The sequence below is a fragment of the Neopsephotus bourkii genome, unplaced genomic scaffold (assembly GCF_033783945.1).
Source record: "Neopsephotus bourkii isolate Nb327-2 ecotype Australia unplaced genomic scaffold, CSIRO-AGI_Nbou_v1 NB_962, whole genome shotgun sequence".
NCBI classification, from domain to species: Eukaryota; Metazoa; Chordata; class Aves; order Psittaciformes; family Psittacidae; genus Neopsephotus; species Neopsephotus bourkii.
In genome coordinates, this window is record NW_026901456.1 from 3095972 (window position 1) to 3235561 (window position 139590).

General features: G+C 44.3%; 1 protein-coding gene across 2 annotated transcripts; it reads left to right on the forward strand.

Moving 5' to 3' along the window:
* Nucleotides 1–5631: 5631 nt before the first annotated feature.
* HUNK (hormonally up-regulated Neu-associated kinase) lies at nucleotides 5632–62558 on the forward strand. Of its 2 annotated transcripts, none has more exons than XM_061359082.1 (10): nucleotides 5632–5892; nucleotides 24243–24535; nucleotides 33996–34051; nucleotides 39452–39587; nucleotides 41430–41557; nucleotides 46675–46810; nucleotides 50680–50848; nucleotides 51896–51979; nucleotides 56909–57089; nucleotides 59438–62558. In XM_061359082.1, exons 1-10 carry the CDS (start codon nucleotides 5632–5634, stop codon nucleotides 60082–60084), a joined length of 2091 nt encoding a protein of 696 aa, XP_061215066.1. In that variant the 3' UTR covers nucleotides 60085–62558. The 2 variants fall into 2 exon arrangements, with proteins under 2 accessions (XP_061215066.1, XP_061215067.1); XM_061359083.1 differs by having other exon boundaries at nucleotides 57026–57089.
* Nucleotides 62559–139590: the final 77032 nt, after the last annotated feature.

Below are 139590 nucleotides of genomic sequence, written 5' to 3' on the forward strand. Positions count from 1 at the left end.
TGGTTTTAACCCAGGATATCTACTAAGCCAGGGTTTCTTCCACAACCTGACTGAAGTCAGCAGTTAGTCACTGAATTCAAAAGGCCCAGTGATGCGGCAGGTAAATGATAAATTACCCACTTTTAATTTTATCAGTACACAATTTACTTGTTGATCTCATGCAGCATAATTACCTTTTTACCTGCTTTTTCATTTACCATCATTGAATAATAGTATAGTTTGGGTTGGAAGGGACCTTCAGAGGTCATCTAGTTCCAGGCCCCTGCCATGAGCAGGGACATCTTCAACTAGACCACGTTGCCCAGAACCACATCCAACCTGGCCTTGAATGTCTCCAAGGGTGGTGCATCCACCACCTCTCTGGGCAACCTGTTCCAGCACACTGTTGAAAAGGGATGAGATTTAATTGTTCCTTCACTCAAGGAGCTCAGATCTGTTCAGGATGAGTGAGAGCAATTAAAATTAATCACATCTGCAGAAGGAGAATTCGAGCATTCCATGCAACAGCTTCCGCAAGAAGTGCTTGGAAAGCTGCCATCACCAGCTGTGCCAGAAGAGGCAGCAGCACAGTAAGGGAAAACGTTTCTCTAGCGGGCTCTCAAATGTTTCCTTTGCAGTGCCATGTTCTGCTGCTGGACCAGTGTTTTCCAGTTCTGTCCCAAGCCACATCCTCCATGAATGTGGTACTGTAGCCTGGGAACTCAGCTGTAGTGTTTGACCCCTTGTAAGAGTCAGACCAAGTAGACCTTGACATTGGGGATTGGACCCAGGGGCCTCAGTCTTCCTTGTGGTTGCAAAACTCACACTCTGCAAGCTGATAATACATTTGACTACAACATTTTAAAACGTTGAAGATGGCGAAAGACAATACTGACAGGGTAACTCTGAATTTCTTTGCTTTCATGGGTTTAAGTCAACCTCTATATTATTTTTCGTGGCTTGTTATTACAGCTTTTGCACCCTGAAGACAGACTACCGCCTTTAATTCTTTAGTAATTTCAACAGTTAATCAGAAAATGTCATTACCTAGAAAGACTGCAGCTCAAAATAAAGCACACTGGAGTTAAATCTGCAGAAACGAATGCAGCCTTTGATCCCTCTTCGATCCAGACTGCACCCTGATGGGCACAGCTGGACAGGATAGAAATCGTGAGGGGGCAGCAGTCTTTCATGTTTAAAAGGATACTGTCAACTCATTAAGTCCTCAAGTTGAGTCAATTAAAAAAATATGCACTGGGTTCTTTTAGAGCTCTCCTAATGTTCGCTGCAGTGGCCATTTCTTGCCAGTTTTGTTTCTGAAAGAGGTTGATTTTCAGGTGTTTGACTGAAAAACATACCATTAACACCTGTTTAATCATCACAGTGGCCACAACCATGTTTCTGATAGCTGAGTGGGAGCTGTGAGCCTAAGCAAAGGCACATACCTCTCTCTGTCTGTCTGAAAGCATATTCCTTTGGGCAAGGGAAGGGTCCTTTTTGTTTTGCAGTGTGTGAGGTTCCCCCCTTCTCCAGATGGCACCAGCAGGGAAGCAGATGATGAAGGCCTGATGAAGGCCTATGGTCTCAGCTCACTGACGCTAATGTGCATCCCCTTTTGGGCATCTGTACTTAGAGACACCAAGGCTGGCGCGGGGTGGCTGAGGCAAGCTCTATGGGCAGGGAGCAGAGGATGCAGGCCTGTGCACGCTGAGCATCTCTTGCTGCGTGGCACATATTGCCATTTAAATGATGAGCTGGTCTCCTGCTGCTAACAAATGCATTCTTTACCTTACAGCTCTTCCTGCCCAAGGGCACACTGTCGCTGTTGAAACAGGGCTACGCCTTTGCTCTCTGTGCTCCATCACTGTGTGTATGGATTAGCCAGAAGCTGCATCCAGGCGTGTCTTCCAGGATTTTTTTGGGCAGCCATGTTTCCTACTTCCTTGTTCCAGTTACCTGCATAGGAGACACTTGGGAATGCTCACATTATCTGTCTGAAGTATGTATTTGGTCTATTACAAGAACACCTATATAGCAAATATAGTTGCAAACCCTCTTAGCATAGTCATGTCTTTAAAAAATATAGGAATATAGCCTCTCTGCAACTGGAAAGCAATATGTACAAACATTTTATTCTTCTAATGTAATTGCAGTACATATTTTTATCTTTCTCCCCATACAACAATATTGTTAAAAACCTCACACCTATCAACCGGACTAGGGAAGTCTGAGACATGGACCCAAGCGCACCACTAAACTATCTCACCTTGCCCATTGTCAGTGTTCTGACCCATGCAAGGATTGAGTTGCCTTCCCTGCAAATGCAGGGATGCTCCTGGCAGCTTCACACTTCCAGCTTTGGTTTAGGAAGCTTCAATAAAGTTCTCTCCTGGACCACTCACATTTGCTGGGAGCCAGACTTACCAATCCCGGTTGATTCAGGAGGGTGAAAAAGGTCTGATGAAAAAGGTAATTTATCTAGGGATGACATTGGCATGGCATGGTGTGGTACCTGGACTGCCTCACTGTGCACTTCCACTTCAGTTTCTCTGGTGGCCAAGACAGTAGAGGAGTTGTCTTAAGCTTCCTGGTGCTTTTAAACAGCCTGAATCCCTTCACCAACTCTGTTTACCGCACAGCAGCACAAACACACTGCCACAGCATTGAATCGGGGGGGGAGCAGGGGTGGAATCAGTTTTGCTGCCAGGGTTTGTCATGTCAAAGTGCCCCCCAGCTACAAGGAGCACAATTTCAGCACAGCAGCCATCAGTGCAGGCAGTGTGTCATGGTCCTGTGTCCCTGCACCTTCCCACAGGGGACCAAAATGCTACCAGGCTAGTGGCAGGTCGAAGAACGTGCAGACTTTTGTTTTAGGTGGCTGTGTACTGTGATATTTGTAAATGTACCCAGAGTATGAGATGAGTGTCTATTTTTAAACCAAAGTATTATTTATTGCCTTTGGAGCATTCCTTTCTCCAATTTCTGCCTATTGGGACCACACTGGATTTCTGGTTTGTTTGAAATTTCAGCTGAAAACATATATTTCATTGAGTGTGGTGATGCAGTGAGTTCCAGGGTTCTTAGCAATGGAACCACACTGTGTTTAGCCATTGGGAATAGATTTTTGAGAGGTCATTAAGTGTCAGGGAACCTGAAGTCAGTTAGTGGAAGGTGGCCAGCTGAGCTCCAGAAATCCACAGAGTGAGTCTGCTTCCCCAGTTCTCCTTCCTCATATTCTGCCTTGCAGTATGGGCCTTTGTCCCACAGAGCTACCAGCCACCTCCATGCATCCCACTCTCTCCATTTCCTCTTCTCTTCCCAGCAGACTAAATGCTTTCATACTCTTGCAAAGAAAGAGAAGGGTTCTGGATGAGGACTGCTCCTAAGAAGGTGTCTGGATAAGGACTGCTTCTAAGTGTGGGAGGAGACCGGCATGCCTCCTGGCACGGCTGGGCCAAGAGAGCTGACAAAGAGCATTAGGCTTGTGTGGACAGGGCTTGTTGCCCAACCACACTCTGACCAGCCCCAGCCTCAGGAGGTGGCAGGGCTCATCACCTGCAACAGCAATGCCTCATCCCACACAGGTCGCCTGAAGCTCCTCACTGCCAGCCTTCCTGGCCACCTGCCCACCTTTTGCCTAAAGCCAGACATGGGTATGTTGTAACCTGCTTAACTATGGCTTGGGAAGTCTGGACTGACACTAGGGAGACTACAAGTTGTTATGCATTACAACAGGCATGGTAAAATCATGAAAGCATTGCTCAGCTCTGGCTTACATTAGGAAGTTTTACTAAAGCAGGGATGTCAAGGAAGAGTGGTGTGGAAGGAGCACACGGCTCATCAACCCCTGTGCCAGCCAAAATGTGACTGGTGATGCAGTTAAGACGATTCAAGCAGAAGGACCAGCGGGATATAGCTCTCCTACCGCAAAGTGACAGGAGTGACACCAAGACAGAAGCGAAGGCTAATGGACAGCGGCGTGGTGTAAAATTAGTCTGACATTTTTAAAGAGTAAAAGAAGAGTTTAAAGCGAGGTGGCAGCGTGAGCACGGCGAGAGCTGTGCTCGCCAGCCCTCTAGTGGGAAAACCAGCTTCACATGGGGCGGGAGTGTGATTGCAGCAAAGCTCTGAGCCGGTTTTGATCAGGTACAACCGCATCGTTCGGGGAGGTTTTGCTGACATAGCTCTCATCTGTTAGAGTACGCGTGATTTCTTCTCCCCTCCCTCCCCTCCCCCCCCCCTCGCCCCAAACTACTACCTGATGCACCTACATGGGCAACACTAAAACCACGCAGATTAAGGTTGAAGATCAATAGGGGTCCTTGATTACTTTCTTGCTGATGCCACGCCAAAGATAGGTTGTAGATTAAAATCCTGATGAGCCATGAGGCGTTTCAATGAATTAACTGTTCTATTAGACCTTCCAACGCACGAGCTTAGGGTTGCTACCATCACTGGTCATTGGAAACCGAAGCAGGGTAGAGCATCCCTGGCCATCGGCAACTAGATGCAGGGTGTCCCTCCCGCCTCTGTCTCACCTCCCATCCTGCTCTCCCTCCCTGAGCTCCTCCTTTTTGCCAGTGAAGCCTCCGGAAAGGGGGCTGGCCAGTGAAAATGGCAATCTGCTCCTTTCTTCTCCCTCTTCCCGGGGTGGGGAAGATCTATGGGGAAATGACTGACCCTGCGGCGGATGGGCGCCCAGATCGCCTCCCTTCTCCCGATCCAGCGGGCCCGGCCGATGCAGACTGCAGGGGGTAGGGAGGGAGAAGCTCTGCCAGGACCCCCGCACTGCAAAACAGGAGGAGGACGGTGGGAGAGAAGATCCGAATGCCGGGAGGGATAAGCCGGAGAAGCCGGTGGTGAACCCGCGGGGGGCGAGGAGGAAGCGGATCCCGTCGGAGCAGGGGGAGAGGCAGTCACGATCTGTTCGCAATAGCACGTTTCCCGACACGGGTGTGAGAAAGAGTCAGGCGCGCTTGGGAAGGAAGGTGGGGAAAAGCAGCACAAAAGATACTCTCTGGCAGCAATAAACAGAACCACACCGAGCAGACCGAGTCACGGCGCTGCCAGGGAGTCTGGACCCCTGGTTTAATTTCAGAGAGGGATGCATTGCCGACCCGGTTTGGGGTACAAGGAGGGGCCAGGCGGGTTTGAAAACACCCAGGTTGCCGGGCTTGGATCGCATCTGCTCCCACCGCGTGAGAGCGGATTAAATTACCGCAAATTCAAACTGAATGAGCCCGTTTCCCCTCCCTCCGCCAGCCCTTCCCTCCCTTCCTCCCTCCCTCCTTCGGTCCCCTCCTCCCCGCTCGGCGCGGCAGCCTCACGCCTGCAACCGCTGCCGGCGCGGGGCAGAGCGGCGGCAGGAGGAGGAGAGGAAGGAGGAGGGGAGGCGCTGGATCCAATGAGGGGCGGCAGCCCGGGGCACCGCGCCGCCGGCTCGCCCCAGCCCCGGCCCCCCGCCAGTCCCGCTCCGCCCCCCGGCCCCTCCGCCGCCGCCGGGCCAGCGGCGGTTTCCCCAGAGCAACTTTCTTGCCCGCCCGGTGACCGCCCCGCGGGGCAGGCGGCGCGGCAGCGGCAGGAGCGGCAGCAGCAGCGGCGGCAGCGGCAGCAGCAGCAGCAGCAGCAGCAGCGGCAGCGGCAGCACCGGGCATGCCGGCGGCGGCGGGCGACGGGCTCCTGAGCGAGCCGCCGGCGGTGGCGGGCAGCGGCGGCGGCGGGGAGGCGCGGAAGGCGGCGGCGGGAGCGGAGGGCAGTTTCCTGGCCGCCTGGCTGAGCGCGGCAGCGCCGAGGGAGCGGCTCCGGGACTTCCAGCACACCAAGAGGGTCGGCAACTACCTGATCGGCAGGAAGCTGGGAGAGGGCTCCTTCGCCAAGGTCCGGGAGGGGCTGCATGTGCTCACCGGAGAGAAGGTACCGCGCCCGGGCCGGGGACTCCTCGGGTGGCTGCCCGCACCCCGGGGGGGTAGTGTTGGAAGGATGGTGGTGCGAGATGGGTGTGTGGGTCTGTGCCCCCCGGAGGAGTCGGGGCTCCCCTCAACTTCCCCGCGCACGCTGCGGGCGTGAAAACGGCGCTTCCCCTTCGGTTACTGAGATTTCGGTGGCTGTAATTCTGCTTTCCTCTTGGAATACTTCGGCTGCCTTGACCTTCCCTTTTTTCTTTCTTTTTTTCTTTTTTTTTTTTTTTCCTTTTTCTTCCTTGTTTGTCTTTTATTTTCGGTCAGAAGTGTGTTTTTAATGGTGAGACTTGTATCGTTGAGAACCAGGCGCGGTGCGCAGCCCAGGCGCGGTATGTCGCGTGTGTACACAGCTATACACAGGTACTTCTCGCTCATGGGAGCGATGGGAAATGCTGCTGCATGTGTCTGCAGGAGGGGGTACAGCTCGGTCATCAGAAGTTGTTGATACCACTGCACAGCAAAAGATAGGAGATGCACTATGGGTGGGGTTTTTTCCCCGGTGTGCTGGGAAGAGAAGTCCGCGGAGGGTCTCTGCTTTTCGTTTGTTATCCAGAACCCTTCAGTGGAGGCTTTACCCATCAATCAGGATATGTCACAGCCTCATAAGGAGTAGTGGGGGCTTGGCTGGGCAGTGAGCAGAGCAAGGCAAGCTGGCTAGGGTCAACCTCCCTTAAGAGTTGTGCTGCTCATGTTTGAGCAGTATGACTTCTGCCTCTGTTTTGTCAGATTCTTAACAGGGCGCTACCTGAAGCGGGACTTCGTTGTTACTGAAAGCTTCTTGGACCAGTGGGGCTAAGTACAGTGTAATTTCCTCCAGCTCCAGCAGCACTCTTAAGTGTGCTGCTGTTCAGATTGCATCTTGGCAGCTTGCGTTCCCGCACTCTTGGATATGCTTTTCTTTTTTTCATTCCAGTAAATTTGTCACAGAGTGAAATGTAACACAGGGCTCTGAATTGCATCATGAGACAAGCGATAAGGTCTGCGACTATTATCATTTAGGAATGCAAAAAATATAATGCATCTTTGCTCTCCGCTGTTACCAAGTGTGTGCTTCTCCTTGGTAACAGATACATCCAATGATCCTCCAGTTGATAAAAGGCACATGCACACACACGTCCTTCCCACCTCCACGTTTTTGGATTGCTACATTTATCTCAGTCTGTTAAGAGGGGTAAAAATAAAAAGACCCACTACACGCCCCTCTGTCTCAGCTCGCAGGCCTGCTGCTTTCTTTTCTTCTCCCAGTCTCTTGAATAACACACACTGTGACAAAGTGACAAGCAGAAACTCCAGGAGAATCACACTGCCTTCCTGCTGAGTCCCTGTGTCCATCTTTGTGAACAGGCATGATGGGCTCTGAGCTGTCTGACCTGATCTTGTACCAGTTTGAGTTCATGTATAGGAGGCAAGGAATTACTGATATGCTTCAGGTGAGGTCCTGTCTTAAGCGAGGGTCCTCCCTCTAGCCAGAGGGGTGAATGCTTTTCATCCCACCATGACCCCACATAAGCATTTCACCCCGAGCAGAGAGCTTAATGGACATTCAGCTCTTCTGGGCATCTTCCTCTGCCGAGCTTCCGCATGGCCTCCAGCCAAAGGCAGCTGAAATGTGCCCAAACTGGCTCTGCTTCACAGCTGCCAGCAGCTCTGCCTACATGGAGCCCACCATGGGTGACTGAGCTCTGCCTGTGATATGAGGAACAGAAGAAAAACATCTGCTTACTCGGACGCCTTTCCCTCAGACTGCAAGCCTCTGTCGGAGAGGAGGCTGGAGCTGGCAGGGGTGGGAATGGGATTGGGAGCAAAAGCATGAGGTGGTGTGAGAGTGGGGACCAGCCGTGGTCATGGGAGGAGGTTCTGTAGGAAGAGGACATTTTATGTTAGAAGTGGTTTATCGCCGTGGCAAAGTACTTCCACAAGAGCATTGTATTACATGAAGGGCCAGGTCAGCTGCTTAAGCTATATTTGTGCCTTCTGAGGAATGTTGGTGAACAGCAGACGGCGCGCTGGAGATGCAGGTACAGCAGTGCCAGCATCTGAGCCCGGGGGACACTGATGCTCAGCACAGACCTTCTCTTCCAGACATCAGGTGACCAAAGCCAGGAGCTGTCTGAGACATGGCATCCATAGCTGCATGTGACAGTCACCTGCTTCCATCTCTCCCTACCAGTCTCTGTCCCTAAACTTCTCTTGTGTAAGTGACACCATGTTTCTCCAGAGTCTCTGGAGGAACGCTGTATCTCCTTCCATGTGGTGAGCCAGAAATTGGCCGTGTATAGTCTTCCAGTCTGCTCGTTTGCAGAGAAGTTAATCTGCAGGAGTGTATACTTACATACTCACTAGTGGAGTTCAGCAAAGCAAAACGTGGAAACAAAACCATCTCCCATGAACAACTTGCTGGATCGGTGTAGTTGCTGCATTTTTCTGAGCTGATGTTTTATGAGCCTGTTATTCCAGGATTAGTGCCTGCATGTATTTCTGAAAGCAAACAAGAAAAGAAAAAAAGAGATCTGATTTTTGTCTTGTAAAGTGAGGGCAAGTTGAGCAAGGGCATCGCCTAAATTTCAGTAAAATTGCCATAATAGTGTGAAGTAGAGGACTTACTACTAATGTCTGGCAGCCTGGGCCCTTGCGGTCACTGAAATATCTAGCTTCAGTAAGGGGGGCCCAAACAGGTTTTGATTTGCAAAGACTTTAGCAACTCCAGAGGAGTTAATGCGCATTATTGTTTCAGAAAATGGTGTGTTTAGCAATGAAATCCGTGGATTAATGAGTCCCCAGCTAGGCTTGGATCCATCACACTGACACAATGCATTGTACAGAATCAAGGCAATGCAGGGTGGGTGCCAAAAATCTGCCATTACCTCACCCTGAAATTGCTAGAAGCTATAAAGGTCTTCAAGAGAGCATGAGATGTTATATACTGTGGGCCAAACACAAGTTACTTCACCAGCTGCTTCGAGGGCAGTTTGATGGACAGTGCATTTTGAGTGACCTATGTGGGACAGGAAGGAGCAGCGCCTACGAGCACCTGAGCATGAGAGGGTGAGCTGAGGTAAGGTTTCTAAACCTTCCCAATGAATGTCCTTAGCATTGGACTTTAAATCAGATCTTTTACAGTACTTCTTGTGGTTTATGTGGCCATAATGCCAGGCATGTTATTATTTTCTGGGCTTGAAAAACGCTTGGTAGTGCCTGATGCAATTATGTGTATTTTAGCTGAGTGCAGGAGAATGTTGAACAGATTATTCTTTCCATTGCTTTTGAATATAAATATCGTAGCCTATAATCTGACATTTTTGGGTAGAGCACTGATTTGTCAGATCAGCTCAGGCAGTCTGTATAGTTAATCCTAAGGAAACACAGTTCCTCTATGAAGAGCAAGCCAATTTAGCTTTAAATTGTGGCTCTGAAACCCTGCTGAGTTAGCTGTATTCAACTAACTTTGGGAGCCTGTGCACAGTGTATATACTGCAGGATTGTTTCAAGCCTTCTGCGTGGGGCTCAGAAGGGTCAATTGCCAAACAACAGGAATCGGGCAAAGGCAGATACCACAAGGTAATAATTTATTGCATTTTTAGAGAGCTGAGATTACGTTGCTATCACTGAGGTGGGGGTGGTATGAGGCTCTGTTCACAGACCGAATAGATAGAGTTACCCGCTACAGAACCCAATGAAATGTCCAAGTAACTCCCTGTAGCGTTGTGCAGTGCAATGTATCAGCAACACATTGAGCAAAGTTGTTATAAACACACTCGAACTGGTATTGCATTTAACTAATTTTAGGTGTAATCTTTAGCACTGCGATAAAAGAGTCAAGTTGCATCATTTGGTTTCTCATCCACCAAAAAATTTGTTTGTGGTTTTATTTAGCGCTATTGTTAAGCGAAAAGGTACGTTTTTAGTTACAGTTAGTCAAGTGGCTTCTGCAACAGTGGGAAGCAGCTGCTAAAAATACGATTTATACCAGCTGCTTCTATGAAGGCAAAGCAATTAATATTAAAAGTGGCCTTTTCACAGAAGAGTTCATGTTCAGAATGCGTTTCTGCATAAAAGTGGTTAGAAAAAGAAGAAAAACAAGTGTATTTGGGCACCCTGGAAGTGTTGGGGTGGGTACATGTGCAGAGCAGCCACCCTGCAGAGAGCTGGCAATGCCTCTTTCATGTCCAATGGGCCCTCTTGGAAGGAAGGAGGTGTTTCCAAAGGGTGCCTGCACAGCTGTTGCCTGCGAGTGGGATATTGCGCTGTGTGTGTTATACAGAATTACACACTGGCACAGCAGGCATGTTTCTGTGTGCAGATTTTGTACCTTGGCTTCACCTTGTTAAAGGACTTTTCCAAGAGCTTTTACCACTGTAGACCGCTCCATCCTCTATTTCTGCTAGGATGGAGGGGGCAGCTCTCACCTCAGCTTGTCAGGACCTGTTACCCAAAGCAAAGGCTGGAGCGGCTTGTTTTGCACAATTTCTGTCTTTCAGCAAGCATTTAAAAGAATATAGGCAAGTAGACACAGAGAAGTATGGACAAAAGTGCCAGTAGATAACAGCAGATGTTACAATGCCATATACACATCACATGTCCAGGTGTTAATTTTGTCTTGAGTAAATCCACTGTGTCTTCCACCACAGACTTCAGGGAATGGAGACATGGTGGCCAAAGGCCTCTGGGTGTGTTAGCAGGTGAGATCTTGCCCCATTAATGCCCTTGGTAACCATGCCTCCCCTAGTAACACCACTGCTCTTCATTTGGAAAACCAACACTGGTGAGGGCTTCCCCTTGAAGGCTTCTGCGCTGGGACTTGCCATTGTCAACCTTGTACGTATCTCAAGACTTAGGGTTGCTCAAGTAGTAGAACTGGCTTAAAACCTCATATTCAGATATAGTTCTTTACCTTTGTCTAATTTCCGAGTTTTGGGGGCCATGAGTATGTGTGAGGTCATTTTTGCTTTCAAACCATCTTGCCAACCAAACGGACCAGGAAGTTGTTTCACTGCAAACTAGAGTTTCTAAGGTGGTCGCTGGTGTCTCAGTTCAACCCTTTCCTTTTTTCTGCTCCAGATCTTGGGAGGTTGCAGGTAAAACTGAAACTTAGAATGCCTTCATTGCTTTCAGTGTCTCAGAGGGTAAAGCCACAGGATTTTAATTTGAAATTTGACCTGTTATTTTATGTTCTTTCTCCAGTAACACTTGTACATCAGTTTTCTAGAGGTGTTTGTTCTTTCACTCCAGGTATTTAATGAGTAGTTCTCTTCTTACCTGTTTCTCTATGTATTTTTACATTTTATTTCTAATCAGAAGAGCTTGTTTTGAAAAGTGCTTACTGCAGATCTGCACGGTGGCTTTCTCACAGGATGGTGTTCACTTTTATTAACAGCTGCCAACTGTTGCACCTGGATGATGTGCCACTCTAATTATATGCACTGAGGGAATAAAATGAGGGTGTTTCTGCAGGCTGAATTTTGACATTTCCTTGCTACTAAGTGTTCTCTTTCACAGCTTTGACACTATTCTTTTCACAGAGGCTTGTGTGCGTGTGCAGATGCATAATTCCTATTGAAGCTACTAAACGTATGGTTTTGTTAAGATATGATACTTCAGAAAATGATGGACAGTGTCATGGCTGCAGTACCATCAGTGAGGACCAGAAGATCGCTGTGTCAGCACAGCGGTCCTCAGAACGTGTTATGGGTATGCAAGGATTTGAGCATAAATCCAAACTGCTGATGTACACCTACCTACTCAGTTTGTTTCACCTGCTGATAGTTGTTCGTCTGGAGAATAACCAGTTGCATCAGGCACTTCTTATAAAGCCACGCTCTTCCCTCCAACCTTTTTCTGTGTTGCATACTTGGTGTAATAGACTTTAATAGACGAGAGACCCTGTTCATTAGCACAGTCTGTCTTCCAGGAAGATTGCTTAAATATTTTCAGCTGTAGCTAGCAACTTATTCTGTGATGAGATGAATTGATGCACATGTGGCAGTTCCTTATCCTCTTGAGATAATCTGCTTTCAAGTTTACATTCAGCAGTTTTAAGGACATCACTAACAGTGCATGTCAGCAATGTGCTGCTTTTCTTACAGACTGTAATCACTTTAGTGGCATAGGCAAGATTGAGGGAAGCTGAGTGTTTAGGTTGAATTTACACCAGGTGTAGTTCTTATGTCATGCTCACATCTGGATTCTTGTATTTGTTCTTGTAAGTTTTGTATTTTTAACATATTTAATGATATGTAAAGCTGTATGCCTGCTTTTGTAGGCACGTGTTACCTATAAATGTCTTGGTAATTAACACACAGCTTCCTTCTACATCTTGTAGTTTGCCATGTCTCCTTTTACACCAATGAGCTAGAATGCTCCCATAGCTTCATGCATCATTTCAGCAGATGTCTTTACCATTGCTCTCATGAGTTGTTGTCCTGCATTTGGGAAAATGGAGGTTATTAATGAGCAACTCTTACTCTTCACAAGGATATAACCCCAGAAGGAAAGCAATTGTGAGATGGTGTGACAAACCTTTTGGTGACTGAATTGTAACAGTCTGCCTAAAATCCAAGTTGTTGTGTTATTTGAACAGTGTAAAAATGAGCTGAGAGTTTACATGCTGACTGCACAACTCTTCAAGGTTATAGAGAAGCATCTAAAGTTGTCCAGAGCCAATGACTGAGTAGAAACCAGCCAGAAAATTGCAGTGTTGGTGCTTGCGTAGCAGCATGGGATACAACTGAACCAAAACAAACTGGCTATATTCAGACCATCCCAAGTACTCTTCTGCTTGCACTGTAGCAGCGCTTTGCATTACTTCACCTCCAGATTGGCTTAGTCATTACTTTTAGATAAGTTGAAGAGCAAAAAACCCAAGCCCCTCCATTCTTTGGCTCTGTAAAACAATTTCTGCTGTGCATCCACAGTGGTTTGTCTGGTGGCTGATCTCCTTGAAAGTAAGAACTTCATGGTGCCAGTGTTTTTGGTGTGCTCATGGAGGTTGTGCTGATGAAGAGAACCAGGTTGGTTTTTCCAGAAGCTTTATTGGAGTAAGAGAGAAGCCACCATCACAAGCATGACTCGGGGGCTCATGCTAGAACCCCTTTCTAAGCTGAAACAGTGAATCACTGCAGAACCTACATGTTGATCTGCATTTAGTGTTGGTGCTAGCAGGGGAAGGGGTCAAGCCTCATCCTCATGAAAACGGTCTGGAAGTAGTTACCATGGTCCTGCAGTGAGACCACCTGCAAAAAATTAACAGAAAGCTGGTGCTGCCCTTACCAAAATCTCCTTTTCTGTCAATGCTTTGCTCCATTACTGCACTGCGGAGCTCTAGGTCCAGCACCTTTAACACTAGGCTCAGCAGGGCTCTTCTCACGTGCAGTGCAAGAACAGTGCTACTGGCACTATGAGAAAAATCACTGCAACAAAGAGAACTAAAAAAAGCTAAGTTATATATAATAAAGTTCCTTTGCTCTCTGCCTGTTGTGGAAGATTGTCATGGAAACATTTTTTTGAAGAATAATTTTATTTCTCTGAATAGTGTCCATAGAGCTAAGGGAGAGAACATTATATATAAAAAGTTTATTGGAGACACCTTTTTCTTGGCTCCAAACAGTTGTAAATGCTTTATGTGCTGTGTTGTAAATCGCTACAAAGGTTGATATTACCTGGGTCTCAAAAGCAGTGGCTCTTGGGGTTTTGTTTGTTTCGGGTTTTTTCCTTCCTTAAAGACATAAAGCTGTATTGGTGTTGAAGTGCTTTAAATCAGGGACACTTCTTTAAGCTGAGTTATGCATTTGATCTCTAAAACAAGACAAGGGGGCTGTTTAATATGGAACACATTACAAGGCTATGATCAGGAAAATGGGAAGCGGCGTTAGCCGCCAGGTTTCTGCTGTAGGGCTTGGTGTTGGAGGAATGTCATTTGGTATCTCACTCCTCTGCTTTTGCTTCCCCACGTGTAACCTGAGATCTTCATCCATCTCACTGTGACAGAAGTTTTCACCATTAGCAAGGCAAGTTCTGGTTTATCAGAAACAGCTGGATGGGATACGGTTCGCTTGAAACCAGGACATCAACCGTGCCTTGCCATGCCTTGGCTCCAGTGGCTGCCTCTTGTCCTGACAAGGAGGCCCTATTAGGGCCACATCTGGGTCAAGAGGACCTCTGTTTGTCATGCTGGCCTCCTCCAGGAGAAGTTGTGAGTAGCCATCAATTTCTGTTGATGCGAAGTAAGGACCTTGCTGGTCTGAACAGGTTTTCCATCTGCTGCAGTGATTGCATGTCAGGGTCCCCATGCGCTTGTGTGACAGGCCCTGAAAAATGTCTTTCCTGTTAGCTGGTCATACCTTGAGTTCAAAGGGTTTTCACATTAAGTGCTGGGCAGCGTTTCGGTATGTCAGTCTTTACCTTACACGTGGGGGTCAAAAAGCCCTTTTCTGAGAAACAGCTAATATTTGGAAAGTGATACTTGATGCGCATTCTACATGTCAGTGGCAGGACAAACCCGTCTGTCCCAGGCATTCAGAGACACTCCTTCTCCTTGCAGGAGATGTCTCCAGCCTGGAGGCTGGTTTTGACAAGCTTGCAAGGATTTCTTTTGGAACCTCTTTAGTGCATCCTGATGTATCTCTGTGTCTGGCTTTCTGCCACCACTACTTCCATCAGTCTCTGCATAATCTCTCTTGACTTGTATAGATACCTTTAGAGGCCAGGGAGGTAAAAATCTGCTTCTCTCCCTCAAGGGATACAGTTATGGCTACCCTATTAATTAGCTGACCAAGAGAGCACTGAAGGGTCACTGGAATTGATTTCTTTCCACCAAAGGCGAGACAGATCCCCTTCATGACCACCTCAAGACAAGCCGTGCATTCCTTCCCACGGATGTAGCCATGCAGGTTCCTGCTTCCCAGGCTCCCTGGCTGTGCTCTGACCCTGTGGCATCCTTGAGTTGTACAAATCCTGCTGGTTTGGATGTACAGCACTGAGGAAAAATGCAATCGGGGGGGTGTGGGGGGTGTTGTTCTTTTCAGGAAGGCTGGGTAGGGCCAGAATTGAGGCACCCCCCTTGCCTCAAAACCATCTCCTGCTGGTCACTGTGCTCTAAGGGTCTGGCCATTTCAGGGGGAAGAGGCACTAGCAGGTAAGAATATGTCTTTCAGCTGTTTGATAAGGAACTGAAGCAGAAGATGAGGGGAAGGTGGCAGCTGGCTTTATGGAAGCAGCGGAGCAGAAGTATGTCCTGGAAGGGATAATAGCCTGTGAAGTATGGTATGAAGTTACCCATAAATACGACGTGAAGTAAAAAGCATGTTGAAGAGGAATATCCCTGCTCTGTTTCCCTCCTTCCTGACTGAAGTAAGAGGAAGAACTACAGAACTATGGGGAATACTTTACTGTATGGAAGGCAGAGCGTGAGAAAGCCCTGATAGTCTTAAAACCTTCCTGTGGTCTGCCATTGCTCTTCGCATAGTGGGAGCAACCCTGTAGCATGTCCTTACAAATACCAGTGCCTCAACACATGAAAACTTGTGTTTCCCCGTGGAAATGCTGATTTGACTGTGCCGGTACAGCTGGCAGCAGAGCTGTGGGTGAGTTGGGTTGTCTGCAGCAGCATCAATAATTGTGTGGCTCCTTACGACACTTCATGCCTTCTGCACTGAGGAGCTCCAGCAAAGATGTCAGAGAGAGCTGGCAAAATGCACATCCCTCGATGTGACTGCTGGCAGCTTCCAGAGTGTCCTGCCTAGGTCAACCCCCATCTTCCTGTGTCATGCCTTGTCCCCCACCACTCTCTGCAGGGACCAGAGACTCTTCATGTATTTACAGGCACTGAAGCCCAAAGGGCTCACAGTGGTCATCCAGCCTGATTTCCTATAGAATACAAGTCCCAGTATTCTAGTCAGGAGTGTCGATGTTTTGTTGAGCTGTTTGCATACCTTTAAAAGGGGGAGGAATCTAAGATCTGCATCATCTCTGTAAGTGTTTCTATTACTTTCATGGTACCTGAAAAAACCCCAGATTGTGCATACAGCCTGTATTTACCCAATTTACCTTTCAGGAAGTTAATTTTAATCTTATTAAAGAACTTTCTGTTATCAGAAATGTTTTCCTCGTGTAGATACTTGCAGAAAATCCTCAAGTCTCCCAGTTAAACATTTTGAGCTTCAGCCCGTTACTGCAAGAACAGTTCTTGGACCTCAGACTGTTCCTGAAGGGCTTTTCAGAACTGTCTCCAAATTTTTAACATAATTTTGTAATTACTGGCACCAGAATTGGATGGAGTAATCTAATAATAGACCCCAGTGCCTTGGACAGGTGTAATTAATACTTTTTCTTACTTTAACAAATACATCCTGCTTATGCTTTTAAGGATTATGTTTAAGTTGGCTGTGGCATCAAGAGGGCTTATGTTCATTTGCTTATCTAAAGTACTCCTGCATTCTTTTCTGCATTGCTTTGGGTTGTAGGTAATGGTTAGATGTTCTTTTTATCCCCTGGCAATTTGATTCATTCAAGCTACCTTGAATCTGAACTTGTACTGTCAGACACTCAAAAGGAAAGAGAATACTTTAATCGAAGTGACTCCTCTCTACTGTTCTTTAATTCCTGATTTTATTAATGTCAGAGCAAATACAAAACCTATATATTCAGATGTCCTACAAAGAGTAGATACGAGATATCAAAGACCAAACATCATTCACGATTCAAGTGTGAAGCAAAGAGCTGATACTGTTTGTTTAACATAAAAACTCAGTGCATGTCTAATTGTATAGCTGGTGAACAGCCTTTTCACAGCGCACGTGTGTGCACATGCATGCACACATTTAACTCAACCTCTGTCCCCCCTATTCCCTTTGTAGAAAGTATACAAGACAACTACAGAAGGTATCAGATTGGCTATCACTGAATGGTTGTCCTTTTCTCTCCGTGATAGACAGGACTGACTTTATTCTTGTGGGAGAGTCTGTCGTTACACACTGCTGCGGATTTGGATGGTTGCTGGCTTTCTTAGGGTAAATAGCTAAGCTATAAGCAGTAACAAGAGGTTACTTTCTTGTGATACTTTCAGAAATGCTCTATGGTCTTATTTGAAAGCAGTTCTTGAAAGGTGAATAGGATGCTAACATTTGGTAGTGGGCTGGGAAGCCAAGCAGGGTAGCCGAAGGGAGTCCTTCCAAAAATGCCATCTGTGGATCCTCTTCAGATGGGTTCTCTGAACGGGGTGCTACGGTAACGTGGCAGATGCCGCACATCAAGCATATTACTGTTCTTACAGTTTCACTGTGTGCAGACCCAAGATGAAAGTTAAGTTTGTGTTTCTGTGATGGTGTCGTGACTTGTCCGTGTCCAGCAGTCCAAACGGGAGATATGTGATTTCTCTCTGTCCTGAGGGGAACATGTATGGTTCTTTCTCAAGGTGCACAGTTAATTGATTCCTGGCATGCATTTGTTTGGATGATCCTTTTCTTCAGTGCTTCATTTCTTAAGATATTGGAACCTCCCATAATAAAAAAAAATATTCCTTTGTTGTACTCTAAAATTTGCTAAGCTGCAGCAGCTGAAGGAAAGAATAAACACTACCCAGTGAATGAAGTTGGCATTTTCTAGTCCTTGGATTTAGACGTGAAAAGCAGTTTGTTATATGCCTGGCTGGTTAGTTGCCCAAACCCTTGGAGGGATTGCTTTCAGGACTGTTCTGACAATTGTGCAGACTTCAAAGTTAGGTCTGTTTAATATAATTTGAATTGGCCACCCTAAATTACCAGTTGGTTTTGAAAACTAAGCTCAGATTCTTGTGGTGAGAACAGTGGTAAATACAAAGCAAGTGATGCCAGACAGCTATCACTGAATGGAAGGAAGAAAAGAAATAATGTTCATTGCATGAGCCGCCTTGGGCATAATAAATATGCCGGAGATGGACTTGCACTGATGATGGCTGTAAAATATCTACATCATTTGGCTCTTTGTCTCATTCTCCTGGCTAAGCTTAAACTAGATAGCAAAGTTTTGTGGGTTTAGTGCAGAAGTACAAGTTCCCATTGATTGTCCCCCAGCTCACTGTGTAGCCTGTGACTGAACTTAATCTGAATGGTCAGGGTGTACTAGGCATCTGTGACCTGTGGCCCAGGACAGTGCTGAGGGTCGGTGCTGCTGCCTGGCTTGGCATCAGCTCCAGCAGGTCTGCCAGAAGTGGCCTCTGGCCAAAAAAAAAAGAGTAAAAAAAAAAAAAGACAAAACAACAACAACAAAAAGGCAGAAAAATAAAAGAGGGGAGGAGGGAGGTGTTTGTCCCTCCAATAGCTGAAAAGTGTCTCTGACAGTTGAAGTTGCTTCCCTTTTGCTATGTTGGTCTCCTGGCCACATCACACAGTGGTTGCTGGATTCTTATTCAAACCAGTTTCCTCTCAATTCAGCTGAAGTTCTTTTTGGCAGAGGTCTGCAGGAGCTGCCTTCCTCTTATTTAAACTTAGGAGAGATTGTGCAGAGGGAAACAATTCAAGTGGTTGGGTAAGTGGGGAAAACTCCTTAAAAGTCCTCAAAATGTCATATACTGATTTTGCAAGACCACATACCATCTTCTGTTCTCTGTAAAGTTAAACATGTTATTAACATTATTTGCTAAGCTGGGGCTATTACTCTGAAACTATTCTAGTTGCATGCATTTAACCTAAGTGGTGTTCAAGACCTCTTGACTTTGACATGGCAAACAGACCATTGAGAAAACCCATTTTCTGTCAAACAGGAAGGCTTGCTGCCAGAGGTGCATCCTTCTGCCAAGAGGCAGCCTGTGCAAAGACAGCCAATCTGGCAAGTAAGAAACCTGAGGCTCAACTGGGACCTGGGTTCCCCAAGTGCTAACGTACTGTGTGACTGAAGTCACTGCTGGTCATACAGTTGTTACTTCCTATTTATTCAAGTGAATCATGATGTGCCTTAACTGGTCAAAGCTTGAGATTCATCAGCAGAAGTTAAGTAGAGGGATAGATGCCTTTACTGCAAAACCGTGGCTTGAATAATCCAAGCTTGCAGCTTGGGGAAGATTGGTCCAAAGGAAAAACACACTCTCTGAGTAAGACTGAGCATGTCTTCACTTCACTGACAAAAGCAGTGCTACTTCTTGAGCAGTGATTTTTCCAGGTGTGACTGGCAGGGTTATAAATAGCCAGCAGAATGAGATGGGGAGAATATGGCTTTGACTTGTGGCCACTATGCAGAACCACCTGGGGGTTCCTCCTGCCTGTGCAGTAGAGCTATCGCCAGCCCCAGAGGCTCAGCATGCTGTTGGGACACAAATCTGGGGAGCTGCTCCACTTGAAATGTGCCTATTTCATGGACATACGGACACTACGCTGAGGCAGGCTCAGGTTTTGTGTGACCATCTTCCATGCTTTGCTGCAATTCCCCATGTCAAGGCCTGACTGTTCACAAAGAGGATGCAAAATGTGTTTTGTCTGGATGTAGCAGTGATCTAGCAACCGAAACCCTGACTCTCAGCTTTCTCCAGGCAATAGCTGGTTCTTTAAACTGTCTCTTCTTGCTTTTTTCTCAGGGCCTTGCTATGATGTTTTTGTGCAGTTTGGTGCCAGTCAGCTCCACCCCCCCCGCCTTCTCTTGCAGATTCACAAACCCTCCTAAAACACTAGCTGGCAAAAATCCCCCGCCTGTGTGTGTCAAGCATGTGCCTTTGTTTGGGTGATGACACGTGCCTGTATTTGCCGATGATGTTTTAGCTGCTTCATTCTGTGAGCATTGTCACCATCTCTTCTTATGTGGAGAAGACTCCTGCCTCACCTCCACTTCAGTTCACTTTAGCCCAACCTGAACTGTTTTAGTGCGACAATCAAGAGAAGCAGCAATTGCTCATATGATGTGTCACACCATAAACTTCAGGAAAGTAATTCATTCTAACTGTGTAATTCTAGGACTTGGGAACCAAAAATATGGCCTATTACTCATCTTTTCATCTCGTAACACAGAACAACCCAAATGTTTGTTTCTTGACACAGCAAAGGTTTAGCCAGTATTGAATGTCAAGTGCCACGGTTGCTACATATTCAGGGTAATTACTTTCTTTAGCATTTATTTTTTATTTCTCCACCAATGTTCAGATCAGGAGATAGGCATGAAGTCCCTTCTTGGAACTTGGGAGAGCAAAACTGAATAATTGGTGTGTCTTGAGTAGGCTGTGAAAGTTCAAATGTGTTTATTTTATGGTTATCTAACATCTACACTGTTTTCTCTATGGAATGCTTCTTTCCTTCTGCATGAGTGAAATTTCCAGGTGTATGCACACACATCTACACCATACAGGAGGTTGTGTATATTAAATGCATTTGGGCACATTTAGTCCTCGCTTAGCCTGGTCGAACTCTGGATAAACTCAAAATCAAGGATATTTTGCTAAGTCAACCCTGGAGTAATTGAGTATAGCTTGATCCCTAGATTTCTTCTGTATGCCTCAGTAAAGTGTAAATCAGAGGAAGACCCAAGAAACCCAAACTAGCAGTGAGAAAACCCCACAGGAGCTCTGCCTGAGAGTGCTCACCCCTTTGCCATGACCCTTGTACCATGGGGGGCATTTCATTTAGGAAAGCAAAGTAATTCCGCAGGAGCAAGAAGAACTGCAGTGCAAAGGAATAGGCATTGACTAGGAAGACAGGAGAATAAGTGAAAGGAGTAGTAAGGAAGAACACCTGGGAGGCACAGAGAGGAATAAAAGCTAGAAGGTATTATGGAGAACATCCATATGCAAGTTAATAGACTGCTTCTGTGTTTGGGTCAACTACAGTGTTTAGATATAGAGAGATCTTTTAAAGACAGTGGCTTTTGGAGTAGTCCCTGAGATGGGGAGGGAGGGCCATCTGTCTTGAGATATTTCCTACGTGTCCTGAGCTACAGCACAGGTCTGGGAGAGGATGCAAGGTCCCATGCATGTCTGTCCCAGGAGCAAGAAGTATCACACTACATTTTCCTGCCGTGTGCGGGAGGTGAAAATCTGCCATAGTTTTACTCTTCTCTTTCTGATGTGAAAAACTGTTGCTGAAACAGATCTGCTGTTTCTACCTTTGTCAGCTCTGGTGGATCTTTTGGACCTGACGCAAAGGGCCTTGAAGGGGGAAAGGTAGCTGGGAGGGACGGGTGGGTCTGAAAGCAGCTTTGCGTGTCAGGTGGCATAGGTAGGGTGCCTGAGCAAGTATCTGTCAAAATCAAGGAGAAAAGTTGTTCTTAAGGCATAGACAACTAATTCTTCATGGGAGTGAAAAAGTCATCAAGTAGTCACATAGCTCGGTCTGTCTCCTGCGTTCAGGTGGCTGCCTCTGTCTTCACAGCTGTGCTCAGCCTAGGCAGCAGATGTGGACACATGTATTAATGTCCGTTTTTTCAGTCAATGAATTGGGGAGGATAACTTACCAATATGGATAACACATTGCTGCTCCATACTTTTAATAGCTCATGTTTTGTATCTTGCAGCTGTGGAAAATATCAGTGCTTTTATGTATATATTTATATGTATATAATCTTTATTTAGTTCTTGCAGAGATAGTGTTGTGCTGCCAGCAAACAATCTGGCATCTCACTTTCTGTAACCCATGAATTTGTTTGACATCACCAGAATAACTTCTGTGATTTGCAGTCTAAACAGCCCATGCACGCCTTTGTTTCTCAGTTCCATCTCATTAGATGGAAGAACATACTAATTTAAGACTGTTTCCTTGGTGAATCACCTGAGGCTTTCAAAAATGGTGAAGTTAAGCTCTGATTTACCTGTTGTCTTATCTTACAACTAAAGGATCTTTCTTTAATATGACTAGTCAGGAATGCAGCTTCCAGGCGTTTATGGTCCTGATGCTGCTCTGGGCTTCACCCCGGCAGCCGTCTCCTGCGTGGTGTTCAGCCATAGTTCTTTATCAAGGGTATTTCATCAGAATGATCTGCTAGCAGCAGAAATTTGTCCAGCTAATAACATGCTCAGCAATACTGACTTCTGGCTCTTAGAGAGACTGTGAAGCCCAGCTCCTCTAGTTTTATTCTTCAATTCCACTGCTGATAAAACTTGACTTTGATTCAAGGCATTCGTGTCAAAGGGTATGGATCTATTTTTGTTGCCATATTTCCAGACCATATTTTTTGTGGCTTTTGTTCTCCAAAGAAAAACCAAAATGCTCACTAATTTAACCTTTCCTTTGCTTGCATGAAAATTAAAGGTAAGGCTAGTTGGACTGGGAACTGTCAAGTGCTTCATGTATGCTTGGCACTTTCTCAAGCTGGGAAGGTGGCCAGATACGTACAAGAGAGACATAGAGCTCCTGGAGCAAGTCCAGCGAAGGGCTACTGGAATGATTAAGGGTCTGAAGCATCTCTGCTGTGAGGAAAGGCTGATGGAGCTGGGTCTGTTCAGTCTAGAGAAGAGAAGGCTCAGGGGATCTAATCAATGTTTATAAGTATCCAAAGGGAGGGTGTGAAGAGGATGGGACCAGACTCTCTTAATTCGTGCCAGGTGGTAGGATGAGAGGCAGTGGGCATAAACTAAAACATGGGCAGTTCCACCTGAATGTGAGGAAGAACTTCTTTACTGTGAGTGGGAAGGAGCCAGAAAGGTTGTGGGGTCTCCTTCCTGGGAGATATTCAGGAGCTGTCTGGACACAATCCTGAGTAATGTGCTTTAGGTGACCCTGCTTAAGGAGGGAGGTTGGACTAGATGTCCTCCTGGCGGCCCTTCCAGCCTCACCCATTCTGTGATTCATGAATAAGTTTGTCTTCTTGTTGGCAAAGCTCACCAGCCCCAGTGCTATGGACTGCCGTGATGTAGTTTGCTTTGAGTAGTTACTTCATCAGCAGTGAGGAGGGATGTTGTATATGCTGGAGATGAAGGAAAGCCTCTTGTGTTGTCTGGGTGTTAAAACTAGCATAAATGAAACTCGTGAGGTTTTCCCCACATTTGTTATTCCTTCTCACTGTAGCAGTAAGGTAATGTGGGGTATCCTCCAAAGCCAAATCAAGACAGATAGCAAAGATGCAGATACAGCATCTTTGTGCCTCAGTCTGGGGGCAGATACAGCATTTTCTGTGTGTTTCGTTGGACCTGTTCCCATGCAAACAAGATCGTTCCACATCATGTAAAATTCAGTGTCATGCAGGAATACCAAGCACCGTGTTTCCCCCCCTCATCCTGACAAGCAAGCAGCTGTCGCTTGGGTAATGATGGGTGAGCTGCAGGGTCTGAGCGCATGCAGTGAAGGACTTCCTTTGTTGTAGAGCTCTGAGGAAATGAGGAGCCTGGGAAGAGGATTTCATGATGCCTTTTGTTGCTCATCTTGGCACAAGCTGTTAAGCCTTTGTCTGGTGCAGATGACCTGGAAGTCTGCAGCACCCAATCTAAATAAGAGATCCCAATAAATAAATAAATAAGTGTCTATAAATTTGAGGCAGAAAAAGGAAGATACTTTTATTGCGGCTATTTAGTGAATCCTTTAAAACAATGAAAGGAACCAGATTCTTTAGGCATAGAACAGAGTGCTATCCTAGCCGGTCCCAACCTTTTGTTCTCATGTGGTGCTCTGCACCAGCAATGAAAAGGAAAACACTTGGATAGGCATGTGCTGTGTTGTGGATTGCGGTACAGAGCCTCCGTAGTTGTATTATGTACTTCGGTGGTAGGCTTCAGTTGACTTGGACAGCTGTGAGCAGGTGTGCCACTGAGAACTTGCATTAGAAAAACAGAGTTTTGCAGAGATGCTTACTTGTAGAAGTCACGAGGGGATCATCTTTCATGTACATGTTAAAGGGGGGGGGATGGGGACGTGCCAGGAAAATGGTACCAAAATTATTTTGCCTTTTGTAGTATGTTTTTATTCTGTTAAATCATGTGAAACTAACGCTTGGCTATAGTTTAAGAAACTTGCCCTGGAAGCGTATCATCTGAAGTCATATATCCAAAGTCAGGAAATGCCAAAACTGACACTTAAAACTTGTAAACGCCAGCCTGAAGACTTTCTGGGAAAACAGATTAAATGAATGCCCAGCATTAAGTGTGCTAAGAGTTTGGGTATGGATAGTGAAATTGTTTCCTCTTCTTTGTTACCTGTTCCCTTGCAATAACTTTTGTCTGTCATCGTACGGGGGAATAAAGAAAGAAACTGTGAGCGGGGTTGCAAAAACAGCTATTTCTGTCTGTGACGTGGGCAGTTGTGCCTGAAACCATGGTTGTGTCAGTTGAGACTGACATCCTTTTGATTTTTTTTAATAGGAGGTTAAAGCAATAAATCATCTGCGTGACTGCTAAGAACCCTCTCTCCTCTGTTTTTATGTTAGGTGGCAGTGAAAGTAATTGACAAGAAAAGAGCCAAGAAAGACACCTATGTCACCAAGAATCTGCGACGGGAAGGGCAGATCCAGCAAATGATCCGCCACCCCAATATTGCTCAGCTGCTGGATATACTGGAAACTGAAAACAGCTACTACCTTGTCATGGAGCTGTGTCCTGGTGGCAACCTGATGCACAAGATCTACGAGAAAAAGAGACTTGAGGAGCATGAAGCACGCAAATACATCCGGCAGCTTATCCTGGCAGTTGAACATCTGCACCGGGCAGGAGTAGTTCACAGGTAACTTTAAAAACTCTCTGGTAAATCTCGGAGCCTCCAAGTGGTATTTTGGCATTTATTTTATGGCAAGGAGGGTTCCTTATAAAAACATATTCCTGACAGCTTTTTTGGTACATCTTCATGATATTGTTTAGATGTCCATAATTTAGATGTTAGAAAGTATCTGCAGAAGGCACTTCAGTAAGTGTGTAGCTTCAGGCAAGCACATGATAGGCCATGCTGACTCCATTTCCTTAAAAATAAGCCTGCACTTTGCTAAAGTAGAGATGTCTCCCTGCAAGCACTATTTTGCCTCTTCAAGGCTTTGTACCAGCGTTAATGATGAATCATTTCACTGTTTCTTTGAGGAGGTGGTTGTGTCTGTTGTTTTAGTGGTTGAATACAGCGGTGTAGAGAGGTGAACTGATTTGCCTAAAGCCTTGTAGTCACACAGCTGGAATGAGGCCTGAATGGGACCATGGAAGTCCCTTGTTTCTGCTTCTTTTTCCATTTGTTATATTGCCTGACAGGATCTTGCAAGCTTGAAGACTGTGAAGTACAAAGCTGACTATGCAACCATTCAGTTCACCTCAAAGGTGAAGGCATCATGTGATTTCCTGTCCCTGTACCTTTCTCCTCTTAGGAGCTCTTGGCTGCTGTGAAGACAGGAGGATGGTGGACTGGGTGGACCATTGGTCCCAGTATGTCTCCTCTTCTCTTCTCAGGGTATTGTCCAAGAAAGAGGCTCTGCTTTCTAAATTTGGGCCAACTGGTGTTAAGTCTGGAATTCCATATGCTTCCCATACGATGCTGAGCAATTTGTGTACGTCCCATTCTCTTAGGTTATGTAGGCATGTCGTAGGAGTTAAGACACGTGAATACTCTGAGAGTCTGGGTCTTAATTTTCTTGGCTCCACTGACTGGAGCCAAGTGGAAGATGGGGAGCTGTTGTATATACCCTTCCACAGGGCTGCTGTGCAGGCGGCTGGCAAACTGCCTGAAGGCAGCCCACATCCAGCTCCTCCAGCTGTGCCCAGCTGTGTGCTAAGCTACCTACCACTGTGCAACACTGTTGGATGTATCTGGCTTGGTGGAAGTCCATGTGCCTTGAAAACTGCTTTTTTTGTCTTAAATCTATCTGCATCTTCCCTGTTACCCATTAGGGATAGGTATACAACATCAGGTGTACCAAGGCCTTATATCAAGCTAAATTTCTGGTACCACTGTAACTTAAATGTTTGAGCATCCAAGTCTATTCTGCAGGTTCACTTTTAACAACTGACCTGCTGATCTCTTTAAATTATTAACCCCACAGTTCAGAGCATGGAAAAGGAAGAAGCCCACTTCCTGCTTTAAGGGATCAATTGATATCCAGTATATACAGAGAGAGAGGAAGGAAAAAGGTCAAAGTTTCTGAGATGGGCAGAGAAGAACCTGGCAGGAACAAATGAACATGTTTAGCTTTTAACAGCAATATTGAGTTCACCAGCAGCAGTTCCTCTCCCTGAAAAATTTACCTTCTGCATAGTGGCTGCAGTGCTTATGGGCGGTTTGTAGGCTTGGCTTTGATTCCCTTCTTTTTCAGAGAAGATTCAAACCCACCTTTTGTACAAAAATAGCTTATTCACTAGGTACGAGATAGAATCAACAGATGACTGTGGTGGGAAGAAGGCAAAGCTTTGGGATCCACAGAGAACATGAGGCCGAGGAACTTGAGTTTCCATACAGATGCTGCAAGCTCACAGCCATTTTGGCCCTCACCCTTCTTTCTCTCTGCTGTCTCTGTGAACAGCATAGCTCTCAGAGACTGAAGCGTGAGGGAGGAAGCAGCCCTGGAAATACTGACATGCTCTGCTGCATCTGGCAGCTGAGATCTGTCTGTCCAGCCCCATGGCAGTGGATTAATCCTTACCCCAAAGGCAGAGTACTCCATCTACTCTATTTCTCAAAGCACAGCACGGCACAGAGCTTCTTTTTGTGAGTCTTCTGTCTGGATAATGAGTAGGTCCAATTCTGCTCAAACTGATAAAATTTGACAGGCTCACAGGCAAGTATATCTGCAAGTGTTTTCTCTGGTTTAACTCTTGAATGTCTTGACTTACTCTGCAAACAAAGTATGTAGAGCAGTGTAGAGATGCAGGAAAATTACTGGTGCCGTGGTCCAGATTTATTCTCCTAGCTCTCTGTGCGCAAAAGAGGGAGAGAGGATAATAGTGACCCCAGGAGTTATCCTTCAGCATCCTAGGCTTTTGACTGTGGCAACTCTAAAAACAGACTGAAAAGGAGAAAAAATAGTGCATAAGTCTGATTCATTCTCACCCTGGATGAAATGGCAATGTTCTGTTGCCGTTTATGTTGTTATTTTTAAAGCAGGTAAAAATAACAGCACTTTCATCTATGTGGTGATCCGTGGGTGTTTGCATTCAGTGAGTGTGAAACAAAACATGGCATCCTAGGCCAGAAAGTGGTCTGCTGTTTGTCTCTCTCCAGATGCTTTCATCATTCACATCGAAAGAGGCAGAACATTGAAAAGCGTTCACTGACTATTTTATTACAAAAAATTACTGGCTTTGTCTGCATTATTCAGGGAATAATACAGATGACTTACCCTGTTCTATAACTCAGGTTAAAAAAAAGCCAGATGAAGTAAGTTGCATGAAATTTGCTTACATTATTTGATGAACATAACTTGGTGAGCTTCATGATGTACTGTTAAGACTTGGCATGGTAGAAAAGCCCTCTGATACTTGGAGAAGAGCTGGGACACAGAACTCAATGGAAATGCTTCTGTTAAGAAACACTAATGTGTTAACAGCCTAAAATAAAAAAATAGCCAAACAACAAACCAAACCTTCAAGAAATCTAATTTTATTTAGAGAGGTTAAAAAAAAAACAACTCATGTTTGACTTTATAGATGTATTTTAAATTGTAAATATTTTATCTGCTACGATGGATGAAGGACTGCAAGTTCCCAAGTGCAGCAGCTACATCTTCAGTGAGGGGTCTCCAGGCTTCAGAACTCCTTGGCTGCTCACTGAAAAAATAAAGAAGTAACTATTCTATATATAATTTCATGTAATCGTTTGTGTTTCATTCCTTCTATCAGGAAAGCTGCTTGGTTGCTAAAAATATGCTTGCAACAAGCTCAGCTGTGAATCAGGTAGGAATATTTATCTTTCCCTCTGACAGAGGAAAACAAACCCAAATGGCAGTATCTGGTGAAGCTTTCTCTTTTCAGAGGGTGTTTACATAGGCCTTCATGCTGTCAAAAAGCAGGATGAACAATATGCCCCTTGGGAGTGTAAGGACAACAGAGAAAATGAAGTGAAAGCCTTGGTGCTTGCCACTGCATCCCACAGGAAATTCTCAACAACCCTTTTAAAGTAATTTTAACAAAATTCAATCCCATTCAGTGCAATTACTGTCAGGATGTCGAAGAAAAGAATTTAATAATGTATTGGTAGCAAAGATAGCTTTCTATATTCCCCCTTTTTCTGCCTTCATGGCAGCATATTTGTACCTTCCACTGCCATTTTGTAATTAAAAGCTGATCAGCTCTTTTGAAAGACACAAACCCCCCCCACAAGTTTTGAGCAGAGTTAATGTATTTTCCCATGATCTCTTTCCCTAACAGAGGAAGGTGCTGCCATACAATCCAGTTGCTTGGGGTCCTACAGGGTTCCTGCTTTGGTACCCACTACTTTGTCATGTGGGCTTCGATAACTTCCACCCTATCAGTTTTAAGTGCCTGCTGATGCCATATTTATGACAGATCCTGCACTACAGAAAATGTCTCTTTTTGAAGCGCAGAGCTGGTTTGCCTTTCTATTTTATGTTAGATTTCAAAATTACCTTTGGGCATTCTCTTGGCGTACTCTGCTGTAAACAAACTAAACATCATTTTAGTGAAGACAATAGACCGAATTGTTCTTTTATAGAGGCAATCGCATTGAATTCAGTGACATTGTGACTGATAGAAGAATCAGGCTCAGTAACTAGTATTTTGATAACAAAGCCTTTGAAGTGTATATTGACATGATGATGAACCCAAATCTCTGCAACCATTCCAACTCGCCCCCGGCTTTTGCATGGAGCTGGAAAGTGGCTTGCAGGTTGGGTAGCTAAGGAGTGATTTAGTGATTTATTTCTTTTGTGTGGTGCTGTTCTGATCAAAAATGATATGCAGGAGACAGCAGCTGACAACGGCTGCTTTGCAGCTGCTTGCTGGTAAAACCTTCCTGCTCATCCCTCCTCCCCCAGACAAGAAATGAAGTGCAAAATGCAAAAAACTTCGATTTTGCGGTCTGATGGCTGCAGTGGCACCCCATAAGCTGCTTTCAGAAGCATGCTGAGCCTGCATCTGAAGCCGGGGGTAGCTTGCTCAGTGAAGCAAGCTTGTGTTGCTTGGTGGAGGCACTGGCTGGACTTGGGGTTTCCAAAGTGGTCTGGGAATCTCCAAGCAAAGCCAGAGACAGATCAGCTCCATCGACAGCAGAACAAACTCCCAAACAAACCATCTGATGAAAAAGGCTTGTTTTCAAGTAGACTGTATGCTGCTACTTTCACAAGCTGACAAGGCATAAATATATGCTGATCCTCCACATTGCGGTCATGCAGCTTGGTCTTTCTTGAGTGATTTCATTATTCACAGATTTGCCTAACTCGTACCATAGCTAGACACTCTCAGCATCATGAAACTGACTCCTCAAGAAAAGGTGGCATTTGTGTTCCTGTAGTATTTAATCACTGAGGCTATTTTGAAGTTTTTCAGCAGTGAATGCCAAAAAATTGCTTAAAGGGAAAGAAAAACCCGTTTAGTCCTAGTTTTTGAAGAGCTGCGACAGTAAGGAAAAAGATCAGGTTTATTTCAAGGAGGGAAACTGAAGGTCTCCAGCAACTATGTTTCTACAGCTGGTAACCTCTTCCTTGCAGTAATTCTTCTTTGGTAATTCTTCCTTGCACTATACAGCTATTAAAAATGTTCAAAAAGCTCCATTGACTAAAATACATAAGATTTGCTTTTATTTGTTAAAGAATTTATAATATAGTACATGAAATTCAGGGTTCCCTAGCACTTTTGGGTGCAATGCTCTACTTTTTCCATTGCAACGAATTCATGTAAACATTCAGACAAAGCAGCAGCTGAGATAAGCCTCTTTGTAAAAAACAGTTAACGTTTGAATGGGACAAAATTGAGATAATAAAGTATTTAGGAAGTTTAGGGAAATCAGTCCTGTCTGCAGGCTAAGCCTAAAGCAGGTGTGTAATTGGATTGTACTGCTGCACTTTTTGTCAAAAAGGAATAGTGGGTAATCTGGTGCATCATTAAAGTCACATAAAGTATTCACTGAATAACCCTTCTGTCCTGAGGCCACTGATCTTGTCCAGACACACAGGCTCTATTTGCACTTCTGCTGTCCTGCCATCCCTGCGTGTTGCAGGGGATTGGGCTGCATGGGTGTCCTGTCCAGTGCCTGTCTACACGACCACATCTGCACAGCAGCAGTGCACCAACTATAGCTTAGTCTGGGGATTTTTGGTTTGGTTTCTCATGCTTTCGCTTTACATTTCTAAAGCTGGTTCAAGTGGAATCTTCTGGTTAGTTTGTATCAAGGAGTAAAAACCTGTTGGCTTGCTCCAGTGTCACACTCGAGTGCTTTCACGTTGATATGGTTTGACAAAATACGGTGCGTATGAACTATTAGATCAGGAACCCCTTACCAGCAAATCTCGTGGGAACAGACATATGGGTAAACATCTTTAATTAACCAGCTCTGATTGTACTCTATACTGGTACTACATTTAAATTTGTAGTTTTTCCCTCTGATAGCTTTAAAATGCCCTATAATATTTACCTTTAGCTTTAGGGTTTGGTAACCTTGAATCCTTTTAAATGTCCTGTGTTGATGTTTAGCCCTTGTCACTCATTTATTATTCAGATTGCCTGCAGGTCTTTTATCCTCAGCTTACAGTTATCATCTTTCCCTTCCCTTGCCTTTATTTCTAAAGTCTTACCTCTTCTTAGCTAATGTTTACTCTGAGCTTCCAAATGGTCCTTCTCCTTACTTTGAGACGTTGTATTGAGTTTTGCAGTGTATGACCTGAACCAGAGCTCCCTGTGCTTCTGTTGTTTTCAGTTTTGTTTTGTTTTTTAGGGGTTTCATGTTTGGGTTTTTTTGTTGGTTGGTTTGGGTTTTTTCTTTCTTCCCTATACTGTTTGTTTTGGCAGTCTCTCCCGTTAAATTCCCGGCCCGATATCTTTTTAGAGGCTGATTGCGCTGTCTGTGAAAACCTCCACCTGCAAGCAATAAAGACGTGAGACATGATGAAATAAGCCCTTTTTTGGCAGTAGAGGGAAGCAGAAGTGGATTGGTCTGGATCCATCTGGCAGGGCATGGCCTCCTTGTATGAAGCCATTTCTCAGCAGCAGTGGTTGCCTTACAAGGGAAGCTCCTTTTGGAGGATGCAGGGCTCATGGAGTCTCCTGTGGATGAGGAGAGGGACACCATGGATCCCAACCGGGCTCGTGGGATGCACAGCCCTGAGCTGGTGCTCACCATTGCTGTGGGAGCAGGGCTGGAGAGTGGGCTCTTGTCAGCTGTGTGTTTGTAAAAACATGGCCACATGGGTTGGAGCAATCCCAGGCACAGCTACAGGTTGGGCAAAGAAGAGATTCAGAGCAGCCCTGTGGAGAAGGACTTGGGGGTGCTGGTTGATGTGCAAATGAACATGAGCCAGCTTCAGTGTGTGCTTGCAGCCCAGAAAGCCAACCGTATCCTGGGCTGCATCAAAAGGAGCGTGACCAGCAGGTCCAAGGAGGTGATCCTGCCCCTTTATTCTGCTCTCGTGAGACCTCACCTGGAGTATTGTGTGCAGTTCTGGTGTCCTCAACATAAAAAGGACATGGAACTGTTGGAACAAGTCCAGAGGAGGGCCACAAGGATGATCAGGGGACTGGAGCACCTCCCGCATGAAGATAGGCTGAGAAAGTTGGGGCTGTTCAGCCTGGAGAAGAGAAGGCTGCGTGGAGACCTCCTAGCAGCCTTCCAGTATCTGAAGGGGGCCTATAGGGATGCTGGGGAGGGACTCTTCATTAGGGACTGTAGTGACAGGGCAAGGGGTAACGGGTTAAAACTTAAACAGGGGAAGTTTAGATTGGATATAAGGAGGAAATTCTTTCCTGTTAGGGTGGTGAGGCACTGGAATGGGTTGCCCAGGGAGGCTGTGAATGCTCCATCCCTGGCAGTGTTCAAGGCCAAGTTGGATGAAGCCTTGGGTGATATGGTTTAGAGCAAGGTGTCCCTGCCCATGGCACAGGGTTGGAACTTGATGATCTTAAGATCCTTTCCAACCCTAACTAGTCTATGATTCTATGTGGTTGCATCTGTGACATCGTATTTAAAATTAGCTGTCACTTCTAATGTGCCTGGTTTCCTTAAGTTAGCACACTGGGTTATTGCCAGAGGAAGGAACATGATCCCCTCCTCCTGTCTCTGAGGCTTTATTGTCTGAGTTACATTGCCTCTCCAATTGGAGGACTGGTGTAGAAGGCATTCCTCTCCTTAAGATGTGTTCAGGTGAACACTCTAGGAAAAGCCTGGGTATTACCCCTGAATACCTGAAGTTTGCAAAGTATTCTCCTGTGCTAGATTTACAGAGTATTTCCCCTATTTATTTCCCCATGAGAAGGAAGGAAAATCTGCAAGAAATGTTCACTGGCATGTAGAAACATCTGTTTGGAGAACTCCTTGTGGTTGTTGTGATGAAGGGAGTGGCATCCTACCTGCAAGTAGTTGTCTCCCTCAGTTTATTTGAAATACATGGGCATAAGATGGAACAGAGAGGAACCTTTAAAAAAAGGCTTGGAGTTGATCACAGCTATTTTTCTTTCTTTCCCTTATATTTTCTTATGGAAGTACTCTATTTGGTTTGGTTGGTTTACTTGTCTTATTTTATTAAGTTTTATATCTTCATCTGTAATAGGGGCATTCTTCATTACTCCGTTTGCCTTACAAAGGCAAAATACCGTGGATGTCACTGACTTCCCATAATTATAGCTGATGGCTTTATTATCCAGATTTTTTGAAAGCATGCTGGGAGAAACATCACTGCTTCTAGCCTGAGTTATTGATACTCCACCACATTCATTGTCAGAAATATTTTATGTGTGGGAGGGGGAAGAATTCTTGTGATAAAGACATGGCCAGCTGCTAGAAGACATGAAGAAGTGTAGCAACCTAAATGATTTTTCATATTATACTTAATACTTCATTTGTACAGTTTGGGGTAGGGTTTTTGTGTGTGTGTGTGTGAGTGATCTCTGGGATGTTTTTCTTGGGTAAGAACATGTATATCCAACATTAGGAAAGTGCAACCATGTTCCTAAGTGATGAACGTTCACATATAAAGTGCGCAATGTTCTGAAGTGTATTTCAGAAAGAGGGTCAGTCATCCTGTAGAAGGAGACCACTTTCGTTTTACCCTTTGTCTCATGAAACTGGTCCAGGCCCTGATCTGCGCAGTGGCTCTGTGGTGTCAAGCAGGGTGGTATAGTGGAGAAAGCACTAACGTGGCACTCAGAAAACCTGTGTGGCTGTTTCTCTCAGCTTTGTTAGTGGTCTTCTGGAGGTCATTTCCATCCCTCAGACCCAGTTTTCACCTCTAGCATGTGGGAGTACCAGTGCTGACCACCTCTATAAGGAGTCTGTATGCTTCATCCCCAGAGAAATTTGATTCTGGTTTCCCTTGTACACTATAGCAGAGGACAGATGATGACTCCTCATATAGAATCATAGAATAGTTAGGGTTGGAAAGGACCTTAAGATCATCCAGTTCCAACCCCGCTGCCATGAGCAGGGGCACCTCCCACTAAACCATGTCACCCAAGGCTTCATCCAACCCGGCCTTGAACACTGCCAGGGATGGAGCATTCACAACTTCCATGGGGAACCCATTCCAGTTCTTCAGTAAAGTACTTCTTCCTTATATCCAATCTAAACTTCACCTGTTGAAGTTTTAACCCATTACCCCTTGTCCTATAGCTACAGCCCCTAAGGAATATCTCTGCAGAAGAAGGTTTATTTTTCAGCTGTGACCAGTGAAGAGTCTTTGGTTGTGAAGAGTAATGGGAAAGTGACCTCCAATTCCAAAACCATGTATTTGAGATGTTTCCAGTGTGTTAAGATTTCTGCAAAATTTTAAGTATGTGAGAAATTTGAAGAACCTGATTAATTACAGGATATACTGACAAATGTTTATAAAGTAATTTTGTGCCTGAAGAATAGGTCTGAAACTATGGAAGCACTGGTAATTCTGGAGGGGAGACAATGCATGGGGCTTTCTGCTCTGAATTGGGGAACTATGTGTGCTGCTTTCATTATACACATAATTATGTATGAATCCTGTAAATACACTGATAGCAGTGATGGGAAGCTGCTTCATTATTTTGGAGACTCACTCAAAATATTTTATTTCTTTCAGAGACTTGAAGATAGAAAATCTGTTGCTTGATGAGGACAACAATATCAAGCTTATTGGTATGAAACCAGTTGTATTTTTTTTTAATTGGTAGTTTTATAAGGAGAGGTTTTTTAATCCTCTATGTGACAACTGCTAATGTTGCTGCAGAGAGGAGCTGAGAGAGTATAGATAGCAATCAAGCTGTTCCTGACAGCATCTTGTGAAAAAAATGTTCCAAATAATTCAGCTTTAAATGGGTATGGGAATAATCCTACATTTTTTAATGAACAGGTTTCGTATTCAAGTCAGGAACTTTGTAAAGAATTAAAGAATTGACATCACGGAAGTAATTTATTTTATTATCTTGATAATAATTTGATATTTACTAAGGGTTGGATTCTGCCTCCATATGCATATGCTTCCTCCAAAGTCAGTGGGAGTTGCACACATTTTTAGCAGCTGGCAAAATATGATCCTATATTTGTTAAATTTGCTTCCAGCACCCACTATGAAATCGGTTTAGAGGGCTGTTAAAAATTAAAACAGATCAACGATGGAGTCTTGATTGTATTTGGGTATCAGTTGTACGCAGCGCGCGATTCATTCAAGCTGTGCAGACATTTGAATTAGTCATCGGTGGATACAGTCTCACTGCCTTCGTGTAACACCCATCAATGCTAATATAGGCATTGAAAAGAAAATATTCCCTTTGTAAAATAAACCCCAAACATCTGTTTATATTTATCTCCATGCCTACACTTCTGCCAACAGCAGGATCCATGCTTGCAGACTTAAAAACTTGACTTTCTTTCTTCAAAAGGTTTCACAATCTGAAAGGGGATGAAAACCACTGAACATTCAGGTCACATGGATGCTCACTCTCATGTATCAAGCACGTGCATCTCCAAAGAAACAAGAAGAGGATAGTTAATGAAATCTGAAATAGTCAAAATGAACTTAGAGATTTCAGTCTTTGGAAATATTGCCCCAACTTTTAGTCATTAGTCTGTAGCGAATCAACTGACTCTGGGAAAATAATAGCAAAAGAGAACTCTGCATTACCTCAGCTATGGGTCAAGAGGATACTGATATGTTACCATGAATCATTCATCAGTAATGATGGATACCACCCATTATCTTGATTTAGCATATAAGTGAGACCAGATGGTTTGCAACAGAGCTGTATGAACATCTGATAGATTTAAAGGATTTCTGTAACTTTCCTGTTATTGGGTGTTTGATTACAGAACAGTATGTGAACTTGACATCCAGACCTAATCAGATGATACATGTACAATTAAAACTCACATGCCAAAAAATTACTTCAGAACTGTTCCTGCAGTTGCTTCAGTTGCATAGAAAGGTCTCCTCGCAGTGGGTGGTGTGGGAAGAATAGAGAAAAGAGACAGTTTGATCTTCCATAGCCTTGCTAAGGTTGAAATAAGTTGTCCTCAGGTCTGCAACCCTATGTTTTGAGCAAAGCAGATTGCACACAGTATGTATTTTAAAGCAAAGCAATGAAATCCCACCATCCAACTGGGTATGTTATAGAAATATAAAGGTTGCTTTATTAGTAAGAATTTTGCTGTAAGTCAAAACAGATGTAGTATCACAGTCAGCTCATGCCAGATCTTGCTAGCAGCGCTGGTGATCTCTGGTTGTCCACACTGAAGAAGCAGTTCCTCTGTTCTTCATGCTCCATCTGCTGCGCTTGTGGGGAAAGCTGTGGAAACCAGCCTCAGGTCCTTGGGCAGCCTCTCCTTGCCAACACCTGGTTTACAGGTGATAGCAGTAGTGGTCGAGCTGCCACACAGCTTTCCTTTGCCACTGGAGTTTCCCAGGACAAGAAGAATTTTCCAGCACCAGTCTGTTGGTGGTGGAACAGACCAGATAATTTACTCCTCTTCCACCTCCCTGCCTGTCCCCATACTCAGTTCATTCAGCACTTAGTACATTTTAGGTAGTCTGTCTCCCTAGAAATGTGCTGGATCAGTTGTGTCATCACATATTCTATGCAGGAAGGTTCTTCAGGAGTGAAGAACGTGTTTTTAGGAATTATGTGCTGCTTTCTTTGCCTGGGAGTAGAGACTTTCATCTACAAACCCAGCTTACATTAACTGCTTTAGGGTGGGAGCTTGGTCTCTGTGTCTTGTGCAGCAGCAAGCACACTAGTAGTACCTAATATAATGTTGCTTTTGTAATAACTGTGGAATGAAGAAAACCCACCATAATGGAGAAAGAAAAGGTGAAATGAAGATTAAAACTGTACCAGGAAGTAACATTGAAAGTCCCTACTTGTTTGTGCATTTCAATGAGAACTGAATCACTTGAGTCCCTTTCTTCACCGAGCTACTTAATGGCACTTTGTTTTTGTTACTCTTTTTAGCTACATGACAAAGTGTTTTATAGTATGTTCAAAAAATCCTTTTGGAAGTATTCTTAGCTGTCTGTCAAGTCTCAGATCTAAGAACATCAGGATTGGAAACTGTGGAAGTAATTGACTTCTCTTCATCTTACCAGCCCACGGTGGTAGGTGTCTGATAAATGATGCTGTGAAAAGTCACTTGTGGGTCGTGCAGAGTCCTGCTAAAGGACCTATGGCACCAAAAGGACCCTGCCAATACCTAGCTCTGCTGAGCTCTGTGGAGCTCTTCTGGTCAGACTTATCCACAAGCCTGGTGCTATAAGGCTTCTGTTGTTAATAGCTCTTTCCCTATTCCAACTGTCACAGCTTCTGAGATAAGTGTACATCCATAGTTCAATGTTGATCTCCCGGAGGCGTTAAAGAGGAGTAGTGTACTGCGATACTTCGATAGCACGAACAGTGGGGGTGGTGGAGTTTCCATGTCATAATATTTACTTTGGAAAACCAAGTGTGGCCTTTGATCTGGGTTCTGTAATTAGCTCAGCTTATTGAAAGGAAGCCTCAGACAGAGGCAGGAATGGCAGTGAAATTATCAGTGCTGGTGGTAATACCATCCTTATCAAGATCAGCAGTGCATCCTTAATAAAAACTGTGTTGTGCCGCCATGGTGTTAATAACAGTATTGCCATTCCTTTTGCGATAAAATCCCTGTCCCCAGTATGCATGTCTGTGTGCATTCTGCATCTCAACAGGCACTAGGAAAAAGGAAAAAGGAGTATCCCAGCCTAGATTAAATGAATCAGCTGAAAAAAGTAAGAGAATGAAAACCTCCATTGGAGTATACCTCCAATGATAATGATGAAGGGGTGCTGATTTACACCCTCACAGAATATAGCCCTTATGTACTTTAGTTGTAAAATGTTATATTACAGTGAAGTAATTTTGAAGTGGTCTGACACAGTAGGGTAAAGGGCATGAATAGTACTGTGTGGAGATACTGTTTCTAGGAGCTTTAAAAATAATTTTACAGTTGACATAACTCATCTCAGTCCATAGCTAATAAGTAAGTTAAGTTAATTACGTAAATGGATCCTCAGAAGTATTTGTATAAGACCCAGGGATAATACGTATCTAGCAGAGGGGATTAAGCACTGTCCAGGCACAATTGTTTTCTAGCAGAGACAAGGAAATTGTCTTGATCATCCCTTGTTTTAAGAGTGTTCTCCAGCAAAACCTCTTTGAGCCTTTTTAGGTGTTAAATGTGGCGATTCTTGTCTCTTGTGCTTGTCTCACTCTCGGAGATGCAGCCAGTTGAGTGGAAAGCACTGTGCAGTCATTTGGGCACTCTGGCTCACATAGTCATCTTTGTAATTGCATTTTTTTGTAGGCATTATAGGTTTTTTTGCCTAGTTTTGTAAAGGAGCAAGGCTAATGGGGGTGCCCTGACAGTGTGCCTCCAATACCTTGTGGAACTCCTGCCTGATTTCAGCCAAATTTAACGTGGGGTAAAAGCTAAAGGACAGGCCATTACTTTAAGTCTTCTGCCAATAAGTAGGCAGGTAAGGGAGAGAGACCCAACTTAATGACTCTGCGGAGAGGGAGTATTGCATGAGCTACATTCAGATGCAAAATGTGATGCTTTTAGCCCAGACAGGCAGGTGGGTAGTACACCCAGAAAGCTGCTGTTTTACAAGACACGTGGATGCAAGACACAAGCCTGTAGGAAGAGGATTCAGCAGTCTGCTTCTTCTGACTGCCTCATCTATGTATAAGACAGTTTTAATTTTAAACACACAGGCATTCTGGGAATTCTTAAGAAGCCTGGATTAAAAAAAAAGAAACAAAACAGATATCAGTGTTCTTAAGAGGAGTATTTCTGTTATTGCAGCTGTCATCAATAACAAGCTATTAATAAATGCAAACATCTTAGATTGTGACCTCCCTAGATCTGCTACTGCTGGATATGCTGCCCTGCAGCAAAGACTGCTCTCCCAGCCTGTCAGCTTTGCCCATGTCATCTTTCTTCATACAAGCTTGTCTTGCTGCTTCCCCTTATCACGTCAGACTGCTTGATTTCACTTTCAAGACCCTTTGCAACCTCTCCTTGCCTTACATGTCAGCTGTGGTTCCATAATTGCTTTCTCTCAAGCCAAGCTACCACTAGACAGGGTGGGCTTGCACTCCCCTGGCTGCACATTGCTGCCTTTCTTTCTTTGACTAGTTGCTTAATTTTTAAGACCCTTCCCTAAACCCAGCTCGGCCTGCAGCCATACCAGCACTGGAGCAGATGGGAGATTTTGGGAACACCCTTCTTGGCGCCAGCGTGGTCTTGGATTGACTGAGAGCACTTGGGAAACTGCAGCCTCCTTTGGTGCAGAGAGGCTCCCGCTTGTCTCCAGCAGCACATGGTGCCAGCCTTTGCCAGTCTCTTTTTATTAGTGCCAGCTAAAGAGTGACAGATACACCCAGGGGCCAGAAATACAGTAATGCAAGGCAGAAGTCAGGCAGGGAGAAGCCAAACGAAGATAGTCCCCTTCTTGCTCCAAGACTTCCGTGTGCTATTTCAGAGCTGAAATGCTGACTTTCCAACCCTGTTAATTTGTGCATTGCCACAGTAGTCCCAGAAACACCCCCCCACCACCACCACCTTGCATCTAATGGTTCATTTGCACAATTTAGAGGAAAATCTTGAAGAAGTCCCACTTAAACTCAGCCTCTACATAATGTAATGCAACACAACACAGCAGTATGGAATCTAAGACAGCCCGAGGTGGCTTTCTGTCCCATGCACATCATGTAGTGCGTGGAACAGTCTTAACTCTGGTTGTTGCCATCCATGTTCCCAGTGAAATGCAGTTGCTTTGTATATGAAATTGATAACGGTGCATATTCTAAGACTTTTTTTTTTTTCATTGTTTGTGAAATCTCTGGTTATTTAGCACCTCAGAGAAACAAATTATATAAAGTTTTTGCATGTGGCTGATACTTTTTCCTTAGGCAGTTCATTTCTTAGCTTGTGGAAAAAAATGTGCTTCTTTTTCCCTTGTGTTCTAGAGTGGTTTTACTGTATCTGTCTCTTCCGTAACTAATTCTATCTCTGTGACTTTCACAGACTTTGGATTGAGCAACTGTGCAGGCATCTTGGGTTATTCTGATCCATTCAGCACCCAGTGTGGGAGCCCAGCATATGCAGCCCCTGAACTTCTGGCAAGGAAAAAGTATGGGCCCAAAATAGACGTTTGGTCCATGTGAGTTACTTCTCTAGTTTGCAATTTTTATTACTGTTACCATTACCCATTGCTCAAATAAAAACGTTATTCATGTATTTGGCTACTCTGAGCAAGAAAATCTGTTTAATCAGCATGAGCATCTGAACTAAATTTTACAGTTACTTTGTTCTGAAATACATCTTTTATGTACCTGTATGTAGATTACTGGAACATAAGGCATAGAGAGACTGCAGTAAAGCACAGCTGCTGATCAGTGATGTTCAGACATGGTAGAAGACATGGCTCTGGCACGAGGGGGCCAACAGTTTCTTTTGTTTTCCCCAGAGGATCCTCAAGCATTCATGTGGGCTCTGTGTACTATCCACAGTCAAGCCTGACAGGAAACGTGATAATCAAGTCAAGTCATCACTTTGAAAACACAGTCGTTAAAGGGGAAGTAGAAATGGCCAGAAAACTTGTGAGCCTTTGTGAGCTTATTAGTGTTGAGGCAAAAGAGCAGACAGAAGTCTCCAGTGCCAGAAGTAGAAGAAACTACAAAGATGTTTTGGAATCAATGAATTTGCCTGCAGTACTGTTACAGACTGTGCAATTCCTACTACCTTCCTGTTCGCCATGGACATGATGTTGGCTATCCTTGTCAGTCCTGGCGAAGGATTAGCTGAAATCAGCCGAGTTTCAGCTTTTGCTTTAGTAGCAGTAGACTTTTCCTCATCAAGTGGGGTTAATAACGTTTGTGTAAATTTCAGTGAAATAACAGAATTATGGTAATTCCCAAGTTGAAGTCTTTGGAATGCTTGGGGAATGTGAAATGTGAAGCACTGTGTAAGTGCTACTACTGCTAAGAGAGATTGGCAGAGAGTTTATAAATTAGAGCAGAGCCTGGGTTAAATTAATCTCTCCATTTGACCCAATGGGTTCCCTACTGCACTTCAAGGCTCTTTAGAACTTCCCCTGATGAAGCCTAATTTGCGGTCTGACCTAGGAGATCCACAGCTAAATCATTGTATGGCTACTGAATTTCTCATTCCAGGAGCGGGCCATCCATCCACATAAAGGGTGAGAGTAGCAGCCCTGAGGAATGCAGGCAAACAGAGCACAGTCATTCTTGTAAACCATTTACATTTCTCCTGTAATAATGTCCTGCTTTTTTAACTAAAAAAAAAGAAAACGTGATTAACTCCTATCCTTCCCCATAGCTGAACAAATGGTGCCTGTGATCACAGTTCATGATAGCACACCGGTTTAGTTTCTCTCTGTTCACATATGTGTATTTAGCAGACAAATTCCCAAAAGGGAGGAATTCCACTCAAACTGACTTTAATGCCCTTTTAAGAGGAAAAAGACCAAGAATGCCCAACCCACTTTTCAACCCTGACTTTGCTAGGCATAAATAATCACGAAGTTCTCTGCTCTGAAAAATGTAATTGTTCACACCTCATCTTTGGGCTGCATCAGAGGCCATGGAGGTGATTTTTGGGTGCTGAAGCAGGACCTGCGATGTCTCCCTTGGTGTGGGCAATCATTCCTCACCCAGGGCAGCATTGGGACAAGGCCTCCAATAGCAGCATGTTTATGCAGCCTGAGAAGAGACTTAATTGTGGTGTGGCATTTAGCTGAAGAGTTGCCTAAGAGCTGGGCTCAGTTCTGTGGCTGCCAGCTTATGCCCTACACATTGTGTGACCTCCATGAGCAAACTGCTGGGAATTCTTCCCCAAATTGTTGTGTGCAACAGAAGAGAGCGCGCTTTCTTGGTCTTTTTTGATAGCTGTCAGACATTAAAGATGGAGTACAGTCACTAAAACCTAAGCTTAAGTTTTAACTTGTTCCTGTTTATTTTGGTTTCTTTGTGTTCTCTTTTAGCGGGGTGAACATGTACGCGATGTTGACTGGAACATTACCTTTTACTGTTGAACCATTCAGCTTGAGAGCTTTATACCAGAAAATGGTGGACAAAGAAATGAACCCTTTTCCCACCCAGCTCTCTTCAGGTAATCGGGGGGGTTTGCTGGTTCCTGTTCAGATCCAGTTGGCCAGAACGGTTGTGTTGAATTCTGGATTGTGAGTCATGCTGCCAACATGGCATGTTAATTGTGAAGAATAGTCTTTTTTTTCATGTTAGCCTCTGAAAGATCTGTGGGAGTTGCTGTACTGTAAATCCTTTCGCTTTGACTTCTGTACGTAAACTGGAAAAGTGCTGAGTTGTGCTGAATATGAGAAAAGAACAAACCTGTAAAATTGCATTTCTAGAGTAGTTGGTCAGTTTTACATGTTCAGATGATTTTAGCATAGGGTATGGATGCATGAACACGTTATTTTGGAAGAACATATTCCTGGGCTTTATTGTGACTAGGATTAAGTGATAAGCTACCTCAAATGACCTCACATTGATTATGGAATGGTGACATGCACACAGAAAGTTATTTTGTGGCCGGTGGCCGGTGATAACCTCTGTGTTCACAAAATGCAAAACTGTTGATATATTAACATTAGAAATATTAATTCCTGCTTCAAAGCCGTGTCACTAAGCAACAGAATCATTTTTCAGCTTATAGCAAGACTGTTGTCAGCATTTGGAACAAACTCTGTTTTGTAGTTGCGTTTTATTTTTGTATGCTAAATTTCTTGTTCATGGAGAGCTTCTGTTCTCCTTATCTGGCAGCCTGTCTACAAGGAACATTCAATAAAATTAAGATTGCAAATAGAAAAAGGGTAATGGAGCATACATTTTTACTCAGTACATTAAGGATGACAACTGTCATTACGGGGTATAAGCAAAAGCCCTTAAAAGTTGTCTCACAAGATGAATTCTCCACGTGGAGATTTACCTACATATGGAAGAAGGAGGTAATTAAGGATTTTCTCACACAGGTTATTCGTGGATCAAGCAGAGTATGTTGTTCCTTGTTCACTCAGCATCTGTATGAAGTACAGTTTTCCTGCTAGCAGTTCATATTGCTGGCATGTTGTAAAGTGGTAGGTTTACAAGTGAGCTGGGATGCCGCAAGGCTTGCCGTCTATTTGACGCAATTAGAGTTTTGGTATTTCCATTCCGGAGACTTCCCGTTAGGATTCAGTTGCACAAAATGGCTATTTTAATGTTCTAGCACCTGCTCTAAAGGCCCAGTGAGTAAATTAAAAGGAAGATTATACTGTCTGTTTCGTGCTGTACTGATCTAGATGCCAAATCCTGCATTGGTTGCAAAGTTATTCTTGACTGAGGGCCTTGCATGTCATAGTAAGCATTTTCCAAGTTTGGCAAAAAACTCACTGAACTTACCTCCCAGAGTGAGGCTTTTAGCAGTAAAGAGCAGTTATATGATGGCTGTGTAGTGTCTTTGAACCAATGAACTGTTTCCCCAGTCACTGTTTTCTTTCAGTTGTCTTTAAGTGGGAGATTTCACTGACTTCACTGGGACAACTCATGTGTTAAAGGCTGAATCACCCATGAAAGGTCTGTAGAAAACCAGACTGAGGGTAACAAAAAAACCCCATTATTTTTAACAGGTTTCATTTTAATATTTTATTCATCCTACTGTTTTATAATGGAGATCAATTTTTTTCACAAACGCCTCCCTGTAGCATTTGTAGCTCACTGACACTATGATCTTCAGTGAAAACAGTATTTTGTTTACCCTGTGAGAACTACAGCAGCTTGAACTTTCAGAGGTGATACCAAATTAATGGAATAGATTTAAACGTGTTAACCTTTACTCACTGCGAACAAAGGTGTGCATCAGTTCTTGATCTAAGTCAGTGGCCTTCTGCATTCACAGACATGGCCAACTGTAATTTAAGATGACATTTGTTCTTGCCATGGTTAGGCTATGGGTCAGTAGGTAGAAACTGTGCTCTTCTGCTCTGCAAATTGTTGTGTTTGTTGACTTCTTAGACTCACAGATCTTTTTCTTGAGCTGGATTTTCTTTTTCTATAAATTCACATATAGAGATTTTTTGCAGGAGTCTGGTTTGCTTGTTCACTGCGTTGTCTTTAATACTTAATTTGATAATTACTGAACACACAGACCGATCATAAAAGTAGCCAGTCTTATCACTAAGCAAGAGTGTATTTGATTTGTGTTAGTGAAAATGTTGGGTAACCATGAGCAGCCAAAGCAACTGTGTAGCAACAGGGAAAGTTTGGAGTTAGTGTTTGATTTTCCCATTTAGGAAACCATTTTTCATTAAGCTTTTTAAACAACATGGCTATCTGATTATTGATTTTAGGTGAGCAGAGTTCAGTTACTCAGGAAGTTGGTATTCACTTGCACACATCCATTTTAACCTCAATTTACAGCTTCTGTGTGCTCGTGGTCTTCCTTCTGGACCAGGGAAATAAAGCGGAGACAAGGAGAAAAGCTATAGTCTATCCATCCCTGTAGTTTGGAGGAAGGATTTTATTAGGTGGAGCTCACTCATGGCTTGTGAAGTAACCTCATTGCATTTTCTCCAGCCAGTTTTATAAGCAATACTTGTATACCTGATTATAACCAGGCACACCCTCACAGAGTGAACAAGACACTAAGTTGGTGTCAGTCATGAGAAGGAAAATGAAAATGGCAGAGGTCTTGTAATCCCCACCTGAAGTGTGCTCTGTTTCTGGTCATCACTGAGCTCAGTACGCTCAAGGGAAGAAAGAGAGAAGTGTAGTTTCCCATGATGCTGGTCTCTCATTTGTCAAAAGGGCAAAGTTTGCTCAAAGTCACACCATGGGAACAGAATTCCACTGAGTGCAGGTCACCAGCTAATCAGATTAGTGCTGTCCTCGAGCTTATCATAAAGGAGGCCTCACATAATGAGGGCCTGGTGGGGCAGTTCACAGTGCCCTTTGCTCACCAGCCTACTTGGGGCAGCAGAAAAAAATGGCTTCAGATGCAGCGGGTCCAAAAATTGATTGGGCAGCTTCATGTTTGCTCCTTGGGAGACTAATTTTGCTGTCCCACAGCCACACAGCTAACTGGAAAAGGCTTCTCCTCTCTTCTTGCAATCTAACAGCTCAAATCAGCCAAGGGGCTGTCACTTGTCTCCTCCACGTTTCCTGGGTCTGGCCAGCCAGGGAGCCTCCTGGGGGGAGTTTTCTCTCCAGGATTAGTTTCTCTCAGTCTGTTGATCTCCATGGTACCTCACACGCTTCACTTAATCATCCTGCCTTTCACCAAGGGGGAAAAAGGAATTAAGATTTTTAAGGAGACATTAGCTGATTTGAGGAAACCGAGGGTGGTGTTGGTGGAGAGGTAAGGGATGGGTTTAGGGAGGGTTTATTTATTTTCCTCTGAACCTGTGGGATGCACATGGTGTCTAACACAGTGATGGGGGAGTGCTGGAGAGAGAGGAGGTGAAATGGAAGAACAAGGGGTTTGTTGTATGCCATAACAGGGGTTCCATACCCAAGAGTTGTACTTGGAGCATGCAGAGAGCAGCTGTAGCATCAGCTTCCAGGTTTATGAGCTTAGATATAGGCTTTTTCTGCTGCTTCCACAATTTTGCTATTGAAGGAAAAGAACAATTTTTTTTTTTAAGATTTAAGTAAAATATCTCACATAAATCAGCGATTTATGGAGAGCTTAGAAAAAAATCCAGCTGATGTCTAGCTGAACTAGTAAATACATAATTGTATGTATCATTGCATTGGCTGCCCTGCCCTGGAGCATCAGCCCAGCTGTCCTGTCTTGTACTGCAAGAGGAAGGTGATGTGGGTGGGCTTGAGGAGATAAAAATGCTCAGGAGGACAACCAGGCAAGCACAGAGGAGGGCAGCAGTCCCTCAGAGAGAACCTGTGAAGGGCAGCGGTGCTGTGCCTAGGTTAATGTTTATGCCCTTTTCAGGTTGAGGACATTGTGGCCTCAGCAGCAGGCATATTATTGTCTTTAAATTGCACATAGGGACAGGAATTCAGAAGGGTTTTGCTGTATTGCTGGTGGAGAAGACATGTTGTGGCTACACTGCTTCGGAGTAGGGGATGGTGTGGTGCTGTGTGAGCATGCTGTGGCAATGAGACCAAACACCTGTAAAGCTGAACAGGAAGACCAGCTCATAATACTGCCGTTTTCTAGCACTGAGGCATTAGCACATCCAGTTCTATGTGAAACCCAAGCCTTTAAGGGGTTTGGTTCACCCACACTGATCTGAAGTAGTTGTATTGGCTGTACTGCACTCTGAAGACACATCCCAGAGGATGCTGTCTCATGCCACAGTGGTCCTGGGCTGCCACTGCCCAGGGCACCTGCACGAGTAAGGAGACGAGTAGACACGACATGCTCAGGAGAGCGTAGGAGGGAAACTGCAACTCTGCTGCGGGAGAAGGTGGAAAAAGCTGATAAAGTGAATCTAGCTTTGATAATTTGAGAAATAAAGACCAGTTCTAGTTAAAAGAGAGTTTATTTTCAGCTCACATAGGCACTTCATGTGAGTCTTTAAGCAGATCACTTGATTTCATTGCTTTTAATCATATAAGAAGCACATGACTAAAAAGTATCAGAAAAGTGCTTTGGAGAGCTTTTGCAAGAAACTCCTGGGGGATGGTTGAATGTCGCTGAAAGTTAAAAGTTCAGTATCTGAAAACAGAATGAAGCCCATTAATTTTACTGTACTCTTTTAATTTAGCTGAAACCTCCTGCAAGTGACTGTAAGTTGGATGGAAGCTGGGAGAGAATTTGTCCTTATAATGTCAAAGGGAGCCCAAACCTCCATTGTCCTCCCTCCCAGCTCTGCATCCCTCCTCTCCCCTCCACTCACTCCCAATCCATCTCCTTTAAGCACAGATTGAGCAGTTTGCCTCTGACCTCACATCACCCTCTTGAACTCATACAAAAATTTAAGCTTTGGCTAACCTGCTCATAAACTTCAAACGTGCTCTGAAACAAAAGGTGCTTTTTCTCTTCTCCTTTATGACTCTATAAATCATTGTGATTATAAAGAATTGTTTATTTTACTTATTAATCCCTTACCAATTTTTCCCCTTTTCCACAAAAACATTAGCACATACTTTAAGGAAAATGTTCCTTTTCGGTATACTCTTGGTCAGGCTACATACCTGTAGTAACTCAGCGATTGTGTTAAGTCATACAGCAGATGACGTATTGGGGTGCTTTTCTTGATTTCTTTACAGCGGCCATAAACTTTCTACGATCTCTACTAGAACCAGATCCTGCAAAGAGACCAAACATCCAGCAGGCACTTGCAAATCGATGGCTTAATGAGAATTACCCTGGAAGAGCACCACCTAATGTCACATATCCAAACAGGTACCATGTCAAAGACTGGAGAAAGCCTGCCAGGTGTATGTACATTATATATATTAAAACACAAACAACTCCGTTGTTTTAGTTCCATTAGTGTGACAGCATCTGTGTGCATTTTTGGGGATTGCTTTTGTGACTCCGTCCTAGAAGTTGCTAGGATTGGCCATTGAATATGCTTTGCTTGAAACAGTCAAAACCAAGACCTTAAATTAGAAGTTGGCATATGATACATTATTTGCAGGGTAGTCTGGGGTGTGGATCATGCGATTAATTAGATCCAGAACTTGGAATGGGAACAGATAGTGTGATAGGTAGTTTTGATCTTCTCCTTGTTTGTCAGTAAAACCCAAGTTCCTTTTCCAGTAGAAGCTATCTATGCCTGTTTGTAGTAAACTTGTGAGGTTGCAAACCACAGTGAGAAAGATCAGAGTTAAATGATCTTGCTCTCTTGGTTGCTGATCTTGAATACCTGTACAGTGCTGAATGCATGGCAAAATGCAAACAGACAACAAATCTCACAGCCAGTCAACCAACCATTTAGGCAAAAAGAAAATGAAAGATACTTGTGGTCCATTTTGGTTACAAATAATCTTGCTTGACTTTAAATAACTGCAGTTTAGAGTTGACACATGAGACAGCCAGCCTGGGCTCTCATTACAGTCACTGGAGAGAAGTAAGGGCACTTTTAAATAATGATTAATATGACTTATTTTTGATTCTGCAATAGGATGACTGTGCCCAGGAGATCCAAGTTCCTTTCCAGTGTCTGTAAATGGAGCCTCAAGCAACTCACTTAGAAATATGTGTATATATTTGCTCAGATAAAATCTTCTTCTTGTCAAAGCCCATCAGCTATGTCTCATACACAGTCTAGTACCCACAGAAGACAGGAGTTATTGGCTTGCAGGCCAAGATCGTGAGTAACACTGAGGACATGTTAGTCACAGCCTGCATGGTCCAGGCTCCCACCTGAACTCCCTTCCCTCTGCATGGATGGGAAAGGGAGGTGCCCTAATTTAGCAGCAAGCATTTCCTTTCTGGAGGTAGTGTCTTAACTTTCAAGTACGGCATTGTGGAGAATCATTGTGACTGTGCCATTTTTTGACCTGAGAAGAATAATAGGTCTTCTGCTTTTAAAATATGGTTGGATAGATGCTTGGATGCTTGGATGCCTGAAGCACTTTAGCCATGCACTGAAATGGGGAGGGCAAACGTGAAGCCAGCTGCCTGCAATCCCAGACCTATGTGAACAGAGTATAAATATGGTGCCTATGAACAATTGTTTCATAAGGAATAAGAGTGAGAAGAGGCAGACCCATTATCTTGACATTACTGCCCCAAATTTAAGAGCAGTTAATTTATGTAGTATGCTGTCCAACAAAGGGAAATCTGAGTTTCTATGGTTCATTGGACTGCACTGAAATATGGTGCATGTGAACATTGTACAGTAAAGACAGAGAAAACAAATGTAAACTGAACGAGTCATTAAGCTAATGAAATCACTGTCATAATGAGTCTAATCAATCTACCAAATGTGGCATCTGTTAAGTGAAAGTGTAACTGAGAGCTGTATGGGTAATTTGATTCACTTGCTGTGTGCACCTTGTCTGCAGAAAAGAGGAAAGAAGAAAGAAATAGGGCTTGAATGTGCTTTCACAATTCCTTTGCGTTTGTGGGTACATTTTCATGACTCTATGCTGTCATTCCTAGCTTGCAGTTGTCATGCTTTATTCAGGTTGTGGTGGAAGTGTCCCTTCTAGAGTTTGCTCATTGGTGCAGTGAGATAGGTGACTTACAGAAGAGGCTGGCCTCTGTTAGAATAGCTGTGCAATGCTCTTTATTTATGGAGTGCCCATTAATCATTTCCTTCTAAAGACAAGCAAATAAAATGGAAGAACAGAAGAAAATGCATTGCTGAACTATAGAGAGAGCATGTTTGCTCATGCATATATGTGTATATGGTGATGATGATAGTTCTTTCCTATTATAAGCACTTTAAAGGGAACATCAATGTGGAATGCTATGCTTTGTTATTGAAAAAACCCAACCCACAACAATTTCTTTCTCATTGCACCATTTTTCTCATAATTTTGTCTGAAATCAAAAGAAAGGTAGAAAAATACTCCTTCTGTCTGAACCCAGATTTTATGTGGAGCTGTAAAGGATAAAAGCCATATAGAATCTTTCTTTTAATTTCATTTTTTGGGGAAAATACTGTTTTAGTTTAATTAACTGATACCCCAAACATGACCTACATAGACTTTGTAGTGCTGGAGTCTTATAGGGAAAATATCCTATGGAGCTTGAAATATTTAAAGACATGGCTCAATTCCTTTTGAGCTTGCCTCAGAAAGTACTGCCAGAGTCAGCTTCAACAGAGTTTCACCAAGTTTTTGTTAGTGTGCAGGTATAGGTAACATGTGTCAAAATAGTTCTGAAATGTCCACCCCTAAATTTGCAAAGAATCACTTCCTCTCTTAATCGTGAGAGGCTGTGTTATGTTCTTGCAGCGTTCTTCCACTATTCTGGGGGTCATGTTCCCAAGACAGAAACATGGTAGGAAAGGGGAGAGCATGGAGATAAGGTGGAAGAACGGCAGAAAGTGCATTTTCAGGAGAATATTCTCTCAGGCTTTTTATAAGCTTACTTTTATTAAATAAATTCCCTGAAGGCAAGCAAAAAATTCCCATTTTGCTGAGCACTTGAAGTAGAAATTGCTTGAATTTCTTTTGCTGTCCAGATGCTTTAATGTGCAACAGCCAAGATAAGTTTTGCTTTTGAACTTAAAAACCCCCAACCCCAAGCATTCCTTAGCTGCAGAACGAATGTTAATAAGCATGCCAAATAAAGGAAAAGAGTTATTTGAGCTTTTCCAGGCTGTGATTCACATCTTGTGTAAGTCTTCTGCATCTGACCCAGGCTGCTGTCAGTGCTGTTGCATCACAGGTGCACAGGACGGGGATAGCAGGGCAGGAGGGGGAAAGGTGGAGAATGGTCATTTTGAAGGGGGAAGGCAGGTTATAAAAAAGCCCACACCCTAAGCTCCCCGAAGTTGCCTTAGCCAGACGTTAAGCTTGATGTTAGGAGGAAAGAATATCCTTTAGAAACCAAATGAAACTCAGCATTTCTTTGGAGATGGATGGGAGTTGGCGGGTACATCTGGGAAGCTGGCCAGCACATTTAGAGGTCTAAATAGGAGCAGAGTTCTTTGGAAAATCTGTTTTTAACTTAGGTTGAGAAGAGACTTTGCCATCTCCACAATGCTGCTGTACTCCATTTCTTGCCTTGGCTGACTCTGTTATAGACTTTATAGAAGAGCACATACATAAACACTTCCTGTGCTTTTAACCGAGGTGAGTACAGCAGCAGTTTTACCATTTTGAGAGGTGCTGCAATAACCCTCCCTATATGTCCCTTTTCTCTGGCATAAATATTGTAAACATGTAAGGGTGAAGCTGAATGCAGTGGTGTTTGATTACAAGGAAAGGGTCATTTCAGAAAGCCAGTAATAGATACCTGAATAGGAATTTACCCTTTTCCTTCAAAACCAGATGGATGATCTTAATAGTCTTTACTGGTCAAATGTAAGATAACTAACAGGGCATCCCAAGCATCATGTTGCCATTTTGCATCAGGGTAGGAAATGATGGAGAGAGTGCTATTAATTCAGCTGTCACAGCTTCCCGTGGTGTCCGTGGTTCCTGAATAGTCTACCCTTTTCATGCCTGTCAAGGGAGGAGAGAGCTAATCACTCCCATGTTAGTGAACCTTTCAGGCCTCTTCTCCCCACTCTGCCATGTCCCCCATGGCTGGCAAGCTCTGTTGCTGGGAGGACGGTACGAATGGCATGCTCTGCCTCTCCCTATGTGCAGGATTCACCTTGAGGACCTCAGCCAAAGTGTGCTGCTCCATATGACTGAGAAGCTCGGCTACAAGAACAGCGATGTCATCAACACTGTGCTCTCAAACAGGGCAAGTCACACACTTGCCATCTACTTTCTACTTAATAAGAAGCTGGAGCGCTACTTGGCAAGCCTTAGGGTAAGTACTGTTTGCTGCTGATTCTTTGGACAAGTGGATGAGGAGGGTACAAAAAGTGCTAAAAATTTCCCTGCTTGCTGGCATTAGATCTCAAGGCTTTACCCAAGTTGTTTTGGTTTTGTTTTAGCCTTGGTTGGGTTTTTTTCCCCCTAATTTTGTAGTATTAACCGTGAAGGGGAAGTATTCCTTAAAACCTAATAACATTATTTCAGGTAAGAATCCCCCAGGTTACAGAGATAATTGCTGATAGGCTTTATGTCTCACAAGTGCCTGTTTCCACAGGAGTTCCCCTCTGTCTAGGCAATTACCCTATAGAAATCAAATTTTGCCATGCAGAGCTTTACTTGTGACTTCTGGTGTAATGTGTCCATACGCTGAGACAATTCTGCCACTTGAAACACCAATAACACAATGTAGATTCAGGAAATCAAGAGGCACCTTAAGAGCTATTAAGATTTTATTTAGTTTTGAAGTGAAAACTTAGCTGAAAGTTTTACATGAGAAATAACATGAATATAAAGTCCATCGTCTCCCGATGACTTTCCTGGCTTGAGGGTTAGAAACACTGCTGATGGGTTCGCGCGGCAGCTTCCTCTAGGGCAGGACTCTGCTGCCACATGTCATCCTTCCTTGTACATCAAGCGCACAAAGGCAAACTGCACGCTATCTTCCCTTGGCCTCTCCACAGCTGCCTGTGCTCTGGCAAGGAATATTAACTAATTGAGGGCCTATAGTCTCCTATGTGACTGTATGTCGAGGTGAGCGGATTGTATGGAGTTTTGTTCTTAATGGGCTGCCTTCTCAGAGAAATAACCCCCAATGGCCTTCCCATCTGACAACAAACAGCTTCTTAGTTTTTTTCTTTTATTGCTCTTTTAGCGAGCTTGTTTTAACGTTGATGCCATCAATGATATTTAAAATGCAGTGGACCAAATTCACCATCTTTGTATGTTGAATGCCAAGAATGGATATGGTCCATTAAGCTGTAATCGAATGTTAGTTGTCTCTAATTATCTTGCATACTTTTCCATGCTTCTCTCTCCACAGAAGTCTGAAGGCCAGGACAGTATTTGTCACAGGAACCAACTGTACCAGATAGAAAAATACAAGGCAAATAAAGACTCCTATGAGGTAAAGCTTATTAATGGTTGTTAAGGTACTTTGAAAACAGACTGAGTTCAAGGATCCATGTCGATTGCAAATAAGGCAATGGGTTTCTTGACCTGTGGAGAAAAAGAAAAGGCCTCTGGCCTTGCTTGTGCAGGACAAATAATTCCCCAATTTCTTTCCAAAGGAACAAATATCAGCTCCCTAGAATGGAAGTGTAAAGGTGACTTTCAGCTTTTCAACTTTTATGAGGAAAATAAAAGTTTAAAATGCCCTATTTAGAAAGAAATAATGCAGACTTCTTCAGGGGGCTCTGTAGGTTCACTTCAAGTTGCTGGTGTTGTAAGAAGACCATAACTGTGTTGCATTGAATCTCAAGACCTTGCATAAGGCAGAGAGCTGAGTGACAGACGTAGCAGTCCTCCCAGGTCACCTGGCTTTCCTGATGTCCTGGGACAACCCTGGTTTGACTACCAGAAGTGATCAAACTATTAGAAGGAAACTGCAGGTTAATATTTTTTGTTAGCCCACGACATCGTGAGGGACTTCCCTTGGCCAGAGAAAAGATCTAACCAGGTTACCTTTTGCTCTGTTGGTCTCCACTCTTTTTATCTGCGAATAAAGAAGGTAGTGTGTTTGAAAAGAATACATACCAGATAATAGGAGTCTTCTCATGGCTGAATTTTTCTTCCCTGGCTGATTCTTTGCCAAGCACTAAAATTACAAAGGTAATATGAGCTGTGCAAGTCTTACCTACCAACACAAAGAGCAGTACTCTTGAGGAGCCTACCTTTTCCATGCCAGACTGATGAGCTAATTGCAGGGGCAGATTTGTCTTATGGCTGGGTTTGTTCATTTTAAAGGCTGCTTGTGAGACAAGTTGAACTGCAAGCCAGATGGCAATATCAGGGCAAAGTCCTTCTTTTCCTACATAAATCAAAAACTATCTTACTTAACTGTATCAGCAGTAGGTAGACTCAATGAATATAGTATTTCAAAACACTCTTTGACAGCTTACTTCCAGCAGTTGCAGGGAAACCTTCTCCTGGAAACACAGGCCAGTATCTGAAGGCAAGCACTGCAGATGATGCATGGGCTCTCTGGGCCAGCTTCCTCAAGCTGCTGGTGTCTGTTCTGTGCAGCAGTGGAGAGCCATGGATGAGTCTGCCTGCCATCCAGGCATTACCTTACAGCTTCTGTGTACCTCCTTCACTCAGAGTTAGTCCCAGTGTAGCTATTTAGAGGATGAGGGGGTGTTGTTTCTTTCTTGAAATAGTTACCTTGGTGCAATCACAGTGCAGACACTGTGATAATACAGTATATTCTCTTTGCATGGACATAGCTGAGTATAAAGCATGTTTTATATCATTTTAGGTGTATTTACACAAGGAAATTATGTTACACTTACTGTACCAGGACAGTTGAAGCAGCACACGTGAATACACACCCTGTATGTTACTGCCATTTGTAACTATGGTAGGCATCTCTCCTAAAATGCCTTCCTGAGGATGGGAGCAAATCCTGGTAATGTCTAGTTCATGCCACTGGCTTCAGTGGGTGCCATCAGGACTCGGTGGCAGGGATTTTGTAAGCTCAGACAGATTCATGTTCTGGAGCTCAGAGTCCCCTTATTACCCCTCATTTCCAGCAGGGAACTGGTCCCTAGGCAGACACTGCACAGAGTGTAGCTGTGCGTTGCCATGGGAATAGCAGGGAGCTTGCCGGTCAGCTTCAGCTTTGCCAGCTGACTGAATTTCTTCCACCTCACTCCAGCGATGTGAAATAAGGACTTTGCCTTGGGTGGTGGCTGCCTCTGCCTGCCAGCAGCACCACCTCCTGCAGGAGCAGGCAGTGGGCCCATGGGCAGCGGTCATGCCTAGCCCCTCTTCTCCATTAGGTTTCCTAACCTGGGGTGGTGTGATCAGCATGCCAAGGCTGAGGGTGCTGGGAGCTGCTGCTGGTGCTAAGGAGCCAGGCTGTGTTGCAGGCTGATTTCATGTTAGTGCTCAGAGTGGATGGGCAGCACAGGGAGGAGGGGGGAAGGCAGCAGTCTGTCTCTCTCTCTCTCTGTCCATCTCTTTGTTTTTGCTGGAGATGCCTTAGGTGATGAGTGGCCACCCCCCACACTAAATCTAGGGGAGCAGCACTGGGGATACCTGCCTCCCACGGGACAGCTAGTGGGCAATTTTTGAGAACTTGTATCATTGTCCTATCCTTATTTTATACATGGCCAAGGCAAATACCCTTTATCCTCCTTTCAGATCCGTTGCTGGGACTAAGAGTAGGTTGTAGGGTCGAGGTCAGGACAGGAAATAGCAGAGGATGATGTAATGCCAAACCTATTCAAGTATAACATACCGGTACAACTCCTGCATTGTGTGACAGCGTGCCGTTACATGGCTGTGCATGGTACAGTGAAGAGCGAACTTTTACAACTCCCCTGAAGGAAAACTTCCTTTCCTTTTAAAATATAATAGTATGTGGCATGTTGAGAGTTTGGGGTTTTGGTTGTTTCCCCTCTCACGACCATCGTCTAATAGAAACAATGTTGGTAAGTTTTAAAACTACGTATAAGACTGTTTGCAACATTCATCCAAGGTAAACTAATTAATTGCCTACACTAGATATGTGAATTTTCTCTTTTTGTGGGTGCTTTAATTGTATGGAGTGACTGCTGCTTAGAGAACATAGCAGCAGTGCGAAGGCACAGTCAGGAGCACTGGGTGAGGAGCTGCGGCTTCGCTCTTGCACCATTAGGCTAAAAACATTGCAGCACTGAATTGTCCTGCATTCTGACAGATGCTGCAGCAGCCAACATGCAAATTCTTTCCTCACCTTATCCAAAATAGCAGAAAACAGCTAACAATCTTGATCAGCTCCTTTAGGCTTAATATAGTCACCACTTGATCTCATCCTCACAAGTACCTTTATAAAAAGATACTTGGTAGAGCCCAGGCTCTGCTGAAGTTGGCAGCAGAGTTTCAGAGCCTTGAGAGGAAAAATAGTGTGGTGAGCTCAAAGTTAACTGTACAGCTCCCGCTGACTCTATTGTTGCAGCTTGTTATTCACACAGATTTATTATTATTATTGCTGTTGTTGTTATTACTTCATCAGTATGTGACTGTGCTTGCCAAGGCAGTGCCTGGGATTGATTAGATGTTGTGTCGTTCCAAGCACAGCATGGGCAGGAAGGAAGAAATGCTCCGTGCCAGAGGTGTTTACAGCCTCTAAAGGCAAGGGGAAGAGCACCAGGTGGAAGAAGAGGTATCACATAAGCAAAGTGATGATGGCTCCGTAATGTGTTGGTTTGTCTCCATGAAAGGGTTAGCCAGCTTTAGCTAGCTAAAGGGAAAGAAACTGGAGATCGGGGCGGATGGAGAGAAGGCTGGGGACAAAAAATGCCTGCACAAAGGGAGACTGAGGTGAAGACCTCACAAAAGGTCTCTGGTTCTTGCTCTTCCAAGTCACCTAACCACTTCTGTAATAAAACTAAAAACTCCAGTTTGTGATTACTGAAACTCTTCCTCCTGACTCCGTAACTTCTGAAAAATCAAAGATTAATGAGCCCAGCGGTGCCCAGACACCATCTGTGCAGGAAGCTGAAATTGTGTCTGAGCCGGGAGTGATCAAAACAAGTGCAGTCCAGTTATTTTCCTTTTAGGTGCCTTAATGTTTCCAGAGCTGTTTCGTGTTCCAAGAGAGCCCAAGCTGTCTTCTGCTGCTTTCTTTTCTTTTCCCTGTCTCATATATATGCACATTACTTTGCATCTGAGGGTTTTCGTAGACTTCATGTCAATGAACTTTCAAAAGAAAATCATCAGGGGAGCCAGCCCTTCGGCAGTGCATAACTACCAGACAAAATACAGGCACAAAGCTGGGTGAAGGAACTTTCCTGCGAGTTTAAAAAAAGACTTGTACTTACACTGACTGTTTAATAAGACACAGAAAAACATGTTGCTGAAGCGAGAATCACAACCACAGGAACAACCCCGAAGTAACGGGACCAGAAGCCCCACTTCTTTGAGGTTGGCATCTCAAACCAGATCATGCAGCTTTGTTACAGAAAGGCAGGAGATCCTTGAGGCCTTTGAGGTGTAGCAGAACTAACCCACAGATTTGATGCCTGATTCTTTTTCGTGGAACAAGACTTTTGGCTCCCCCTGAAATCAGTGGCAGGTAAAGAGTGTTATACAGTTTGTAGAATCTATTGATTCGTGCTGAAAGAAGGTACAATGAATTTTCGCTGTAAAACAGTGCTTTGAAAACTCTGTTTCTCTTCAGAGTCCCACTCCCAGGTTTTGTCTTAACTCTGTCATTCCTGGAGATCAAACCTATCTTTCAGGATGTAGGTGCTTGCAATCCACCTTCAGTTGCCTTACCCATCATGAGGAGTTAGAGCTCAGTGAAGGGTTGTGTCAGCAGTTTTCTTCCCCTCTATGTCTTCTGCAGTTGCAGAGATGCTGTCAAAGTAAGGGCTTTTTCCTCCCGATCTTGTTTGGACAGAAGATAAAATGACTCAACTTCTTTAAAGCTTTGCAGTTCACCTTTTCAGATGCCACAGGAAGTGCAGTAAAGAGAAATCAAAGACCTATTTTCAGTCCTTAAATAGGGAGGTAAATTTCAGGTATGGAGGAGCACAAACCTGTATCTGCTTAAGCCAGTGAGGTCTTCTAGGACTAATGGCCTCTGAAGAGAAAGTTTTCCTTTAATTTTCCAAAGCCAGCTTTCACACTGCATGAATGTCAGAGCAGATGGGAGCCATGGAATTGTGTCAAACAGATCAGAGGAAAACGGGACATGGAAGACTGAGGTTTTTTGAGTAGCCAGGATAAGTTCCTTGTAAATGTACCTTTTTTAATTCGGCTTTGGTAAGTGGTGTGCTTAGAAGTCTGGGGGTCATTTAAGCTTCCCTTAAGTAAACCGAATTGTTCTTGTTTGTTTTACAACTTAAAGGACAAAAAACTCAAAGAACAAGAAAAGAAAGGGGAGATTCTTCACCGTCAGCTCCCAAAGAAAACTGAGAAAAGTCCAGTTTCATATAGACAGCCTTCTTCCTGTCTTGTCTCACAGATACAGAACACCAAGGCTCTGCTGAAGGACCGGAAAGTCACCAAGGCTGGAGGTCCGGAGAAAGGTCAGTGGGAGAAATACCAGTGGTGTGTTCTCGTGTGCATGTGCATGTGTGGGCATGTGCAGTATTAATGAGAGTGCCTTGTGTATTGTTTTTGTTAGTAAATAGTCATGGGCTTGCATTAGCTGTCTGCTTTGAAGGTGGTATGTGAAGGAGGACTGGATAATAATAGTCAAACATCCTAAGGAAACCATGACAATGTTCAGCAGTCATGAATCCTCACTTTTACTTCCCTTTTTATTTGATAGAATTCCCACAGTGTTTTAAAAAAGCTTTCTTTTCCTATTTATACGTACTTATACAAAATCATCTGCACTTCACACTAGTGCCTTGAAAGCATCAACACCCACCCCAGATCACTGACAAACCAAAGCTGGTAGACAAGCTTCTTCCTACTGGAGAATGTGTTTTACAAAGAGGGAACTAAGGGGCAGCAGGGGCAAAAGTCCCTGCCCCTGAGGAAAGTGCTGGTAACGGTGGCATCCCTGTGAGAAGCAGTAGGCAGCAGCTGATGGTGGAGAAAGGGTAAAAAAGGCAGCTGAGAGGAAATGCAGGTGGGACTGCCAGCCCCAGCAAATTTCAGGCAGCAAAAGGAAGGGGGAAGGCATTAGCGGGGAAAGCATTAGCAGTGAAAGAAAGGAGAAGACGAGGCAGCCAGAGGAGAGCAGAGCATTAATTAAGCAGGGTAGGAGGCAGCCTGGGAGGTAGGGGTGAGAGCTGCTCGCAAAAGGAGGTGGAATAGAGGAGTGGAGGAAAAGGGGAGTCAGAAGGGAAAATGGAGTGTCGGTGGTGCACATTGGGGAGCAGGAAAGTGGTGAAGCTAGCTGTTAAATGAGAGAACTAAATGAGGGGAGGTCACTACAGAGCAGCATGGGGAAAAGGAATGAAGAAAACATTTACTGCGGTGTCAGTGGGTTATTAAGAGTGGTGGGTTATTGTAGTTTCATGCTTCTTCTCATGTCTTGATAATTTATCATTTGATGCTTTCTACCTGAAAAAAATGTCAAAATGGTGTTTGTCTGGGAGTAGGGGCACCTCTGCTGCACGGTAGCGGTAGTTTGAGAGCTGGTCAGAAATGGGACATGCTTTTTTGTGAGAAATGTAATAAAAAATAAATTTAAAAGTACTCATTTTGTTGAGATTGCTGTTCCTTTTGGGAGAAAGGCCCAGGGGGAAGTAAGCTGAGTTAGCAGTGTCTCCCTGCTTTTTTGAACTGAAACCTGAACATGATTCAAATTTCAGCTAAAGCATTTCTCTACTAATGGAAACTGTGTTTTGACACTTCTTAAATTGAATGGTCAAATAATTTTGACCAGTTTTAGAAAGAAACTAGTCAGATTAAACCTGGTCTGCTTTTCCCAGACAACTCTCAATGTGGGTGATTTCATCCCATGCATTCATTCAGGTCTCAATCCCTGCCGAGACCATCCCTTTCAAAAGAAATACATGTGAGATTTGTGGCTGTGACCCGAGGGCTGGCAGACCTAAACTATTTTATATCCCTTTTAGATGGTTTGAGGCTGAGGGAACTTGTGGACAGTGATTAACTGCCAGTCCACTGTTCTTCTAATTAGGGGGAACCTAGCAAAGCAGGCTCCTTGGAGAGCTTTCCATAAAAGCAGCAAAATGTGTTTTCTTGAGATTAGCTTGGCATAAGCAAGTGCCAGCATCCTGTAGAAATGGAGCAGATCTTCTCCACGTGCTGTTTTGTTTTACTGGGCCAGATCCTGCAAAGATTGTTCCATTTATATTTGGTCCTTGTTGGAGGAAGATACTTGCTAAAGTAGATGCAGCAAATCTGTTCCAACTGTAACAGCCTGAATTTGGCCAGTGCAGCTACTCCGTATTTACATGTGTGAAACCAAGAACAGATTTTGTTCCAAAATGGAAGGAGAGACATTGGGGATTAACTCAGTGTTGTCCCCTGTGTCTCTAGGTATGTCAGTGAATACAGTGTGCAGGCCCAGTAAAAACCACGCAGAGTTGTGCTAAGAAAGGAGAAACGTGAGATTTCTCAGACATGTCCTTAGAGGGTATAATTAATACAAACAGCTGAAGACATCTGTGGTTTTCCATTTCATGTCCTTGTCTTACTCAGTTTAAGCACTGTGCCTGCCTTTGAGGAAAGTGACAGATAAATTATCCATGAAACAACAGCGTAAGTATCAAATGAGAATCAGGGAACTGGGTTCTGAGTATATCCCTAAGACCATTTGTTTCCGCTAGTGCATTTGTCACACTCTTCTCAAGTTTGTTAAAGGTGATGTTGGACGCTGTCTGCCGTAAGGCAGAGAAGGCAGTCCTGTTAAATGCAATCTGCTCTTCTGGTTCCTTTTCTGATTGCTTTGCAGACTCCAGCGGTGGGTTAAGCCCTTTCCATGAACCCCTGGCAGCCAAGACGAGCTGTGTCACTTCCAGCTCCCTGGAGTACCTCGAAGTCCAGCAGCCACCCCCCAGAACTCCTCGGCTCCTCAAGAGGCAGGAGTCTCCACAGCAGGAGTCGTCCCGGATCGGGGGCCGGACAAAGGACTCCCCTCTCATCCTGAATATTGTGCACTCCTTCGAGTCGGTTGACAGAGAGGACCAAATAGACCAGGTTTCCCCCTCTCATCAGTATAGGATTTTAGGCTCGCCAATGAATTTCCCTTATAAAAGCTCAAGTGAAAGGACACTGTCCCCACTTTTTCAGCCAGGGAGTACATCCCCTGTCCACCCCACCCAGGTCTCTTTCACATATGAAGAAAAAGCATATCCAGCAAAGGAAGAAGCAGTGTCCCCTACTCAGCTGGTTTCCAACAACCCCTTGGGCAGCCCTAACTGTGTTAAAAGCAGAGGCAGGTTCCCCATGATGGGGATCGGACAAATGCTGCGGAAAAGGAACCAGACGATGCAGTCGGCAAGCGACAAGCCACTGGAAGCGAGGATGCCTCAGCTGCAGCAGATGAGCCCGACACAGATTTCCTTCAATGCGGCAGATGCTCTCAGTGGCCAGTGTTAGTTTGATGTGCTGGGATTTGCGCTGCTGTTCTCTGGGACCTAACCTTTTTTACCTTTAACAAGAAGGGAAAGCCACAGGCATGTTACTGTCACTATGTAATACACCACAGTGGTTCAGATTGTCAGAGTTCTGCTTGTAAGGAAGGCATTGTCCTACATATTAAACCTGAAAGAAAAGGGCTCTGCTTGTGCTGGTAAGAAATATTAGCATTTGGCATCTGACTCTACAGTAAAACATGTCTTGAAAGAGCTATGCAGCTGGTGTTGCAGGAAGGTTGATAGGAAGAACAGCGAGCATTAACAGTTTGACTCATGAAGGTAATCTGCGTGGTGCCGTGAATGCCAGTCCCATCGAGGATCTGTGGTAAGACTGTCCATGTTCCATTTGCCTGTGCTACACAGTATGTGATACAACTATAGGCATTGTTCACGTGGCTAGACAAGTGGAAAAAGTCAAGGTACTATGTCCAAAGTCAACTTGCTAACAAGCCCTGCCAAGAAGACAGAATTGGTAAAGCTTGAATAAAGACACGAGTGATCTAAACATTCAGAAAAATGGGAGTATTGGAAGCCAAAGCAGATTTTATTGTTAATTACCTAAAGTAGCTAATAGTGGAATCATTTTTATCCTAAAGAAAATGATGATTTAATGATGCCACTCAGAAGAAACATGATTACTTAAAACCAAGTTTCATCATGTGGAAACTCACCGCACTAGAGGCCTTCAACACAGTGGGTCTGCAAGCGGTGCTTCAAACAGTAATCCAGATCGCAACACGCTGTGTCTAAACAATCCAGTCACCTCCAGTTTTTGCATCTGTACTAGTTCCATGGTGCACCTACGCCTGCATTAGCCCCTGTTACAACAGGGCAGCATTGGACACACTTGAAAGCTTTTCTGAGAGACTGCAGTGAACTAAAAGGACTGATAAAGGACACATGAACCTGTACCAATACCATTTTATACTGCAGTGTTGGTAATGCAGTGGTTACCAAAAATTCAATATTGTTATGAGCGGTGAAGATTAACTTTCTAAAAGACACCATCTTTGCATACTGGTCTTGTTTTTATAAGTAAATGATACATCTGAGAGGTTGGCAACAGTTCTTCTGTTCTGCTTTTGTCTTAAAAGCATTTCCTTATAAATTAGAAGGTTTAGCCAAAGACTACTCTTGTGTTTTGTCTGTTCCGTGCTTGTGTGTGTGTTTGTGTGCACAGAGCATCTCAGCAAAGCTTGTTCCAATCTGGTTCCCAAGCAGGCAGCTCTGGCCTGCTTATGCCCCACTGCTGCCCACCCACTTAATGTCATTTCAAAACCCACGCTGCAGAGGTGTTTTCTTTTTGGAGTTGGAAGGTAGGGATTTTGAGTTGAGACCATTGGTAGGAATCCAAATCCTATTTTCATCAGTATTTTTGCAAACAGTTTTGTAGCCGCATTAGTTTGGTGTCTGTGCAGATGTGAGAGTTACCCCTGTTTGAGAAGCTTTCCTTCCAGTTTAATGAGAAATATACACAGAGACTGGGGGAGGAGGGCCAGCAGAGGCGGGGAGAAGATCCCCAGCAGAGCCCATAGTTGAGTGTGTTCCCGATTCTCAGCATAGCACAGGCCTTACACTAAAACCTGCAATAAAGAAATTGGACATGAATCCAAATAGTGATGGAACAGATAACTGGGATGTTCGGTATTCTGAATGCTTGCTGGCAAAACCAGCAGAGCAGAATGCCCAGAGAGCCCTTCTCTGGGCTCTCTGCAGGTGGGCACTTCACCTCAGCACTGAAGCCCACCCATCAGTTCAGTACAGGGAAGCCCATATGCATCTTGTACTCTTCATTGTAGTGAAGAAACCCACCTCTGGGGCACTTAAGCTACATGTAAAACAATACATATAAAAATCCCAATATGATAAGACAGCCCTGAAATAATTTTACTCATTTTCAGATTGAAAAACGTAATCTTTTCTTTGTCCACAGTACTGTGCATCCCAAGGGTCCATTTTAGCTCTTCCTTTTGTTTAAAAACATCAAAGCATTTTCTTTTCCTCCATCAAAAGAACATGTTTGTGCTGCAAAGCTGGCAAGCAGGGACCACTGGAATCCCGTCTTTTGTGTGTGTCGGACTTGTGTACCTGAACAGATGGCAGATACTGACTTGAATTACAAACTCAGGTTTATTTGGAACCCAATGAAAGGTTGGGGCAGGCAGAAAAGAGACATGTATTTTTTGTGAAAACCCAGTAAATATGTCTAAGAATCAGACTGAAAACAAAAATGTTGAATCTTTTTATTATATTTATAGAGAATATATGAGTACTACACTGCTAAAACATAACCGTGTATCCAGCTTAGACAGTAGCTATGTACAGACAAACTGCAGTGACCATAGAAGGGATTTACTGAAACACAGTAGTGGAAATTACAGGGGAAAAAAAATGTATTTGTTATCATTATTAAATATATGTACTTTTTGAACAAGATTGCCATGGACTGCTGACTTTTTTTGCCAGGTCACTATATAGCAAGGATAATCTAAATACAAAAACAGTGAGATGGTGAGGTAAGAAGAGGATTACCAGCACTTTTACCATCACCCATCAAAGACCATCCCTTTAAATCTGGCTGCTGACTTGCCTATAAATCCTGGGTGAGCTAAAAGGCTCAAGGGTAGGATTTCCCTTGCTTAGCATTAGCCCTCTGCAAGTTGTGCATCTAGTCTCTGGTCATTATCTGTGATATCTCTCACCAGTGGAGGCTGATAGGTATGTCCAGTTCTTTGCACCTTAAAACAGAGGTCCTAAATGATGGGAATGGATTGCTCCTCAGCAGTGCATAGCTGTATCCGGCTACGAGGGAGGGAACCGGGTCAGCCAGTTCAGATGAGAACCCAGCTTTTAGGCAGTCATAGGAAGTCACTCCAATATAAACAAAAGCATCTGCTGATCAGCTTTCAGCACCTCAGGATTTAATGTCTTCAAGTTGTGGGGACTTGTCCTACCTTCGCTAAGCTTAGAACAGCCATGCAAACTGGTGATCAGCCTTGCAGCGTCAGTAGGAGTATTTCTGTTGTTGATTCCACAGTTCTTTGAAGTACAATTTCTTCCTCCTCCTACCTTTGTACAAATCTGTTTTCCTAGAAGAACTGATCCAAAGACTTCCAAAATCAGCTGAGTTTGTCTTCTGGTGTTTGCAGTAGGCTTGGCACTAAGCCTGTAATGAACCTGTTTGATAGATCTGAAAATACGCCTTATGCTCAGGTTGTGCATTGGGGGAAAGAGCACTGCTGAGATTTGGATGAAAGATGGAAGCACTGTGCCTTTATGGGGTCTTTTTGAGGTGTTGTTTACATGCAGAACCCAATGGAGTCAATGGAGCAGCTGTGAAGGACTGAAAGAGGGTTTTGCAAACTGATCACAGCAATTCAGGTTCCATAATGATAAGAGCGATTTTGTTCAGGCTCTTCTGCCTGGAAAAACAGGTGTGAAATTTATTCAGCGAGACAACACAAATCAGCATCTGTTGCTAAAGGTGTTGGTCTTTGTGCTTCTCCTGTAAATGGGCTGATAAATATTAAAATCCCCAAGTACTGAGGTGTGCAAAGCCTAAAAGTAAGTAACAGCTACTTTCATACTTTTGTGCTTGATATCTCTTGATCTTTGCAACTAAATCCATTAGCACAGAGGTGCAAAAAGGCTGGGTCGGGTTTGAGGGAGACCCTTAAGTCTCTGGGGCACCAGTAAGATGGTTTGTCAGCGACTCCCCAGAGCCAGCCCCCACAGATCTGCCCAGGCCAGCAATGTGGCTAACGTATGTTAGGAAGGAATGGAAGGGGAAGAAAGACTTGGTGGTCACAACAGCTTTGCTGTACTTCTGCTGGGCAAACTATGTCAATGGCAGAGCAGGAGGCTGGTGGGTAAGCTCGGAGTGTTGCTACGTCTAGGGCTGCTGCTTGTGGTGAGAGTTTTAGGGTGGCACAGATACACCATCTCCACAGCTGATGGGAGGAAAACCTCCAGTCCAAGACTGTTCCTTTATCTGATCATTTGTAATAAGGCTTTAAACATTAGTGTTTGAAACACCCCAAAGTGTGCAAGAGCCTTGCATATCAAGAATTAAGCAGAAATGTCGGACACTATGTCTGCAGGCAATAGTTTGTATTTTGCCTGCTTCTTCCCTGCTTTTTTAATGCTCAGTGGTCACGAATGGTTGATTTGCTCTTTTGTTTCTCCTTCCACATAGCTTCCCTGGAGCATAACAAAGCTGATGGGTACATCACTAGGGCCTGTTTTTCCTATTAAAAAGTTATAGCTCTGTGGACTGAGAGCTACAAATCACTCGCATGCAGAAATCCAGCCGTGTGGCCGATTTATGAATAGTGGTGACTCCTATGGCCTTTCTGCAAGCTCCCTGTGTCCTGGTTGTGTGACTTATTTGCATCAGAGGCAGTCTCAAGCAGGAATGGCATGGGGAAATACCAGGAGAGGGTTCAACTTCATGTCATCACTTCTGAGTGAAAGAAACGTGCCCCCTCAGAAGTGAGTGAGTGTCTTACTTGCAGGAGGTTTTCCATCAAGAGAGCTGCTTAAGCATTGATTCCTAAGCTGTGTACATTGGCTTGTGTTTCCTGGGGCATGTTTGCATTGCCTGTAATTGTCATTCACAAAGATGGCTTGCAGATGTAGGCAGGGGGAGGAAAGGCAAAATCAGTCTGAGTCTTTTCAGTGTTTAGTATTAAAAGAAGACTGTAATACAATGCTTTCTGTTGTTGAGGTACAGGCAATTAGCTGTTGTTAGAAACAAAGAGCATCAGGATAGAGGCTGGAGTCGGATTTGGTGTTCATCTGAGCATCTCTGCTGTTGGCCTGCTTATACCAGGGCACTGAAAAGCCTGATAAAGAAATAAGAAGAGGTTTATTGATTAAGGGTGAGGTGCTAAACTTGTTTTAAAATTTTGGCTAATATCTAAAAACAGGACTACTGCATTTTTGAGATACAGATCCTACAGAAATGTGTTCATGAATGTTTGTATGAATAGCACTCTTATAAATGTAAAAAGCCCCAAATTCCTTGTATCTCTTAAAACCAGAAAAGACAGACTCAATCTGAAACAAAGAAAAGAAAAATGCAACACTAGGCTTTATTTCAAAATAGCTTCCCTCTTTTTGTTTCACAGAAGGAAACAGAAATACCGTCCTGTACTTATAGCAGAGGGATGGCTGTTAGATAAAATGAGGTTTTTTCCTTCCATCTCTACTTGCCCCCAAGCAATTTGTTTCTGACTTGCCTGTATGCGGACTTGGACCCATGTTTTCTGTGCCATCCACTGAGCTGATGTTTCTCTACCTGGTCACCAATCCTCATCAAAATCTGTGAAAAGTTAAGATTTCTGAGACCGCCTTTGGTTGAAAGCAACCAGGAGGGTTCAGGCATTGTTAAGGAGGTGGATGGATGGACGGACGGACGGACGGATGGATGGATGGATGGATGGATGGATGGATGGATGGAATGATGGATGAATGGATGGAATGATGGATGGACGGACAGACGGATGGACAGATCTGGGATCCATGACAGAAATCCCTTTTTCACCCCATGTCACACTGAGTATTACTGCAGGGGCTATCCAGTACATACCAGTACGTGTGGGGCATTTACCCCAGAATTACTTGGGCATTTGTTCAGCAAAGCTCCTGTCCATGTGCCAGGCTATTGAGCAGGCCTGAAACTGAGATTGCTCAGTCTACTATGCTGGCACATTAGCCATGGGAAATTACAGGGGGTTTTGGTGTCTGTTTCCAGTTCTCACTATTAAAACAGTGTCTGAGTACAGCTAAAATGTTTCTGTCACCTCTGAGCACAGGGCTTGAGGGGGGGAAACAGATTTGCAGTTTCCAGGTTCACAAGTTCTTGCTGCTTCTGTCTTTGAGGGGCTCTCTGAGTACAAACCCTTTCCCAGAAAGCCTTCAAAGGGTGTGCGGGTGGCCTTTGTGCCAGGAAGAGGTCCGTACATCCCCGTGAGAGCCACCCACATTGGACCAGACCACAAGTCTTTGGAAAACGACAGTGGACAGATTTTTGAGAGGAGACTGGGTTGTTTCAGCAGCTCAATTCCCCAGTGGCCTGGCCCCAAAGACCCTGGCACTGCAGGAGCAAGGGATTTTGGGGGGCAGCTAGCAAAGCCTCCCCCGTCAGTGGTTAAGTGAGAGCTGGAAGTGGGGTATGAAACTGTTCAAGGTTTTGAAGAGTGAGACAAGTTTCTGATGTGGTATCTTGCTGTGTGGAATCACCACCCAGTGCCATTGGTGGGAAACCCTCTCAAGCGGCACCCACAGGACTTGAAGCACATCGTACAGAAGGCCACCATCACACTTTGGGAGTGGGGAAATGGGAGGCCACTCTCAAAGGTGATGTGAGCAGAACCCACCACAGAGATGATATCTATAAAACTGGGAGGACCTTCTGCCCTAACATTTTAATCGGAGCACTTGCTATAACTCCCCAGCAAAAGCTTCTCTCTCATGTTTATTGACTATCACTTTCCAAAGAGCAATTAAGTAAGATGGCAGAGGGGTGAAAAAGTCCCATTTTCACAGCACGGCTTCTGAATGGAGAAGGTTGCTATCTCAACATAAAAAGTGCTTAACTTTCCGTTCCCTGCAGAGGCTACCAATGTGTCATAGTTTAGGGATTAATTAGATTTTAGTTTGAACTCCAGGGCTACAGATAAAAATTTCAGGCTTTTTACTTAGGGGTTTAAGGCCTACCTTCTTAACAACCAGGGACAATACAAACCACCTTATTTAGTTGCTTAGACACATGGCAAAATTGCAGTCTACAAAATTGGCCTTTATTTATGAAAACAGTGGTGTAAAAGGTATTGCAGCCAACATTTTAATGCACACAGCTGTTTTGTCAAGCACCTCTGAAGAGGAGGGATGGGAAAGAGAACAAGCATCCATCCTGCCACACAGCAGGCAGTCGCTGCAGGAGGACATGTCTTCTGCTTATGGTTATGTGCAGCAACAGCACGGTAGAAACCATCTCAGCAAAGACAGACGTGTTTTGCTTTCTGTGAGAGTCAACACGCTAATTATTAACTCGGACAAATGAAAGCAGAGGGCAGGCCAAGGGAAGACAAGGAGCAGATGAGGAGCAGCACTCCCACGGCTGGAACTTCATAAAACCAGGGCTGCGGCTGAACCATCCACCCCTTTCTTCTCAAGCACACCACCCTCCTCCAGCTCTGCTGACCGGTTTCTGCCCTCTCCCACCCTGGGGCTGGGTTTCCAACTCTTCACAAAGAGCAACTTCAGGAGCTGACCCAGCTGAAAAATAACTAACTTATCTGATGGATGGTTTTCAGCTCCCCACACACACTCTTGCATTGGAGAGGGGACAGGAGCACAGAGATAGGATGGGGGTACCTGACACCAGTCAGGGCAGCTTCTGTGACCAGTCCAGGGTCCTGCAGAACTGCAGCCTCAGGTGCTCTGCTCACAGCTCATAAACAGGAATCAAGGCTTGTTTCTTCATTCAAACATGAAGGCAAATTTCAGACGTGAAAGAGCACCAATCTGCACATGCTGGCTTCAGCAATGGGTCTGCCTCAGACTTTGTAGCAAAATCTACTCAGTTTTTCACCTCTATTGCCTCAGAGGCAGGAGAGTCTCTGTTTCTCCTGAATGGGAGAAGGACACGACAAGCTTGTGCAAAAGTGTCATTGCAATTGCCAGTAGTGGAGCCGTGTTCCATCAGCCTGTGGTGAGAACTGTGACAGGTCACTGACACTTATGGCCTGAACCACTCACAAGCAAATCTGAATGGTTTTAATCTGCTTTTAAACTTCTTGCAGCGTCCAGACTCTGCCAGAGGCAACGCTACAGCTAAGCTAGGTGGCTGGGAGCAAAGCCCCAGGTGAAAAGGCATTGATGCTTGGGCAGTGAAAGTGTTTAGGAATAGAAATCTGCCAAAACAACGTGTCCTGAGTGATGCTCTGTAGCTAGAAGAATTTCATGTGCAGAAATAGGGCTACTGATGGTCTTAACAATTTTTTCCTCATAATGAAGCAGTTCAACCTCAAAAAAGAAATGTTTTAAAAAATCATAGAAAGTGCAGAGAAACAGAGAAAACGACAGAGGGTTCACTGACCGCAGCATTGAAGAAAGACAATTCCTGTCTCACCAGTGGCTCTTACTGTCACAGACCTCTGTTAGACTGGTTTTGGTGAGTGCACTTCATTTTCACGAGACATTTAACAAGGCAAAGCCCCATGGTCTTCTGGGACTACCGCAACACCAGTGACATATGGCCCAAGTCTGAGAAGAAGGATTCAGACATAATGAGAATGCATCTGGTGCTTTTCCCAAACCTGAAACTAGATCTAACCTTTCCGCATCCTGAGCCTGGAAAATAGCTGGAACTGATGCTTTTAAATGCATGCCTTATCCTTTCCAGCAGCTGTGTTTGGGGTTTCTCTGCTAAAGCAGGATACCTTTCAGTAGTTGCTCCATAACGCCCAGTTCAGCTGGGTATCTCCACTGCAGTTTCGGGGACTGGTGCAACATCTGAAGAACAGCCAAACAGTGGAAACAGAGGGTGCCTTCCAGGTAGGGCTGCCTGCAGACTGGCTCGGGCCTAGCTCAGGGAGAGTAATACAGAACTGCTTTAAGTCTCATGTAGACACATCTGTCCCTAAGGGCTTAGGTGTCTCTGGATGCAAGCAGGAGAAGGTGGGCTTCTCAGCATCTCCTCTGGGAGGTATTCAGTACACCTTGTAGCCAAAACTGCACTGTGGCACTGTGGACAGGTATTTCAGTGCCCTATCAAGAAACCGCTGGCAAAGGGAAAGGGAGCAATTATTCAGGGTGTACATCAGCTGCTTTTACTGTACATCTACAGTAGTGGAACTGGGGCGAAGCAGAGCTCCAGAATAGTGCCCATTGTCTTGTGCAGTGAAAGGACGATATATTGCCACATCCCAAGAGCCCCTTTCACAGCATTTAATTTACATGTTTCATCCACAGATACATCTGGATGTGGCCCCTCTGTCTTTCCCTGACACTGGGTGAGGATATGAGCCTTCAGCTGCACTGGGAGTTTCACGTGGAGCTGCGCTGACGGTTTTGCATCAGCAGCACCTTGTTAAAAAATGCTTGCCTTGCTGTCCTGGGGTGCCTCTGGTTGCAGTTATTCATCACTGCTGTTCCACAGAGAGCCTGTCAGGTTGTACATTCAGCTCCTCCAAGCCTGCTGAAATGCTCGGTGCATTTGATGAATAAATCCATGCAGTTGTTACCCACGGTTGTCATTCCCCATCTCCTGCGGGTCCAGTGTCACACAGACTTGCTGAGGGGGCAGCGATGGGACAGGGCTGCCTGTGTGAATTCAGCAAGGAGCTGCCAGCACTTTAGTGCAGTTTCTCTTTGATCTGGCAAATCCCATGGATGCTCCAAATTTTCTTTTTCCAGGAGCTGTGCTCTCTTTTCCAAATGGAAAGGGTGACATATTTAGGTCTGCTCTCCAGAAGGAGGCTTTAAACTACCTACAGCTGCAGTCCCCTAGTTTGTTTGTGCCTAGGAACCAAAGGACTCACATGTCTAAGGTATGTGATATGAGCCCCAGCTTCAAGACATGTTTCTTCAGGGCTTGGCAGAGTGGCATCTGGCCACCGCACTGCTCCTGCACTCAGCAAGAGGTAGAATGATGAGAGACGCTTCTGCTCCAGTCTCTGAATGAGGAGCTGGGCCAGCAGGTGCTATGGGGCTATGATTAGAGCATTGAACGCACTTACTGTGCCTCTAAATGACAGCAAAATGCTCTGTTCTCCATCCCCAGCCCAGGTTTTCACTTGGTTGTGGTCCTGCATTTCAGATTGTGTGGCAGGACCAGGGAAGACATGTTGCTCCCCAGGGGCTGCACACCCAGACGTGCCCTAGCTTCTGAAAGGCACAGTTTCACTTACCAGGTTTTGTGTGCCTGGGCTGTTATGGATGTCAGGCCTCTGGTTCAGGCACAGCTGGGAGCCCTGACGTTTAAATTTGAGGTGTGCCTGCACACAGCGCCATAGACCTATGCTGGGACCCTGCTTACCTGCAGCTCCCACTGATTTATCCGCTTTTGGGACGACTCCCTGAGCAAGCCATTGCAAGGCTCACATCTGCAGTGCAGAGTTTTCCATGAGGTTAAAACCCTCCACTAGCATGAAAAGGGAGGATGGGAGACCCTTCAAATGAATCAGAATCTGAATCTAGCCGTTCCTCTGATGAATGAACCCCCATGCCCAACACCTCCACCAGTGACAGGGGCCTGACCCATGTCATGGATTCTTCTGCTTCAGGAAATGCCACCTAAGGACTTGGCCTGTGCACTTAGCTGGGATAGAAACACCTCTCTTTACCTTCAGGCACTGCACACCAGCATGGAAAAAAACAAAGCTCTTTCCCCAAAGCCAGCCAGCACCTGCTGGTTACCGCTCAGCTGAAACACTAAGCCCAAACTGGTGAGAGTGCAACTGTCTCCATAGTGATTAATTGTACCTTCACAGACAGGGCATCGTGACTTGGCAGGGGAAATCGGATGCTGAAGCAGAAAGCCTCCTTGCTTTTAATAAGCTGGGGAGAGACACGTTTGATTCAGCCTACCTGCTGCTCTGTGTTGCTGCTGTTGCTCCTGAGCCTCTCCAGGTCTGTGGAAGGTGCTGAGGCAGCAGCACGCAGCTTAGGCAGAGATGGAGAATTCCCCCTGTAACCCAAATGAGTGATTTCATGGAAGATGAGACTTCCTTGCCTACCACACCTGTTTCAAATGCATAAGTGATGAGATGGCACAGGATGACAGCTCCAGAGGATGAAAATCCTCGCGGCGTTCACTGATGCATGTGCTGAATGGTCCATCCAGGAAATGGGGATGTGGCATCCACCTGAGCCCACTCACCGCCTGTTCTGTAGGATATCTGGGTGAACTTCTTGTAAGAATGATTTAAGGATGGTCAAACATTATGGGGGAGAAAGGATGTCATAAAACAAATATCCTCCACTTTCTCTGTCTTTGCAGATGTATTCTGGGAGAGCCTCGCATCTGTGTATTCTGTGAACTCATCTGCTTTCCAGCCCATCCTTTCCTTTGAATATTTTCTGCTTCTCAAATTGTGGTTGCCAATAGAGCAGCTTGCATGGGCAGTGTCCTCGTCAGGGAGTTCTGTCTCATCTTTATTCAGTTACCTGCAATCCTCTTTGAATGAAGACACCAAACCCCTAGCTCACAGCCAGATTACAAAACTGATTAGTTACCTGTGCATCCCATGTTAGAAGGATAGGATTATACAGTAATTACAGCAGATCAGACTCAGCCTATTTAAAGAGATGCTGGTATCTTGGAAACAATTTTTACAACCATTTTACATTGAGCATCCTTACCTCAAATCCTTTCAGGCATGTGAAATGAAAACTTAAAAATCGGTTTCTTAAAACCATGGTGGTTTGTATTTTGTGCTTAGGTGATTATGGACAAGAAAGGCAAATTGCTGGCAGTTACTCTTGTCATTCTCAGTCTCAAGTGCCAGGCAGCACCATGGTGACAGCACTGCTTAGCCCAGGTACTGACCTGGAAATATGATATAGCTGTGTGCAGCTTTTTTCGCCTTTGAAGCAAAAATAGTTGATTCATTGGAGCGACTGCTGTCCTTCAGAGTTTTATACAGCTACTGACTACGCAGTACTTCAAAAGAATCAGTAATATAAACTGAGGGTTACAGTCATGCATTTTTACTACATATGAATATTATTGTACATGAATATAGAACTCTCAAGTGGGTGTCTATTACTTGATTTACATGCAAGTAAGTGGGATCAGGCGGGCTTGCAATGACATTAGTTGTTTTCTTCTCCCTCAGTGTGTACGTCTGTGTTCCCTGGTCATTTCTGCAGTTGGCCAAGCTCAGCTGCAGTTCACAGTGACGCAGCAGTTGCATAAATCACACTGTTCCTTGAAGTTTCATGGAAATACACAGGACGTAGAAGAGGGAGCCAGTACTTGTCTCCCCAGAGAGGATGGGCTGCAGGTAGCACGCAGCAAACACGGAAGCCAGAGTACCTGTTCAGGATGTAGTTGCTGATACCGCTACAGTCATAGAAAGCTTCTGTCAAAGCCTCTGCGTACTCCACAGACCCCAGCCACGGGACTGATTTCCAATGGGAGGCTTGGCTTAATTAATCTCTCTGTTCATACAACTACTCTTTTTGTCATGCAGTGATGCCTGCCTCCCTCCCTCTTTAAAATGCAAGCAGCTACTTTCAGCTGGCTATTAGGTTTGTCATCTCAATCCTTCTCAAATCCCGAGCAACCACCAAGGCTTTTTCTTTTCTTTTTTTCAAATTCAGGTTCTAAAAGTCCTGCACCCAACTCCTCCACATTTTTCCCTAGTCTACGTTTATTGTACAAGCTACTCCTTGGACCAAGTAGCTGTGAGGCTATAAATGTGTGCTAGGGAGGTGGTTTTTCCAGTGAGGGAAAGCCATGCTTCCGAGCCATGGAAAGGGAGCTAAGGTCAAAACTAACTAATGCCTTCTCTGTTGCTCACCAGGCCAGTAGCCCAGGTGCATGCACTGATGCTGACCAGCACAGTCTGCAGGAGGCATTCCCAACTCCTGCACTGAGGCACTCCTGCACTGCACTCAGCTCATTAAATGAGGCAGTGAAGCTTCTTCCTTCCCAGTCAATGGAGAGAGGCAGGCTGCTGCTCTGAGTCAGCGGCGGAGGAGCATGACTGAATGATCTGCATTTGCCCTGGGAAGGAGCCAGCCTGTCTCTGCTGACTGAGGAAGGCGGCTGAGTACCTCCGTGTGTATCACACTTCTGGTGAAATCTGCTTCTTTAGCAATGTCGTGTCAAGTGCACCCAGGCTCCCATTCAACAGGCTGGTCTCCTGCAGCTTTATTCCTCGATGTGCTGCTGCATAAGCAGTACAAAAATAGCCCACCTTCCAGCAAGGAGGCTTTACAAAACTGCTGTTCTCAAACAGAGGGCAATGGGAAGGGGCAGAGGGAATAAGTTTTTGTGTATTCCACATTTATTTGTCTCTGGTGTTTTGTTGTTGGTTTGGGTTTGGGGTTTTTTTTCTCACTTCTTTGGGAACAGAGAAAGGGGAGAAGACTGTCAGGGCTCAGAAGAGCTGCTATGAGCAGCAATGTATAGAGAAGCTGAGGTTGGGGAGATGGATCCTGACAACCAACATAATTTCTTTTCACACATGAGACCAAAGTACCTTTAAGAAAGAAATCCCCACAAAGGAAAAAAACAAACAAACAAACAAAAAACCCCAAAAAACAAAACCCCAAAATAAACTCATTCAGAAGAACATATGCTATGGAAAAAGCAATGGTCCTAATGGAGTTTTCTCTAAAAGGAAACATAAGGATGATGGATGCATTAGCTCCATAAGCAAACATCTGTGCTCCTCCTGATAGGCATCTTCTGAGGCAGCAAGGGTGGGTTTCTCCCACAGCACTGGCGCCCAGAAACATCTGAAATCCAGACTCCCTCCTGTCCTTTCCCTTAGAAAGGAGCAGCATATGCATTGAATGCTAGCAACCACTCTGCCTTACAGCAACGACCAAAGGGAACACAGCATGGGGTTTACTGGGCAATAAACATCCCACTGGCACATTATCCTCCTGTGAAGTGTCAGACTGATGACCTGGGGACAGTGCTGCTTTATAGCAGTCATTCCCAAGGAGAGAAGCCAAATCTACCAGCTATCTCACCCCCAAAAGGCAGTGGGATACCAGTCTTTGAAGTATCTTGTAGTACAAGCAGAGCTGGTGCACCTTCAAGTCTTAAGTGACAGAATCATCCCCCCTCAAATCAGAGAGATGGGCACGTTAAAAAAAGAGAGAGAAAGTAGAAAAATAACTGAAAGTGGTTTTAGCCCAAATCCCCAGCTGGAGGAAATCAGTGATGCTTCACTGACCTCAGTGGAGGTAACTTATGGCTCACCACAGTCATGAATGGAGAGACGTGATCTTGGATTCAGGCTCTGACCCAGACTCAGGCACTGGAGATTTTCGTTGTGTTTGTTTTGTGATTATTTTTTTTTAACTGCTTCCCTTAAGTAATGCTATAAAAACTGGCTTACACAGATAATAAGTATTAGGAACATCTACTTTTAGATAAGGAAGTACAATGCTTTTTCTGTCCTTGTCTTTCCCTTTGATGCTCTCTCCAGTTTGTTGCTGATGCTAATGATTTTGGTGGTTTAGGTTAGTCTGTGTATCACCTAAGGGTGGAAGAACTTCTCCTATCACATGTCTAAAGGCATCATAGGACTTGGCAGGACTCCTGATCTTCAGTGTCTGGTGTTATTTACGTAGGAGTGTCTTTTCCTTGATGCTCGGAATGTCTGTGAAAATGGTGGCTTCTGCAAAATCTTAGAAAGTTTCCTGATTTCCATTCCCCCCCCTGTAAGTTTTGTGAATCTGATAAATAACTGTGTTTTAAAGGTTACATAAGGTTTGTGCTTCACTTTTAAAGTTCAACACTTCTGCTGGTGTGCCTTAGCTAAAAGAAGGAAATACTGCTTGTCGTGTCAGCTGATGGTGATACTCTCTCAGCACTTACATGTATGGTAGGGCCTCGGAAGAGGTAAAAAGGAGAATGAAAGTGGACAGAGGGGGACCTGGGACACAGCAGCTGTGCTTCTCTTTAGCAGGCAACACGAAGGGAAGAAGAGCAGTAACAGGCTGTAAAGTGTCTCCAAATGAAAGTGGACCACTAGAGAACCAAAATTCAATAAAAATACATGGGCAACCAGAGCAGGGAATGTTGCTGCTCTGTTGCTAGGTGATAGATCTGTTATCATGCTAATGACAATGAAGGATGATACTGGTACCAAGAAAACATCTTTCATCTCAGAATTACCAAGGGTTCTCCAGACAGCAAGGCTGTATTATTCCCATTTACTAGAGGCACAGACAAAGATGAATTGATTTGCCAAAGGTCACCCAAAGCAGCACTGACAGATTTCAGAATAAGAAATTGTCCTGTTTTAGTTCTATTAGGCCAAGAACTGCCATAAAATCTTTCTTCACAATCAACGCCTGCTCCCTCCCTTCATCAATCACCCCAATGCCCCTCTATCCCGAGGGGACATCCACCTGTCTTGTTTGTATTTCTCATCCTGTTTAGATTACAAGATTTTCTGTCCTCAGAGCATAGTTTACCAGGGATTGTGAAGGGCAGAGCAAATTCATGAGCCAGGCTATGCTGTTCTGGGGTTGCATGAGCAAGAAGAAAGTATGAAGCTCAGCTTCAGCATGGCAGGTATGCAGTATAGGATGGGACTGCACTATGAGCATCAAGGTGGCCCTGAATGAGCTGTAATCTTGGACTGCAGCTCCTTCCTCAGAAGCCTGGAGCACAGGCTCCCTGAGCAGCTAGTCTGGCACGATCTCTCCTTGCAATGTGTTGGTATCTGCTGGTGACAGGTCTTGTATCTGCCAAGCTCTTGAGCTGCCCCAAGAGCAGGATTGCTTTCGCTTGGGGTAGGGTGAGGAGTCCTACACTCCTGGCACTTTCCTGTCCTCTTGGGAACAGAAACATGATAGGCCTGAAAGCTTCATGCAAGATCATAGAACCACAGAATGGTTTGGGTTGGAAGGGATCTTGAAGCTCATCCACTTCCAACCCACCTGCCATGGGCAGGGACACTTCCCACACTGGGCTTTGACCAGGTTGCTCAAAGCCCCGTCCAACATGGCCTTGAACACTGCCAGGGATGGGGCAGCCACAACTTCTCTGGGCAACCTGTGCCAGTGCCTCACAACCCTCAAAGTTCTTCCTTATAGCTAATCTAATTTTACCCTCTTTCAGTTTAAAGCCATCACCCCTTGTTCTATCACTACTCACTCTTATAAGAAGATAGAACTAGCTTACTGGTCCTTGCTTGCTAACTTATGACAATGAATTGTACTAATTTTGGTACTCTGACTAGGAAAAATCCAAGGTGCTCCTCACTGACAGCAGATGTGTGTCTTCATGGCAAAGGGCTTCTAGGTTGCCCCCCATGACTTCATGTTAGATACTTACTTGCACCACAGCCCATGAAATGCCAAGAGGCAGTGTGAAGAGAAATGCAGATGTTCCTCAACCCGCTGAATAACAGCTCTCCCTGACAATCTGCTCTTCCCAATACAGGGGCTCCTCAGGCATGAATCAATAGAGGCATGAGTCAGGCATAATTTTTCCTGTCATTGTTTCCCACTGGAGATCATGAGGGAAACACAAGCGATCCTAAATTCTAGTGCTTGTAGGAAAATAGCATTTCTGATTTCCACTTGAAAAACAGTTTCCCTGATGAGGAGGAGCAGCCTGCAATTTCTTGATGAGCTGATGTAGTCTAGTGAGGACAGCAGGGTGGGAACACAGCGGGGAATGCCTACATGAGAGGTTTTACTCTGAGTCATCATTCCCCCTGGGGGTCTGGGCTGGATGTATATCCCACCAGGTGTTTCCTATGGTGCTTCCAAAGACACAAACCTGGCAGCTCCCACTATCTCTAAGAGGAGTAGTGGGCCCCTCATAGGCTTGAAAACTGGGCTTTTACAGTCTTGATTTCCTTTTCTTTAGTGTAAAATGGGGACGCATCTCATTTATATCTGACTGTCATTGTGAAAATTTAGCTAGTCTTTCTACAGTGCAACAGAGACGCAAACTGCATGTGCAGTAGGTGCTGAGAGCTTTAAGGACTCTTCTCTCCTGTTTTTCCTGCTTCTCAGAGTCTTGGCAGGTTTCCTCAGCCTCACGTATTTCAGCCCAGGAGGACACATCCCTGAAACAGCTGAAATACAGGAGCCATACAGCAGCTTTGTGGGTTTTATTCAAATCACGTAAAAACCCAAGGCAATTTAGAACAGGCCATGCCTGTAAAATAGATCCTACTGGACTGCTACATTCTCCTAACTGATGTAAGGCTGACACTGACTAGCTAAGAAGTCTGCATTAGCCCCAGTCCAGCAAAACATGATATAGACATGAATTTAAGGCTAGCATGTGCTTTATTGGATTGGGATTGTTTTCCCTTTCTATGAGGGAAAAAAAACCACAGAACCAAAACCAAGAATGCAAAAATGTGAAGTGGCACTTTTTAAGGTAAATTTTAGGTAAAATTTAAGGATATCAGGAGCAGTGGAGTGGGGCAAAGCCAGCTAAGGAAAACCATACTGGCAGCCTTACGGCATTTTACAGTGTAAGAACTGCTCTTAGACTTCATGTTATGCTTGAGCCTGGCTTGCAGGGGAGCCTGGAAGCTCTACACATGAATAACTCTTTCCAAAAGGTGGAGATGCCAGATGGATGGGTAAAAACAGCACTTGGAAACATCCCCTGTGCTGCTCCTCTACAAGTGATAGCCAAGTTCTACAGAGAGCAACTGCAAACAGATGTGGTGTCTTTGGGGAGCTGCATCCTATCTTTCTTCCCTAAGCTTCAGAGACTTGTCCCCATGGAGAGGATGCTAGCAGCAAGGCTCAGGTAGGTAGTATTCTAATCAATGAATTTGGTGAGCCACTTCTCCCAGCAGCTATCCTGACTCGAGCTTCCAGTTTTGTTGCACACCAGTGCACTCCACGTGGCCTGGGAAGTGTGACAGGGAAGAGGCCATCTCTCAAGCTGCAGCTGGGAGAATACCTTCCTGCAAGGTTTCCTGAGCATCCAGGCTTGTTCTCAGCAGCAGTGCTATGCTGGGAGCCTATGACCATGTCCCACAGGCCAGGCCTGAACTCACCTGTGAGCTGTCAGATGGGACAGGGACAAATAGCTCTGCAAAGGGGCTAGATGCAGGGATGGCCTGTAGCAGGAGGGTGGCAGAACGAGCTGATCTTAGATAGAATTGGTTAGAATTTGGCAGCTGGGGCAATCTGTGATAACAAAACTCCTACAACTTTACTCTCGAATCATGACCGAGAGAAACAATACTTACTTTCAAACCAGCCCTGCAATCCAGACAAGGGCTCTGTGCAACACACAGGAACAAATTTATATTTGGGACACCTGGAGAAAGTCAAACAGAAAAAGTATCCTGAAGCTTACACTACCCTTTTCTGTCATTTTCTGCATATGAACAAAAATTGATTGAACCAAAGTGGGTCAGGATTGCTCCAGGTTTGCACAAGCTGCTCAGTGTGGGATCTGGACCATGCTGCAGGCAAGTAAGGAGCACCTGAACAGGAGGATCTGAACTATTTGCCTTTGACTTGCATCCAAGACTTTCCTCAGGTGGCCCTTTTCCAAAAGCAGCACCACGGTTTCTCCCAGCTACAGCCTGGTGTGAGGCAGATTGCTAGATAAGGTCCCACAGAAACATCCCAGAAAAATCTGTTTCACAGCCAAGCTTTGTCCTCAGCCCACACTTACCTTTGGCAGTCCCCTTTAAGTCTTTCTCCAACAGCAACTCCGGGCTCACTGAATCCTAATCCAAATCTTAACCTCACCTAAAGAGTAATGGTAGCTGACCTTTGGAGAGGGTAACCAGGCAATCTGTATCTCACTTTCAAGCTCCCTCAGCAACCCACACTTTCCTTTCTATCCTGATGTCAAATGCATCTCCATGATTTCTCCCTCTCTCAGCCCTAACCCTAACTAACTGATGACTTATGGACAAGGAGCCCCAGGCACTGCCCCTAAAATCTACCTTGCACCCAAGCTCTCTTGTCAGCCCACACTTCCCTTTAACAGATGCCTTCTCTACCCCAAGACAACAATAACTCAGCTATCTCCCTTTCTTAACCCAAACCCCAAACCTAACACTAACTGCTGATCAACATTTGGACAAGATGCCGTAGACATTGCCCAAAATGAAAAATAACTCACAGCCAGGTTCTCTTAGCAGAGCACTTCCTCTGAGCAGTCCCTTTCCATCCCCAAGTCAACTGCAACTCCAGGCTGCCTTCCTTCCTCAACCCTAGCCCTACCCCTAATCTTACTTGAGGGACAGCCTCTGAACATGGCCCTCCAGATATCCCATACAAAAAGTATCTCATAGCCAAGCTTTCTCACAGACACCTTTCTTGTAACACTCAATGGCTGTATTTCCACACTACCTCCATTGGGCAACCTTAGCCCTAACTGTAACCCTCCATGAAAGCTGACCTTCAGACAGGTCACCCAGACGTAGTCCAAACAAAAAGTCTTGAAACCAAACTCTCTTGGTAGCCATCTGTTCCCTTGGGCAGCACTTCTCCATTCACATGAAAGCTGAATGTCCAGGCCCACTCCCTCTTTCAACCACAATGTTATTGGCCAACCTAATGGTAACATGACTTACCATCAGACAAGATCATCTAGATACTGCTTTAAGGAAAAATATCTCATAGTCAAGCTCTCTGACCATCCTGTAATATCCACAGCCAGCTTTTTTTCCATCCTAATTCCAACTGAAAGTCTTCGATTTCTTCATCTCTCAAATGTAGTTCTAACTGGGAATCAAATTCAAGACAGGGGCTTGTCCCAAGCTGAAAAATATCTCGCAGTCAACCTCTCCTGTCAACCCATGCTTCTTTTTCCATCCATGTGCTAACTGTATCTCCCAACTTTTTCTGTCAGCCCCTCTAAACCAAAAACCTTACCCCAACTCTAAGGCTAATTGATGGACAGGCTTTGCGCAAGGCCCTCCAGACAGCCTAGATGCCGCACAGCCAAGCTCTCTTTGCAGCCCAAAATTCACTTCCTTCCTCACCAATTGCACCTCCAGGCTTTCTTTGTCTCTCCAGCTCTACTAAACTTACTTTTCTCCCTGTCCCTTCTTGTTTTTTCCCTGTGGCACACTGCAGTGAGGGGCTTGGGACTTTCTGCTCCTGACATTCATTGTTTTTCATAGATGCTGAGCCCAGTCACACGTGAAAGTTGACCTCTCTGCCTTTCTGAACTCTCAGGAAGGCTTTGGCTGTTCACTGAGGGTCTGGGCATCCTGGTCCAGCCTATCCCTTCCTATCCTGCGTTCCCAGTATTTTGACTGAAATGACTATCAGTCTCCAGCTGGCTATGGTGTTTTATGCTACTAATTTTTCAAGGCAAAGCTATAAATGCTATTTTAAGGTGAAACCACAGAATTGAAAGGCTAGGACTAGTTTTTACTCTGTGCACTTCTGTGTGTGTAAAGCAACCCTGAAGCTGGCCATAGCCCACAAGTGTTGATTCCCTTCCAAGCTTGTTATTTGCATCTGCTGTGAAAACAGGGATGGGCATAAATATCTGCTGGGAAAACAAAGACAGAGGTAGGATTTTATAGAGCTCCTGAGGCACAGATGAAGCTCTGGGTGTGTGTCTTCCACATGCACCTATCTGCTCCCCAGGATCATCAGGATTTGTGAATCCTAGCGCTCTTCTTTGGGAAGATCTCACAAGATGTGGGAAAGAGTTAAAGAGCCTGAAATGAAAATACTGTTTGTTTAAATATTTGGAAAGAAACAAAGAGGATGGGATTTTAGAGGAATGAACAATGTATGCCTGTCCCAGCTAAAGCCCTGTGAGAGACCTACTTGTTGCTTGTTGCTTTAATATATTATGTGGGTAGCTGGAATGCCTGGAAGACTTCATCAAGGACCAGCAAAGAATTTATGCTAAGTACTGTGCAAATAGCCATGATGAAGATGGTTCCTCTCCCAGGGATACTGCAGCCTGCAGCAAATGGAGAAGGACAGGCTAACAAGGAGTTGATTCTGGTTACTGTGATAAACTGACTTCTCCACATTCAGAAGTTGTGTCTATTTTCTGCAGGCCCTGCAAAAAAAAAGAGCATTTATGTAGTAGGAGGAAAAGCCTAAATTAGTTTTACAGATGTTTAGAGGGAATTTCCCCTCAGGTATCATTGTGAAATCAGGCAGGGCCTGTTTGTTAATGCAATGCATGTAGCTTTCCTCATGGCCCCTCCGAGGCAGGAGATGACCCAACAGCAATGAAGAGAGGCGGGAGGCTGGGTAAGGGCTGCTGGGCACCTTGTGTGTGACATGTGAAGTTGGGTGGCCGGAGAGTGGGCTAGATCATACGTTGGTGTCCCTCTGACCCCCACAGGGACTGTGTAATATGTCAGTCTGCTTTGCATCAAACAGCTGTCTGACAACAGCCTTCCTGAAAGCAAGGGGGGGAAAGCAGAGAGTCCTTAAAATTCAGGCACTGGTTCTTGCTTATGTCAATTGCTCTTGTCAAAGCCCATTTGTCAGAGGCTCTGCAGGCTGTCAGGTCACACAGCTCAGCACCCATGGCTCCTCTGCTGTCCCACAATAACCTTCACAGCAGATGAAAGACTGAGCCATTCTTCCTCCCCATCTCCTTGGTTTTTTGCTTTATCAACCAAAGTTCATTCATTAAAAAGGAATTCAGACACTAAAAATTCCTGTGATCAAATGAATGTACTTGGCTTCCTAAATGATGATGCAGTAGGTCCAGATCCACCCTAGCATGACAGATTCCACAGCAATAACACAGCAATAAAGGATATGTTAGAAAAATCGTTTCAGTGTTTGCATGGATTATAAAATGCTGCCACTTGTTTCACTAACTTGTGTTAGCCTTGCATGGCCACAAGCACACCAGGCTGCCTTGAAAGAGAACTGAAGGGCGTTATGGTCTCAGCCTTCCCAGCAAGCGATGGCCCCTGGCAAATGTCTTTGAATTCAAATGTCTTCTGTCACCAAAGCCTGAAAAATCCCTCCATGGTACATCATGTCTGTATGTGCCTCTGGCTCAGTTCTCCTATTTGTTTATTGGTTTTGTTTCATATGCTTCTGTTTTCCTGAGTTTGATAGGTATAACATAGACATAACAGAACCTTCTAATTCTGCACTTGACAAGAACATGTAATATTGGTCTGTGTTGGTTCCTTTTTTTTTGGTTATATATGATGGGGACTTTTCCCTTGGAAGAGGAAGGATGGCAATAATTCATTGTTAGCTTTAGGGTTTTTTTTAATCATAAATGAAGACGGGGGTTCTGATAATGCACCATCCTATTTTTAGAGGCCAACTTCCTACTAATTTGAGGTTTTGTCAGTGGAGCATCTCAGTGCCAGTGGCATGATAAAACTGGAAAGAGCCTTCCTAATTTGGCAATAGGGGATAAATGAGAAATCTCAATGGAGAAACCTGCAACGTGCAACGTGCCATGTGCCACATGCCGTGATCTGGTTAAAATCACTGGGAGGCTTGTTTAAAGACTGAGGGCCAGACCAAAGACTGATATAAACCATCTCAGCAGACTCAGTGTGGTTGGCATTGAGTAGGACCATGGCCCAAATGCCGGGTGGTCCTAGGACAACCCTCAGTCTGCAAGGTGCTTGCTTACCTGTTGAGCCTACAGGGGTTCTGCTCTTGCCATCTGGTTCATGAGAGCAGGTTTCCCTAAGCAACCGCAAGGAATGAATTGCTGTGAGGGTATCCAGAGACAGAGGCATACCTGGCTGAGGTCCTGTGAGCCAGGCTGAATTAATTTACTGCTCCAGCTTGCAGCTCTTTTTGCCTGCCAAGCCCCTCCAAGAAAAAGACAAGGGCTTAGTGGTGTGTGACTCCTTGCCCACCAGTGGTGCGAGTTGCCATCAGACCCTATGGCACATCACCTTCCCAGTTACCCCTGCAACAGGGCAACAATTCCCAGCAGCAGCCAGACCAAGAGCAATAAACCTTCAGATGGCCCCACAGCAGATGACCAGAGCCTGGCTGGAGGCAGTCCTGTTTATCAATAGTTAATGCTGGTAAAGATTTACTTCCCCAAGCCTCCTTGCAGAAGAGTCTCTGTGTTGTGCAAGGCATCACCTTCCAGACAAGGAGATGTTAAATGGCTGCATGCAGAGGGAGAATGTTATTTTAGCCAGGATGGTATGGCCACAAAGTGGACAGGAGGCTCTTTAGCAGCTGATTTTATGGTGTTCCCTCTCTAAGCATCAGGCGTGGAAAAGCCATTCACTTTATGCTTAGCACAGGGGTTTTTATATAAAATGGATGTTCCACCATATATAGCTATGTCATGATGATTGTAGGACATGTTGGCATTACACACCCCACTTGACATGCCCTATGAATTTGGACTGAGTAATTTCAGGTTGTATTTAAATAAAAGCAACTATATTTTTCCTGCAAGCACAAGTCAGTTAAAGATATCCTGTGGTTACTGCTTTGAAAATGCCTTAAAATAAACTTAATCTGGTCAGAAAGACAGGCGACGGTGACAGCCACATTAAGATATTCAGCTGCAGAGCGTGCCCACATAGAGGTCAGTCCCTGTACGTCAATGGAAGCAGACCTTGCCTTAAGGAAAGGTGGGCTTCCTTTCCCTGGTCACCACAGCTGAACCATTGACCCCACAAGCTGCCCCTGCTGCTTCCCTAGCTGTTGGTGAAGAAGCAGCTGCTGAAGCCTTTGTGGCATCATGCTCAGTGCAATCAGAGACTAAACAAAGACAGAAAAATCTCTGCCTTTGGACTCCTGTAGCACGTGCCTGAGCTGTGGGATGTGCTCTTCTCCTCCATCCCTATATCCAGTGTGCCTCAGCCTCCCTGGGGATGCAGACCTTCTTTGGGAGGCTCCTTGCAAACATGGAGCCTGATGTCCCCGGTCCCCTCCCCTTTGACTCTGCTTGCTACAAAAGCCAACTCAGCCATAATCAGGGACCTCAGTGCACAGCCCCACATGGCTCTGAGCAGCCTCACTTGAGACACACCTGCCCATGGGAGCCCCACTGCAGTTCTTGAGACCTGTCTCATGCTGCCTTGCAGGTCACCTGCTCTCCCATTCCTGACTCAGTCCCTGAGCTCCCTGGATGGACACAAAGAGAATGATTTCACATTTTATCATGGTCTGTACGATATTGAATATCTTTGTATGATAACGAAAATCTTGTTGGGAGAGATGGTTCTCAGCTTTTCATCCCAAGCACTGCAGATACAAGCACAATTCCACAAAATCCTCGTTTCTGGGAGCCCAGCTCCCCCACAAATGCTACAGAAACTAGAGAAGACCACTCTCCAATTAGTTTTATAAGCAAAGCAAAATCGCCTTTCTTATTAAGCAGCTGAAGCAGCATTCCCATGCTGTTCCTGTCCACTGTAATCCCCCATGACTAAAAGCTACTGAAATTGCACAAGTCTTTCTAGAAACCATAAGGCAGTATCAGCCTTTCCCCAGCCCCGCTCAGGGCTGCCTGCCCCTCTGCTGGGGCTGGAGGTTGAGCTTCCTCCATCGATGATGACTTTGCAGGCACTCCTGCATGCGCTGAATTGCTCCTCTGGTTCTGATAAATACTGGGGCTTCAGGCCAGTGCATTTGTACTCGTGCTATGGGGGATTCTTCCTGCCAAATACTCCACACACCAACATAATTTATGTGCTGCAGTGCTAGCTGGAAGTCAGTCAAGCCATTTGCTCGTCTTCCAAAAATGAGAAACAACATACTGTCCACCTGGCTGCATCGTCACAGGCCTTGCACTGCAGTCATTTGCAGGGAAGAAGGCTTGCAAGGCAGCTGGACCCTTTCCAGTGCCTTTTGGCAGCATGAGATACAGCACGAGATACAGCACAAGATACAGCCTGGAGCCTCGCTGCATGTTGTATGGGGCTGGCCAGTTTGGCCAGGCGGCTCTCACAATGTGAAGCGGGGAAGTGAGGATGCTCTCCCAGCTTTCCTACAGCAAGATGGTAATTGGGATATGCCCATGGCTATTGCATGACCTCAAAGAGATCATGTCGGTGTCATCCTTAGAAAGCCCTGGAAGTACACAGGGCAAGCCTGATGAATTTGCAATGTGGCTTTATGTTCCCTTGTTTATCAAAACACACTTCAACATTTTATACCAGGGTCCTGTCTGTAGCTCTGTAGTTTTCTCTTGAAAAGCCCAGGTGAATTCCCAAGTGTCTTGCTTTACTGAAGGTCAGAGGAAAGCTCCTGCTGTCTTCAGCAGCCTGCCCACTGGCCTTCAGTTGCTCCATGCCCACTGCAGGGAAGGACATCAAACAAGCCTGGTGGGAAGCCACCAAAAGCAGCAGTAAGCTGAACATGAGCCTTATTAATATAGTTTTCCTTACTATGCTCATAGCCAGTCTTGGTTAAAGCTTTCATTCACTGGCTAATTTTTAATGGCTGACATTACAGGTATCCATAAAATCGAGAATTTGGTGGTTAAACCTGAGTTTCCCAACACTGGTGACACTCTGAGGGTGTCCTTTATCTAATCAAGTAAGATCTACTGTGAAGAGAGCGTTTATTGCCATGTGGAGAAGTAGCTACTCACTCTAGAAAGGAAAACTCATGGTTCTGTTGATTTGAGTTATTAAAATTATTGATGAAGTCTTACCCTTGTAGGCAATGAAGGTACAGCACATAAATTGTATTTTCCCCTATGCAACTGCCACACGACACACAGAGCCATGAATCTGACTGCTCAGGAAAAGTGGAGCATGTTCCTGTTATCGACACGTTCATCACAGACTGGGATTTGGTTACTTCTAAGCGTATTATAAATACAACCATCTGCGAGATCCAGACCCAGACCCAGAGCTGCTCCATGGGGTGTGTGGATTTCCCTTCAGTTCACAGTAAGAAAGAGGAGCCAGCAGCAAGACTCAACCCTGAATTTCCCTGGAGTCTGAATGAATTTTCATCCACAGATGCAATATGTTCTTGCCTTCGCTGTAAGTAAACAAGAGCTAGACGTATACTTTGAATCTGGACTTGAGCTCTCATCAGATACTCTGTTCAGGCTCAGGGTATGAGCCCAGCTCCACAAAAATGAAACTTACTCCAAAACACAAGTGTCAAGGCTGTAAGCTTCTGCCGGAGGGCAGGCGCTGGATGAAGTGCCAGTATAGAAGAGCAAGCAATGCAGCAGAGCTGAGCAACTGCTGGTGTTTGGCTGCATCACTGCACACGCTGGTGTGCCTTGCAGAGATCAAGGAGTGGGATAAAGGCTCCATCCATGCCAGGGGATGTGAGGGCAGAGGAGGGAGGGAGGCATTCCTGTACCCTGAGGATCAGTGCTGCACAGAGATGACACACAGTCAGGTGGGCTGGGGTGAATTAGCACTTGTGAAGCATTTTTCAGGGGTGGAAAGAAGAGAGCTCTCCAATGGAGGTTGATCCTGCTTTGCCTTGAGGAAAGAAAAGAGAAGAAACAGCAAAGCAGCAGGTATATCAAAACCACATTCAAGTTTTCTATTCATGAGAGAGCTGAGGTGAGGTGAGGGCTTCAGCTGAATGTAACTCTCTTTTAACTGATTCCAGTAGGAAACACATCATTGTTAATTTTGTCCCTCAGTACCAGGAGGAAGAACTGCGGAGCTGCTTCTAGACACAGCTCAGGGCATATACTGTCATTGCTGTACTGAAGATTGGATTAAGACCCTGCAGGGCTCTGAAACCCAGTCATGACAAAAAGACATTTTATAGCAAAATTTATTTTGATATGTATATATTTATTTAATACAGATACATATATACATACATACATGTATGTACATATACATAGACATATCAAAGGGAAAAGAAAATGTGCCATGTCAGCTTCTTGCAGAAAGACGCATTAATCCACATATGAAAGTCACCTGGCTGTTTAAGCAAAGCCAAGATGCTAGCTGGACAACTTACCCAAACAAAGAACTTTTAGCAGCTATTACAAAGTCACAGAAGTGGACAAAGGCACTCATAGAATCATAGAATAGTTAGGGTTGGAAAGGACCTTAAGATCATCAAGTTCCAACCCCCCTGCCACTGGCAGGGACACCTCACACTAAACCATGCAACCCAATGCTCTGTCCAACCTGGCCTTGAACACCATCAGGGATGGAGCATTCACAACCTCCCTGGACAACCCATTCCAGTGCCTCACCACCCTAACAGGAAAGAATTTCCTCCTTATATCCAATCTAAATTTCCCCTGTTTAAGCTTTAATCTGTTACCCCTTGTCCTGACACTACAGTCCCTAATGAAGAGTCCCTCCCCAGCATCCCTGTAGGCCCCCTTCAGATACTGGAAGGCTGCTAGGAGGTCTCCACACAGCCTTCTCCAGTCTGAACAGCTGCAATTTTCTCAGCCTGTCTTCATACCGGAGGTGCTCCAGTCCCCTGAGCATCCTCGTGGCCCTTCTCTGGACTTGTTCCAACAGCTCCATGTCCTTTTTATGTTGAGGACACCAGAACTGCACACAATACTCCAGGTGAGGTCTCTCAAGAGCAGAACAGAGGGGCAGGATCACCTCCTTGGACCTGCTGGTCAAGCTCCTTTTGATGCAGCCCAGGATACGGTTGGCCTTCTGGGCTGCGAGTGCACACTGAAGCCAGCTCATGTTCATTTCCTCATCAACCAGCAGCCCCAAGTCCTTCTCCGCAGGGCTGCTCTGAATCTCTTCTCTGCCCAGCCTGTAGCTGTGCATGGGATTGCTCCGACCCAGGTGTAGGACCTTGCACTTGGCATGGTTAAACTTCATGAGGTTGGCATCAGCCCACCTCACAAGCGTGTCAAGGTCCCTCTGGATGGCATTCCTTCCCTCCAGCGTATCAACTGAACCACACAGCATGTCTTATTATTTTCACACACACATTCGTAATTTCACTGGACCAATTGCTTTTGACTGATTGATCTAACTTCTTTGAGACACCACACATCTGGAATTATTCAGGACATTACTGTATATAATACTATGCTAGAATAATTGTGCCATTTAGCTTTTTCCCCTATGCTCACAAAATCTTAGAGGAACTTCAAATACTTTTAACATTTATGTGTGTGTTGGCATGTTTGGTATATGCATCTGAATGTCAGCATAAAAATGCCATGAATGTAATGCTAAACCAAAGATTGACTCTACATAGAAGTCAGGAGAATTCAGGTGTAATAATACTCTCACAGCATTGTTGATATTTTTAAGGTATAGGTGTCCCTAGTATCCACACTTACATTCTTATTTACTCAGCTCAAGACTTCATGCCAGGGTTCAGCTCACTGAAGTCAACAACACTTTGCATGTAGTGTTAGGGACTTACAGTAAACAGTACCACAGCCTCACCCCATGATCACACGCTACATCCCGTCCAGTTTGTCTGTTAAAGAGATTAAGGAAAACAGTGTTGGTTTAATAGACAATGATGCAAAACTCAGCTTATTTATAGAAGCACAGGAAGAGGAAAATATACACAGACCATCTCTCCTATGGTGAGTTTGGGTTAGTTTCAGCATAATTAAGGCTGAACTGAAAGGAAGGAAAAGGGTGTTTGCACTTGCTATAGATTTTGTGTGGTGAATGAGGATGATGTCAGGGTATTTGTTTGGCAAATGTATTGAGGGAAGACAGATTGCTCATACATTGCTGTTGGAATTGTTTAGATATTCCAATTTGTTTGCTCTTTCTGAGTGACCATTTAGGGGACAGAGAAATCAGCCTGAGCTCCAGCCTTCATTATAGAGAGAGAAAAACCATAATTAGACAGTCACTTCAACAAATAGTCTCCTGAATTCATCAGAAAAGCCAGCAAAAGATGAGAGAAAAGGCTGTTCATAGAAAGTTCCCTGGCATTTTCACTGTGGCATTCATTGTCACTATTGCATTCAACACTACTGCAGCTATCCCTCCTCTAAAAAGTTTAAGGCAAAACGTTGTGCTATTTGTAGTCGTATGGTAAAGAAGGAATGTCTATGAAGTCTCTTAGGAGGCATAATTTGTTATAGTTCATTCAGCATCGACAAGCCGTCATGCCAAGTGAGGATGTGCCAAAATTAGCGTTAAAGATTAAACTGTCCATTGCCACTTGCATTTTGGAATCAGCTCTTCCAAAATTTACCCCGTCATTCTGAACGATAACACACGTCTACAGTAGAAAGGGTTACCTAAAAGGCCAAAGGCTCAAGCGATAGCCCCAGCATACTTTTGACTGGTGTATTTTTGTTATCACTACTGTTTTGTACAGTTATGTAATGCAGAAATCACTTCTACATGTCTGCGAGAATCTATGTAAAGTTGAGGCTGTTTTAAGATGCACCCCAGTTTTCCACTGATGTTTCAGCAAAAGTGTGGCTGCCTTTATTTTCTGGATTTTGACATCCAAAAGGGCATTACATGTTCCAAAATATCTGCTATTCTCCCATCTGACCCATATGCAGTTGGGAGAAACTTCCATATAATTGTCCTCATTCTGCATTTTTATAGTGGTCTTTGCTGGGTTTTGTAACAATTCTCTGTGGTAGTAAAGCCCTCTCAGTTTAGCTAAGATGGCTAAGGCCTCAGATGGCTGGACACTGGCATGGTCTCTTTAGTATGACTGAAATGTTATTGATGAAATGCATTTTACAGCTACTGAATAACCATGATTAAGGACTGAAGTAGGTGGTAAAAGGTACCTTTATGCCAGTCCAGCTACATCTGTGTTAGGGACCACAGCTTTTTGGCAAAAAGCATACTCCTCGTCAAAATCTTATTACCAGAATAGAAGGCAAGCACCCCACAGCCATCAGCCTCTTTACAGCTCATGGGATCTCCCCCTGCAAACTGATGAAGTACAGGAGAAAGAATGATAGATTTTTTTCTTGCTTCTGTTTTGAAAGGATTTGATTAACATTTACATAAAAAGTTTAGCAGTTGCCCTGTGTTGTATATCATGCACATCTGCAACTGCCTCCTGTTTAAGTTTGTTGACTGTTCAACCTTTTGCCTTTCTTTTTATAGTTCTCCTGGTAGCTTCCTTACCTCATTAGGCTTTTGAATTCTGAAATAAAAACTTGATGCTTGACTTCTCTGTCCTGTGTTTGTTTTTAAAGCCCCTTTTGAGGACACTAAATCAAGATCAGAGCCAATAACATTCTGCTTTAGGAGCACAGAGTGACTATTTAAGGTGTTTCAGACCTCCATATGGTCATTTATCATAACATTATTCCAGTTCAAATGCTTAATTATAGCATATTTTCAAATCCCTTTCCAGAAACTCTATAAATACCTCAGCAACATCTAAAGATCAATTTAGCTGCTGTTAGCTTAAACTATCTTTTCACACAGACTGGCCTTTGCTTTCTCTTCTGTTAAAGAAGATTCTGTTTACGTCTGTTTCTTGCATCTAGGACCCCATAAATTTTGGGTCCTTCCTCTAGTTAGCATTCGCTGGGTGCCGCACGGGACTGAATATCTTGCTTTGCAGGCATAGCCCAGGCTCTGTATTGCTCTTCCAAGGTGGTCCTCACAGGTTCTCCAAGGCAGATCAAGATTTCCCCCATCCAGCCTATGCGCCTCCACATGTGCTTGGCTCTATTCTCTCCACTGACAGCAGCACTGGCTTCAGTCCCTCATTGCTTCTATCTGACATGTGGCGCTGTACATGACATGAGGGCATAGCACATTAGGTGAAGACACACCTACTTGACAGTGTTGCTCTCAGTCATAGAACAAAAGGCCAAGGATCCCACAGCTTTCAAGCCAGCAAAAAGAAGTACTTCCCCATTAACATGCACAATGCCACAAGTTTGACTGAGGTGAAAGTTTCACTCTGAGTATAAAAATGGTCAGACATGGAAAATACCCACTGTTAGCTGGAAAAGATTTTTTAAAAGGTTGCAAAACATTTAGGATTCACTGCCTTGATGCTAGTGAGCACAGCCAAGGAGAACAACCCTCTCTGGGTAGGTCATCCCCCCTGGTTGTTGCAGGGTGTGTTTGGTTCTGTCCCAGTGCCTTTGGTGCTGTTCAGCCCCAGCCCCACTGGGATGGATGCACCAGCCTGCTGGGCTCAGGCTTGGGCAGTGACTGCTTCACCCTGTCAGCTGTGATTTCAAGATGTTTTTGTCTGAAAATCGGTGCCACAGGGAGACATTTTGGTGTTCAAAGCAGAGTGACTACTAAATGCCTTTCCTTTTACTCTCCATACTATAGAAGTGTAATGAAAACCTTAAGCAAATAAAGAAAATGGGAAAGTTTTTCTCTTTTGCAGCACATTGCAGCAAGCAGCCTGAACACTTTGTAGCCTCAGAGCATTTTGATCCCCTTTCGTCCCTTTCAGATAAGCTCCTGAGGTAGCCAGGTCTCTGTCTGTACCTGGACACTCCAGTCTCACTAAAACCCTTCAGTGGATAAAGAGAGAAATTTTAGATCCAACTTCACAGACACTGGTCTGGTTGTACTTACTTGCTTTCACTGTTCAGAGCATGGGAAAGCAACTTAAAAATAGACATTTAACACACTGGAAGAGTGATATTTAGAAGGCTCTGTACTAGACTGGGGGCAGAGCCATGTATATATATTGGCAAATGGTAACTTTGTTGAAAAATGTGGTTTTGGTCTTTCTGGAATTATCAGTGGCTTTAAAACTGCCTGGACTGGAAATACATTTATTTGGGAAGAAACTCATAAAACTGCCTGGAGGCTGGGAGATGGGAGTCATCTCTCCTCAAGCAGAGGAAGGAAAAGAACTAAATTTACCACATCCCAGTGAGTCTTTTCAGCCTTGAAATGGTTGAAAAAGGGGGAGTTCTTAGTGCCCTGGCTTTCCTTTTCTGTTTGCTTTCCTTGCAGAAGTCCAGAAATCAGCATTTTGTTCAGGTTGAAGAGGTTATTTTGTGCAGAAAAGAATGCGTTCTTTTGGTTTTGATTTTTGTTCCCCTCACAGAAAAAAAATGAATTTGAAATCTTTCATAACTTCGTTCACTCCAGAGGGATTTTGAGCTGATTTGCTTTGTTTGGCTGATGTACTGAAAAATCACTTTTCTTAGCTCAAAGCAGCACCCACTAAACTCTCCTGAAGTGCTCTGTATCTAGTCTTGTCATTTAATGGTGAATTTGAACAACTACAAAAGAACATCTTTCTCTTTCAGTTGTGTTTCCATACTGTGCAATGTTTTCCCGCAAATGGCTATATGGAGTCCAAATCCCCACCGCAATTCACCTATGTGTCCTCCCTGAAATCCTCATCACATGACAGCAGTAAAGTAACAAGAAACTGGAACAACATTGATTAGGGGAGCAAATAAAAATTTCCTCCATGCTTGAGCATAAATGAAACACGGAGGCTTTCGAGGGGACAGATGTTAAGAATTAAACCATTTATGGAATAAATGTGAGGTTAGAGCCAAATGCTTGCCCCTTTGGTTAGATAGCTGCAGTTCCAGAGGTGGGAAACTGATCTGCAAAGAAGTCAGGCAGGGCAGAACAAGTGACCATGCTTATGAGGGCCACAGTGTTGCCTAGCCTGGCTCCATAATTTAAAATCTGAAAAACTGAGTAGTGGAAGGCACACCTGGGACTTTGTGGCCTTGGAAGTGCCCTGCAATACCAATGGTGATGTAGGGCACAGCTCAACTCAGCTGGAATCATGTTTTGGAAAGAGTTAAAAAGTGCTACAAAACCAATATGCACTTACCCAACCCCTACTGAAAACAAGAATAACAAATAAAAAAATGTTAAACAAAAAAAAAAAAATCAACCCAAACTCCTAGGAAAATCTCAAGCTGCTCTGCTTAAAACTTTGGTGGCAGCTAAAGGGACGATACCAAACCTCACATCCACCTTACACCAGTTGCACAAACATTCTAAAGTAGGTTTCAAAGTTCAGTGTGTGGGCAGGTCCCACTGACATCAAGCTGCTTTATTTTGTCATTTTCAAGATTCTGTTAAACACCTTTGTGAGCATCTAATGCCAAGGTTTCTCCTCATTGGACACTTTAGCATGTGTGACGCTTTCTCCGAAGCCTGTTCCTGGGCTGCTACTACTAGTAGTCCGCTGTGACTCTTGAGTAGCTTGGTCAACAGTGTTGCACGTGGTGGGTGGAACACGTCATCCCATGGGTTTTAGAAAATGAGAGAAAAGTTTGTGCTGAACTGCAGAACAAAGAGAAGAAATAACCCTTGCTAGAAAGCCAAAATATGAATGTGTTGGAGTCAAGGATGACACCATCTCCTGGCCTTGTTTGAATTGGCTCTTTTCCAAGACCACCCACTTTCAGTTCTTGGGCTGCATGATTGGCCAGCACTCAGCAGACTCGCTTTAAATCTCTTGCCCCTTTTGGTTCCCCAACCCTTCACCTGAAAACTAGCTCTAAAATTCCCGTCAATAACTGCAGTTAACCATCACAGTGAAGGCAGGCTCCCATTCTCACGTGCATTAGCAGACCTGGAGAGGGCACAGGTAATAATTCAAGCATCGTCCGTTTCAGTGGCCCATGCCAACTTTGAAAGGAGGCCCCCAGTTATGCTGCCTTCCAGAAACGCCACCTGATAAGCAGCAATTTTCCAAAAGGCTCTACCTTGGTATGTGTATTGCAAAATTGCTCTGTTTGGTGAATAAAATCCAAGAGATATTACAAAAAAGCCTATGAGAGGAGCTATGAGATGTCCTCCATCACTGCAGCAAAGCTTTTGTGTAGCTGGGAGCCCTCGCACACATCACTTACAGCACAGATGCAGGAGAAAGCACCAGAGGGCTACAGTTCCGAGGGCCCAGCTGCTACATCATGGGGCAGAGTGAGAACTGGGCAAGAGGCTGGATCTCAAGTTTCTGTTGCCTTCAATGAAGTTGAGAATTTCTTCTTTAGCATCTTCCCTCCCACTCAAATATATCTCTGTCTTTCTCTCCATCTTGGTGTCACTGCATCAGCATATACTGGAGGACATTAGCATACTCCTTAGCATATTGCGGTGACTTTGGTATGTACACTTGCCTGATTGCAATTAAAAGCATTTTCTATTTCTGTTTAAGTACATTGAATACATAACCAGATATATACAATCAAGATTCTAAATCCCATGTTGACTTTCAAATAATACTAAGTTACTTGGCTGTGACAGAGTTCCCTGGAATGAGACCCGTAGAGACGAAGAATCACTGAATCATTAGGGTTAGAAGGGACCCCATCCAGTCCAGCCCCCGTGCTAAGGCAGGGCTATCTAGTGCAGGTTACACAGGTACGTGTCCAGGCGGTTTCAATATGGAAACACTGAAAATACAAACACAGATTTAAAATGATGTCTAGAAGTTTTATTGCTGTTTTAGTATTACTTTAATGTAACTCTCTATTCAGAGCACATATGTCAGTGTAGGATGTTAACCTCCTGAAGCTGCTGACTGAGGAGGGGATTTCTCATCCTCATCCTGTTGGCTGTTTGTTGAAGGCTTCAAGTTGTAGACAGAACAGATCTGGACCAAAGTTATTTAAAAATAACCTTGGAAAAAAACAACTTTTCTGCCTGATATACACTTACAGAAATAACCACATACAAGTTCAGGCTAGAGTTACTACAGAAAACTTCCCCTGTCAGTCCAACCTTTCCTTCTTAAACCTTCTTTCTTTTCCGTACTAGCAGTGACTAGGAGGAATTTGGTAGAGGCATGTATCTTTATCCATCTGTGAGTTCAAGTCTGAAGGACAGGACACGTCATCTCTTTAAATCAGGTGCACATAACACCTATCTACGAGCTGTGAATTTATTTTTCATTCAGCCTTGATAACAATTAATATCACACTGTTAAGGAAGCATTTCTCATTAGTAGCGTGAGGAAATCATAAAGACACAGCTGGGTTCCAAATCACAGTTTTTATTGCATAGGTATATAAACAAACACAGACTTGCTCCATATGGTGCACCCAGCTCTGGTGCCTTCCACAGTGGAAACATGAGAAATGTAGCACGGGGCCTGCAGGCTGCTGGGAGAGACAAATGCAAACCCCATATAGACCACATATCCTGGACTCTGACATGGGGCTGTGCACAGGAGCTGCTGCTGCTCAGCTCCTCCTGAGCATATCCAGACTGGCTGTACCAGGACCGTCTCAGTCCTAACATTTCTGCTCGATTTGGGTTGAATGGAGCCAGTTAGCCAATGCTGTAGAGTTCAAGTTCAAACAGAGTAATGTTTAAAGTGACTTGCAGCCTTAAATTCAGAGAGGTTGGTTTTAAAGGAGCTAAAGGCAAAATTAAGAGCACCATTTTTTACCATTGTATTCAAGTGGGTACAAATGCCCCAAGTTTGAATGAAGGAGAGTAGCATCAGAATAGCAAATATTTTAAAACAGAGAAGGAGAAAAGAAGCAGAGGAGTTGTGATGATGTTTTCACAGCACGAGGACAATGCCTTCATCACCTTAAAGGTGTTTCTAAGTGGACCACCAACAGGAACATTAGGGTGTCTTCTTTGGGAACAGCTGCAGTGGGGCTGGCACAGCCCCTGCCTGAGGAAGCCCTTGGTGGTAGGCAGGAAATGTGAGCAGGGTGGCCCTTAACAGATACAAAGGCAGAAGCGCCACTGAAAGATTTGCTTGCTGGGACATGGCAAGACACCAAAAGATCCCTGTTCACTCTGGGTTTGGGGGCAGCCACTGGTGCCTGACGCCTTCCCCAGACAAGGAGTGGTGGCTTGTGGAACAAGGCTCTTTCTGCTCCCAGCATCTGATTTCCGTAACTCGCCAGATGTTCTCCAGGCTCTGCAAGACCCTGCTCCCCACTGAGAGCACAAGACTGTGCTGCAGCAGACACCAGCCATGTCCAGAGGGCTTTCCCACACTGCTTTGCTGGGTCTCCAGGTGCCCTTGGCCACCCTGCCCAGCAGAAAGCGGTACCCCAAGCAGCCCCTTTCTGCTTCAGCTTTGCAATATTTCAACAAAAACAGACCACTTTCTTGCAGGTGGCCAGAACCAACCACCGAAAGAGTCTTTTGAGGAAAAGGAGCAAAATTATGAGCAATATGAACTCTGCAGTCATCTTCTGGCATTACAAGGATTTTTAATATTAAAAAGAAGAAAAAAGAAACCAAAATTAGTTTATGAAGTAGCTTTTGGGAAAAGGCATACTTCCACACACCTAGAATTAGAGCAGAAAAAAAATCCTGATGCTTATATTTTACTTGATATCAAGTTTTTACATAAAGGAGCAGAAAAATGCGAGTGATATATATGTGTGTGTGTGTGTGTGTGTGCGCATATAAACAGCTGGTGTTCCTCGTGTATGGACCTTCAAGTGCAGAAAACTAATGAAAACTCAGAACGCTGTTCCTCTCCAATTTCCTCTGTTAATGCACACCAACCAGTTAGAGCACACAATTAGGAGGAGGCTGCCTGTTTTCAATTAGGTCAGAGGAGAGGACCTGCCTCTTTTCTAAATGAATTGCAGATAAAGCTTCCCAGGAGTGGGCCTCCTTCTATCTGGGCTGGTGTAAATCAGGGAAGGCAGCAGCAGCCTGCAGTGTTATACCAGTGAGAGCAAGGTCTGGCCTGCCCCAAGGGTCTCTCATCCTGTCCTGGAAGACCAACTGTGAGTTGGTCAGGACAGCTTTGTCCTCCTTTTTCCCACTGTTTTCCACCATTCTTTGGGTTTTAATGGTTAACAACACATCTGTGTTTCATTCCCTGCCTTCAGTCTGGAAGGGGTGAGGGGAAAGTGGTCTGTTTTTCAAAATCCTTGTCAAGAAGATGGAGGTGCTGGAGTAATCTGAAGGGGAAGGCAAGTTATTTTTGTTGACAGGATTTCAACAAGTAACAGTTCTGGCTAATTGCGCTGTAATTGAATTGGCATGTTAATAAGGACTTAAAGGGACTTTCTTTACTTTTTTATCCATTACAAAGGGATTTTGAAATGCAGGCTGTTTTGCTTTAAAAACAGAAACACAGCAAATAAAACACAGCAATTGAATTAATTTGCCAAACTCCCTCAGGCCCAGGCAATAAGGGTTACCACTGAAAAGCCAGATACTTCCATATGAGGAGCACTCAGGGAAGCTTTAGGAAAGCAGATGACCAGGGTAGCTGGGCACTAATTGCTCACCATTAGCTGCAGTCCTGTTTCCCCTAGCAGACACCAGAGGAATTTTTTTGTCCTTTTAATGACCTTCAGTTCCCAATGTTTTTCATTCTCATTTTCAATAGGAGAGAAAAATCTGCGTTCATATGAGAAAGAAAAATCACAAATTCAGATCTACATTAAGGAGAACTTATGGAAGTATAGCCTTGCCCCTCTTCTTCCCCCACATGCTTCAGCAGCTAGGCCAACTGGTGCGTCAAACTAATACTGGTAAAAAGCTTTCCTCCCATCTAGCATGCTCTAGAATTGCTCAGTCCTTTTTCTCCATTGGCCGCTCCTTGGTGTCAAGCTACAAAGGATGACTCTGAACCTAAAGGAGTGGGGAAATGGGCTTTTCTTGTAAGAGGATGTATTAGCACTGTTTCTATAAAACAGGCTCTACAGTGCAGTAAGTTTCATCTGAATGCCTGTAGGTGTTCAGCTTAAACTTGTGTGGACAAGAACATTATGAACATACTTGGATTCATTCACTCACCAAACAGCTAAATCATCTCAAGCATCTGAGACCAAGATTATGCTTTCCTCTAATAATAAATGTATTCTGGGAGACTTCAAAATATGACATCAAAAAGCTTCTCTGTGTTCCAACATCCCTCACAAGGTACAGTGATTTTAATACAACACTATTAAATGTAATACAATATGTTGATTTAGCCTTTTCCTTCATTGGTTCCAATGGCACCACCTCCAAATGCTCTTTTACACAGTAGGTACCTCACTTGTTGAATTAAATGTTACTCAACATAATCTCAAAGGAAATGGTGTGCATACAGAAACAAATGCCATGCAAAAATATGGTATTTCTTAAGATACAGACTTGTTGGGGGACAGGTCTCCATGCCTGCCACAAAGTGCAGAAGTGCCTGCAGTCCTGAGCCCTTTGAGTCCTTTGGCCAGTTCTTACTGTAGGCTATGACTTAATGAGCTGACCTGACCTAACACTGTGGTGAAAGGATGTACCATGCTCCATGTGTTGCTCCACCTCTCAATACTGAACAGTCTGTGAAAATGATGGACGAAAGGGAAAAATAAGGAAGTTTGTGCCTTTTGTATAAATTTATGCATTATAATGAAACGTGGCTCCTGTGCTGAGTAGCATTGCAAAAACTCTCTGAAAATGCATTAAAAAATGTATTTTAAGGGCCTCAGAGGTGCACAAGCCTTTTGTGGATCCTCTGCACAGGGTTAGTTTCATGGTCTCCGATTTTTCCCTAGCAAAACAGTGATTAGACATGTCCCTCCAAACACTGCAGCATTGTTATTACTGTGGGATGTGTGTGCAGTTTGATGTATGTATCCACTGATAGCAATGGAAAAACTTCCATTCAATTAAATGGGCTTGAAGCCAGGCCCACAGTGAAGCCTTGTCTGTAGCTGTTACTGTGATGGTGGATTCTATAACAACTGTATCATAAAACACTTTACAAAAGAGTCATGAACTCTGGAAAAGAGTAAGGCTTATATATTCTATTTAAACAGAGGAAGTTGCTCAGTGACTTGGCAGCAAAGCATGACCCCCAGTTATGGGTAACTGAAGCCAACATCAGAGAAACCATATAAGCAGATAGTTAATATCAAGGCTCACATCTTTCCAGTCTGTTACTGATTCTTATGAGTATTTCTGAGCTGGATCTAGAGATGGATAAGAGGAAAATGAAAGTGATATGTGATGAGAGTGACAGCCCCTGCATGTAGAGAGCCTGGGTGTAGCTTTTTTGCAGGCTGTCAGGTCACTGTTTGAAATTGCATTTTCACTGAAATCAATAGCGAAATTCCTCATGGTGTCAGTGAAGCCAGAGTTTCCATTTTGGACTAATTCAAAGGGTGAAGTGAAGAAGCTACCACAGAAAGAAAGAATGCAAATATAAAGAGAATGGGGACAAATTAATAGCTGACAAATATTCTCTCCTAATCATACAGAAAACTTGGAAGAAAAAAGAACACTGTAAGGAATAAGTTGACCCCCATGTTTCTTTTTCAGGATGATAAATAAATGTCTGAATAAAAGGAGAGAGAGGAAATGAGAGGCAGTGATGCACAGATTGACTCCACAACTCGTTAAAGTTGTAAAGTAGGTATGCTTTTTATTCAGCGCTGAGACGCACGGGGATAATTCCTCAAAGTCATGCGTACCCAAGTGTTGTTTCCCTCTACATTTATAAGGTTGCACCATATGCCTATACATATTCATGTCCTATCCCCGCTTCGTATTACAGTGAGCTAGAAGGTCCTTTGGGCCTGCGCAGTGCCCCCTCTGGTCATGGGCAGGGGTCTCCAGATGAAGTAAATGAGTCTTCCTCCTGTGGGTAGGGGTCTTCAAGATAAAGTAAATGAGTCTTCCTCTTCTTGAACTTCTCACCTTTCAGTCTTCACACGTATGGCCTTAGGATTTGGTCCCAGCCATAAACCATCTGCTTCTCCCCCTTAACAGATTCAGGGGTCTGCTTTTCCTTATCAATAGGTGCTTATCGGTAGAATCAGGTGTCTGCTTTTCCTTGTCAATAGAATCAAGTGTCTGCTTTTCCTTATCAATAGAACCAAGTGTCTGCTTTTCCTTGTCAGTAGAACCAGGTGTCTGCTTTTCCTTATCAATAGAACCAGGTGTCTGCTTTTCCTTATCAATAGCTAGTGCCTTTGTTCTGCTTAGTAGGCATGATAGGTACAGACAATACCTTTGCTTAAGCAATCGAATTCCTCTAACCCCCCTGTACAACCCCCCTGTACAACCCCCCTGTACATGGGTCAACCCTCTGCATCAGCAGGAACACATAACTCTTCACTCAGAAGGGTCTGAATCTTAGCTAGGAGAAGCCTATAGTGTAAAATAATTGTCTTTTGTTCTCAAGCCAAGGTTTAATGGAATAAAGGCTTTAGTGACAATACTGCCTTAAATAAGTGCCTTTTCTGGCCTTGGCCTCTTACTTCCACTCCTGAGCAGCAGCACACCATGCCTTTACTGCACTGACACAACCATTTGCAGAGCCCTGCTGTAAACAGGCTCAAATAACTAATCAACTTTAAAAATAAAAGCTCTATGGAAGTTTCAGGAAGTTGTTGGAAAGATGGTGATTGCAGAGTCATGGACCTGGTGACACCAGAATGCTTGATCTGTCTTTGTATGTTCCCTGGACTCTCCAGAGAAAGCAGCCCTCCTTCTCCCCATCCTCCTGACCATGGAGGCAAGCTGTATGATCAGGGCAACAGGTCTGGTACATTCTCCTGTATGAGCTGTAACCAAGCTCAGGACTGCCTGTCATGCAATCCTGATTGCACGGTTCATCTATCTGATTCTCCCTTTTCCCATCCATTAATCCTTCTTTTTGCTGTGCTTTGTTTCACCTTTTCTCCACCCCAGACTTCTTCCAAATAAACAACCCACCCTTAACTGCTTTTCCTTCATTTGTCCCAGTTTTGCTACATCTGTACCAAACTGGGTATTTCTGATACTGGTACCTGAGCAGTATTCTCTTTATACGGAGTTCCTGGATATGGTAAACTACACACTGTTGGCCTTGTAAGGTCCTACTCCCCAAAAGATTCCCCAGTGCTTCCCTCCTGTTATCTGTGACTCTTGTCCACTGCTCACTTAACACCTCCTTAACCACCTGCAAAATCCAGCCACCCCTTAAGGTGTTATCTGAAACTTCTGTCAGCTTCTGTCATTGCTATCTTTTAGGTCAGGCAAGTTCTCATGTCCTGACCAGCAGTTTCCCACGTCCTGGTCAGTCAACTTAACTTCAAGCCAGGGCTCAGCCAGTGGCCTTGTCGTCTGCCCACAGTTCTAAAAAAAGGAGGAAGGAAGGAGGAGATAATATTTCTCAGTCCTTTCCTGACAACCTGGGAGACCTTACTGAGCTGGGTTCCCCAAGGATCAGTCCTGAAGCCAGTGCTACTAACTCTTTATATTAATGGCTGATGAGCTAGATAAGACACCTAACACCAGCGCAGACGCTATGAAGCTGTGTAGGACTGTAAGCCATCCTGAGGACTCGGCTGGGTACCCAGTCTAGAAAAACATTATCTGCAACCCAGCAGGGACAAGCATGCTGCTCTGTGTGCCTATAGGGATCATCCACTCAAACACAAGACAGAACTGTGGCTGTGGAGCAGTTTTGCAGAAAAAGGTTGGGTGGTTCAGTGATGACAGGATGAATTTGTGTCACTAATGACAAAATGCTGAGAAGAAGGCACCCAATGGTAAGAGGTGCAGACAGGAATGTCGTGCGCAAGGTGAACAAAAGTAATTCACTTGCTCTGTTTGGTCTAGCTGTGGAGGTGTTTGATGGTCTGCTTGATCTAGTTTTAGGGACAGTTCTCCAAGACGGGTGTGAGCTGGAGAATATTTCAAGGGAAAGCAATGAGAACCAGGTCTAAGAAACAAGACCTGTGAGGAAATGTTGAAGGAAATTAAAATGTTTAGGCTAAAGAAAAGGAATATGAAGGGAAAGATGCCAGCAGTCTTACATATAGAAAAGTAGCTGCACAGAGGAAAGAAGAAACTGCTCTTTCATGTGCTCAGGGCACAGTGAAAGAATTAATGGCCTCAAGGGAAGATTTAGGTTAGCTGTGAGGAAAGCTTTCTAATGAGCTTTGGACAAAGCTCTGGACCAACTTGCTCTGGGAAACTGGGGAAGCTCCAGCAGAGAAAGTTTTGAGAACAAGCTGAAGTAACATCTGTCAGGAGGGGTTAAGTACAACCAATCTTGCATTTAAGCTGTGGGATTGACCTCCTTATGTCCCTTCCAGCCCTGTCTTCAGTGAGCCCATGAAATTTCCCTCAGCAAGATGAGAATTTGCTCAGTATATCATCAAGCCTTCTGATCCAAGCCATCAGCTGCAATCAGGGCCCCTTTGGCTGTTTCTATTTGGAGGAGAAACTAATGATGGAATTGGGGATCTGTGACAGAAACTTGTTTGTTTGCAAAAGACGGACAAAACTCCATCGCACTGAAGCCAGTAGAAATCCTACAGCAGAAGCCAACTTCTTTGCTTATAGTTTTCAGGCTCCTTTCAGCCAACTCTCTGATCAAAAATATCCCCACAGGAGTTTCTAGCTAGTGTATCCCCAGTGCTAAGTCAAGCTGCATCTGGTGTTATTTTACTGCCTTCTCTTTGAATTCTTTCCATCTTTCTGCTATTCCCCTTTTAGAGACACCCAAGTCTTCACCTTCCTTTTTTCTCCCTACATCCACCCCACCATCCCTTTGCATATATGTTTCCATTTTGGGAAAGATGCTGGTATAGGTGTTACTTTCAACCTGTTCTTTCAATAGTTGGAAGTGAAGGAGGCTACTTAAACACGCACATTCAGAAAGATTTAATTCAAATCAAACCAATATTATGAATGACTAAAAACTCCCCACAAAATGTAAAATGGCAACATATGCAGGTGACAAAAATGACTTAGTGTTAGTCATGATTGTGAATGATGATTTAGGTGAAAAATTATGAAGAGAAGCTTAACAGAGCTAGGTGAATGAAAAATAAGGTATTTAGTCTAATACTGGCAGATACTGGAGTGTGCACGAAGTCTTGAAATTACACAGGTGAAATATGTTTAAACTGGAAAAAAACCCCAAAAGTCAGCTACAAAACAGTAAATGTTAGTGGCAGATGCTCTATTCCTGTTTAACAAGTACTTTCAGGCTTTTTTGCCTGAAGATCAGTGTCTCTTTCTCAGTTAATGGAGATGGTTCATTTAAAAACACCAAGTTAAGCAGCAAAGAATAAAACATTTATTCTAAATGGAAAGGCAATTACCACAGTGATGTTCCCCTGGGCATAAAAATCTACATGCACTACTCAGTGGAGCTACAGTAACCTGCTTTTGCAAGTCATTTAGCACGTGGAATTGAGTTGTTTTTAATTGCTTGCTGAATTACTGGGCTTTTAGCTTTCAGCTCTTCCAGTTGTAAATTGGTTACAGGCTGAAGTGGGAAATACAGAGAAACTGGGGGTTTCAAAACAAGCCTGTAAAGTACTTTCCTCTTCATCTAAGGAGTTTCCAATCTGAATTGGAATTGTTCCCCCACTGGAAAAAAATAAATTGCTGGGGATGCACCGTTCAGATGCCTAAATAGACTTCTCATTCAGGTTCTCCCAGAGGGAGGGAGAACCCCTTTTTGGTAGCTTTGACTCAGTTTCTACCTATCAAAGCCAATAGATTGCCTCAATGTTGTCTCCAGCTAATATGAGGGAGCAGGCTCACACCAATAACTAGCTTTGCTTGACATCTTTTGGTGTATGAAAAGATGAGATTAACTGGGGATTTTTAAAGTAGTCGGTTTTCTTGAGTTAGCTGAGGACTTTGATTTGGATGCCAAGAAATCCGTTCTGACCCCTGCTGTTAGCTTTGGGGAGAATAACATTTTCAGCAGCAACAGTCCTGGAAGCTGATCTGGAGAAGAAATGGTACCAGCACAAAACATCAATGAGTTGAAAGCCAACTACTTGAGGCTGAACCAGACTACACTGGTTTCTACAGTTCAGTAACTGAAACTGCCACTAAAGGCCAGGGCAAATAACCATGCATTAGCTTCAGCGAGCCCTGGCCAGAGCTCTTCAAGGGAAATCTCCTCTGTTGCACCTCCCACATTGCTTCTCACTTGTGAACCTCTGCTCTGGATCTGAGTGTGCTTCTGCAGAGGCAAGGCTCCTCTCAAACCTCTGTGATCAGCAATAATAGTAACCAGACTTTTTCCCTCAGTCTCTAGCTCTTCCCGTGTTCTTTTTCATGCAAAGAGTTCAAACATCTCAACCTTCTATACCCCTGAAAATATCTTGCTGCGTCCTTTAAGCAGTCCCACAGTCCACACTACTGTGCCCGTGCATTTGCACTGATGTTTCTAGGATAGCTATGGTGCACTTGTGTCATCTCTGCAGGCTTTTGTGTAGTCTTGATGTAGAAATTCACTCTCTGCTCAGCCAGATGTACAGCTACACAACAATAAAGAACAAGAAAGGAACGCATCATGAACTGGAGAACAGGACTGCTGCTTGCAGAGTGAACGATTTTTAACATTTTGAACACTAAGGAAACTGGACCCTCAAAAGCAACCCACACCCATGCTTCAGAGCCCTATAAAACAAAGCTGTAATGGCAAGTAAAAGGAAGCCAAGTCCTGCACTGAAGTTACCACTTAATACTTTGCAAATGTGCCTTTTTTTGTTCTGTCATATTTGTTTGCTAAATTCCAGCCTGATGGAATTTGAAACAGCTGGGACCTTTAAGTCCTGTGGTGACCCTGGCCTTCCTAAAATCAGAGCTTTTAGCACCACGCGGATCCTGGTCATTGCAGCACCCTCTCTCTTTTTCATCTGGCAGCAAGAGCTGTGTAGCTGCCACTGAAGCCTTCAACACATGTGGGTCTCCTTGGTTGCTACAGTCCAGTCCCCAGGGAGGAAGCTGGATGGCTGACTCCCCACCCTGCCTGTTTTTACCATGGGAGGGACAAGGACATACCCTCATTCAAGCACTGAAGCTCCATGTCCCCATTATCTTTGAGCCTCAGTAGTTGTTTACAGTGGATTTCTCCAAGTGCCTTGTACCCAGTGTGAGTGACTAAATCCCATCCTGGGGAGGGGGATTTCTGCTCTTCCCATGTGCCACAGCTAAAAGTACACCATGTGTCCTGCTTCATGTTACTTCATCCCAGAGCTGCTAGGGTTGTGCTGCCTAGCAGGACACCACCCATTTAAACTGGCCAAGAAATCTGTGATTCCACCTCGTTTGCTGCTCACAAGCAAGGAGGCTTGGAAAGTGACTCAGAGGAGATCAAGCATGTGCTCTCTGCTGGAGGAGCACAGATGCTACACAGTCAGCCTAGACATTGAGGTCTAAAATAGGCTGTGACAGGGAGCATTGTGAAACAATAACACACTAAAGGTAGAACAACCATAATCAAGTCTTGAGCTGAATACAGTGGAAGGGCAGCCAAGAAAATCACTCTCCATGTACTACTGCTTTTGCCAAGCTAGCTCCTATAGCACGTGCAGCATACACAGGCCTTGCTAGCCTGCGTGTTGCACTGTGCTGACGACTCCTGCGGTGAAAACTCAAGGAGGAGTAAGTCCAGTCAGCAGATGTATTACATGACAATTTTATGTTCATTTTCCCCTGCAAATTTTAACTGGCGTTGCTTTTCCAGTATGATTCAAATACCAGTCTGAGGAGGTAATTCAGAGGAAGGGCTTTGTTCTTTGCTTAGAAGGCTGGAAACCAGCGTTAAGCTTCAGACACGGCTGTACTCTCAGACCCAGCCAACACGCAGAACACCTTGTTTAGATGTCCTGCACAAAGCTGTGGCCTCCTCTTTCGCTGTTCCACAGTGATTTACCCAATGGGGTAAGGCAATGAGGCACGTTTTTCTGTGCTGACATAGCCACTGCCAGCAGCACCCCCAGGTCAGGCTTTTCGCCCTGTGGCTGATTAAAAACAGTCACTGCTGGAAGTCTCCCATTGACTCTGCTCGTCTCTGGAGAAAACCTGCACACAGCGTAACTGCCTCATGGTAGGATGCAGATGTACAATACGTACATATTCTGCTGCTCTAACAATATTCAGAGCAGGACTGAAATCCAGGTGCATGTCTTTATTTCATTGCTATGCACACTCACAGGAGAGAAAGTGTGTGTACAAAGTCAGGAACGGGGAGATTTACTGAATAGGAGGGCCTGACCGTCCCATCCCATTAGCCATGTCTGCTACCACATGTATGTTCTCAATTATGTGATGTGGTAGCAGCCATGCAACTCCTGAGTGTTCCCTGCTCTCCATCCACACAGCAGCTGCATCCAGCTCTATATACCTATAGAAATGCCTCCATGGAAGTAATTTCAAGCCCATTACCACTGTGACCTTGCAGAGTCCCACTCACCAAGCTGGCAGAGCCAAGAGTGCTGCGAAGCTGCTTTTAATACAGAAGGAGTCATTGAAAAATGCCTCTCTCCTTTCTAGTTATGTCTTCCTTACAGGAAGTTTTTGACATGGCTTTGGTCCAGCTGGCTCTCTGAGGAAAGGAGAGTCGTTCCACACATAAACCTGCTGTGAACTTTATGATATCTTTTTAGAAATTGGCAAAGTTAAACATGTCAATTATCAGGTGGTTTAATGAAAGAAGGGAGAGGAAAGAGGTAGTTTTAGGCATGTGAGACCTCTTGTTCTTGAAATCAGAATGGAAACTTAAAACCAATCAGTGCTGCACATGGGCCCAAATGATCTCTGCAGGCAAAGGGAATGCAAATAGAGAGTTATTTTAAGAACTCAATAAGTAACCAAGTTCCCATTTAGGCTGGGCTGATCACAAGCGTATGAATAGTTCCTTCCATTTTAGAGTGCACGGCGCTGGGAAGATACAGTCCTGCGGTGGTTACCCTTTAAAGTAGTTGCAGTCTCTCTGTGAGAGTTAATTTGAGGACAAAGGGAATAAAATAGAAAGCACACCACTTTGTTGATGTGTGATGTGTGTCTTACCTGCTACAGAAAGCACTCTCCCACAGGGAGGAAAAAGGACTGATTTTCACTGGCACAGCAAAGCCCTTCTGCTGATGCTCTTACAAAGGGGCTGAAGTAGATAAAAACCTTATCCAAAATCCATCCAGATCATCCCTGCCTGGTAATGTTTTCAGACATTTTTATGAGGAATGAAGACTATAGAGTTCTCTTTGAAAGGAGCCAATAGTGCCACTGTCTCCAAGAAAAATTACCCCTGAGGGAACTTTGTGGTCTTAGAAATACTCCTTTTGGTCTGGCACAATAGGTACAGGTGAACTAGCAACAAAAGGAGTATGACTGTGACTGCAGTGCACCTATCTGGATTGGTGGCAAGGGATTTACTGACAGAATGAGGGATTTAAAGGAATGCGGGTATATGAAACAGGAAAGGCCAGATTCAGCTCTGACGTATACAGCACAGGTCTTAACCGGCCAAGGCTTCCTTCTGTGTTAAGTACTCCCCAAAATGAAGCCATGCCTTCCGCTGATGTGGCTATGTACCTCCAAAGCAACGTGAACATACAAGTCTCTGCTGGGTCTTCCCAGACCTCAGGAGCACAGCCGCAAGGTCCCACACTGAGCTGCGTGGCTCTATGCTAGCTCCAAAGTGACTGGGGAAGAGGTTGCGTTTCCCTCAGGCTTGTCAGGGAAACACGGCCTACAAATGGTAACCAGAGACCAAATAGCATTTTGTGAGTTTGCCTCTGCAACCACAGAGAAGCCAATGGATTCCTGAGCTCAAGAGAATGTAGATCTGACCTTGTTTTAGCCTCTCATCTGTGATAAGCCATCTAATTCAATCTGCAAGTCTGGCTAACTTGACTCAGAGACTTTTGTACCCAGACATAATAATTCAATTGGAATTCTGTTGAAGACGTGTTCCTACAGTAAATACAATTATTTAGCCATGTACTAGGATGAGCATAACATGCAAATTAGTTATGTTGAGTGATCTTCCTGGATGTTTTTTAGCTGTATACAGATGACGAAGATGTCTAATCTAGTGCCTGAGTCTTCCCAGGGTGACAGCTGATATCATAAAGAGTTTTCAAGTCTGGTCATCTGCATGGGAAACGGGAAAATGGACAGAGATACACAACAAGGAAGCTGAAAGGAAGTGTGGGAAAGCTAAATGTTAATTCAGTATGACTTTATTTTAGCTTTGTCCTGCTGCTTTAAGGCTTAGATGAATGAGTTGATAGGTACTGGAAAGTTGGCTTTTGTGACTCTCAGTGTACATATTGGTGTCGCTTTGCATGTACTAATGTACAAAATCTGTCCAAAACTTGCCTCTTCTCAGAATCAGCAACCCATTAGGCTCAGGGTAAGTGCAATTTCTATTGAATAAAAGGGTAATTACAGTTCATTAGTGGGCTAGGCACTCTGTTCTCTTTCACATTAGAGCACTGCCTTTTCTTTCTATTGAAGCAATGCAATATCATGTTTAAAAAATGTGGAGTCTAACCCTAAATGCCAGTAAGGGGAAGAAAAACACTTTTAAGCCTAGAGAAATCCTCGTGTTCCTTAAACTTTGTGGGTAAAATCTTGGACTTACAGAAGCCAAAGACTCCCACTCATTTTAGCAGGGCCAAGATTTCAATGTGCTTTGTGTATTCTCAGCATGTATAACTTGATCCCTTCTAAGGAGATTTATAGCAGGCAGGAGAAACTACAACACTATAAAATGCTGGTGTTGTACATACAAAGTGAATTAGTAGACACAAAAGACTTTGACCATTGAAGTCAGGTTTGAAAATGTAGCCCTTTATCAGCTTGAGAAAATGCGTGTAGTAAATCCTGATAATTCCCAGAGAACTGCTTGCACATTTTTGCAAATGTGTTTTCTGTGTATTATATCCTCTGCTTGCCTAGAGCCAGACTGCAATCAGCAGCAGTACTGCCTGAGTAAGGACTTAAGACCACATTCCTGTAATGTATTACAGAAATATTCTGTTCCTGGCATATTATCTCCACATACAGTAAGTATAGATGTTAAATCTGGAAACTTTCTGTAAGGAATTCGATTGATTTTTCCATACACAAAAATACCACCTATATATTGAAATGCGTGAGCTCTCATTTACAGAGAATCACGCACCTGGCTACAACACAGAGTTTTAAAGTATTATGCCATGAATTTTGCATGAAGAGGAAACATAATCTAAGAAGTCTAAAAGAGTTGAACTGTGACCAGCATTAAATGAATACATCTGAGATTCTTCCTGGTGATGAAAGATAGAAATCCTGTTGACTGTGCTACATAGATGGACTCAAAATTAATCTTGAAAAGGATCTTTAAGCAACCTAAATTCCGTGGCAGTTTTGAAACCCAAAGTTGACTGTTGCTCTGGAATGAAAGCTAATTTGTAAACTTCAGGCTTTGCTGTGAAATGGAAAGGCCGGTTGACTGGCAGGTTAGTGTAAAATTGGCTATGGATTTGCTTTTGCAGCAGGTCAAACATAGGCCACCTTTGAGTGTGGCACAGGCACAGCAGTGATCTGCTCCCAGCCTTTTGTCTGTGAGTTCAGTGCATGGAAAACAGCGATAGCTTCATTGGAGGCATTTCCGAGACCTGTCACGTCCTGCTTGAACCCCCAACCCTTTTCTGCCTGCCCAGCGGGGCCAGCTGTGCATGGCATGGTGCTGTGGCAGCCTGCCTGCCGCTGTGTCCCTGCAGGCAGCCAGGCAGGGTCTTCCCTGGGGAGCAGGAGCCTGACACAGGGGGTGGCTCTGGACCAGGCTCCAGAGCCCTGGCAAGGGAGATGCAAATGCATCATTAAACAAATAGATAAATCGATTATGAATCCACCTATCATAAGACAATATTTTCATTTCAAGTGGCCCCAAGGAAGCTATGTAGTTGCCTGTTGCTGTTGTTAGGTCTTTCATTGACACAATGCTGTGTGTAATGATGCCTCTGGCTCACCGGGCATGTACTGTTGAAGTGATTGTGTGAATTTTGTGCCCCTGTCTGGGTAGAAAAGAGCTCATCACCACTCCAGGGGGGGACAGGCTGCTTCTTCAGTTTCCATGACAGGGGAGGGCTGCAGCAGCAGCCAGCACAGAGGTGGCAGCACAAATGACCAAATCCTATATCCTCTCTATGAAGGCACCCCAGTGGAGAAACCACTGACTACAGATGATGTCTGATTCCCCCCAAAACAGAAGGCAGGACAAGCCAGATACCAAGGCCTGGCATGCTGCTGGCCTTAGCACTCAGGGTCCCTCAGGTATCCTTGCCTCTGCAGTGGAGCACCTTCCCTGCAGTGAACCCTATGGCATGGCCCAAGTGCAATAGCTTGACGGTGCTTTGGTTTGCCGCACTCCCACCCCAAATTTCACTAACAGTGGGGTTTATGAGTTGCTGTGCTGCGGCACTTTGTAAAGTGCAAATTGGAAGTGCAGAAGGCAATAACTTTGTAGGCAAACAGAACAGCCATTATGTGCTTAGCACTGTTCAGGGCCCTGAACATTAGGGTCTGTTTTATAGAGAGAATAAATACAGGTCAGAGGGGAGAGGGTATTCTGTCCCTACCACAACTTCCTTAAATACTGTCTAGTCAGCAACCAGAGAGACCTCACCAAAACAGACTCTTCCAGCTCTTTCAGACAGATTACTTTTCAAAGGTAAAATATCTGGGCTGATAATAAAGGTATTAATCTAAAGTGCTGCCTATGCATTTAAAGAAATGCCCATAAACTGTCAGGCCGTAAAAGCAAAATGTTTTATTTAATTCCAAAACAGACTTGCACAACCTTTACTCTCCAGCTTGGCAAAAAGAAAAACATCGTGCATATAAAACAGGCTATCCAAGATCCAAAGGCAGTACAGTTTCAGCCTCAGGCTTTTCCACAACTGCTGTGCTTGGGGCTACAATTAAACTTTTCAACTTCAAAAAGAAATATTTAAAAAAATGAGAGTAATCCTCTGAATTATTCTGACACAAGCTTGACTGTTTACTTTGCATAAATCAGTGAGGAATATTTCTATACTGCTGGAGAACTTTAAACAGGATCAAGGTGTTGCAAGAAATTTACCACCTACAATATTCAGACCGAGGCAGCAAGGGGAGTGTTTCAGTGACAGGCAGAGGTACACGATGGAATTCATTATGGGAAAGATTTATTTTCTTCTGCTTGTAGGCAATGGATTTCCTAAGATCTTAGAGCTTTTGAAACACGGTTCCTAACACTTTAATAATGTAGGTCATACATTAGGTACATGATACTCCCTTGCATTATTTTATGAAGGATTACAATGATTAGTAGATATTAGAAGAAGTTGCTGACATGAATATTATGTGCTACAGATGGTTATAAACGCATCAGTTGGAGCTTGATTCTAAAGAGCTCATTAACCAATGGTGTCTATCTTCCTCATTTTTTAAGCACAGTAAAATACCTTGAGAGTCAAGGAAGGCTTTAAGTCTAATCAACACATTGACATTGAATAAACGATCACTAAATGAACTAGAGAAATGCTGTCATGGCAAATATAGACTTCTAATATATAAAAGCAATGTGATCAGGACTGTCCCAACACCCACCACATTCATGTTTCTGGAATGGGGCAGAAGGGAAGCTGGATATCCATACATATGGGCTTTCTGCTAGCTCACCTTGCCAGGAGTGGCTCTTCACAGGTAAAGCACATACAGAATAGGGTTGGTAAAATGCACTCCTTCCCCAGCAAACCGTAACTACTTCCAGGGATCAGAGGGTTGGAGACAATAAGAGGCTCTTTAAATCATAAATTTAGGGAAGTCAAGGGTCTTTCTTCAAAGTTTGTTCTAACTACTTGCTCTCCAGATAAATTTTTCCATACTTTAATTCCCAGGATATTTTATTAATTTTCATTTGTTGAACTACTGTTGAACTATTGTTGAGCTATTTCAGTTCAATCTGAGTTTAGAGCACTCAACTCTTCTGCACTCAGCTCCCCACTTCTTGCCCTGCTCCACAATCAGAAACAAATTGTGATGTTTAACACACAGGGGTGCTTTTTGGCTAGTTTTTATGTCTTGTTCACACAAAAATGAATGACAGCCCTGTGCTCTGAGGTGCCTGAGCCACACTGGGTAACGTGTCTCCTTCACCTCAGTGCAAGCATGACTGCACAAGTAGGACATTTGCCCCCACGTGACTGATCAATTCGTATACCAAGAAAAGCTGACTGTGAAAACACTTTAAACCATTTAGCCTTTTCAAAGGAGTACTTCTTTCTGCTCTTGCCAGGCAAGAGAAGAATTATGTTCCCCTTTATATGACAATTTTAAAAGAAGTTGGTTCAAAGCAAACAGTAAAATGAGCTTAGAGGAATTCCTGACTCTATCACAGAGTGATGTATGTTGCGTTCTGAAATATTTCCAGTTTGTTAGAATCAACGAATGGCCTAAAGAATGAAGCCATCCACGACACATATCGTTTTAGGTTGACACAATATTAAGGTTTCTTTGGGCTCCATCTGCCCTTCACTGGTTTGGTTTTTAATCTTACAAATTCTCTGTAGTGAGGAGCATCTTCTTACCCCCTATTTGCAGCATCCCCAGCAGAAATAGGTCCCAGCCGAGACTGGTGGAAGTTGTCATCACAGAAATAATTGCGAATACCAGATGTCCAGTGGAACCTCCACAGTCTTTCTTGAGGTTATGCAGCAATATTTTCCCTAACTTTGCAGCCTGATTTGCAAACCACACTTATTCAGGGGAGTTTCTGTCAGAAACTCGGCTTCTAGCAAGGATTTAAGCTGATGAATTCACAGTATCACAGTATCACAGTATGTTAGAGATTGGAAGGGACCTCAAAAGATCATCTAGTCCAATCCCCCTGCCGGAGCAGGAACACCTAGATAAGGTTACACAGGAACGTGTCCAGGCGGGTTTTGAATGTCTCCAGAGAAGGAGACTCCACAACCTCCCTGGGCAGCCTGTTCCAGTGTTCTGTCACCCTCACTGAGAAGAAGTTTCTTCTCAAGTTTAAGTGGAACCTCTTGTGTTCCAGTTTGTACCCATTGCCCCTTCTCCTATCATTGTTTGCCACTGAGAAGAGCCTGGCTCCATCCTCGTGACACTCCCCCTTTATATATTTATATACACTAATAAGGTCACCCCTCAATCTCCTCTTCTCCAAACTATAGAGACCCAGCTCCCTCAGTCTTTCCTCATAAGGGAGATGCTCCACTCCCTTAATCATCTTAGTTGCCCTGCGCTGGACTCTCTCCAGCAGGTCCCTGTCCTTCTTAAACTGAGGGGCCCAGAACTGGACACAGTATTCCAGATGAGGTCTCACCAGGGCAGAGTAGAGGGGAAGGAGAACCTCTCTCGACCTACTAACCACCCCCCTTCTAATACACCCCAGGATGCCATTGGCCTTCTTGGCCACAAGGGCACAGTGTCGGCTCATGGTCACCCTGTCGTCCACTAGGACCCCCAGGTCCCTCTCCCCTACACTGCTCTCTAACAGGTCGAATTGTTGCTATTACACTGTATTGAAATGCCTTCTTGAGCAGGGTTGGACTGAAGTCCACCCATTCGTGTTTTGCTGTAGGTGTTTTTTAAAGCCCACTTCCCTGGAAGATGTGTTGCCTGTCTTACTCCTCTCTAGGCCCTAATTTCATGTGTTTATGAGACAGATTGTTTCTCTGAGGTGACATACTTCCTCTTCTGGCATCTGCATTGGGCTCCCAGCCACATGGTTAGTGTCCTTGGGGAGGAAGTGTAACCCCATGCAGAATGAACCAGGTTTCCTACCCTGGGCCTTGAATTACTGGAACTGCAAATACCATACTTTGCATTATGCATGAAAAACAGGATTTTACTCAAGATCCCTTCTGCCAGCATCAGACACCAGTCTGAAGCATCAACTGCATATGCTACTATTCTTGTTGGGATTATTACTAATATGCATTATAATAAGAAAGCTGCTCCCTATTCCTAATGAACAGAGAAGGTTTAAACATTTCCCTTCTAGAGAAAACAGGTGACTCATCTCTCTTACTGGGAGGAAAGACTGACATATGCTGAGCATATTGTACCCTCTCTTGTGAAGTTATAAAGCTTCCTCTGTAGGCAAGGATCACTAAGAAGAAAATGCCTTCCTTTGCTCTCCCTTCCCCCAGTGGAAACCATTTGATCCTTCCCCATGCTATAAACAAAGCTGCCTGTGTGCAATTGAGAAGAGCTGTTCAAAGATCTGAGATGTACAACTGAAGTCGACCACAGAAAGAATGGCTGAGGCTTGGCTAAATTTAATTAAAGTCATTCCCTTACTTAGGCTGGGAACCCAGACAACCTAAAAATACTTTGTCCCTTTCTTCTGACTCTGATTTTAGGCATGTGCTCTGTGTTTATTTCATTTTGGTGACAGAAAATGTTACTTAAGAAGTTGTTGGTTTTATTTTAACGTGCGCTCTCCACAGATCCTTTTCTGAAGTCTGGGGCATACATTTTACAACAGCTGGGGAACAGCACATCTCCTGTGCATTGGTAAGGTACGTTATAATCTATAGCCATTTGTCTGTTGAAAAAACGCAGGTGCCTGGTTTATGACAGGAGTTTTTTAGACTGCAAGCTAGCTGAGGCGAAATTCGTAGCCTTATTTTTTCCAGCTTGTCACACAATTCTAATGCCACCAACTGAGCTTCTGCAAAATCGTCCCAAAAGTGGTCTCACCCCAATTTTCCTTTTGAGCAGAAGGACTGGATTAACAAAACGAACACTGCTTTCTACCATACTGATGCCTGTGTAGGAGCAACACTGCCATCTCTGAGAGATGCTCCTTAGCCTTTCTGGCTAATTTTGAAAAGTGAAGAGGAATTCTCCAGTTTCCTCTGGATGACTTTGGTTCGAGGTTTAGATCATAAAAATACACTGAAGATCATGAAATCCAAAGGATGCGAAGCTGAGAAGTTTTTGGTAAGTTGGCTGACATTATTAGAAACAGAAGCAGAAATGATTTTTTTTATAATAGTTTCTAGGTTGCTGATTACTCTTTTCAGTTTTATTGACTACTGAAAAAGAAATGTCCTGCCAGTCACACTGACATATAAAAGAAGTGTAATAAAAAAAATGTATTCTTCCTAAACATGATCATGAACATGCTGTATTTTTAACCAAAACTTCAAATGTCAAGCAAAACGGTGTGTCATTTTGAATTTTTTGATAAGCTTCATAGCTGATTGGAAACAAGATTATATTTTCAACCTTTCCAGCTGAAGTTGTTGATTGAAACTGAATACCTAGACCAAACCATCAGATTTTGCATACTATATGAGCAAGGGTTCATTTTTGTGCATCTAAAACTAAGCATCTCACAGTATAGCTGCAATCGCAATCTAAAATGTTGTGAAAGAAGAACACGGTTAAAACAAAATGAAAAAGAAAAAGCAACTAGTGACAGTGATATGACAAGAATAGGAGATGAATGACATTATTTTCTCTTACAGCTTTAAATGGAGATGCTCATTCTCACTCTTGCAAAACACTGATCTTCAGGGGATTTTCACTTAACATACTGCCATATTATTTTCCTAAGGCATCTTCAGTGATTCTCTAAAGGAACGGGAATTCTCCTACGGGTGCTCTGTAGCTGCCTTTTGGGAGTGTGCTCTCCCCAAAGCCCTAGGAAAGCAGCTTTCTCATTCCTGCTGCTGCAGTCTCCCTGGACACCCAGAGCTCTTCTTTTCTGATCTTTAAGGTCCATTTCCAAAGCCTTGACACTACTGCACTAATAAAGGAGCTCCTTAAAAACAGTTCCCTCTGGAGTTAGCTCTGCAGTCCTGGCATCTGCCTCCCACTTCCCTTTTCCCACTTTCTTCTCCATGGCTGTTTTCTCAGCATTTTCCAGGCCCACCAGCAGCTGGGGAAGAAGTTGCTTCTCTGACAAATATGCTTATCTCCATTTGGATAGTCTGCAAAGCTACACATGTGTGGGAGAGCCCTACTGAATATATGTACCCAGGTACTAGCAGTACCCCTGAACAGAGAGATGCTGCATCATTAACATGCTTTGAAGCTTAAAGAGTCAGTGACTAGCTGCAAAGTGGTGTCACATCCCTCCCAGGGGTCTCCTTATCAAGGCAGTGAGCAGACACAGTGGCTCAGGTCAGATTTTCTGGGCTGCCCAGAAGGGCACCAATAGGGTGACCTTGGAGGCTCTGGGGAAAAGCTGGAACTCCCTGGGACAATGGCAGGGAACACCAGCATGGCAGGCTGCTCTCCTAGTCACAGCTACTTAGCTGTATTGGCAGCCTCAGCCTTGCAAGGTCTGCATGATATGCTCCTACTCTGACTTTCGCAGAACCTACCACAAGTTGGAGGTTTCACCACCTCTCCTTGCCCTGCAGAACCCCTGTGAGGTTACAGCCCTTCCAAAGCAAGAGCTGCACCAATACTGTTGTACAGCTATGTGTATCCACGTGGGCTACCTGCAGCCAACCTCCTCTGGATATTAGAGAAGCCCACCTGTGGCAGCAAGGGGCTGTGAAGGTGCTAAAAAGCAGATGAGCCTCACATCGGCTAAGCCTTGCATCTAGGGGTCTGCCGGAGGGGGGTGTTAGTTACAGTGCCAGCTCTGCCCCTTGTGGCCCAGCAGCTTGCCCCATCCACAGGTTGTACCCATCCTGCCACAGTGCAGGCACATGTCCCTGGAGTAGATAGGGTCTTGGAGGGGGAAGAGGAGATCTCTTGCCCCTTTCTGATTGCCACCCTCATGTATTGTGCTTGGAAAGCTCCTTCTCCCAACAGCACAGACCTTCCGCATGTCAGCTCGTAAAACTCCCTCACCACACCTCCACCCTCCCATCAGCTTCAACTGGTGCGGTCCTGTGCTTCAGGGAGGCACTACAGCTTTCCCAGGTGATGCAAGCAATGGCGAAATAAATGCGGTAAAAACTTGATTAAAAAGAGCTACCTCCTGTCAAAATGGGCCCTGAGCTCTGTATGGAGACCAAACTGTGGAAGGGTTTATGTGAGAGAAGAAAAACACTAGATTTTACCTTTTCTGCTACAAAAATATATGAATAACCACACTTATACTACGCATATAAGCACACATGTGGAAAGACTTGCAGTAATGTATGATTAAGACCTTCAGTGTTGCCAAAGCAGAGCAATGGCAAGCAGATGTTTTGTAGGGCCATTTGGTACTCCAATATCATAGCAACAGGGAGTTGCATGGTCACTGAGCCTCTTTAAGGCCCCTTTGTGGCTTGATCATATATCCCTGCAAGTTTTGTCCCGTTCACCCATTCATTTACATTTACATTTAAATGTAAAGGAGATGATGAAATGCAGAGGTATACCTTGACTTGTCTAATTCTGCACATTAGGTCAATACTATAGTCTAGAAACAGCCCCAGGCATAGGATGGGCAGTTGCTGCATGAACTGAAATAAATTACTGAAAGTGACAGCTTGACAAAAGTATCAGGGAAAATAAGTTAAATCAGTTTCCATAGTAGTGGCTGCTCAGGTACTGAATGCTGAGAAGTCTGAACCAAATACACCAAAAACCTGCCCCTAATAACAGAGTGCAGGTAAGAGGAATAGGTATGTTGCTCAGGGTCTATGTTCTTGGCATTTAAGCTGAACTTTTGAATGGTTGCACACCAGATGAGGCACAGAAATTTACTCCAGTCTGTTAGGTCATAGCCAATGGCACCCAACCCATGCTTTCCTTCAAGGTCCCTGCCCAGTGCTATTGGGGAGCTCCACCTTTTAGAATGGGTGGGCTGCTCCACAATAGACCAGCTGTACATGGACATCCTGGGAACGCTGTGCCCCAGCAAGCTTCCCTGCAAAGATCCCACCACCCTTGCAGCCTGGAAGGGCAGCATGCTGCCTGCAACACAGCTCCCAGGTCACTGCAGGGCCAGAGCACCAAAATCTTCTGATGCCTGGAAGACAGAGTGCCCAAGTGTACAGACCCTCTGTCTTTATTTCCCACATGGTTTGGTAGGCTTTCTTGTGGGGAGAGAAGGCAAACACTATATTGTCAAAACAATAAGTTTGCATCTCTAGAGGCAGAAACTGTCTTTTCAAAAGGCATGTAATCGCCTCCCAGCCAAACGTTATGAGCCAAAAATATTTCCCTCTTGGGTGTTCTTTTTTTTACTCCCAGTCCATGGCACAGTAAAGGAATGACCACAATAACTTTGTGCCTCTGTTTTTGCTGGTCCCTAGTAAAGGGCGTGCAGCTGGCTGAGGCTGTGACTAGTTAATCACAGCAAGTGAGGGTTTAACCTTCAGATAATCTGAGAAGGGGCCACCTGTAACAGATACAAGGCTTGAATTTATGGTCACATTACAACTGAGAGCTTATGGCACAGTTTCCCACCGGTTTTGTGTGTTACTGCCACGTTGAAATCATGCTGCATAAAAACTGTCAAAAGACTTGCAGAAAATGGACCAGAAAGAGAAAAACAAATCAATTCTTGAAGTATTAATAACTTAAGAAAACAAATCAGAAGATTCCAGTAATAGCTGAAATCTTGGGTACAACGAATATTAAACCACTGAGATAAATGTTAAGTACTCTGCCCCCAAAATTAGAATATATAGAATTAGAATAGACTATTTTTTCCAAGCAATAAAATCACAGAAAATGTAGTTGTAGGTTAACCAAAGCTCTTCACAGCTTCGGGTCAGAATATCACACCGTGTCTCAGTTGAAAAACAAAAAGGGGGTGTGGGGGAAATTCAGAGACCATAATATGTTTCAGCTTCTATTTTCTTAATGGCATTTTCAGCTTGCCATTTCACAATGACATTTTCATTTCAAATTGACCTTAAAAAAGGTTTTCAAAAATGGGATAAAACATGGATCATCCTCAGGGACTTCCCTTCTTTCTCCCTCTTTACTACTGAGGATCCAAATCAAGCTCCCAAACCGTTATTCCTTTAACTGTATGGTTTTTAAAGGAGAAAGAAATATTTTACATACCAGTCACCTTATATATTTTTTTCCTGAGTTACAGAAGTGACCAATACAGTAATAAACCCCTTCAGACTGTGGTCAGTGACAAACTCATTCACTCCAGAATACTTGCAACAAACACCAAAGATGCCCTCATTAATATTCCACAAAGGTTTTAGGATCAACAGTAGCATGCATAATAGTATTTAATGACAGCAGGGCTTATTATCAGAATGATTTGGCCTCATCTGGCCTCTTTTGGCAAAATAATGTGCATAATAAGGTATGTTAATATTAGGCTTTTTGGCAGGTCTTAGAAGATGAGACAGTACAGCTGGCAGGATGAAATGGGAGCAGCTGGAAGAGGAAGACTTAGTTTCTACATATTAAAACATTTGACATTTGGTATCTGAAGGGAACACTGTTTAGAGCTAATAAATAACTCACCAATGATGACAACCTGTAATGACAGCTTTTATTATGGTCTGGTTAGTCCTCAAATTCTGCTTTGTCCTATTAGACCATCTGCCATCATTTTTTGCATCTTATTATTATTTTTGCTTTGTTAAGTGTCATGCATTAGAAAAATTGTAGCCATGCAAATACAGAACGTATGTCTTGGAGTCACTGCTTGCACAGTGAGCGGAACTAGCAACAAGGCTCAGAGAAAAAGGCACAGAAATAAGTGGATAGAACATCTGAGTCGGGAAGCAGGGATTTTGCCATAGATCATCTTGTGTCCCCCCCAGAATGACAGCCAATGGATGCTGGCTTGTGTGCAGGTCCGGTTGAATGCACTTTTCTTCAAGCATTCACATTTCTAGGCATGGGAAAATGACACTTTTTTTCCCAGTGAATGAACGTGGCCTGTTTCTGCCAGAGAAATTATAAGCCTCTCTCTCTACAAACATCAAACACATCAGCACCAACGATTTCTTCAAAGCCTGGGATGATAACCAGACAAGGCCGTACATATTCCTTGCAGACACAGCTGGTCAACACGGATGTGGTGTTGCTGTGTCTTTCACAGTCTCATGATGTCTGATGTCACTCATTTTTTTTGTACATTGTCAGATCTAATAACTCTGCCCAAAAGACAACAATTTTCACAGATAACTTGCCAAGATGCCGACTGTCTGGGAAATCCAGACAAAATGCCATAGTTCATGTTTGAATTAACTACAATGTGTGCACAGTGTATTAGTTGCCTGTTGGAAGTGACAGACTGGTTGGAAACATGCCGTAGAGTTGATTTCCAGGTACACAAAGAATACCAACCAGGAACGAATGCAACTCTCAGCGCAGAACATGTACTAAAGGAAAGAAGGAGTAATAAGAAAATTATGAAAAGCGGAAAGTGGTCTGGAAGGGACAACACCTGTAGCATGGCAGGAAGTGTTTGTCAACTTGCTAGTAGTTAAGAAAAAGGCTCGCTTGCAGTGTGATGAGCTAGAAGCACTCTTGTCTCAGAAACTTAACTTGCAAGGTTGGGAAGGAGGGAAAGTAGTGGAGAGGAGTTTGTAAAGAAAGCCATTTGCACAAAATAGTTTGCAGGAAAGACTGTTTTGCCCAGACTATGCAGATGAGGAACTCTGCATTCAAAACCTTGGCTCCAGTATGGTGACAGGACTGTCCCGTTTCCTTTATTCTCTGGGCCCCTGTTTTCTCATCTCACGGAAAGGGCCACACCATGGATACACTCTCTGAGCCTCACAAGGATGTTGCTGAGGTGCAGCCATCCTGGAAACTGCGGCTGCAGCACTGGTTGTGCTGGAAGTGAATGATGTCCGTATCCTGAGGGCACCCTGGTGTGCTTAAATGTGGCAGTTTGCTGGTTTCCAGGTACCTTGAGACAAGCCAGAGGCAGCCAAGGCCTTAAAGAGCATGTCCCACAGCACATCTTCATAATCCTATGGTGCCTCAGACACCTTGGTATTTTCCTGGCTCATGCTTCTGAACTATGCAGTTCCCACTGAATCTCCATTTTAGGAACCAGTGCTCTGTTCCACCTTTGCTAGATCTCTGCTTTGGGAACTGGTGCTCTCCTTCCACCTGAACTATGGATTTTCAGCATGAACTTGAGTGAAGTCTTCAACTTCTTTGTCCAACAGAGCTCCTACCTGTAAAATGGGAGTAACAACCTTTCCCTTCCCAGGCAAGTTCTGTGAGATGAACTTCCTTCACATTAGTAAACAAACACTTATCTGCAGAGCATTTAGCATTTAAGATGTACTAGAGAAACAACAGGTTTAGACCAAAAAAAGAGGGATTTATTCACTGTAGACAGTATATAATTTAAAAATACATTTTAGCTTCCCTTAGGGAAGAAATTAAAAACTTCCAAATGAATGGTTCAGCCTTCAGCTGTGTGGGTTTCCTTTTGTTGTTTAATGAGTAAGATCCCAAGGAAGAACTGAGTGCCCTTTTCAGAGTGTTTCATGTAGCAGCATGGTTTTTTACCTGTTAATTGATTTCCATCACATTACTCACATTGTGAGGCACGCATCACAGCAGCGTTCTCTGAATATTAACTGCAAAGTATAAAACCAGGTTTGTCTACTGATCATGCACTTAATCATATCTAATAATGCTTAAATATAACTATGGAGAGTAATGAGAATCAAGAGTGAACATCTTACTACTGATTTCACAGCATTTTTTTCTGTGAAGTTCCCTTTGAGATACCAAATGAAATGAATCTAGCAGAATATTTTAACACAGTGCTGCTTTATGAGCAGCCTAGAATGACCAGCAATTCTAAACCTATTCAGAAACAGGCTCTAATTAGGCAAAATCCATGCTTACATAAAAAAAGCCTTCAAGTGAATGCAGCATACTGAAAAATAATATCTATTTTCCAGCAGGGCAGATTAGATGGAGGTGCCTGCCAGGTTATCTAATATACGCATTCCCATCAGGGCTGAGGACTTGCAGAGCCAGTCCAGCTCTGTGGCATCTGACCCACCTCAGTGCTGGTCAGCCCAAGAGGAGACAGGCTGCAAAGAAACAGACCCTGCACAGCAAGGCATTTACATTACCTAGTGTATGGTTTCCTGATAGCATGCAGCAGTCATCACGCTAGGACAATAAACAAATGATTCCACTCCATCTGACCAGGCTGGTGACTCTGCTGGGGAGCCTGGCTCAGAGACAGTCTGGATCTGCTTCAATATCCAAGGGAAAGGGACACTGAAACAGTCCGGTTGTTCATCTTTTGCTGTGCCCTGTCTCCAGTGTCGGCCCACAGGGCTTCCCAGCCACATGGAACCAGGAGAGCTCCCATACACTTCAGTACAGCATTGCGAAGAAGGTGCCAAGGGTTCTGGAGATAATCTCCTCATCACATATTTTCAAGCAAGAGTGATAGGGACATTGTCCTTCTATACAGAAAGGACCCTAAGCATGTACTCCAGCATCCTGGACCACTCGCTGGATAAAGAACTGGCTGGATGGCCACACACAAAGAGTTGTGGTCAGTGGCTCAATGTCCAGCTGGAGACCAGTAACGAGTGGTGTCCCTCAGGGATCGGTGTTGGGACCGGTCTTGTTTAACATCTTCGTCGCTGACATGGACAGCGGGATTGAGTGCGCCCTCAGCAAGTTTGCCGATGACACCAAGCTGTGTGGTTCGGTTGGTATGCTGGAGGGAAGGAATGCCATCCAGAGGGACCTTGACACGCTTGTGAGGTGGGCTGATGCCAACCTCAGGAAGTTTAACCATGCCAAGTGCAAGGTCCTACACCTGGGTCGGAGCAATCCCAGACACAGCTACAGGCTGGGCAGAGAAGAGATTCAGAGCAGCCCTGCAGAGAAGGACTTGGGGGTGTTGGTGGATGAAAAAATGAACATGAGCCAGCTTCAGTTTGCACTTGCAGCCCAGAAAGCCAACCGTATCCTGGGCTGCATCAAAAGGAGCGTGACCAGCAGGTCGAAGGAGGTGATCCTGTCCCTCTACTCTGCTCTTGTGAGATATCACTTGGGGTATTGTGTGCGGTTCTGGTGTCCTCAACATAAAAAGGACATGGAACTGTTAGAACAAGTCCAGAGGAGGGCCACGAGAATGATCAGGGGACTGAAGCACCTCCCATATGAAGATAGGCTGAGAAAGTTGGGGCTGTTCAGCCTGGAGAAGAGAAGGCTGCATGGAGACCTCATAGCAGCCTTCCAGTATCTGAAGGGGGCATATAGGGATGCTGGGGATGGACTCTTCATTAGGGACTGTAGTGATAGGGCAAGGGGTAATGGGTTCAAACTTAAACAGAGGAAGTTTAGATTGGATATAAGGAAGTTCTTTCCTGTTAGGGTGGTGAGGCACTGGAATAGGTTGTCCAGGGAGGTTGTGAATGCTCCGTCCCTGGCAGTGTTCAAGGCCAGGTTGGTCAAGGCCTTGGGTAATATGGTTTAGTGCGAGGTGTCCCTGCCCATGGCAGGGGGGTTGGAACTTGATGATCTTAAGGTCCTTTCCAGCCCTAACTATTCTATGAATCTATGAATCCTTATTCCAGCCAATAGGACCAGCTTGGTAATTCCTTTAAAGTCAAGATAATCTCTTTTTCCATGTGCAAGAGGAGTCCACTGTCTCCCACCTCTGCTCTGACTTGGTAAGCTCACAGGTGCGAGAGGCTGGCACTGGGGTGAAGGCATTAGCCTGTGTCCAGTGCACTCAGGGACATCCACTGAGACACTGGGAAGCTACCTGAATCCTTTCTTCCTTTGGGTACCTCTTTGTAAACCAGGCATGAGAACAAGACAGTTTAAATTCAGTAAAATTGGTGAGGACTTCAACCATCACAGTTATAGCTGCTGGCAGGCACACTTAAAAATGCATTGACCCAGAGATCAAACATTTCTGCAGTTATGTCCATGCTTTTGCAGTCTGCTTCAAACTGTCTATCCCAGCTTCCACAAGAATGTAGAAACAGCACCACTGCAAATCCTGCCTATAGCAATGGCTTGTCCAAGCTCCATGGTGTCATGGCCACACTCTGACCAGCTCCCACACTTGCTGCTTTAAAGCTCATTTGGATCTGTCTTTGTAGGCAGTTGTTGCACCTCTGCCTGTAGAGTGGCTTGGTCTTTCCAGATGGCATTACCCTGGAACATTACCCTTACTGGAACCCCAGCACTGGTGGCTTCAGCAGCACACAACTTGCTGGTGCTGTCTGTGGTAGCTTTATCTATTCTAAAATACCTCCTTACACAGCGCTGATAAATTATGTGACATACTCTAAGAGAAATTCAGGACACTGAAGGGTTTTTTTACACTACTCATGGCGTTACCGTTACAGAAACATACATTGAAAAAAGCCTCATACCAGACAGTCTTGGCTTCTTTACACTAGATGGGCCACAGATGTCCTTTACAGACTAAGTTATAAAATAGATGTAAACATTTGTCACTGTGTGGAGTCTTTATAATGTCTTATTCCTGTCTTTCAGTGGGACTTTGATTTAACTTCTTAGGAAAAGCAATGAAAAACCTTAATTAAAATTTTGCTGCTCCCTGGACATCTGTTCCTGAGTGTTATATAAAATATTACACATCATTATAAATATACATTCATATTTTATTTTAAACACATTAGTAATTGGAATTTTATAGGGCCACAGTGATTTATTAGCATAGGATTGCAGCACCAGAGGCATACACGCACATGCGCATGCACACACTTCTATATAGATGTAGACATATATGTATGCATGCATAAAATGTTGTGATGTCAACAAAATTCCAAGAAAGCTTTTTGGCAAAGAAGCAGTTGACTTCCACGTTTACAGTGTGTGCTTTGCTTCTGATGTTCATGCTAGACTCACCATTGCTCTTGCTGCTGCAGAAATGACTCAAATGTCCTACAAATGAAGGGTATTCAGGGACAGTAATAACCCACAGCAATTTTCATCCTTTTTTATTCTCTATAAATGGATATCTGCCACAAGGCATGTTATTTAATGAAAAGCAGCTCCTAAGGATGCATTTGTAACCTCCAGACAGTCTAGACCATCGATGGATAACTTTACAGTCAATGCTCCAATACTTAGAAATGATGCAAAGGAGGCTCATCACTCATTTATTCACCTGGTCTGGATTGTCCAATAGATGGGATTATTTCTTTTCCAGAAACTTTTGAAAGAACTTGTAATGAGCTTAAAAATAAGAACTTGCCTTCAGTTTACCATGACAGCTCTGATCCATTGCTGGAATAAGACCAAGGAGTCTCAGACTTTCTGAACCTTCTCTACAATCACTGCACATCATATGAAAAATACATTGCTAATTAATAGCAACTCTTTCTTGGAAACTGCTTCCACTGTGGTTCATCCCCATTTAATCGACAGCTAGAAAGTCTAGAAGCAGAGGCCCTTGACCTTGCTGCCTCAGAAGTGCTACTGCATTTCCAAGGCTGCACAGAATTGTGCCTTTGGCAGCAAAAGAGACAACACATGGACAGTTACTCTTCTGACAAACCTTAACACTCCAGATCAAAAGCTGAAAGTGATGAATAGACCAGAACAGCACTAGCAGAAGAGAAAGCTCAGTGTTTCTTCCAGCATCACATCAGGCTACATGGGACAAGTGTAGCAAGTCAATCACTGCATGGATTCTGTCACATTAGTTGGTTGTTCAACTAGGGACTTTCCCTTCTCTCTCCATGCTCATTCTTTTTCTCTTCTGCACCGTCTCCACAGCTGTCTGTCACATTGGCCTCTCCCAACCTGTGCAGATGCACAGAGCTATCCAGCTCAAGAGCACCAGCTCAAAATGAGAACAGACTGATGTTACTGACTCAGTAAGGAACATTTTGTCTGAAACAAGCAGCTTCAGTGAGTTTATTATCCAGTTCAGTGCACAGGACACAGGGAAGAACCTGAACTATATACATGGCACATTGCCCTGGAAGCTGGTGTTCTCATGGGCTTGCAGGCTGGAAATCCATGACAACTAACAGGAAAATCCTAACATCTTCAGCACTACCTGGACCACAGCCGAGGCATTCGTATCTCTGGGGGTCAGGCTGAGCTGGGATTCTCCTAAGCTTTCTGAAAAAACCCCAGTGCCTGAAGTTCTGAATTTTACATCATAGGACTGTGAGCTGCTGAGCAGTCTTTGGGACTGTTGTTCTGAAATGAAACTTTCTTGGAATTCCACAGATTGCTGAAAACTGTTAATATTTCTGATGTTTTCTGGGGTTGGATCAAAGCCAACTTTAAAAAAATCCACAGATCAGACATCCTGCTTTCCAGCCAGTCTAAGCATCTGTGATGACCAGAAATAGTACCACACTTGCTACTTAAGACTAGAAAAGACTTCCTCTTTACAATTAATACAACCTACCAATCAAAAAACCAACAATGGGCCAAGTTTGGGATTTCAATTTGTATGTTAGCTTGTAAGCATATAATACAAGCCCTAGATCATTGGATCGTGCCCACCATGCTGTACTTGACTGCACACACAATATATGAAACTCATTGATACTGGACTCGACTGTTACACAGTTAATCAGCTGATGTTCAGTTCTGAACTACCTAAAGCTGCAGTTTCCAGATCAGGGACTCACAGCTTACAAAACCATATCAAACTGCTTATAGTCTTGGGAAGTGTATGAGCCCTGGAGCAGTCTCAAGGAGGAGTCTGACACTGATGCATGGAAGTCCATGAGAAAAGGAAGCCAACCATATCCTGGGCTTCATCAAAAGGAGTGTGACCAGCAGGTCAAAGGAGGTGATCCTGCCTCTCTGTTCTGCTCTTGTGAGACCTCACTTGGAGTATTGTGTGCGGTTCTGGTGTCCTCAACATAAAAAGGATGTGGAACTGCTGGAACAAGTCCAGAGGAGGGCCACGAGGATGTCAGGGGACTGGAGCACCTCCCATATGAAGATAGGCTGAGAAAGTTGGGGCTGCTCAGCCTGGAGAAGAGAAGGCTGTGTGGAGACCTCATAGCAGCCTTCCAGTGTCTGAAGGGGGCATATAGGAATGCTGGGGATGGACTCTTCATTAGGGACTGTAGTGATAGGACAAGGGGTAATGGGTTCAAACTTAAACAGAGGAAGTTCAGGTTAGATATAAGGAAGTTCTTTCCTGTGAGGGTGGTGAGGCACTGGAATGGGTTGCCCAGGGAAGTTGTGAATGCTCCATCCCCTGGTGGTGTTCAAGGCCAGGTTGGACAGAGCCTTGGGTGTCATGTTTTAGTGTGGGGTGTCCCTGCCCATGGCAGGGGAGCTGGAGCTAGATGATCTTAAGGTCCTTTCCAACCCTAACTATTCTATGATCCTGTGATTTTATGATTCAATGATTCTATGTTGGCAGGTGGTCTGTGGGACACACTGGGCTGTTGCACATGTGTCTAATGCTGGATTTATCTACAGCAGAAAGAGGCCTCACAAAATGTTTGTTCTTCCCCTTTGCTGGTCCATAGTGGGAAATTACATGTGCCTGTTGAGTTACTGCCTCTAGTTAACGTGTGCTTCTGCACTAGCAGTACCAATAGAAGCCCTTTATTTAGTGTTACAGTATTTGTTATTTGACAATTGCATATGGATTTTTTTTCTGTCCTCATTTCTCAAGTGCTTTTGTAAGTCAGAGACAAGAAAAGGGTCAGAAGAGGAAAGATTTCCCCCCTCCAAAGGTACCTTAAGGAATTTCAGGGTGGTTTGTAAAGTTCCTCAGCCATGCAGGAGAGATTTCCAGTGATTCCTTATAGCTAAATGTTTTACCTGGGGTTTGCAACTCCTCCACATACTATCCATACTGGATAGAATTTTGAAGCCTCCAGCTTATTAGTGTAGCTTTTAGGAAGACATAGGGCTGAGGCCTCAAAGCTGACGTCAGTTTTGGGGCACCCATTCTTATCATGTCACTCTGATTTAATTTGTGTTACACAACCAGTGAGGAAAATCCATCCTAATAACACCGTATCTTGAGAAACAGGTGCCTCTGGACATGATGTCATACACAAGGGAGTCATTGCAGTTTGCATCAGACATAGGAGATGCCTCACTGCATGGAAAGGGATTAAATTGTGAGTGAGCCTCCCTTTTTCAAGCCTGGGAAATGATTCCTGGAACCAGCGAAACTGCTTGAGCTGGTTTGTTGCATGCAGCCTAGCAATCTGAAGAGCAACTTCTCCAAGGGGTGTGTGGTCACTCTTGATGGAGCAACCGAAACCTCAAACCATGTATTAGTTCTGGTGAATTAACGCAGGATCGCCTGACCACTTGGCATAATCATGTATTGCCCTGTCCTTCTCCAAAGCTTGACAGAAGCCCAAGCTGTTTGCCACAGTGACGAAAGGCAAATCTCACACCCCATATGTAATGCCTTTGGGTATTGTAGCCTCCTTTCCTGTCTGCTTCCCCAGTCTCTGAGCTTGCTCCCATCAAGTCTGTTCAAAACACAGCTGTCTCCCTGGTGTGCTTGAGCTTGCCTGCCCTTGGCCTTTTACTCTACAGTTCCCAGTCTTCCCTTGCTAGCAGTACTGAGGTTGGGGAGGAGCCCTCACCCCCGTGATGACTTGCCCTGCTCCCAGGAACCACTTCAGACCATGCAGTGTTATCATTTCAACCTGTGAACAAGCCCTTGGGAGGATTGCTTGCTATGGCCATTCCCCTTTCCCACCATGGACAAGTCACTTGTGCCCAGTGCCAGACTGGGAGCACTGGAGTCACTGTCACTGCCACCAGGACCCCCCTCCAATGCACAGTACCACCAGCCTTGGGTTTGGAGGCAGGTGCCCAGCCTCATAGGCCTGATGCAACCAAAACTCAGCCAGTGCACCATGGGGATGTAACTTTCCACTCGTTTCTCACCTGAGGCATCAAGGAGCTCATCCCTCAGCCCTAAAGTAAAGCAAAGCAGCCACAGTCATCAGGAATCACCAGAGGAGGCTGGTTGTACCCTGTCAGAAGGAGAGGTGGTGAGGATGTGAGCACCCACCCCTTGGGGAAGAGAGCAGCTTGTTTCATGCAGAAGTGGACTTGGCAAGCCTGACCTACATTTTGGATGGCTCTGGTGCAGCAGACTGGAAACTCGGTGGCAGCTCCAGATGAATTAAAAATGGGGCAAGCTTTTGTTGGATTGTGGAAATGATTAGCATGAAACATGATTGTGTGTCTTACTTAATTGCATTAATTGAATGTTCCCACATCATGTCTTGTATTAACAGCCACACAGAGGGGATCTGAATGTTTAGCCTACCTGGGAGAGGAAGACTGAGATTTTTTTGACCATGAAAGCATAAGAATATATCTGTATATTGGATGTTTCCACTAAGATGAGAAGCAGGTAAATAGCGAAAAGTGCCAACATTTGCATTTTCATTGTTAGGTTCCAGAATTAACTGCCACATACATTCGAATGCAAGATTTAGGCCCAGGACTCAGAGTCATTATGGGACTGTTTGCAGATTCAGATAAGCCTCATTGACAGATTTTTTTTATCAGTTTCTCTGAATCACATGTTGAGATTTTCTTTACAACTGCTTCAGCTGAAAATTAGAGCTGGTTAAAACCTGACATTTTGCACATTCACACACAAATGCTCTAAATCTTCTTACTCCCTTTCAGAAGGTAATATTGTCAAGAAGAATATTTGTGATGTCAGGGTTTCTATAGTCTTTTCAACTGGAATAACCAGTAGCTGTTTGGGGCTAGTTTGGATATTTTATGTGCACTATTTTCCCTATGAATATGCTCATCAAACTTGCAAATAGGCAGTTGTTTTAAATTTTCTATCGAGCTCTATACAGACAAATACATACGCACTTGTAAGGGAGATATCATTTTTCCTGATGAGCACAATGACTAGCTACTTCAACACAAGCTCTTTGTTGTTTGACTGAAAGGTCAAGTCAACAAGTCCAAGCCAGGATGACTGCTCCAGTCAATCCACACTGCTCCACTGAATGATTTCCTAAATGAACCCATAATTATTTTAAATTGATGGATCTGAAAGGCAGTTGTATAATAATATCTTTAATTCTACCAGTCACAAGGCTAATACTTGGATGTCAATTTTCAGGTTGCTACAACAGGAAAATGTGAACCATGAGCATCACCGTCTGTTTCCATGAACTAATGAGGGATGCCAAGCACATGAATGATGTGCCTGCAGCACAGAGGTCATTAGCTGGACATCTGAACTTATGAGGACAGAAAATCTGAAACCAAGTTTTTGGAAAAGACTTGGGTGTCTGGGTTTTGGCTGTGGCTAAACAGAACAAGTTCAGCAGGTGAAGGTGACTATGCAATGAAGTCTGAGGGGTGCAGGTGTGAGCCCACCTATGCCTACTCCTGGAACATCACTCCTTGCCTCTGGGAGGTGCAGCAGGAACACAGCTGTCAGGGACTGCAATGCACACTGCTGCATAACCAGATAATGCTTTTTAACTTCAGCCTCTTTGCAACGAGGGAAAGCAGGCTCTGGACCAGGGAGTGTTAAACTCCAGCCTTAGTCCTCAGAAAGGATAAAACTCTCCTTCCCCGTTGCTGCTCCCTCTGCAGACTCTCCTATTTGCTGCTTTTTTAAAGTAGTTAAGATACTTTTCTTTTTTTAAGGGGCTGCATTTCCCCTCCTCGAGCCCATCTCCTGAGCTGCTGTTCTCATCACACAGTGTAAAATTTCTGGCCTGGCTAGATGGTTTAAGCGTCAGTACTATGTAATTAAGGACAAAAGCCAGTTGCTGTGTAGCAACAAGGTGACATGGCTGGAGTGTTTGGTGTTGTGTCAGAACAGGATACCGTCTCCCCAGACCAGGTACATTGATCCTAAAAGGGGATCATTAAAACAGATCTCTGCAGTTTAACCAAACAAAATCCTAAAGTAACATATAGATATTGGCCAGACTAGAGTCTACAACTGGTGTGAAGCTGGGAGGGAGCACTGGCTGTCATGCCTGTTTCCTTGGGTACAAGGGCTCTTTCTGGGCAGCAAGTAACATCTAAGCTAAGCCTGTATGTATAGTTACAACATTGTACAGCTATGCCTTATAATGTACCTTGGGACCAATGCTGACAAGTCACCCAACAAAGGGTGACAGTTGCCTAGCTGGGAAATTGCTATTCCCTCCTGGCAAGCTCTGAGGTGCTCTGGTGCGAAGAACTCCCTGCATTCTTGGAGGGGCAATGGCAGCCTGTTAGATTTTTATGTCTTTGAACCCATGCTTTAATTAGCTGTCTCCTTGCCTGCTCAAATCTACAATTCTGTATCAGAAAGCAGAAATAATATCACCGTTAGCGCCACTGTCTGTGTGTACACAGGAGAACTGCAGTGCTGTTCCCTCCTGGCATTGTTGGAATTGAAATGTTCTTACTTTTAGAGACATTTCAAGGAAGATAATCTTTTATAATCGTTCCTTGTCTTGGAAGCTGCAATCCATTTCCTTGTCATTCATGAGGAGGTGAATAGATCATCTACAAAAATGTATCCTTGTTTTGTGTCCTTCCCTTCCTGGACTGCTTACTCATTTTCTTCTAAATGAGCAAAACACAGTCGTGCCCTGCTCACATCACTTGCCAGATGCCACTGAGCACTCTTTGCGATGTTGGCTCATCTGCCTCAGATGTTGTGTTTGTTCATAGAACATTCTCCTCCAGAGGAGGTAACTGATGATGGCCAGACAGACCCTCCCCTGCTGGACATGTCATCATCATGTTGCTTACAAGTGTGACATGATTAAGCCTTTCACAGCAGCTGTGTTGCCACTGAAAAGCATTCTTATGCCGTATAGGATTTGGCATGTTTTATGTACAAAGAAGCCAACGTTACAAAACTTAGGTGCACAGCATGAATTTTGTAAGTCAGTGTTTGTGCTTCTAAATAAGAACATTGTGATTTTTCAGAGGGGTCTATCTAGCCAAAAGGGTTTCTCTTACTCCATAAGGGTCAAGGCTAAAGGGCAGGGCCTCTGTGGGAAGGACTTCAGAGACTGAAGCAGACAGGTTTGCCTGAGACACCTTCAAAGCTACACAGGGAAGAATTTGACCAGAAGAGTGAGACCATTAATTAAGTTGATGTGCTGCGACATAAGTGCTCACAACAACATAGAGAACTTTTCTCCAATTCAGAAAAGCCGAACAGGGTCAAGGCACCTGCAGGCAGCACTGTTCACAAGAAATTCAGCAAGAATTCAACAAGAACAAATTGTTCCTTCTTTGGACACAGCAAGCTCTGTCCTGTGCCCTTGGTGCCACCATAGATTCCTAGCCAGAAGGATGTCATCTCTTAGTGCTGATCTTGTTTGCAACACCTCGGGCTTTAGACAAAGGGGAAGGGACACAGAGCTCAGGAAGTATTGTGGAAGGGAAAGAGTAGAAGAGCTTCAAGTGCTGAGTAGCCTGAAGTCTGTGATCTCAAGAGGCACCCCGCTGTTCCCGGGGGCAGCTGTCTCTCTTTACAAATCAGTGATGTTTTCTACTTCTTCCTCCCCCCGGTTCTTCCAGAGAAAAGCCCCCCGTGCAGCGTTGAGTGGAGGTGGAAACCGGGAACCAGCCCCCCCAGCACAAAGGTTTCAAAAGGACTGGACGCTGACAGGCTGAAAAGAAAAACAAAACCTGTGGGACGTTTCCTCCTCACCCATGAAAAGGTATTTTGGACTCGCAGCGTCTCTGTTCTCTCCTCTTTGTCTCCAGCTGAAGAGGGGCTGGAGCTCAGGCTCTGAGCTCCTTTTGCTGGGGAAGGCAGCCATAATTGCTTTTCCAGCTGGGTTGCTCCACAGCATCCCCTGCTCCCCCCCCCCCAAGCAGCCTGTGAATGACGAGCCTTTATGGAGTCCTTCGGGGCTTTTTTGTTTACATGCCCTGGGCAGAGAGGCACTTAGAGAAGGGCCAGGGCATTGACAAACTCCTGCTAGCTCTCTAACAGAAACATGTGAAAAAACTTTGGGTGCCCTTGCAAAGCCAGTGTCACTCCCGTTTATATACCACTGCAGATGGGTAAGCTCTTGGCTTATATTCCTGGACTAACATCACACACCAGTACGGTCCTTAGGGTCAGCTCATGTATTCTGGGAGAAAATACAGCATTTGCTTCGAAGGAGAACTTTCATATTCCAATTAATTATGATGTAGTGTGACAGGAAGGAGAGGTGTGTGATAGTAAGGAAGGCAAGGAAGGCTTTTACCAGCAGACAGCAGTTTCCTCTGCTGCTGAGCCCGTATGGAGGACACACAAAGTGGTTTCCCCCAGAAAGCCATAAATGAAGTACTGCTGTGGGGGCCTGCTGAGGATTGTCTCTAAAGAGAAATGAAATACTTTCCTTATGGTGAGCCACAAGAGAATGTTACTACATCCTGCTCCTTGCACGGTGTATAAATAGAAGGAGGAAAGGAATGACTAGTTAACTGTTTGACCTCAGTTTGGGGGGAAAAAACCTCCCAAGAAACCTCAAGAACTCACCCCATTAAGCATACAGGAAAAATGTCACAGATCTGGCACCTTAATTATATGCTAATGACATCCTATCAGGAAGAAAAGCTTCAGATGTCTGAAAGCAAATCTCTGACTGGAAAGGGTTGTGTGTGCTCACAGAGCATTTTCTGACAACTCCGTCTCTTTTATTTATTTGGGTTTTAGCGTTTGAAATACAAACCAAAACAAAAAAGCAGACTGAAGAACTAGGTGAACCCTTGACATTTGTGTTTGATTTTCAGCCGCTGGGCATGAACTGCAACCAAAACAAATCCTGCTGCAGAGAGGTCTGTCAAATGTGCGGACTCTCAATGACGCTTCTGTTCATAATATTTTTCTGACTCATTTTTAGCTAAGATTGAAAATGGTCTTTACCCACCTTCTGGGGAACTTGTCTGCAAAGTGCTTATTATTTTCCTATAAATTCATTTGCTCCACATGGAAGAAAAGTTCAGCTGGTATCAATACGTAGCAAAGTTAATGCAGGTATACCCAGATACACAATGCAAGTATATGGTATGGTTTTTTTGACTTCCTGGTTTGTTCTCAAGGACTCTGCATTACACCTGAATGCTTAGAGAATCCTCTACTGATAGCAGGAGCTAATGATGACATCTATTTGGACCATTTTCCTGACTCATATTTGCATCCATTCACATGTGGCATATTTGTTGGTACTGAAATTATACTGTATTTGACTGTTGAATGTCCTTCTGTGAAGCTTTTGGCTCAGGACCTTGGTTCATATGCCATTTCAAGACTCAGTTTGACTGGTACTGAAAACCAGGCCCAAACCTGCTGATGATGAAGCCTGCAATCATCTGCTGGACCCCAAAGTGGTGTGAGGCAACCTGATGTGCCCAAGAGACCTCTGCTAGCTGGAGGTACTCCACAGTGGTACTAGAGGGTCCTCACATTGTGGAACTCTCTGTGGAAACAGAGAGGCCTCAGCTCTTGTTTCAAGGTCTGCAAAAGTGGTACTGCACATAGATCAAATGTAAGCAGATCTACGTATGTAATAACTGCAAAATTGAAAGGAAAGGAGTATCTCCAATCAATGTTTAGAAGAGAAGAAAATAAAAAACAGCTCAGGAAGGACTACTGAACAGTCATGGACAAGAAATAAATAAAGAAATAAAAGCCTCCATCATTATAAAAGCAATACCAAAAATAATGGTATAAACCATCCCAGGGATGTCTTATACAATGGAAGTGTTGCAGATCTAAGATTGCGACTTTGCTTGCTACAAAACCATGAAACTATTTGGCTTTCGTTCCCATTTTGTTCCCCCTTTCTCCTCTGGGGTGGCTTTTTTTGCCTTTCATTAGTATGAGGTCTGTCATTCTCAGCAGAGGCTCTGTAATAATCCTTTTAGGCTTTATTTAACATTTGGGAAATAGCCCTGATTCTTGTACAATAAATAGAGGTTTGTTTTCTCCAGATAACATAAATTTGGTTTACTAGATTTAATTTTAATTCATTAATTGAATAAAAAAAGAGTGAATTTAATTCATTAATTGAATGAAAGAAAAAGTTCTATTTAATTTACACTAAAAATATTAGCCTTGTGTGTGTCACAAGGAGTAGCAGTCATGGGACACAACAGCATGTTTCCAAGAGACTTAGAAAGGAGACAGCTGAAGCTAACAAGAGGTTTTCTTCATTGCTAAAAGATGTGCTGTGTACTTCGATATAATGAGGCCAAAAGTGAAACCCCATCAAAGCTATTTGAGGTGCATTAGCTTTACTTTGAGACAGTCTTGCCAAGATTAGCATCATCCTCCTACCACTGGGGATAACTTTAGCTGGTTTCTTGAAGGATAAAACAGAAGGACTGGGTTCCTCTTTGATACCTTCTCAGGGCTTCCATCTGGTGAAAAAGATTCCCCTTTTGTATCTTCCCATTTTTTAGCAGTGAAACCATCCCAGCCTGGGAGCACATGGCAATACCTGAGCAGAGCTGCACAGCTCAGCCTGAACAACCTCAGCAGTTCCCTTCCACATAAAGGACTAGGTCCAAGCCCTCCTCTACCCTTTTCCTAGTCCCTCCCTGACCCAGGTCATCTGCTCTGATACACTTCAGGTAGCCCTGGCACTCAGCTGAGCTGAGCTGGTCAGGCAGTCATCAGATTCAAACTGCAGCAAAAGACAGCAAAGAAGCAAGGGGTTTTTTCTTTCCTGAGTTCATCACCCAGTTGAATGACTCATTCACCTGCCAGAGGGAGTGTAAAGAAGAGGAAGGACAGCATGGTGGGGAGCAGGGGGAGAAGGAAGCCAAGACAAGGAAAGGAAACCCTTTGGCTGAGCTGGGCTGACCCTTAGCCTCTCATACTTGGATTCCCTGCAATGCTCAGAGGAGAGGTGGATCCCAGCACTGCCTACTCTTAGACATGCCATCCTCTGCTCTGCATCACTTCTCATTACCTCTGTTCCTTGTATTGGGGTGCCTTTTGCAGCACTACACAGAATCAGGCACTTTCATATCTAGAGCTGCAATCCTTTCCTAATTTAAAACTCAAGGACAGGTAAAGTAGATAGATAGGTGTTTTTCTGGTGCAGACAACATGGTGCTAGTGGGCCTGTTGGGTCAATCAAGCATACCACATGTTGAGCTGGAAATTAGACATTTGTACTGTGAAATTGATGAGCAGACATGCGTTATCAGCCTTCTTTAAAGAAAAATCACTGTGCACTATTAACATCTGGCAGACCTCATACCCAGATTCTCTGCCTGGATAAGCTTTTGAGAACAGGTTCTTCCTGCCACCTTCATCCCAGATGAGGGGATGTGGTTCTCACTTCTTATAGGCATTATTTGATGTTCCTTTCACCAGTTAATAGGGAAGATACTGTACATGTAGAGCCATCACACCCATAGTATGCTGTCTGCAGCTGAGGCTCACCTGACTGCTTCCAGCAAGAACTAAGAGCAATCACTGAGCATCTGTGCATAGGATGTACACTGAGATAAAATGTGCCTGCATGTGTCTGTGGGTTCATGAGTGTGTTTATGCTTGTAGACAAGTATGGCTGTGCATGCAAGTGTGTCTGCATACAAGTGTTCACAGGCTTGTACGTGCAAAATGGAGGGAGAAGCAGACTACGTGCTTGAAGCAGCTGGAGTCTGCATGAGTGAAAATGAACAACAGGAGCTCCTATTCAATCAAGACAGATAAATGGGGTCAGGAAAGTTCTCCTAAACTCTCTGCTGAACACTTTAGCTCACACAGCAGCACTAAATGCACTGCTCTTCGCTCACCTCTGCTTGATGGGGCTGCTAACTCTTTCCAGATGAATGTTGTTTATTTAGCTTATTGATTACACCAGCTGCTGCAGCTAGCAGGAACCTCACATTTTCCAGAAAGACAGATATGAGGCTTTAAAACTGGTGACCATTTCCCTCCACCCCCCTTTCAAAAGGGTATAACTGCTCTTTGTAAAGAGGGCCGGCTTGCATTACACAAGGCTGTGCAACTACAGAACCATGAGCCTGAAGAGGAAATGAAAGCAAGCTCTGCTTGAGGGAAATTTCTAGAGCTTGGGTGGCTGTTTCTTTTCTTTTTTAACACAAAATTACTTATTTCCTTTAGTAGGAAAACTGAGATGGCATCAGAAAATACAGTCACTAAATCAGTTTGGTTTATAAAACTCTTTAGACTACCGTGCCGCACAAGTGAGTGACGTGATGCACTAGACAAAAGGCTTTGGGCTCAAGTAGAGGAGAGTGGGGAATGTCTTGCAGTAGCGCCTGCATTGGGAACACTGCTCTTAGTGATTGTAAGAAGTTGCCTGCAGTCTGACATCCTAGAGGGTTCATCACTGGCGTGCCTGGTGAGCACTAGGAGCTCAGGTCCCCTCCCCTCACAGCGTAAAGCTGTCTTCTTCTATCCCTGCTTTGCAAATGGGGAACAAAGAGTGATTTGGACAAGCCAACACAGCAACCCAGAAATGGACCTGGAAACAGGCCTCAGCTCAGCTCCCTGTGTGGTGCCCTAGGCACAAAGCCAGCTTTCCTCACTTCTAGCCATGCCTGTGGGTTTGCCTTTTTCAGAGGAAGGTGACGTGGTTTCTTTCTTGAAGGAATTTGTCGACACATCTGTGCAGCTAGATCAACCTGCATTGCTCCTGCTCTTACTGAAATCAAAGGCCACTCACGGCCATAGCTGGCACTCAAGGTGAGATGGCGGGGCAGCAAGCAGTGCACTGCTGCCTCCTGGCCTAGTCTGCCTCACAGCTGGGCCCATCCAAGCCACAATCTTAGTGTTGCTGGGTCAAGGATTGTGTACTGGCTCCATCGAAGTAAAATGAAACGTTTTCCTTGATTTTATCAGGAGAAATCGGAGGATCAGTCTGCTTTTCCCTTTTGCTTTGGACATGCTCATCTTATAGCATCCCTCTGGCATGTGTAAGCAAGATCTTTGGTTCCCAACTTTTGAATGCCTTCACCTGCCTTTGCAATACAGTTGAAAACCTCTGGAGGAGAAAAGGCAAAATGTAAGTATTAGTATCAGACTGCTGAGTCTGAATAGTGGCCCTGGAGCCAGAAAGCTGCATATATACCTTACACCCTGACATCTGAAAGGAGAAGCTGGGCAGAATCTAAATCAAACTGCCAAGAATGTGGATTTTTATTATGCCCCATCCACAAGACAATGAGAGGACACCCAGCCAGCATAGCCAGACACTAGGACACCCACCACAAAACTAAACACACAGTATAAAAGGTACAGGATTTCTTATGGATTGATGTCCCTGATCCCCACACTCTTTGCTGATGCTGCAGTAGCTCCAGCTGCTCTATGTCCCTCATCACACCCATACCAGATGAAAGCTGTCATGTGCTGCAGTTCCTCTAAGGCTATATGAGTCCAGAATGCATAATGATTTAATTCTGCCCACTTTTCTCTCAGTAGCACACTGTATATAGCTTCCTCACTGCACTGCTAAATTTCACAAAGCTTGTAGCCCTCAGTTACCTTGGAGACTCTCACCCCTTTCTGAAACTTGTGCTGAAATACCCATTAAAAGTTACTGCAGAGAGAGAAAAATCAACAGGCAGACGGGCAAGCCCATCTCTGTAAGTAAAAAAGTATCACACATGAGGACTGGCACAGCGCATGTGAAATACATTCAAATGCCAGCTTGTAGGAGACTCAAAGCTGTGTGACGAGGCAGTGCAGCCAGCTTTCCTGCGCACCACTCCAATGCTTGGTGAGGGAGCTCCCCATGAAGCAACCACCCCCTGCTTGTTACACTTCCAGAGGGAGGCAGTGGGGTTGCTGCAGACAAATGTCAGGCAGCCTTGAAGGAAACTGCCTTCTTGTTCCCTCCTGATAGGGACCTAACCTCAGGGAGCATCCAAATGAAAGCTGTAAGTTTTGAAAGTGCTCCCTTCTGCTAAGAAAACATCCAGGGGAGGACATCTTTCCTGCAGCTTGGAAGAGTTCCAGCAGCCTGATAAAATATGATGGCTGTGATATACAAAAGATCCCAAGGAAGAGAGAGTTTGCAGTGATCTCCCTGCTGACTGACACGTGGCAGTGAGCATTGCACATTTCCTCAGGCTCCTATGCTTTCGTATATTTCTTCTCCAAGACTTCTAACTACACAAAGCAGGGAGACAGCAAACAACTATTTTGCTGTGAGATACCAATTTATCTGTAATACATCTAATTGAAACTCTGATTGTTCTCATTTCTTTTTTCTCCAGGAAGGAAGGAAGGGAGTTACGGCTTTGCTAGAAAACAGTGTGCATGAAATGATTGAATTAGTGAGCATTTTCAAAGTTCACTTCAGCAAAAGACTTAGTGTTTGATCTTCCTTCCCCTTCCACCACTGGCAATATTCCCACTAGTTTCAATGGAAACAGGAGGAGAGCTTCGGAGTTGACATCTCAAACAGCACTGACCTAAGTTACCAAAACAAGAAAATAGAAATGAGCCTGAATAGAAAGGAAGACTTACCTACCTAGGTTAAAGTGAGCAAAGATGCAGGTTACCTAAACACAGTAATGCAGATAAAAGCAAAAATGACTGCACTGCACTATTCAACGCTGTTGAAAATCAGGTAAGTTTTATTCAAGTTTCACACAAGGTATCTGAATATGTTGGCACTTTGCAGATTGTTCTTCTTCTGCAGTGTGCCTGTGACCAGGCACACACAGAGCCTAGCACATCAACAAATACAGACAAGATTTCTCTTCCTCTCATTTAGAAACCCCGCACACTGCAACCTTTTCAATTTCCATTCTCAGCATAGAAGTCTGAAAGGCACAGAACAGCTGAAAAGCAACCTCTCACCCATGTCAACCAGAGCTGCTTCTCCATCACCGTTTTCTCTGCCAGACAGCTCTTACAAGAAAAGGCAATGAACAGGGCTGGGTTTTCCCTTATCTTCCTACATGGAGGCTCCACCAAGCCCTCTGGAAAGAAGCAAACCAAACCAGTAGCACAGAAGAAACCACGTCTGCATATAATTCTTGAACCCTCCTGCAAACCCTAACATGAGCTGTGCGTGGTTTTGGATGAAAGCTCCCTCACAAAGTTCTTTTCTTTCTTTTCCTTTTTTGAAACCATGAAGGAAGGGAGCTGGCAGTGGCAGCCAGTCTGTCCTCAGTTCTTTCCACCCATCAAAAAACAGAGTGCAGATAGGCACTACTCTAATCTTATGCTTTGTGAAGTATGATTTGGAAATTTTCATTTAGAAATAGGAAATGGATGAAGAAATGGGGGAACGAAAGACAAGTTCTTCTCCATCCCCACAGGAGAATGCCCTCCTCAGCCTCTGAAAATCACTTCTCCAGTGTAGCATCCTGAGGTTTAAAAGCACAAATGGTTTTTCTTATGTTACTCAATTCTTTTCTTGCTAAAATAAGGGGGAAATATTCTAATCTCTAAGAGAGCCATG

Bases quoted from the DNA above. Each gene is read 5' to 3' on its own strand.
- HUNK (XM_061359082.1), top strand. From the start codon at position 5,632: ATGCCGGCGGCGGCGGGCGACGGGCTCCTGAGCGAGCCGCCGGCGGTG. The intron at 39,588-41,429 runs GTGAGTTACTTC...GTTCTCTTTTAG, and splicing joins AAAATAGACGTTTGGTCCAT to CGGGGTGAACATGTACGCGA. The intron at 57,090-59,437 runs GTCAGTGGGAGA...ATTGCTTTGCAG, and splicing joins GGCTGGAGGTCCGGAGAAAG to ACTCCAGCGGTGGGTTAAGC.